General features: G+C 42.6%; 4 protein-coding genes across 7 annotated transcripts; 2 read left to right on the top strand and 2 right to left on the bottom strand.

Annotated features, from left to right (window-relative positions):
- Positions 1 to 5,883: 5,883 nt before the first annotated feature.
- LOC120023696 (all trans-polyprenyl-diphosphate synthase PDSS2-like) lies at positions 5,884 to 31,145 on the bottom strand. 2 transcript variants are annotated; one of them, XM_038967753.1, is made up of 8 exons: positions 30,480 to 31,145; positions 24,529 to 24,666; positions 11,658 to 11,856; positions 8,982 to 9,056; positions 7,720 to 7,893; positions 7,377 to 7,508; positions 7,225 to 7,260; positions 5,884 to 6,229 (listed from the first exon to the last, which is right to left on the bottom strand). In XM_038967753.1, exons 1-8 carry the CDS (start codon positions 30,722 to 30,724, stop codon positions 6,074 to 6,076), a joined length of 1,155 nt encoding a protein of 384 aa, XP_038823681.1. In that variant the 5' UTR covers positions 30,725 to 31,145; the 3' UTR covers positions 5,884 to 6,073. The 2 variants fall into 2 exon arrangements, with proteins under 2 accessions (XP_038823681.1, XP_038823682.1); XM_038967754.1 differs by lacking the exon at positions 24,529 to 24,666.
- Positions 31,146 to 40,269: 9,124 nt separating this feature from the next.
- On the top strand, positions 40,270 to 61,805 carry LOC120023258 (sine oculis-binding protein homolog A-like). Its single transcript, XM_038967301.1, has 8 exons — positions 40,270 to 40,365; positions 45,894 to 45,965; positions 46,954 to 47,086; positions 48,398 to 48,610; positions 50,747 to 50,898; positions 51,411 to 51,434; positions 54,993 to 55,088; positions 59,769 to 61,805. The coding sequence occupies exons 1-8, from the start codon at positions 40,270 to 40,272 to the stop codon at positions 61,803 to 61,805; spliced, it is 2,823 nt and encodes a 940-aa protein (XP_038823229.1).
- A 5,673-nt stretch (positions 61,806 to 67,478) lies between these two features.
- On the top strand, positions 67,479 to 117,258 carry LOC120023102 (rho-associated protein kinase 2-like). Of its 3 annotated transcripts, none has more exons than XM_038967075.1 (32): positions 67,479 to 68,300; positions 94,478 to 94,559; positions 94,630 to 94,730; positions 94,861 to 94,998; positions 102,015 to 102,275; positions 102,472 to 102,616; positions 102,849 to 102,987; positions 103,162 to 103,253; positions 103,416 to 103,575; positions 103,757 to 103,820; positions 104,092 to 104,103; positions 104,264 to 104,352; positions 104,443 to 104,491; positions 104,620 to 104,755; positions 104,828 to 104,919; positions 105,103 to 105,349; positions 105,449 to 105,555; positions 105,646 to 105,802; positions 105,930 to 106,275; positions 106,409 to 106,478; positions 106,626 to 106,729; positions 106,914 to 107,100; positions 109,703 to 109,796; positions 109,912 to 110,006; positions 110,142 to 110,333; positions 110,549 to 110,717; positions 112,298 to 112,368; positions 112,459 to 112,547; positions 112,665 to 112,743; positions 112,868 to 113,132; positions 114,813 to 115,026; positions 115,625 to 115,912. In XM_038967075.1, exons 1-32 carry the CDS (start codon positions 68,202 to 68,204, stop codon positions 115,680 to 115,682), a joined length of 4,203 nt encoding a protein of 1,400 aa, XP_038823003.1. In that variant the 5' UTR covers positions 67,479 to 68,201; the 3' UTR covers positions 115,683 to 115,912. The 3 variants fall into 3 exon arrangements, with proteins under 3 accessions (XP_038823003.1, XP_038823002.1, XP_038823004.1); XM_038967074.1 differs by lacking the exon at positions 115,625 to 115,912 and adding an exon at positions 115,178 to 115,618; XM_038967076.1 differs by lacking the exon at positions 115,625 to 115,912 and adding an exon at positions 115,936 to 117,258 and having other exon boundaries at positions 67,480 to 68,300.
- Positions 117,259 to 117,402: 144 nt separating this feature from the next.
- Positions 117,403 to 120,609, bottom strand: LOC120023103 (solute carrier family 66 member 3-like). The gene is made up of 7 exons (XM_038967077.1): positions 120,337 to 120,609; positions 119,229 to 119,311; positions 118,825 to 118,894; positions 118,656 to 118,713; positions 118,283 to 118,403; positions 118,058 to 118,099; positions 117,403 to 117,927 (listed from the first exon to the last, which is right to left on the bottom strand). Exons 1-7 carry the CDS (start codon positions 120,480 to 120,482, stop codon positions 117,824 to 117,826), a joined length of 624 nt encoding a protein of 207 aa, XP_038823005.1. The 5' UTR covers positions 120,483 to 120,609; the 3' UTR covers positions 117,403 to 117,823.
- Positions 120,610 to 139,463: the final 18,854 nt, after the last annotated feature.

Here is a 139,463-nt window from a genome sequence, read left to right as displayed (position 1 = left end):
CTGGAATTTTCCAAGCTGTTTAAAGGCACTGTCAACTTAGTGTATGTTAACTTCTGACCCACTGGAATTGTGATACAGTGAATTATAAGTGAAATAATCTGTCTGTAAACAATTGTTGGAAAAATTACTTGTGTCATGCACAAAGTAGATGTCCTAACCGACTTGCCAAAACTATAGTTTGTTAACAAGAAATTTGTGAAGTGGTTGAAAAACGAGTTTAATGACTCCAACCTAAGTGTATGTAAACTTCCGACTTAAGCTGTAAGTTATCCCTCACCCATCATAGCTCTGCCATTCCCAACGAATCAGAGAGCTTGGAAATGCACATCTGGACACTGCACCCACCCATTCAGGTCAGAGTGTTATCGTCATCCGAAGGGAGAAGACCCATGTTCCTAAGGAAGATGAGTTGCGAGGCCCTATACACCTCTCTCATCTAAGAGACTACCAGCCCTGCTACAGGCCTCCTCAGTGGTCAGGGAGTGACCACACCCTCACCATTTGGGAGCTGATGAGAGAATACGAGTACCTGCATCACGAGCAGCAAGAGGGCAGGAGGGCATACTCTAGGCTCTCCCGGCCTGAGTCACCGCCGCGGGAGCACCAGCACCGCCGCTACTCTCCTGACCACCACCGCTCTAGGTCTCCCCGGCTAGAGCCATCATCACCGCCACGGGAGCGCCATCACTGCCGGTCCTCCCCGAGTCGGCCTGGCTACTCCCCTGAGAGACACTACTCCAGGCCCTCCCGGCCTGAGTGTTCTCCACCTCCATGGGACCATTGGTCGTATTTGCCAGATCGTCAGGAGCGCCTCCAGCTGCTGTCCCAACCGATGTCCCTCTTGGCCCCCCCAGCCAGAGGCACGGGAGCGTCGGAACTGGCCTAGCTCCCAAGCAGATGAAGACAACTCCAGAGTGCACAGTCCATGACACCAAGGTCTGCACCCTCCTCAGCCAGCTCCTCGACCAGCCACAGTAAAGGAGACTCTTGCTCCAGTCGTGGAGCCACAGCCAGCCGGTGCCATGGGGCCTGTTCTGGTTGCGGAGTCGTCCTCTCCACCCAATGGGGATCCGTGCTTCTACATCTGCATTGCTTACTGTTTGTGGTTTTAGCCTGGGTTTCTGTATAGCACTTTCTGACATCGGCTGATGTAAAAAGGGATTCATAAATAAATGTCATTGATTGATCCCCTGCTAGTTGAGGCAGACACTCCGGTGACCACAACACACACACAGCTGTTTCCATTTGAAGATTCCAAGTCATTCAGATGACCAAAATCATATAAACATCTTCAAATGGAAACAGCTGTGTCTGCGTGTGCATGTGGTGGTGACCAAGTGTTCAGTATGGGCCTCAACATCATGTTCTAACCGCACAAGTACTATAGAGGACAGAACCAAACCAATCAGTTATAAGTATGTAGCGGGTGAGGGCATTCATAGCCGACCGCTCAGACGGGTGAGGGCATACCAGTCAACCGTTTTTACGTGGTCATTCCAGACGGATTTAGTGACCAATCGTTGACACAGAGTGAGTTTTTCCCACAGAAGGGCTTTATTACAGACAGAAATACTCCTCAGTTTCATCAGCTGTCTGCGTGGCTGGTCTCAGACGATCCCCGCAGGTGAAGAAGCCGGATGTGGAGGTCCTGGGCTGGCGTGGTTACACGTGGTCTGCGGTTTTTAGTCCGGTTGGACGTAATGCCAAATTCTCTAAAACATTCAATTTTCTGGCAACTGCTCTGGTGGACATTTCTGCAGTCAGCGTTACAATTGCACACTCCCTCAAAACTTTAAACATCTGTGGCATTGTGTTGTCACAAAACTGCACATTTTAGAGTGGCCTTTCATTGACCCTAGCACAAGGTGCACCTATGTAATTAATGATCATGCTGTTTAATCAGCTTCTTGATATGCAACACCTGTCAGGTGGATGGATTATCTTGGCAAAGGAGAAATGCTCACTAACAGGGATGTGCACAAAAATTGAGAGAAATCATATTTTTGTGCGTATGGAACATTTCTGGGATCTTTTATTTTAGCTCATGAAACATGGCACTTTACATGTTGCATTTATATTCTTGTTCGGTATAATTGTCACATGGAAGGCCAAAACTCCATCCCACTAAAACAGGTTGAAATTTCAGGCTGTCTTTTCAAACAGCTCTTACACTAAAAGGGCATTATCGTAATTTTCACAATGTCACAGTATTATTTCAACCTCATATTGTGGAAATAAATATAACACAGGAAATTACGTTTTTGACTGCACTGGGCCTTAAATAGACAATTACTATAGTAAAACAAAAATTACCTCATGAGATGGGAAAACATATTATGACAGAATTGTTTAATTATGTGAAATCATAAAGGCACCGAATTGGTTGGAGACCCATGAACTGCCATTAAAAAGGCTATACAAAAGGAGGATATAATAACCTTTGGCTCCTGGGTTGTTCTTTTGCCAAAAGGGGTCCCCTAAATAAACAGGAATAATTGTCCATAAATTACCATATTGGACAGGTTCCAAATCCCAAACCCAAATTCCATGGCATTACAAACGGATTCTGCAAATTAACAAAGATATTTCAGTGCCATCACAATGTAGGGAGCACAACTTGACCTTGTTCTGTCGAGGACATACTGTATCATATCTAACATCCACGCACACCAGTTAGTACCCAATGTTCTAGCACTGACTGGTCACAAATGTGTCGATGTTGGGCTGATATAACAAGACAATGCGCTGCAGCTGAGATGGTGCGACAGTCATTATTTGTGTAATGAGCTGTCTCAGTGGCAGTGTGTGGCGTGGCAGTCTGATCTGTCAGCCAATGAAGTGCGAGACCTGTGCTGGAAAGTCGGAGGTCACTGAAGCAAAGGCTTGCACCAAAGGGGCTGGGATTCAGCACTTAACACTTTGAAGTGCTCGTTAAAATGTAATTTTTGGACAATATGCTCGTTTCTGTTGAAGAGAGAACAGCATATTGTTCCTAATGCACTGAGTGGTTTCATCCATCACAGTCAGCCATGTGATTGTATTAACAGGTGTTCACTGAAAGGTAATTTGTGAAAAGACTAATTGAAAGTCTATCATGGCACTATTATTGATTAGAGATCTTTCAAATTTACACAAAATACACTAAACAATAATATGTAAAGTGTTGGTCCCATGTTTCATGAGATGAAATAAAATATCCCAGAAATGTTACATACGCACAGAAAGCTTATTTCTCTCAAATGTTGTGCACACATTTGTTTACATCCCTGTGAGCATTTCTCCTTTGCCAAGATAATCCATCCACCTGACAGGTGTGGCATATCAAGAAGCTGATTAAACAGCATAATTACACAGGTGCACCTTGTGCTGAGGGACAATAAAAGGCCACTCTACAATGCGCAGTTTTGTCACACAACACAATGACAAGAATGTCTCAAGTTGAGGGAGCGCGCAATTGGCACGATGACTGCAGGAATGTCCACCAGAGCTGTTCCCAGAAAATGTAAATGTTCATTTCTCTACCATAAGCCGCCTCCAATGTCATTTGAGAGAATTTGGCAGTATGTCCAACCGCCCCTTGCAACCGCAGACCACGTATATATCGCAGACCACGCCCCTACCTTTTTTAAGGTATCTGTGACCAACAGATGCATATCTGTATTCCCAGTCATGTGAAATCCATAGATTTATTTAAATTGACTGATTCCTTATATGAACTGTAACTCAGTAAAATCTTTTAAATTGTGGCATGTTGCATTTATAGTTTATATTAATGTTTAGTATAGAATACTGAATGCCAGTTAAAGGGGTAGATCTTCAATTAAAATTAGATGTAGAATGCAGGCAAACCAATGGATTGATGTGTCCATTTTGGGACACTCCTGTCAGTTACGTTAATGGACTAGACCACAGAGTACTCACATCTTTTGAGTGTCATGTAGAGATTATGCCCTCTTTTTAAAAAATGTTTTATCTTTATCTTTAAGTCAGTTACGAACAAATTCTTATTTACAATGACAGTCTGCCCCTGAACGACAGATTTTTACCTTGTCAGCTCGGGGATTCGATCTAGCAACCTTTGGGTTACAGGCCCAGTGCTCTAACCACAAGGCTACCTGCCACCCCTTGAAGACACTCGTTGAAGTCTGAAGTCTCTGTTTTGTGGACTTTGAAGTGGCATTGTCCTCTGTCTGTAAGAGCATGATGTGGGGCTGCTGTAATGGAATCTGTTTTGCTGTGCTGGCTGGCTCTCCACTGCATCCCATCTGTAATTACACCACACAGACACCCACTCACAGGGGGTAGCTGCTGCCTGCTGCGCCCTCCACAACGTTATTTGTGTAAACTCAGCCATCTTGTCAACCTAGCAGTCTGGGTGCAATGGATACCAAACCACAAAAATCATCTCTATGAATAATAACAGTGTTGGGTTGTAGATGTATGATACTGTACATGGAGCAGTCACTCTGTATGGAGACTTCTAAACTGCAACCTTCCTTCCTCCCTCCCTGCCTTGAAGTGTAAGGACCTAATTCTAACTAGAGATCCACACCTGTAATTCTGGGCCTGTAGCAAGGATCTCAAGAAAGACAGGTAAATGTTCTCAGGGGGAAAAAATCCCAGTTAAGAAAAACTTTTGTTTTAGATATTTGAAGACCCAAAGCGCTTTTCCCCTAGTCTCCTCTTTATGTTTGGTCCCTTTAACTTCCCATGTTTCTTTCCTCCTGTCTGCTCACGGCATGGATTAATATTACATCAATGGCCAGAGGCTTGCTCTTGTACACAATGTTCCTACTAAATGGAGGCAACACTGCAGCTAGCCTAACAGAGCCAAAAACATAGGAGTGGACTCAAACTACTACCCACATCCCATCGACAGATGCACATTTTTATTTAAATGCCCTCTGCATTACTGGATCAGCCTCGCAGTCATTGTCTTTTCCCCTTCCTCTTGGCTACTTAGCTTATTCAAGTCTGTCTCAAAATACAATACTGCCCCTTTAGGACAAAAAAAAGCTCTTTACCGGACTTGCTTTTCAAAGATGGTTAGAAATGTACAGGTTTTGTGCTCTTGTAGGATGCAATCCCTACCACATTGCTGACTACAAATTAAGTATAACTGGGCCAATAACTCACTAACTAGCAAAGAATATGAACAAATGTGCACACGTGGCTATATGCAGCTCTTGCTTTGATCACAAAACACTCCACTTCAAAGTGAATGGCACAAATCCATATGGCAAATGGTCTGCTTTGCAATACTGCAGCTGATTGGTTAAGGCTCACCGGTCTGTGTAGAGTACAGGCCTGAGTCATGCCTGTTAATGCAATAGAATCATACTCCAATGCATTCTGCCTACAACAAAATCTCTTGCATAGTTAGTGTTGCATACGAAGTCTTGCATAGTTTGTTTTGTTTCAGTATGTTGCATTGAAAGTGGCTAATATTGTGTTGATTCGATCACAATTCCCACAGTAAAAGGGAAATGTTGATAGTGTTAACTAACGGGGAAAACTCTAGAAAGTTGAGTGAAGTTCAATCTCATGCTTAGAGGGAACATTGTTCTCTACCCAGTTTCACACCATGGCTATCCCCTGCCGAGAGTGCCAGGGAAACCACAGGCCACCACCCTGGCGCCAACCCACAGTGCACATCGGCCCAATCAATACCCTTGCATTTCCTGTCCATTTGCTGCAGGTCACGGGAATGGGACTCATTAATAATTACTGCTGGCGGAGCTTCAAGTGTGCTCCTCGTGGCACGGCCAACGAAAGTTGACATTTTCCCATCCTAGATTTTTGTTTTCTGTTGCACGGTGACTGAGCAAAGTCATAATAGCAGTAAAGTAGTAAACACAATAAAATAACTCAACAGATGACTGGATGTGAATTGTTTTAATAGCAAACAGTTAAATGGAGTTTTAAAGGTGTGGTCTGTAGTTTCATTTCCGGTAAACGCCGGTAGGACTTAGGGGGTTGTGAGTATTCTGCTCACTGATTGGCTTAAATGGAACCAAGATTGTTTTTCTAGCATCAATTGATTGTGTCCTGAGGCCACAGGAGAGTAGGGGGGTCAGAACTTTGTGACAGCGCGAGCGATGTTCTCCAAGGCTGAGCGTGCCTCAGAGGAAGGGAAACACTGGATGGACTCCAGAGCTTTGTTGCCGTGGTAACGACACAGATCTATTGTCGAGGTGACACCTTTCTCCAACTTGATCGTGGACCGCAGCTGTTACAGGAAGAGACCATAGGACATGACTTCAGCATTTTTTTATGTAAGCAAATGTTGAAATGAGCATCCTATTGTGAACACTGAGGATGGGAATGTGCAGTGGTCTATACAAAACTACATTGGTCATGAGACTCCCCCTCCCCCCAGACACACCGAATAGTCTTGGGTGTCTTTCCCCTCTTCTGCTTTGGCTCAGTCAGGAGATCTTTTTGCTTAGGGCGTTCTACCTAATGAATTCTGGGACTGAAAAGACCCTGTGGGCTTTCGCTTAAAAAACAGCAGGCAGGGAGCATTGCTCCACTGCACTAATGTGGGTGCACGCTCCTCAGTTTGGAAACGGGGACACAGCAAACTCCAAGTCTCCTCCACACTCCATTAGTCCCCAGAAAGTCATGTCCATCACTTTCTCTTCCTATGTTGAACAACAGGTGGGCGAGATATCCAAAATATGGTCTGACAGACCATTTTCATGGTTGTTCAGACTGCATTACATTTAAGACTAACAGGAGCAGCGCACAGGGCCCACCTAGTGTTTGACACAATATGTATTTCAGCGTAAAAGCCCAGGCAAGCAGGACACATTTATTATATTGTAAATACTAATCTATATGAAAATGATCGTAGCTACAATAACTGTGGTGCAGTTAGGAGGAAACATTCTCCCCATATCCCCCCTCGTGTCCTCATGAAGGAGATTCTCTGACAATGCAACTGTCTCAGTCTCTCTGTCTCCTCCACAAATAGTCTTGGGTACCTAATCCCCCACGATCTGGTTTCAGACGTGACCAGAGATTCCCCCCCTGTTGTCTCTTCCTGCACCCCCATCTGTCCCCTCCTTTCCTCTCTAACTGACTTTGGGAAGGAAATGTCAAACTTGAGATTGGTTACAGTGGATATCAACACTATCTAAGCATCTTTGACAGTCTTGCAACCCACCTTGCTACCATACCACAATAAAAAACATCCACTGTATGTACATTCACCCTGCTGACCTTTGTATAGTCCATTTGTCTTCCAATAGTTTTTGCCTGTTTACAGAGAAAGATGGGAAATAAAATTCAAGAAGTATTCATATTTACCTTGTAGCTATATAAACAATTAAAATGTCAGAAAAAGTAATAGCACAGGATAAGTGGTTCAATACCTGTTGCAGCTGATGACACCATCTCTCCTGCCCCACAATCTGACGGTGGAAAGCCACAGGGGCCGAGTTAAAACTGAAGGTTACTGGGTCTGCTGAGCTGCTCTTTACAAATAGCTGCAAGTCAGAATTCAACTAAAGAGGGGGGAAATGACAGCATTAGTCTATAATCATGACAGCCTAATCATGATCCTTACATGTTACATTTCACCACCTCTCAGTATATTGCAAATACCCACTGTGTCCTTTTCACTCGCATTTTCACATTTTTAGGAAAGACAAGGGAAGCAGCATGAATCTATACTTTTCAGCAAAGCCAATCTTTCAGGTTTCCTGCAATACTTGCCTTGTGGCCCAATGATAGATGCTTGCCATATTTGTAAGCCAGTCCTTGGGCATCTTTGTCATGTTTGGCAAGCTCCATCGCTGCCTGACAGCTTTTTGCCAGCAAGGCACCATGGGACAAGAACGTCTGCTCCTCCCACGTGACCATGTTGATTTCATCAGTCAGGCTATTGTCCTGAGAAGAGCAGTTTACATAAAATGTTATGTATTCAGTTATGACTGTTTCCATTATGTAGAAGTACATTTTTATCCAAATATCTACATTTCGAATAACAGCTCCAACCATAGAAAATATAAACTGTAGACTAAAACAATTTATTTTGTTAAATTGTGATTTATAAAACACAGTATAAAGCTCCAAGGAGAGAAGAGCCCAGGTTGAAACTGGAACCTCCTCTGAGGTAGAACACAACACTGAGTTCTGCTGGGAAAGCTCTTCTTCAAAGGGTGAGGTGTAAACCGTCTCTCTCTACCCCTGTCACAAATAATCAGGTACGTCCAGTAGCATCCAGTATGTAATAATAGCAGATACCTGATAGAACAGTGTTATTCATTTAAGCCCACTAAAAAGTTTGTCCAAATTAATAATTTAGTAAAATACATGTTTTAGTTTTTTGTAAAAAAACATACATTTTTTAGTTATTATGACCATAACTGTAGTAGGGGATGCCTTGACAGATTTGTTTTTAGGAATGTTCTCAGTTTGTATGGTGTCATGTAACTGCCAAAATAAAGGAAACACTTGAGTAAATAAGGGATAAAAAATATTTTGAAAGCAGGTGCTTCCACACAGGTGTGGTTTTCTGAGTTATTTAAGCAATTAACATCCCATCATGCTTAGGGTCATGTATACAACAATGCCTAGTTGCCCATTATTTTGGCTACCATGGCTAGAAGAGATCTCAGTGAATTTGAAAGAGGGGTCTCAAAAGGAGCACAGGTGGTTTAAAGGGTGTGTGTGTGTCTCAGTCACCAGATCTCAACCCAATTGAACACTTATGGGAGAATCTGGAGCGGCGTCTGAGACAGTGTTTTCTAGCACCATCAACAAAACACCAAATCGACTGAATATTTTATGGAAGGGTGTCACATCCCTCCTGTGGAGTTCCAGACACCTGTAGAATCTGTGCCAAGGTGCATTGAGGTTGTTCTGGTGCCCAACACCCTATTAAGACACTATGTTGGCGTTTCCTTTATTTTGGCAGTTACCTGTAACATTAGCTGGCTAGGGTGACCCTGGTAGTGGTATAGAAATTGTCTTACCTCCAAACGGTTGGGGATCTCATGGTAGATTCCCTGCACCAAGTCACCAATGGCACTCGATATCAACTCCACAACCTGTCAAACGCAAAATAAAAAAAGCTTTGCTTAACCACCATTGAAAGTACTTTATGTAGTATTGAAATTGCTCTAAAGAGAGATGGGGATGGGTTTTAGACTAAGAGGGTGTATGGGTTGTAAATTGACCAGCTCTAACTCCTCACATTGCCAGCTCATTATCAGACAAAGTGAGGACTGACTGAGGACTGCCTGCTGTTTTCATTAAGCACACCCAGACTGAGCTTTATCAATTTGAATCCTATTTATAGCGACCCCCAGTATAAACTGTATTATGAGGCTTTATCAGGTATCCAGTCTGAGAAGCTGAAAGGCAGATGGCAAGGCAGAAATCAGGAAATGTCATGAGGGCTGAGGGGTTGATTAGGCTCTGGAGCAGTGGTCTGACATCTGGTGCTCTTTATCATCTCTAACCCGACTCAGAATTGATTATCAATTTGATACCTTCTTATTTTAGATATAACTTCACTCTGCTCAACAGGGTGTGGCTGGGCGGTATTGTATATTCATCATTTTTATTGTTATGTTTTACACTAGCTCCCTCCCGCGCCTTTGAGGAATTTTTACAAGTCTACTAGGTCCAAGTGTGTGGGCATGTAGTGGAATGAATGCAAAAAAAACTCAGAGGTCATATTGTGTCATCTGTCTGCAGTTGCCCAGTCAGGGAATCCATGACTACTTTTTAAATTGCACTCTCACGCATGATACTAATCCTACAAAGTAAATTCAGTCAGGCACCTTATTTTATATGATTGTCCAAATCAGTGACTGAGTTTAAATAATCACAAACACGATGTTTATCAGCTTTTTCTTATTTCACAATCAATTGCTCCTAAAGAACAGCGTATGGGCACAAAGATTTACAGTTCTAGGTTGATGATAAGAAAGACAATCCATATGCTGTACTCTCTTACAGTCAAGAGTTTTTTTCATGATTTGAGAGCGTGTCTCTATCAGAGTCTTCATAGTGCGCTCGGGGGTAACCAGATCCTTTAGGAAATATTAAAGAAACTCAAGCCTCACAAAAGGCCCAAAAGGACAATACCCCTACAGTGTTCCCAGATGTGCTGTCTTTGCTAGGCTGGGAATGAGGAAAATGAAGTGAGGGGGAGTCTTTTTTTGGAAAGTATCAGATAAGCCACGGCCTCCCCCTTACTCTACTCCCAAATCCAGGCAGATCGTGTTTTGCCGACAGGTCTGTGAGGGAGAGAAACCGGAGCTGGGCTCCGAGATCACTTTACCATTTATACCGGCCTAGGATTCCTCTCAAGGCCGGAACACATAATCCAGATCAATTGCTCCCCTAAAAAAATTCTCTGGTTTATGTGAAATGCTTATACACCTCCAAGCGCTTATGCTATGACTGCTACTACAGTCATGTCTGTCTTGGTAACACACAACAATCCTTGAAAAATGTAAAATATCAAGAAATTGGTGAGTGTGAACATTTTATTCTCTATCAAGTATCGAATAGGGGTCTCTATTTGTCATTGTCTATTTGTTAAAGAGACAGTGTCATGACCATAGTTTAGACACACATGTGAGTACTAATTTCAAGTAGGCTATGTTTTCCAACTCTTGTGAACATTTTACTGTTAGGGGGAGAGTGGGGGGCACATGTATGTCCAACAGGGGGAGCTCTAGAAAGTCATTACATTATTGAAAAGACGACAATATGAATTATACTGCAAAACAAATGAGTGTCATGATGTTCATGTAAGGTGTTAAAAATGCCTATGTATATCACTTTGACAATGCACAAATTTAAAGAAACAGGGGTACTTCTGTTATCAGAATTGTCATGATCACAGTGTCTTTAGGTGGCATTTTAAAAATGCCTCTGTGTCTGAGCATGAGCAATCTGAGCTGAGGGGAGAATTTGGAAGATTGCAAAGCAGAGAGAAAATAGGTTATTATGATCCTCTTGTGCAGCCACATTCTGACAGTTGAGGTTGGTGACACATTCTGACAGTTGAGGTTGGTGACACATTCTGACAGTTGAGGTTGGTGACACATTCTGACAGTTGAGGTTGGTGACACATTCTGACAGTTGAGGTTGGTGACACATTCTGACAGTTGAGGTTGGTGATACATTCTGTCAGCAAAGGATTGCCAGTGTATGCACTGGAAGTGATCTGTGACCCCCATGCTCACACACACAGAAACACAATCTGCAGAAGTGCTTAGTAAGAATGAGTAGAAGAACATAAGAGAATGTAACCTGTGTAAATGGGGGTGCATTATTCCCACCCAAGCATATTTTGTGTGTGTGTGTGTGTGAGTATCAGTCTGCCTGCCAGTGGCCTAAGTGAGGGAATAGATTTGTTGATTCGATCAATCCACAACGGCCAGGAAAACTTGTGGTGTTTAAACTCCTCTGCTTATACTGTTTGTATTCTCATCAATATCCTTATCTGTACTGCAGTCATCTCAACATTGTCAAGTATCATCTTCATCTCACTGACAATCTATTGAAACCTCACAGGTAAAAGGCTGAAATCAGATTGCATTTTGGAAGACATTTAAAAGCAGAACGAAAAAGCTACAGGGCAAGAAATGTGTCCATCTCCAACAGAATGTTATATGATGACTATTTCATACCTTAGTATTGTTTAGCTGGGCCAGTCCAGTGCAAGCATTGGCAAGCAAGAAGTCCCCACTGAGAACGGCCATCTTGTTTCCAAACTGCATGTCCTTCAGGGGACCGTCAGAGTTGGTCCACTCCTTTAGGTTGACGATCCCACGATGCACCAGGAAGGCCGTGTGGATGAGCTCTGTGATTTCAGCCAGGTTCCTCTGGCTACAGAGGAGGAAATGTATACATTGTCGAATTGTCATCAGTAAAGCATACACTGAACAAAAATATAAAATGCAACAATTCCAAAGATTTTATTGAGTTATTAGTTCATAAGGAAATCAGTCAATTGAAATAAATTCATTAGGGCCAAATCTATGGATTATGCTGAAACATGAGGTGATTGCGGCAGATAAATATCACTTGTTATGGATATCTACATAGCGCATTGATGTGAATCACACTGCTGCTCTCTCATTTAGCCATTTGTGCTTTGCGGATTGAGTTGTTGTGGATGGCTGTTCACAAATTTAAATGTGTATTTGAACCCAATAATGGTTGAATTCAAGAAGTTTAAGCTGCCTATCAATCATTGTTTTTGAAACCAGTGGACAGCCAGTGAAAAATGCGCTCTTGCAAATGCTGCATAGTGCATCCATTGGCCTAATGGACACATGCTCAAACTCGCACACTTTTGATAGACTGACAGGGTCAATCTGTAGTTGCTACATCCATTTTTTCAAAGGTTTGGACACACCTACTCATTCAAGGGTTTTATTTAATTTTTACTATTTTCTACATTGTAGAATAATAGTGAAGACATCAAAACTATGAAATAACACATATGCTCTCATGTTGTAACCAACAAAAAAAAGTGTTAAATCAAAATATATTTTAAATTTTTCTAAGTAGCCATGCTTTGCCTTGATGACAGCTTTGCACACTCGTGGCATTCTCTCATCCAGCTTTACCTGGAATGCTTTTCCAACAGTCTTGAAGGAGTTCCCACATATGCTGCACTTGCTGGCTGCTTTTCCTTCACTCTGTGGTCCAACTCATCCCAAGCCATCTCAATTGGGTTGAGGTCGGGTGATTGTGGAGGCCAGGTCATCTGATGCAGCCCTCCATCACTCTCCTTCTTGGTCAAATAGCCCCTACGCAGCCTGGAGGTGTGTTGGGTCATTGTCCTGTTGAAACTAGATGTGATGGTGTATCACTGCAGAATGCTGTGGTAGCCATGCTGGTAAAGTGTGCCTTGAATTCTAAATACACTGCTCAAAAAAATAAAGGGAACACTTAAACAACAATGTAACTCCAAGTCAATCACACTTTTGTGAAATCAAACTGTCCCCTTAGGAAGCAACACTGATTGACAATAAATTTCACATGCTGTTGAGCAAATGGAATAGACAACAGGTGGAAATTATAGGCAATTAGCAAGACACCCCCAATAAAGGAGTGGTTCTGCAGGTGGTGACCACAGACCACTTCTCAGTTCCTATGCTTCCTGGCTGATGTTTTGGTCACTTTTGAATGCTGGCGGTGCTTTCACTCTAGTGGTAGCATGAGACGGAGTCTACAACCCACACAAGTGGCTCAGGTAGTGCAGCTCATCCAGGATGGCACATCAATGCGAGCTGTGGCAAGAAGGTTTGCTGTGTCTGTCAGCGTAGTGTCCAGAGCATGGAGGCGCTACCAGGAGACAGGCCAGTACATCAGGAGACGTGGAGGAGGCCGTAGGAGGGCAACAACCCAGCAGCAGGACCGCTACCTCCGCCTTTGTGCAAGGAGGAGCAGGTGGAGCACTGCCAGAGCCCTGCAAAATGACCTCCAGCAGGCCACAAATGTGCATGTGTCTGCTCAAACGGTCAGAAACAGACTCCATGAGGGTGGTATGAGGGCCTGACGTCCACAGGTGGGGGTTGTGCTTACAGCCCAACACCGTGCAGGACGTTTGGCATTTGCCAGAGAACACCAAGATTGGCAAATTCGCCACTGGCGCCCTGTGCTCTTCACAGATGAAAGCAGGTCCACACTGAGCACGTGACAAACGTGACAGAGTCTGGAGACGCCGTGGAGAACGTTCTGCTGCCTGCAACATCCTCCAGCATGACTGGTTTGGCGGTGGGTCAGTCATGGTGTGGGGTGGCATTTCTTTGGGGGGCCGCACAGCCCTCCATGTGCTCGCCAGAGGTAGCCTGACTGCCATTAGGTACCGAGATGAGATCCTCAGACCCCTTGTGAGACCATATGCTGGTGCGGTTGGCCCTGGGTTCCTCCTAATGCAAGACAATGCTAGACCTCATGTGGCTGGAGTGTGTCAGCAGTTCCTGCAAGAGGAAGGCATTGATGCTATGGACTGGCCTGCCCGTTCCCCAGACCTGAATCCAATTGAGCACATCTGGGACATCATGTCTCGCTCCATCCACCAACGCCACGTTGCGCCACCGACTGTCCAGGAGTTGGCGGATGCTTTAGTCCAGGTCTGGGAGGAGATCCCTCAGGAGACCATCCGCCACCTCATCAGGAGCATGCCCAGGCGTTGTAGGGAGGTCATACAGGCACGTGGAGGCCACACACACTACTGAGCCTCATTTTGACTTGTTTTAAGGACATTACATCAAAGTTGGATCAGCCTGTAGTGTGGTTTTCCACTTTAATTTTGAGTGTGACTCCAAATCCAGACCTCCATGGGTTGATATATTTGATTTCCATTGATAATTTTTGTGTGATTTTGTTGTCAGCACATTCAACTATGTAAAGAAAACAGTATTTAATAAGAATATTTCATTCATCCAGATCTAGGATGTGTTATTTTAGTGTTCCCTTTATTTTTTTGAGCAATGTATATCACTGACAGTGTCACCAGCAAAGCACCCCACACCATCACACCTCCTCCTCCATGCTTCACGGTGGGAGCCACACATGCGGAGATTATCTGTTCCCCTACTCTGCTTCTCACAAAGACATAGCGATTGGAACCCAAAATCTCACATTTGGACTCATCAGATTAAAGGACATATTTCCATCAGTCTAATGTCCATTGCTCGTGTTTCTTGGCCCAAGCAAGTCTGTTCTTCTTATTGGTGTCCTTTAGTAGTTGTTTCTTTGCAGCAATTCAACCATGAAGGCCTGATTCACACAGTCTCCTCTGAACAGTTGATTTTGAAATGTGTCGGTTATTTATTTGGCATTTATTTGGGCTGCAATTTATTTGGGCTGCAATTTCCGAGGATGGTAACTCTAATGAACTTATCCTCTGCAGCAGAGGTAACTCTGGGTCTTCCTTTCCTGTAGCGGTCCTCATGAGAGCCAGTTTCATCATAGCGCTTGATGGTTTTTGCGACTGCACTTGAAGACACTTTAAAAGTCCTTGAAATTTTCCAGATTGACTGACCTTCAGGTCTTAAAGTAACGATGGACTGTCATTTCTCTTTGCTTATTTGAGCTGTTCTTAACATAAGATGGACTTGGTCTTTTACCAAATAGGGCTATCTTCTGTTTACCCCTACCGTGTCACAATACAACGGATTGGCTCAAACGCATTGAGAAGGAAAGAAATTCTACAAATTAACTTTTAACAAGGCTGTTGATTGAATAATTGAAATGCATTCCATGTGACTACTTCATGAAGCTGGTTGAGAGAACACCAAAAGTGTGCAAAGCTGTCATCAAGGCAAAGGGTGGCTACTTTGAAGAATGTCAAATATATTTTCATTTGTTCAACTGGCAGCGTCATTAAACAGTAGCCACAAAACACCAGTCTCAATGGTAACAGTGAAAAGGCGTCTCCGGGATGCTAACCTTCTAGGCAGAGTTGCAAAGAAAAAGCCATATATCTCAGACTGGCCAACATTTTTTTTATTAAGACGGGCAAAAGAACACAGACACTGGACAGAGGAATTCTGCGTAGAAGGCCAGCATCCCAGAGTCGCCTCTTCACTGTTGACGTTGAGACTGGTGTTTTGCGGGTATTATTTTTTAATCTGCCCAGTTGAGGACTTGTGAGGCGTCTGTTTCTCAAACTAGACACTCTAATGTACTTGTCCTCTTGCTCAGTTGTGCCCCGGGGCCTCCCACTCCTCTTTCTATTCTGGTTAGAGCCAGTTTGCTCTGTTCTCTGAAGGGAGTAGTACACAGCGTTGTACGAGATCTTCAGTTTATTGGCAATTCTCGCATGGAATAAGCCTTCATTTCTCAGAGCAAGAATAGACTGATGAGTTTCAGAAGAAAGTTATTTGTTTCTGGCCATTTTGAGCCTGTAATCTAACCCACAAATGCTGATGCTACAGATACTCAACTAGTCTAAAGATGGACAGTTGTATTGCTTCTTTAATCAGAACAACAGTTAAGCTGTGCTAACATAATTGCAAAAGGGTTTTCTAACGATCAATTAACTAATCCAAGTTGATAATTTTAAAAGGCTAACACAACGTGCCAAAATATAAGCTTGTTTTTCTCCAATGTTTGTAAACATTGTAAATGTAAGCAAACACTTCATAGCTTCATAACATGGTTAAAACAATTTTGATATTGTGGATGGTCAGTCCTTGCATCCATAGCTCTGTCTATTAATCTGAGAGTGGTTACATTTCTCCAGGCCCATCTCTCAGCTGTGGATTTGCCCTTTAACCTCTCTGGGATATTCGGGACGCTAGCGTCCCACCTCAACAACAGCCAGTGAAATTTCAGGGCGCCAACAGAAATCCCATAATAAAAAATTCCTCAAACATACAAGTATTTTACACCATTTTAAAGATAAACTTGTTGTAAATCCAGCCACAGTGTCCTATTTCAAAAAGGCTTCACAACGAAAGCACACCAAACGATTATGTTAGGTCAGTACCTAGTCACAGAAAAACACAGCCATTTTTCCAGCGAAAGAGAGGAGTCACAAAAAGCAGAAAGAGATAAAATTAATCACTAACCTTTGATGATCTTCAACAGATGACACTCATAGGACTTCATGTTACACAATACATGCATGTTTTGTTCGGTAAAGTTCATATTTATATCCAAAAATCTCAGTTTACATTGGCGCGTTATGTTCAGTAGTTCCAAAACATCCGGTGATTTTGCAGAGAGCCACATCGATTTACAGAAATACTCATAATAAACATTACTAAAAGATACAAGTGTTATGCATGGAATTTTAGATCCACTTCTCCTTAATGCAACCGCTGTGTCAGATTTCAAAAAAGCTTTACCGAAAAAGCACACCATGCAATAATCTGAGTACAGCGCTCAGACAACAAAACAAGCCATACAGACATCCGCCATGTTGTGGAGTCAACAGAAGTCATAAATCGCATTATAAATATTCACTTACCTTTGATGATCTTCATCAGAATGCAGTCCCAGGAATCCCAGTTCCACAATAAATGTTTGATTTGTTCGATAAAGTCCATAATTTATGTCCAAATACCTCCTTTTTGTTTGCGCGTTTAGTACACCATCCAAACTCACGAGGCGCGGGCAAGTCCAGCCGAAAGTTCAGGCAAAAAGTCATATTACAGTTCGTAGAAACATGTCAAACGAAGTATAGAATCAATCTTTAGGATGTTTTTAACATAAATCTTCAATAATGTTTCAACCGGAGAATTCCTTTGTCTGTAGAAATGCGATGGAACACAGCTAACTCTCACGTGAGCACGCGTACTCAGCTCATGCCAGACACCTGACTCATTCAGCTCCCATTCCCCCCTCCTTCACAGTAGAAGCATCAAGCAAGGTTCTAAAGACTGTTGACATCTAGTGGAAGCCTTAGGAAGTGCAATCGGACCAAATTTACACTGTATATTCGATAGGCAATGACTTGACAAACTACAAACCTAAGATTTCCCATTTTCTGGTTGGATTTTTTCTCAGGTTTTTGCCTGCCATATGAGTTCTGTTATACTCACAGACATCATTCAAACAGTTTTAGAAACTTCAGAGTGTTTTCTATCCAAATATACTACTTATATGCATATTCTAGCTTTTATGACTGAGTAGCAGGCCGTTTACTCTGGGCACCTTTTTATCCAAGCTACTCAATACTGCCCCCGTCCCAAAGAAGTTAAACAGCTGCATATTATCAAGATATCAAAGTGTCACCAACAAAAAGGTAAACAATAGGCCTATAGAAAATGCAGTATATGGCATTCATTTTTCACATGTAAAAAGCACTTTTCAGTCGTGCTCAAAGCATGCCATTCCATGAGCGCAGCATTTATTTTTCAACTCGAATCAATGAGCCCAATCAGTCCTCCATGACAACAAAATCATAAACAGAGTAGTGCTGGCTAATAATTCCTTAGTTTTGGGGTTATGCTCAGGTAAAACAATTTGGCTAATCTATACTTCCATGTTTCCAAGTCCTATTCTTGAAGATCAAGGGGTATAACATTTATTGAAATGACTGGAATTCTGATAGACTTTGGTTTTTAATGTAAAAATATAATTATTATATGTAGTAGAAAGCGATAGGTTAGAAGACACCTACATAACCAACGCATAAAGTAAAACATCCATATGCCAGCTATGTAAACTTTTACATTGATTTATCCTGCAATAGATGTTGTTCAATTGGTAAAATACATTTGTCTTATTCTAATGCCTCTTAAGGGGAAAGTAATCTAAAAGTAACTGAATGTGATCCGATTACATTACTGAGTTTGGGCAATCCAAAAGTTACAATACTGATTAGAATTTGACAGGTAACTAATAACTAACGAATTACATTTAGAAAGCAACCTACCCAAACCCGCCCTTGCATGGTTGTGGCTAATTGCATGGTTGTTGCATGGTTGTGGCTAAAGCAATCTATTGTGATAATGTAATTTATACAATGGAAAAGTTATAACCTGCTTACAATATGTTTGCTTCGAATGACTTACTCCTTCAAAGTCAAGTAGTGATAATATATAGCCCTAGTGTCTACCTGATTAATGATGATCGCTGGCAATCAACTGCAATGATTTGATTTATCTCTAGAGAAACGGTAATTTGGGCTCACTAAAACAAACTAAATGGAATTCAAAGTCGGTCAATTAGTTGTTTAATAAACGAAAAAACACATACAATTCGTATATCACTCAACACTATTCCAGAGAAATGTAGTCTATTGAAAGAGAGAAATGAAACTACAACCGAGGTTTAACAGATCTAACTTCAAATTTTCAAACTTAGGTTGCATGGAGTTGATCGATATACGTATACAGTGGGGAGAACAAGTATTTGATCATTGCCGATTTTGCAGGTTTTCCTACTTACAAAGCATGTAGAGGGCTGTAATTTTTATCATAGGTACACTTCAACTGTGAAAGACGGAATATAAAACAAAAATCCAGAAAAATCACATTGTATGATTTTTAAGTAATTAATTTGCATTTTATTGCATGACATAAGTATTTGATCACCTACCAACCAGTAAGAATTCCGTCTCTCACAGACCTGTTAGTTTTTCTTTAAGAAGCCCTCCTGTTCTCCACTCATTACCTGTTTTAACTGCACCTGTTTGAACTCGTTACCTGTATAAAAGACACCTGTCCACACACTCAATCAAACAGACTCTAACCTCTCCACAATGGCCAAGACCAGACAGCTGTGTAAGGACATCAGGGATAAAATTGTAGACCTGCACAAGGCTGGGATGGGCTACAGGACAATAGGCAAGCAGCTTGGTGAGAAGGCAACAACTGTTGGCGCAATTATTAGAAAATGGAAGAAGTTCAAGATGACGGTCAATCACCCTCGGTCTGGGGCTCCATGCAAGATCTCACCTCGTGGGGCATCAATGATCATGAGGAAGGTGAGGGATCAGCCCAGAACTACACGGCAGGACCTGGTCAATGACATGACCTGAAGAGAGCTGGGACCACAGTCTCAAAGAAAACCATTAGTAACACACTACGCCGTCATGGATTAAAATCCTGCAGCGCACGCAAGGTCCCCCTGCTCAAGCCAGTACATGTCCAGGCCCGTCTGAAGTTTGCCAATGACCATCTGGATGATCCAGAGGAGGAATGGGAGATGGTCATGTGGTCTGATGAGACAAAAATAGAGCTTTTTGGTCTAAACTCCACTCGCCATGTTTGGAGGAAGAAGAAGGATGAGTACAACCCCAAGAACACCATCCCAACCGTGAAGCATGGCGGTGGAAACATCATTCTTTGGGCATGCTTTTCTGCAAAGGGGACAGGACGACTGCACCGTATTGAGGGGAGGATGGATGGGGCCATGTATCGCGAGATCTTGGCCAACAACCTCCTTCCCTCAGTAAGAGCATTGAAGATGGGTCGTGGCTGGGTCTTCCAGCATGACAACGACCCGAAACACACAGCCAGGGCAACTAAGGAGTGGCTCCGTAAGAAGCATCTCAAGGTCCTGGAGTGGCCTAGCCAGTCTCCAGACCTGAACCCAATAGAAAAACTTTGGAGGGAGCTGAAAGTCCGTATTGCCCAGCGACAGCCCCGAAACCTGAAGGATCTGGAGAAGGTCTGTATGGAGGAGTGGGCCAAAATCCCTGCTGCAGTGTGTGCAAACCTGGTCAAGAACTACAGGAAACATATGATCTCTGTAATTGCAAACAAAGGTTTCTGTACCAAATATTAAGTTCTGCTTTTCTGATGTATCAAATACTTATGTCATGCAATAAAATGCAAATTCATTACTTAAAAAATCATACAATGTGATTTTCTGGATTTTTGTTTTAGATTCCGTCGCTCACAGTTGAAGTGTACCTATGATAAAAATGACAGACCTCTACATGCTTTGTAAGTAGGAAAACCTGCAAAATCGGCAGTGTATCAAATACTTGTTCTCCCCACTGTATGTATTTTCGTTGTTATCTAAATAACTAAATGGTAAAGTCACGTATCCAGGTAATCTCGCTGCAGAGCGCGCGCTCACTACAAGACATGAACTTGCGCGTATCTCGTGCACTAAATAATGCCAGGTAATAAGAATGTAAGGATTCGGTGCCTTTCAACCGCTGGGATTGGACTGCAGATGGTTCATTATGCATGTATGAGCCATGCATTGACGCATCAAGTCCAAAACAGTAGGTTGAAAAAAAACAACAAGGTCATTTTCAATCGTCCTGAACGCATCTTTAAAATACTTTTTAAAAATAAAACGTTTTCCATTATTGAGGAAAAATAAATAAGTCATTAGAAATAACACCTATTCTTGATTACCAGAGAAAAGACATGCAAATTGTTTTTGAATGGAGCCTTTGAACGTGGTCTGAGGGAGGCTATATTCAAACGTTGATTCAGTCTTTGCTGGGGGATAATTAGATCCCCCCTCCATATGGGCTGAGCCTGCCAGGGCAAGACAGACATACCGACCAGGGGGATCAGTCTGTGGAGGGAGCCAGGGATGGGTGCACTGATGGACACTTTAGGGCCATCTTTCAGATGGTGTGAAACAGTCCTGATTAGACATTTCAAATCCAGTCATCTGTCAATTCTAGTTGTTCCTGCCCATAATACACCGTACACATGCATGCCTTGTCTGGCAGCAGGTAATTGCATGTTCTACAGTTGCTCAGAGAGTTGTTATTAAAATGCTATAATGTAATTTATTTCTCTGCTCAATCATACCCATTGTTTCCCTTCTGTGAAGAGTAGTACATTTGGCCTCTCTTTGACAATGTCTTTCATTTCAATCCCTGCCACTGCATTGATGTTATTAACACACAGGATTAATATGTTTTAACAGACTACAAGTTAGGGATGAAAATTACATAGATAAATTGTTCTCAACATTTAGGCTAATTTAACATTTGATTCATGGATTTCAACATTCAATGCAGTTGATTAATTTATCTGGTCACACTACTTACATCAAATCTTAACCTGGGTACAAATCTTAGACAAATACTGAGCGTATTGCTACTGCAGCAAAAGTATAAAGCAGGGTATTGAGAACATCCTGTACAAATGCAGCTAAACAATAATAATAATGTTGGCACTGGTAGCTATTCCGACAGACACCCTTCCCATCACCACCACTCCTCCAACAGACACCCTTCCCACCACCACCACTCCTCCAACAGACACCCTTCCACCACCACCACTCCTCCAACAACAGACACCCTTCCACCACCACCACTCCTCCAACAACAGACACCCTTCCACCACCACTCCAACAGACACCCTTCCACCACCACTCCAACAGACACCCTTCCACCACCACTCCAACAGACACCCTTCCACCACCACTCCAACAGACACCCTTCCACCACCACTCCAACAGACACCCTTCCACCACCACCACTCCTCCTCCTCCTCCACCAGACACCCTTCCCACCACCACCACTCCTCCAACAGACACCCTTCCCACCCCCACCACTCCTCCAACAGACACCCTTCCCACCACCACCACCACTCCAACAGACACCCTTCCACCACCACTCCTCCAACAGACACCCTTCCCACCACCACCACTCCTCCAACAGACACCCTTCCCACCCCACCACTCCTCCAACAGACACCCTTCCCACCCCACCACTCCTCCAACAGACACCCTTCTCACCCCCACCACTCCTCCTCCAGACACCCTTCTCACCCCCACCACTCCTCCTCCAGCAGACACCCTTCCCATCACCACCACTCCAACAGACACCCTTCCCACCACCACCACTCCTCCAACAGACACCCTTCCCACCACCACCACTCCTCCAACAGACACCCTTCCCACCCCACACTAGGACCCCTAAAGAAGCCTCGCAGTCTCTGCCTCAGGTCTACAACTCATGATAAGCAGTGTTGGAGCCAGGGGAGGAAAAAGGGGAGAAGGGGACTTGTGTATAAATAGCTTCGGCAGCCGGTTGCATAGCAACTCATGCCATCTTGCTGAGGCGTTCCCGCCCCTAACACACCCCTTGTCCTGAGTGTTCTGTTCAATTTTCCTCCCTCTACAGGGTCCGCAATACCCTGCAATACAGCTGTGTATCTGTCTGTTTTGTCTTCTGTGTCTGTCTGTTTATGTCCGTCTCCCTTTCTGTCTGTCCGTCTCTCCTTCTGTCCGTCTCTCCTTCTGTCTCCATCTCTCTGATTCCATACAGCTCTGGCCCTCTCTCTATGCTGAGTTCCCTGGTGAGCCATCAGTGGGCACTGGAGTGGTAGACATTTTACAAATTCTGTCTGTCAGGAGGGAGGAGAAAATTCCCCTGGAGGTATAAATCAATCCCCCCATCAGTGCTCTGGCCCAGGTGCTAATGAGCCCACATTCCTTCAACAGAGAGGGGGCGAAACAAAGCAGGGGGAAGAGAGAAAGGAGAAGGGTGAGAGAAAGTGTCAGAGAGAGAGAGGGTCAGAGAGAGAGAGGGTCAGAGAGAAATACAAAGGACAGGGAGTATGATGTAATATAGTTAATCATCATGACACATCACTGACTCTGTTGCACCGGCTCTATGCACACTCACTGGACTTTACCCCCCCCCCCCCCACATACTACACTGACATTCCAACAGACTACATACGCTCACACACACACACACATGCATTTTGACGCAAAACACACACACACACTCTTCACATACGTTGCTGATACTCTGTTTATTATCTATCCTGATTGCCTAGTCACTTTTACCCCTACCTACATGTACATATTACCTCAATTACCTCGTACCCCTGCACATTGACTCGGTACTGGGACTCCTTGTATATATTTTTTTATTATTTTTTTATTTATCCTTTATTTTACCAGGTAAGTTGACTGAGAACACATTCTCATTTGCAGCAACGACCTGGGGAATAGTTACAGGGGAGAGGAGGGGGATGAAAGAGCCAATTGTAAACTGGGGATGATTAGGTGACCGTGATGGTTTGAGGGCCAGATTGGGAATTTAGCCAGGACACCAGGGTTAACACCCCTACTCTTACGATAAGTGCCATGGGATCTTTAATGACCTCAGAGAGTCAGGACACCCGTTTAACGTCCCATCCGAAAGACGGCACCCTACTCAGGGCAGTGTCACTGCCCTGGGGCATTGGGATATTTTTTTTAGACCAGAGGAAAGAGTGCCTCCTACTGGCCCTCCAACAGCACTTCTAGCAGCATCTAGTCTCCCATCCAGGGACTGACCAGGACCAACCCTGCTTAGCTTCAGAAGCAAGCCAGCAGTGGTATGCAGGGTGGTATGCTGCTGGCTAAATATAGTATAATAATATATAGTCTCGTTACTATTATTTTATTGTGTTACCATTTTAATTTTTCATACTTTTTAACTCTGCATTGTTGGGAAAGGGCTCGTGAGTAAGCATTTCACAGTAAAGTCTACACTTGTTGTATTCGGCGCATGTGACAAATAAAATGTGATTTGAGTAGAAGACACAATCCTCATGAAACTGGATGCAACATTTTGCAGTATGGGGATCCTGAAGTAGTTGATGTATTGCTTTTGTTTACTTTGAATTGTTGGTCATTTCAATAGCTGGAGCCCTAATCGTATGGATGGTCGACAACTTGATAAGTCAGACTGTAAGCATATTCATTACAGCCACTCCACACTAGCCCCCCTCCCATCCTGCTTGACAGACTTCTCCACTGAAGCTATAGTTGAGGCAGTACTGCTTGCCAGCTAGGAGCAAGAAAAAGGCCATTCAGACACCCAGTATATCACCTGCCAAACACAACAGCGACTTCTGGTAACCACTTGGCATGGTTGTAGACTAATCTCCACAGAAAATTCCATGTTCTGGGCAACATTCTGTATGTGTGCGGTGTGCTTGCGTGTGAGTAAGTGAATGTTGTCATCGGAAAAAATGACAAATTGGAGCTGGTGTGTGTGGGTGCTGTCAGATCAGGAGCAACGAAAAGTATTTTCCCGTCTTTTCATCAAGTCAGTGGTAATGAAGGAAAGGAGACAAGGAAAGAAAGCTATGGAGGAACATGAGTCGTGTTTACCTGGGGTAGATGCCGCTGACCATGTCCTGGGGCAGGAGGTCTGAGGCTGTGTGCTGGCTGGGACCAGCTGCCTTGGACATCAACAGGACCACCAGGCCCCTCATCTGAAGGTTTTTTCTGCTGTCATAGATGAAGCCCCTGAGAAGAGGGCTAGGCATCAATCAGACATTTATTGCTGGGTAAGGGTTTATACATGTGGAGATATGCTCTTTTCATACACAGAAAATACATTTGAAAGAAGACAGAAAAATGAATTGTAGGTGAGAGGCATGCAGGCATGCCTTGGGCCACATCTTGAACTTGCCAAAATGTTCCATTTCATGTATGATATTTCATCTTTCCCACACATTTAAATAAAATGTCCTTCAGGAGTAAAAAAAAAAAAAAAAAAAAAAAACATACGTATTTTCATCATCCCAAAATCCATTATGACAAGCAGGGAATTGGCGTGCAATTGCGGGCTAAGTAAGCAGCCTCTTAACAATGACAAAGAAAATTCCCAGTAATTGTATGGAAATGAGAGGTGGTGCGACACTATATTAATGAGGTTGTGTGTAGCTTTCAACGCCTCTCTCCAGGGGCGCCCAAAAAATCCCTTTATTCCCTCGCATCAATGCTAAGCAAAGAAAATGGCTAATTGCTGCTTCATGGGTGACACATAGAGAAAGGTCAACACACTCATAGAGACAACTGCCTTTCAAAATCATAATTAATTCAACTGCATTGTCAAAGAAGTGGTGGAGGGCTTTATATTCAATGAGCATACCTTCAAGACATCAACTCAAGAGTTTAGAGTTTGATAAACATTTTCAGTAGCTGAATTGCCAGACAACCTTTTTTTTTAATTGCTAGGGGAAAGTGTCAACCTGAGAGCACAGCTATGAAGGGAGGTGAGGGAAAAACTAAAAATGTTCTGTTTGTGAAAATTCATGTCATGGAATGCACCTTGGAATATTTCTCCATTGCTTGCATTTTTGTTGGTGGAACCCACCCTTTTGTAGTAAAATAAAATACATCTCAGAGTGTAGCTTTAAACAAGCAAGCTTAGACAAGAGACTAATGATTAATTAAAGACCGAACCATATTGATCAGCTGTGGCACAACACATTGTTTGCCAGCAGAACGGGGCCCCACACACATTTCAAGCAGAGCTGCAAGGCTCTAGTGGTGGGCTGGCCACTGTGAGGATAAAATAACTGTGGTCCCGAGGGAGCGGTTAGACAGAGAACATCTAATCCTGTCCCCAGGGAGCCCCCCGTGCCATGAATCACACTCTCGTTAGAGCCCTGAGTAGACACCGAGCACCACCCACTCCGCCTGCGCCCAGACACCAACCGGGGAGAGAAAGAGGCAAAGGAGAGGACGAAAGAGACAGACAGAGAATGAAGGGAAAGTGCGAGAGGCAGAGGAAGAAAGAGTAGGAGAAAGAGAGGCAGAGGAACAGAACAAGAGAAAAGGATGGGGAGAGAGAGGGAGAGATGGGCAGGGAGAGGGGAATAGAGAGATATAAAAAGGGAAGATGGGAGATATGGTAAGTGCAATAGATAAGTACGGAAACTGACAGGTCTAATTTTATCTGTTAAATCCCTATCTCAGTGGAACCTAAGGAAAACCATCACATGAAACAAGTTGTCATCTGATACTTTCCTGTGTTCATAATTGTCACAAAAATAACAGCATGTAGCCTAGGTTAACCTCAACAAAATTCAGTACACTTTTGCCAGGTTTCTAAAATTTCTCCTACATCAAACAAAAAAATATTTATTGAGAGGTAAAAACTGACATTATGAGGCGTGAAATTACACAGAAATTCCTATAGCTTTCAATTGAAAGAACAGCAACCACACTAAAAATGTTCTCTGCCTGTGGCGAGACTGGCCAAGTCTGCAGCCTGAAGATGGCAGTTGATTAATATTTATGCCAGTCGCCACACCATGGCACATCAATCAATCATAACCACCTTCCTGCAAAGGGGTGGGGCCGGGATGAGTGCTGGGAAAGAGGGAGAGAGAAAGAGAGATGGGTCAATGTCATTTTAATGGGTAGCACTACTACTGCGCTCTCTGAATCTTATCTGTTGGTCAAGTACATAGACCTAGTACTGCACAGCTCTTAAAATGTATCACATGTAGTTAGACCATTTTTGGAGCAAAGCATCAATAACCATTTTCTTAATTGAGAACAGAATCACTTGAGGGCAGCAATTGGATTAACTCCTTAGTGTACAAAATAGGATTTGGCATCTACCTCTAAATATTTCCTGAACTCCTACATGTGACGACAAAAACGCAGTTGAAAACAATGGAAGCCACTTGCAGAGAAAAGTCAAACTGGGTCAAGGTCTGTCCCTGCAACAAAGTGAAAGTTCCTCTGTTCTGCATTGCCACACTCTGTAACTCCAGACTTAGCTGAACTGAATTGTTTAAGAAAGGAAAAGGGAACACCAAGGTCAAATGTTTAGATGAGTTCATGTCACGCTGCCTACTCATGTTACACACTCATTTGGGGTTGAGCATTTAAATGAACAAAGCAGCTGTTTTTTTATCTCAATATCAAATAATTTCTGGGTAACAATTAAATACCGTTGATTGTTTTCAATTAAAAAGATAAACAAAAATGGCTTCTTATCAAAGAGAAATCTCTCAAGCAAGAATTTTGCTAGGACTGTCTGGGAGTGGTCTGAGTGGGGACGGGAAAACCGAAAACGATCTGTTATTGGCAGAGTGGTTTGGAAGTCTTTCTTATTGGTCTAATAACAAATTTAACCCCTGGTGATTTGCCACCTGTCTTTTCAAAAAGCTCTTACAAAGGGCATTATCATAATTTTCACAGTATTACTCCAACCTCAGTTTGGAAATATATACACAGAGTATACAAAACCTTAGAAACACCTTTCTAATATTGAGCTGCACCCCCTTTACCCCTCAGAACAGCCTTAATTCGTCGGGGCTGGACTCTACAAGGTGTCGAAAGTGTTCCACAGGGATGCTGGCCCATGTTGGCTCCACTGCTTCCCACAGTTGTGTCAAGTTGGCTGGATGTCCTTTGGGTAGTGGACCATTCTTGATACACACAGGAAAATGTTGAGTGTGAAAAACCCAGCAGCGTTGCAGTTCTTGACACACTCAAACCGGTGCGCCTGGCACCTACTACCATACCCCATTCAAAGGCACTTAAACCTTTTGTCTTCCCATTCACCCTCTAAATGGTACACACACAATTCATATCTCAATGAAATGGCTTAAAAATCCTTCTTTAACCTGTCTTCTCCACTTCATCTACACTAATTGAAGTGGATTTAACAGGTGACATCAATAAGGGATCATAGCTTTCACCTGGATTCACACTCATTGTATCAAACACAGGAAAATCAAGTTTTTGACAGCACTTGGCCCTAACATAATCTACACAGCACAGATTCCATGGAACTTATCATTGAAATTAGACACATTTTGAGTGTGTTTCTTTTGCTTCACCCTTTAGTAGGCTAGAACTCTCTGAAGGAAAATCACACTAATTGTATTATTTTGGTTTCCATTGCATCATCTGAAACAATCTCTTATTTTCTTATGTCAATCCTCCATTTGATTTAGTGTAGGCTGTTTTTTTCCAGGCTTTTCTTTTGCTTACATTTACTGGATGACTATTTGTCTGAGGTCACTCGTCTACACATAACTTTGTTGACAATACCAGTAGGCACTGCTCAAGGAGAGGAGACAATTGAATTGCCAATACAAGCCACAAGAGGGTAGACACTCTACCCAGCTCAGTCCTCTACAGCTAAAAAAACCCAAGAGAAGACACCAGCATCTTTCTCAGGGAGCGGTACAAATCATGAAACAGCTTACAAAATAACAACAAATTAAAACTTGTCTGAGACATAAGGACGGTTAATTATGGGGCTTAAGCTGTGACAACCATCCAGTCATCACACTTGCTCTCAATAACAGCATCTTTGACACACCAGCGGTTAAAGCAACAATAAAAAAATCCCATGACAAACTGTTGCGCAGCTGCTCCTAAACCCTGCTTGAAATTCAGGTTGTAAAACTGCATTTGTAAAATGATTCCACACAATTGAAGGAGTAGAGAAATAAACATGGTAACAACATAAAACCAGGATCCCACTCTTTTTTTAAACAAAGGTCCAAACTGCTTTCAAAGTATATTTGCCTAAATGTATTTTCCTGCAATTGCATTAAAGAGCCACTGAAAGCTCCAATTGGCACGTTTGTTTTTCTGTTGTACATTAGAAAAACTAGATTTCAGTCTTGGAGGTGTGTTTCCTGACCGATTCCGCGTTTGGTTAATGATGTTTGTCCCCCATGAAACACTGTTGATGCGGAATCCTATTTCACTTCACAAAATCTCCAGCATGAATCTACGATAAACATTTATTACAGGTTTCATGAGTTAAGTTTTTGCCATGGATGTTTAGTTTGGCAATTTTACATTTAACTAAGGTGTTTAGTGCAGTATTTCTCAAGTAAAAAAATGTGTGACATGTCTTATGTAAACAAAGTCTACTGGGCAGGTCGGTCTCATGGTCTATTGGATAGAGAGCAATTACCGCAGCTGTTCACCCCATGTTAGTGGGCTAATGTATATCGTCAAATCAAAACCCAACCTTCATTTACCCGTTGTGATGCACGGATATTCCAAACCCTTTTATACGAGACTGACTTTATGACCAACATGATCCTATTTACACTTCGTAGTACATTGTGACACTAGAATAACTGTTTCTGACTCATATCAATGCCACATAGGCCCTTTTCAAAGGGATTTGTTGCTTTTTAAAGGCAGTCGCGCTTTAAGAATTGTTGTGCATTGACTGCTTGTCAGAATACGTTTCCCTCCTATGGCTCTCGGAACTTGTATGCGCCTGGAGAGGAATATTTATCTCACATAGAACACACAACAACAACAAGCCGACTAGGTAAATAGGTAAACTACTCTACTATGGGGCTGTTTTAATAACAACATTCCATGGCAAATATAGTAGCACTGGAAAGTATCATCCTGAGTGATAAATTATAGGCTTTGAATGACTTTGCCAACAGTTACAGTAGCCTACACACCACTGTCTGGGCTGAGCGCTACTGTGGTATGCATTATAGACTATTTAATTCCCTTCATCTGAACAACGGAGTGTCATCAACAATCATGCACCTCAGTTCAGTGCACACAGCGTAAAAGAGAAAATAAATATTTGAGAATAAATGTATTTGTAACTGTATAAGGCTGTCATCTTCAAGCCAGCCCCCCTCTACACTGATCTTAAAAATGACCTCTCCAGAATCCATGACGGAGAACTTTAACCCTTGCACATAGCCTATAGTGTAGCCTGTACTGAGGGGCCAGAAACCCAGGGTTTTCCTCAGTAAATCAATTAATAGGATTGTGCACTCTAAATACAACCTAATTTGACCTACAGTAGGTGCACCCAATGTGGATGGGTCTATTTTCTTCTCACATTGCAAACTGAGGCATAGCCTGGTACCAGATCTGTTTGTGCCATCATGTCAACTCCCATGGCAAGGAGTGTCATGATGGCACAAACAAACTGATACCCTGGTTAACTGCAGCATGGCTTGAGTCACTTAAAGGGAACTGAACTGGCCTGATGGCATATGGTGCCAGCTGCTATAAGCCTATGTGAAAAGAAAACAAGCCCTTTACTGTTCCTATATTTTGGGACGTTGTTGTGGGGGTGACCTGGTCAGTCGAGGAGGCAGAAGTTGGTTGGATCAGCTTGATCAGAAGTTATGGTTGGGAAGATGGTCATTGACATCACAGTCATAACTGACAGAATCAAGTCTTCTAAAACCACAGATAGCCAACATAGAGTTACATTGTTTGTATATGATGAAATTGTGTATGTAAATACTTGCATTACAAACATGATGTAATATCATTTGCAATACTATATGTTTGTGTGTAAACCATACCTTGCAGTGCTGAGTAACGGGTGTTTTGTTCCAACCAGTTTCCTCACGTGCATTGCTACATTACTAAGTTCATCACTCAGCAAGCAACGCAGGCTCATGAAGGAGGTCGGATAACCCACGATTTTCTCTGCATCCGAGACCACTTTATTCAAATTAGAAGGCGTTGCGTTGGAGAAAATACTTATGTTCCTCTGTCCACGGTTTAACAAACCGATGCACTTGAGTCTAAACCAAATTACTGTCATCTTTACAGCTGAAGGTTTTTAACTAATTCAAGTTGAAACAAGGGTAAAGCAAACCCTTGAGTTTTCGATCAAAGCTTAGCACAAGCTAGAATAAGTCGATTAAACAAATAAACTAAACGATGGCAGGCAATTAAATTAACTTACTAAATTAGATATCTAGCTAGCTAGCTAGCTGTCCATATTTACAATATATCATGTTAGCAGCACCAGTAACGTTATGATGCGTGTCATCCTCGCTGGCGACAATGTCATATTAAATTAAGTACTTTACATTACGGCGCCACGTATGTCCTGAGTATAATGCTGGGTTATCATCCTACTTAATTTGATACTTATTCCCTTTGAGATATCCTATAAAGTATTGTATCTATTCCGCCACACACGACCTAAAAAGTTAAGCATTGACACAGGAGGCCGCCATCTTGACGAAACGCCCTACGGTATGTCGCAAAACGTTTACAACAGTACCTTATGCCCATAGAAATAGAATCTATGGATTCTATTTCCATGGTTGTGCCCCATTTATCAGCATTTGGAATCAGTTTTCAAATAGGCTACAAGTGAACGCTGTCTTGTGGTTAGTATCACCAAAAAGATTAGATGTGCATGTATCTTATAAAATTAGTTATGAAGTCCACTCTATAAAGATTTGGGTTGCCTGTGGATTTAAAATGGACAAAACATTGTTTAATTTTGATGAACTGTGAAGGATTCAACATTAATAGCGAAATAATGACAAAAATGAAAAGAAAAACATGCATTTTTGTATTTTCTGTCGATTTTAGGATTGAATTGTTCTTCTCAAGTAGCGTCATTGACATCAAATCAAAGTTTATTTGTCACGTGCGCCGAATACAACAGGTGTAGTAGACCTTACAGTGAAATGCTTACTTACAGGCTCTAACCAATAGTGTAAAGAAATAAAAAACTGTAAAAAGACAGGCTATATACAGTAGCGAGGCTATAAAAGTAGCAAGGCTACATACAGACACCAGTTAGTCAGGCTGATTGAGGTAGTATGTACATGTAGATATGGTTAACGTGACTATGCATATATGATGAACAGAGAGTAGCAGTAGCGTAAAAGAGGGGGTGGTGGGTGGGACACAATGCAGATAGCCCAGTTAGCCAATGTGCAGGAGCACTGGTTGGTCGGCCCAATTGAGGTAGTATGTACATGAATGTATAGTTAATGTGACTATGCATATATGATAAACAGAGAGTAGCAGCAGCGTAAAAAAGAGGGGTTGGGGGGTGGCACACAATGCAAATAGTCCGGGTAGCCATTTGATTACCTGTTCAGGAGTCTTATGGCTTGGGGGTAAAAACTGTTGAGAAGCCTTTTTGTCCTAGACTTGGCACTCCGGTACCGCTTGCCATGCGGTAGTAGAGAGAACAGTCTATGACTGGGGTGGCTGGGGTCTTTGACAATTTTTAGGGCCTTCCTTTGACACCGCCTGGTGTAGAGATCCTGGATGGCAGGCAGCTTAGCCCCAGTGATGTACTGGGCAGTACGCACTACCCTCTGTAGTGCCTTGCGGTCAGAGGCCGAGCAATTGCCGTACCAGGCAGTGATGCAACCAGTCAGAATGCTCTCGATGTTGCAGCTGTAGAACCTTTTGAGGATCTCAGGACACATGCCAAATCTTTTTAGTTTCCTGAGGAGGAATAGACTTTGTCGTGGCCTCTTCACGACTGTCTTGGTGTGCTTGGACCATTCTAGTTAGTTGTTGATGTGGACACCAAGGAACTTGAAGCTCTCTACCTGCTCCACTACAGCCCCGTGGATGAGAATGGGGGCGTGCTCGGTCCTCTTTTTCCTGTAGTCCACAATCATCTCCTTAGTCTTGGTTACGTTGAGGGATAGGTTGTTATTCTGGCACCACCCGGCCAGGTTTCTGACCTCCTCCCTATAGGCTGTCTCGTCGTTGTCGGTGATCAGACCTACACTGTTGTGTCGTCTGTAAACTTAATGATGGTGTTGGAGTCGTGCCTGGCCATGCAGTCGTGGGTGAACAGGGAGTACAGGAGGGGACTGAGCACGCACCCCTGGGGAGCTCCAGTGTTGAGGATCAGCGTGGCAGATGTGTTGTTACCTACCCTCACCACCTGGGGGTGGCTCGTCAGGAAGTCCAGGATCCAGTTGCAGAGGGAGGTGTTTAGTCCAAGGATCCTTAGCTTAGTGATGAGCTTTGAGGGTTCTATGGTGTTGAACGCTGAGCTGTAGTCAATGAATAGCATTCTCACATAAGTGTTCCTTTTGTCCAGGTGGGAAAGGGCAGTGTGGAGTGCAATAGAGATTGCATCATCTGTGGATCTGTTTGGGCGGTATGCAAATTGGAGTGGGCCCTGGGTTTCTGGGATAATGGTGTTGATGTGAGCCATTACCAACCTTTCAAGGCACTTCATGGCTACGGATGTGAGTGCTACGGGTCTGTAGTCATTTAGGCAGGTTGCCTTTTTGTTCTTGGGCACAGGGACTATGGTGGTCTGCTTGAAACATGTTGGTATTACAGACTCAATCAGGGACATATTGAAAATGTCAGTGAAGACACCTGCCAGTTGGTCAGCACATGCCCGGAGCACACATCCTGGTAATCTGTCTGGCCCCACAGCCTTGTGTATGTTGACCTGTTTAAAGGTCTGACTCACGTCGGCTACGGAGAGCGTGATCACACTGTCTTCCGGAACAGCACTATGCTCTCATGCATGCCTCAATGTTGCTTGCCTCGAAGCGAGCATAGAAGTGATTTAGCTCATCTGGTAGGCTTGTGTCACTGGGCAGCTCGCAGCTGTGCTTCCCTTTGTAGTTTGTAATAGTTTGCAAGCCCTGCCACATAAGATGAACGTCGGAGCCGGTGTAGTATGATTCAATCTTAGCCCTGTATTGACGTTTTGCCTGTTTGATGGTTCGTCGCAGGGCATAGCAGGATTTCTTGTAAGCTTCCGGGTTAGAGTCCCTCTGGTTGCACATTCAACATTTAACATGTTGATGGAAATTTGGTAGAACTGATTTGTTTCCCTGCATTAAAGTCTCTGGCCACTAGGACCACCACCTCTGGGTGAGTGGGTTCCTGTTTGCTTATTTCCTTATACAGCTGACTGAGTGTGGTCTTAGTGATGTGATTTTTGAGAAGTCATGTACAGTAGGCTTATCAAAGTTGACATGGTGCCACCATGTAGGCTAGAATTTGTGTAGTTTGGAGCAAAGTTGTTACATTTGTGTTTTGTGGCAGGTGTGGTGAAACTGATGATTTCTCTGAACTGATGGCTTCTACGGTTGTGGCTAGATGGTGTACAGCATTTTAGCTTTTTTTATTTACTTTTTTAAATTTAACTAGGCAAGTCAGTGAAGAACAAATTCTTGCTGTGTGGGAGATAGAATAATGGTCAAAGATAAAAGTTTTAAAAAATTGATTTTTTTTAAAGTCAAAATAAAACATAATAAAAATACATTTGAATGACACTGAGGGGCAGTGTTTTTACAACTAATGCCGGTTTGCCTGAGGCTGATGCCATGCAGGTGTTTGTACACATGCATATACACACACTCTCATTCAAATAAACACATACAAGAACACACATATACATGTAATAGTGCCAGACATGCACACAAACATATACAGTTGACATTGCTGTTATGATTTTAGTTGTCCTTGATGTCCTTTGTTGTAAATTTATTTTTTTGTTTTATTATTTTTTTTGAATTGTTGTTTGCTGTTTTCTTCTGTTTTTTCCTTTTTTCTCTTTAGTTCATTCTCTTGGATGTTGGTGCATTGTGGGGTTCTTGGGGGTGGAGAATGGAATTAATTGTATTTTTTATTTTACTTCTTGGGGGGGGACTGTGGGAGGGGTCTTGAATAGTTGAGGGACAGCTATTGGGGAACTGTGGGGGAATCTTGGAGGGTTCGGGTTCACGTTTTTTGGCCTGGTGGTAGATCGGTCAACGTGCCCTTGAGCAGAGCATTGGCACTGGATGCTTCTGTGTGTCGCTCTGAATGGGAATCTGTTGGATGACTGGTATGATGTAGTTGTTGAGTGGCTTCACTGCAAGTATATTGTATGTTTCGAATTTTCAATAATTAAATTGTTATGATTTTTTTTTAAATAACAAATTATTTTTTACAATGACGGCCTACCCCGGACAACGCTGGGCCAATTGTGCGCCACCCAATGGGACTCCCAATCACGGCCAGATGTGACACAACCTGGATTCAAACCAGGGACTGTAGTGACACCTCTTGCACTGAGATGCAGTGCCTTAGACCGCTGCGCCACTTAGGAGCCCTAACTCTTTTCCTAACCTAATTCTCCTAACCAGCTATGTTAATTCTCCTAACCTGCTACTTGAATTATCCTAACACACTACGTTAATTGTCCTAACCTGCCAAGTCAGTATTCCATCTATCCACAACTGTAGAAACCATCAGTTCTGAGAAATCATCAGTGTCACATATGGAGTGATTTCAGTGCCAACAGGAAATTGTATTTGAATTCCATAATTTAGAATTTGTATTAGGATATTGAATTTAAATGTAATACTTTTGAAATTGCAATGCACAAATTGAATCATTGAATTCATAAATTTAACTTGTATTTAATTATTTGAAACAAAATTCAAAGAATATGTCACGTCCTGACCATAGAGAGCCCTTATTTTCTATGGTAGAGTAGGTCAGGGCGTGACTGGGGGGTTTTCTAGTTATTATTTTCTATGTGGGGTTCTAGTTGAGTTTTTCTATGTTGGTGTTTGGTATGACTCCCAATTAGAGGCAGCTGGCTATCGTTGTCTCTAATTGGGGATCATATTTAAGTAGTATTTTTTCCACCTGTGTTTTATGGAATATTGTTTTGAGTTAGTGCATGTTGCACCTCTGTTACGGTTTGTTTCATTTATTCTTTGTTGTTTTTATGCGTTTTCAATTAAATAATATGTGGAAACCATATGACGCTGCAGCTTGGTCCGATATTTATTCCAACAAACGTGACAGAATATTGCATTCAGTTTTAAAATACAATTAAAATGTAATTAAATATTAAAATTCTATATTTATATATTCAGTTTCAATATGGTGGATATTGCATTCATTGTCTGTAAATCAATTTTACAAACTATAATTTCAAGTTTATCCAAGTTTCAAATATTCAACTTCTCAGATGCATTCAGATTCAGTTTTCAAATTCAGTTCTCCAAATTGAGGTTCTTAACCAGAGACAACATCCTGGTACTTTTCCAGCCAGGAAAGGTTGAGGATACAGATACAATCAAACGCTCTCTGTGGTAAACAAGCTTCTGGCAGTTTCTGAAGCCAATGTGGTATGTTGAATGTATTTTCTTCCTATGAATTTGGCTCTAGCGTTTGAACCGTTTTGGCTATAAGCTATTATGACCCCATTCCTAAAAGCTAAGACTCTGGAACATGGACGTCCCTTCTATTCCCCTCTATGATATTCACATGCCACACAGGACAAGTTAAGAGTGTGATAAAAACTGCAATTTGCCCCCCATAAGAATATAGTTGAATAGCCCTGTCATAGCCCTTCTAAGGATAGCCTTTCCATCCGTTATGAATATTTAAAACTTTAATAAGTTGAATTTTTTAAACTTTAATTAGCTGGAAATTATAGTTTATTAACTTGATTCAAAGACAATGAATGCAATATCTACTATATTGAAACGGAATATACATATACATTAAATTTTTAAACTGAATGCAATATTCATTCAATTTAGTTTCAAATCTTTAAATAAATACAAGTTACATTTATGAATTCAATGATTCAATTTGTGCATTACAAATTCAAAAACCTTGCAATCAAATTCGGGCTGTTACATTTGAATCAGCGGCGCAAAGTCGATACATTGTATCATTTCCCTCACCTGTGAGAGTGAAGAGGTGTCACGGCCGTTTAAAGGAGTAGACCAAGGCGCAGCGTGATTAGAATCCATTCTTCTATTTATTAAACGAAGAACACTTAACAAACTCACAAAACAACAAAACGTGAAGCCAACGTAGTGCTCACAGGCAACTACACAAGGACAACTACCCACACAGACAGGTGGGAAAAGGCAACCTAAGTATGGTTCTCAATCAGAGACAATGATAGACAGCTGCCTCTGATTGAGAACCACACCCGGCCAAACACATAGAAATAGAAAATCATAGAACATAGACTGCCCAACCAAATCACACCCTGACTAAACCAAAATAGAGACAAAAAACGCTCTCTACGGTCAGGGCGTGACAGTACCCCCTCCCCCAAAGGTGCGGACTCCGGCCGCAAAACCTGAACCTATAGGGGAGGGTGAGCGGGGTGGGTCTGGGTGGGCATTTCTCCGCGGTGGCGGCTCTGGCAAGGGACGTAGACCCCGCTCCACCTCTGGCTCGGCCTACTTAGGTGGCGCCGACCCCGGACTGGGGACCCTCGTAGTGGGCCCCGGGCAGGAGGGAGACTCTGGCAGCTCCGGGCAGGAGGGAGACTCTGGCAGCTCCGGGCAGGAGGGAGACTCTGGCAGCTCCGGGCAGGAGGGAGACTCTGGCAGCTCCGGGCAGGAGGGAGACTCTGGCAACTCCGGGCAGGAGGGAGACTCTGGCAGCTCCGGGCAGGAAGGAGGCTCTGGCAGCTTCGGACTGGGGATCGTCGCTGGAGGCTCCGGACTGAAGTGCGTCACTGGAGTGGAGAGACACACAGGAGGCTTCGTGCCATGGATCATCACTGGAGGCTTCTTGCCATGGATCATCACTGGAGGCTTCGTGCCATGGATCATCACTGGAGGCTTCGTGCCATGGATCATCACTGGAGGCTTTGTGCCATGGATCATCACTGGAGGCTTTGTGCCATGGATCATCACTGGAGGATTCTTGCCATGGATCATCACAGGAGGCTTCGTGCCATGGATCATCACTGGAGGCTTCTTACCATGGATTATCACTGGAGGCTTCTTGCCAGGGATCATCACTGGAGGCTTCGTGCCATGGATCATCACTGGAGGCTTTGTGCCATGGATCAAAAGTTGCTCGTATAGCTGTGTAATTACACTAACATTGTGGTATAACCAATTGCAGATATCTGGAGGATCTGGTGGAGTGGAAAGAGCTGTGCTACATAACATTTTGTTTAGACTATTCTACAGTAAAAACAAGTTTAAAATGATTTTATTTCAGTTAATGTAACATGTTACAAAGGAACAATATTGAACTGCCAGCTGTGTGTGTGTGTGTGTGTGTGTGTGTGTGTGTGTGTGTGTGTGTGTGTGTGTGTGTGTGTGTGTGTGTGTGTGTGTGTGTGTGTGTGTGTGTGTGTGTGTGTGTGTGTGTGTGTGTGTGTGTGTGTGTGAGAGAGAGAGAGATTATTTCAAGAACATTTATTTAGAACAAGGAGCTCCCCTTTTTGGGACTCCTCTGTGGATTGATGATGATGCTTCTCCTTTTCTTCATCTGCATTGAGGATAATAAAAGAAATTCTAGCCTACTGGAGGAGAAGTCAGCCACCTTACAGTAGATACACCAAGTGGAAAGTCATGTAGCTAATATGTGAAATAGGAGGGCATTGGCCTCGTCTTACCATAGAAAGATCATGGTGAGCATGCAAGTGTGTTAGGACTTTGCCAGTGCTGTAACTGAGTTCTACCCAAACTCCTTGATTCTATCATACTGAAGAGCTCAATAACTTGACTGGGACCACCTGACCTGTCAGAGGCGTGCACAATTTATATTGTAAATCTGTAATGGCAACAGATAAGAAACACCTGTCCAGCAGTGGCAGACAGAATGGGGCACAAATACCTCCATAAAGTGGATTGTCGGATGTGGCAGGGCTTGCAAACTATCACAAATTACAAAGGGAAACCCAGCTGCGAGCTGCCGAGTGACGCGAGCCTGCAAAATGAGCTAAATGCCTTCTATGCTCACTTCGAGGCAAGCAACACTGAACCATGAATGAAAGCACCAGCTGTTCCGGACGACTGTGATCTCGCTCTCTCTCACCGATGTGAGTAAGACCTTTAAATAGGTTAACATTTACAAGGCCCCGGGCCAGATGGATTACCAGGAAGCGTACAAAGAGCATGCATTGACCAGGGGGCAAGTGTCTTCATTGACATTTTTAACCTCTCCCTGACCCAGTCTGTAATACCGACCTGTTTCAAGCAAACCACCATAGTAACATGTCTAAATGACTAGCACTCAAATCTCTAGCCATGAATTGCTTTTAAAGGCTGGTCATGGCTCACATCAACACCATCATCCCAGACACCCTGGACCCACTCCAATTTGCATACCGCCCCAACAGATCCACAGACAATGCAATCTCTATTGCACTCCACACTGCCCTCTCCCACCTAGACACCTGTGTGAGAATGCTCTTCATTGAATACAGCTCAGCGTTCAACACCAGAGGTGAGGTGAGGAGGGCCCAAAGTGAAAATGTTGTGGAAAATCGAGAGGAAATATTATGCATTCACGTGCTAGTCAGAACTAGGAAACTCTGAAACTTCCGACTTTGTAGGTTGAGTGCAGCATGTGTAAAACTACACAGCCTGGTCTCATACACTAGAGGTTACATAGTAAATGTAAATCCAGGACACTCAAATTAATACCATATGTTACATTTGATATGGTTACATAAGACAGACGGAAAAGGAAAGGAGGGTGGTTGGTTGTTTGATTTGGTTGGATGGGTGTATGACATGAACATATAGCAACCTAAACGCTGTGTGTTTGAATCTCATCATGGACAACTTTAGCATTTTAGCTAATTAGCAACTTATCAACTACTTACTACTTTTCAGGTACTTTGGAACTACTTAGCATGTTAGCTAACCCTTCTCCTTCCCCTAACATTAACCCGTTAACCTAACTCCTAACCTTAACCCCAAGCCTAGCTAACGTTAGCCAGCTAGCTTTTGTAAGCCTTAGCCACCTAGCTAATGTTAGCCACAACAAATTAGAATTCATAACATATCATAAATTTAGTAAATTGATAACATATTGTACATTTAGCAAATTCATGACATATCATGTGAATTGTAATTAGTAACATATCATACGAAATGGATGATGGTCATCCACAAATGAATACATAGGCTACCATACGAAAGGTAACATATTATACTAAATGGATTGTCTCGATTTTACATACAGAATAATACGAAATGCTCTGAGACCAGGTTGAACTACAACCTATTAGCAAGTCGGACATTTCCGAGTTTCCTAATTCCGACTAGCACGTGAACATGGCAATAGCCCGCCTCTGATCAGCAACGTCATATTATGTACAGTGGACGCTCCTCCCCCCTGCAGATTTTTTTTTTCACTCAACCTCTCATTTGACTCAGAGGCAGTCACACACCAACTTGCGCACAGACCGTGGAAAAATAGGGGCAGAAGATGGCTGACTTTACCGGGCATCGCGAGCCCTCAACAGCATCATCAACATCACCCGGGCTGTTCCCAAGCTTGACATTCGCCGTTGGGCAACTTTAAATCAGCCCCGCATTATCCAGCCATCCACCACCGCAAATATTGACAGAGCTATTATAAACAATGACAGAGATGGAAAAAGAGGGCAGACCCCCCGAAAATAAAAGAAGCAGAAAACCGGCTCACCCCGTGAAAAGGGAAATCAACGAAGAAATGAAGGTAAGTGATCGATATTGGACCACTTGCCTAGGATTACGTATGGAAACAGAACGCTCATTAAAGCGCGTGATTTTCTGTGGATGCGTAAAGCGCGCATCCTCTTTCAAAATTTAGAGAAGATTGGATTCATTGAACTGCAATTTGTTGGATGAATAGCCAACAAATTCAATTGTCATATTCATTTTTGGCAATGATTTAAACCCACTCATAACCTAGTCCCATGTCCACCGCATTTTGAATACAAATCGATAGGGTCGATTTTCTTGCCATGCGTTAAACATTATAGCCTATAGGCTACTACCGTCGTTGTTGTTCCACATACCAGTAGGCTACATGTACTTTTTGTCAATGAATGGGGAAACATATTATCGATAATTAGGACCCCATTTATTGTCATTTGTGGAGTTTTCTTTAGATGATTCCATTGGAGTAAGCTAAATGGAAAATCCAGTGCATCAGTCAAGGCGTCAACAGTGCCACTATTACTATTACTACCTCTGCTCCCACTGAAACAACACTGACAGTAGGCGACGCAATTAAAATAAAAACGCGTGGGGAGACTATTTAGATATATGAAAGGAAATAAACTTAATTCAAATTCTTAACGTAAGCCAAACGATGTGTATGGTCCTGCTGTGGACGACCCGAAACGTGTACTCCAGATGTGTCTACATGTCCCGGATAAGAGCCCATTGTTTATCGTGCGTTATGCTGTTCTGTATAAGCGTAACGGCGTACCCGATGGTACAACCATGCATGTCATGTATTAATATAAATACTTTGCAGAGAGAAATAGATTTTCCAGCTGTGTTGGAATAAATTGTGGAGAAAAGAGGGTATGGCATGCAGGGAACCTAACGATATCGTTGCTTTGTCTCGGAGTTTCATCATATGTTCACTGTTCGTACACATTATATGCCTGGGTTGAGAAAAATAATTCCCAATACAGAATAATTACCCGAGCAAAGTCAGATATGGTCCTGTTATTAGAGCTTGGTTTTTATTTTGATGTATTCATTCAGAGGAATTATGAACAAATATAGTCAGGAAAGCCTAACACCGTGTGCATCATGTCTCTTCTCGTCCAAGACGTGTGTGTACTGGCCTTGGGTTTCAAAGAAACACATTTTTTCTCTTGCGGAATGCTAAATATTTGCATTTTTACGTTTTATTAATCATTGCATTGGGACCCATAAAGGGGACAGATATTGCCCCTTCGGGACATTGGTCTCGTGTGTGCTACATTCGGCCCTAATGCATGCCATTTATTTATTGGTTTATTTGCATTTGTTAAAAATGAGTGGCATATCTGTAGGCAGTTGCATGTGCAAAATAAAGATAAACAGCAGTTATTTAAAATTGAAAGAACACAGGCTATACTATGGACAAAAAAGCATTTGAATTGGGAATTATTTTGACTAGCACATAATGGTATTCTGTGTATGTAATTTTGTTTCGTTGTCTCCATCAATCAAATTATGTGTCAGACAGACAGACAAAAGTTTTCTGCACTGTTGGGAAAATGACTCAATCGTTATTTTCATTCTCTGAAGCTGCCAAATCTTCTGCTCCATCTCCTTGTTAATGAGCTTAGTTTAAAATGTGGAAGGTTACACATCTATAATTATCACCATATGTAGAGCATCCTGGATGTCTCCTGTACAACCAATATGATTCATCTTCAACATTGAAGAACACAGCTTTAGATCTGTTGGCAGCCAGACACAGCAAAAGTCAGAGGTGCTGCTACAGTTGAAGTCGGAAGTTTACATACACCTTAGCCAAATACATTTAAACTCAGTTTTTCACAATTCCTGACATTTAATCCGAGTAAAGATTCCCTGTCTTAGGTCAGTTAGGATCACCACTTTATTTTAAGAATGTGAAATAATAGTAGAGATTTATTTCAGCTTTCATTTCTTTCATCACATTCCAGGTGAGTCAGAAATTTACATACACTCAATTAGTATTTGGTTGCATTGCCTTTAAATTGTATAACTTGGGTCAAACATTTCAGGTAGCCTTCCACAAGCTTCCCATAATAAGTTGGGTGAATTTTGGACCATTCCTCCTGACAGAGATGGTGTAACGGAGTCAGGTGTTTAGGCCTCCTTGCTCACACATACTTTTTCAGTTCTGCCCACAAATTTTCTATAGGATTGAGGTCAGGGCTTTGTGATGGCCACTCCAATACCTTGACTTTGTTGTCCTTAAGCTATTTTGCCACAACTTTGGAAGTATGCTTGGAGTCATTGCCATTTGGAAGACCCATTTGCGACCAAGCTTTAACTTCCTGACTGATGTCTTGAGATGTTGCTTCAATATATCCACATAATTTTCCTTCCTCATGATGATCTATTTTGTGAAGTGCACCTGTCCCTCCTGCAGCAAAGCATCACCACAACATGATGCTGCCACCCCCGTGCTTCACGGTTGGGATGGTGTTCTTTGGCTTGCAAGCCTCCCCCTTTTTCCTCCAAACATAACGATGGTCATTTCAGCCAAACATTATTTATTTTTTTCATCAGACCAGAGGACATTTCTCCAAAAAGTACAATCTTTGTCTCCATGTGCAGTTGCAAACTGTAGTCTGGCTTTTTTCTGGCAGTTTTGGAGCGGTGGCTTCTTCCTTGCTGAGCGGCCTTTCAGGTTATGTTGATATAGGACTCGTTTTACTGTGGATGTAGATACTTTTGTACCGGTTTCCTCCAGCATCTTCACATGGTCCTTTGCTCTTTTTCTGGGATTGATTTGCCCTTTTCGCACCAAAGTAGGTTCATCTCTAAGAAAGTAGGTTCATCTCTAGGAGACAGAACGCCTTCCTTCCTGAGCGGTATGACGGCTGCGTGGTTCCATGGTGTTTATACTTGCTTACTATTGTTTGTACAGATGAACGTGGTACCTTCAGGCGTTTGGAAATTGCTCCCGAAGATGAACCAGACTTGTGGAGGTCCACAATTTTTTTCTGAGGTCTTGGCTGATTTCTTTTGATTTTCCCATGATGTCAAGCAAAGAGGCACTGAGTTTGGAGGTAGGCCTTGAAATACATTCACAGGTAAACCTCTAATTGACTTAAATGAAGCTTCTAAAGCCATGACATCATTTTCTGGAATTTTCCAAGCTGTTTAAAGGCACAGTCAACGTAAACTTTTGACCCACTGAAATTGTGATACATTGCATTTTAAGTGAAATAATCTGTCTGCAAACAATTGTTGGAAAAATGACTTGTGGCATGCACAAAGTAGATGTCCTAACCAACTTGCCAAAATTATAGTTTGTTAACAAGAAATGTGTGAAGCGGTTGAAAAACGAGTTTTAATGACTCCATCCTAAGTGTATGTAAACTTCCGACTTCAACTGTATACACCCAGGCATACAGGTGCTTTCTTCTACATTAAACACAATGTATATCTTTCAATGACTTCTGTGAGTTCAAGTTCTATGTCAGCCTATCCAGATAAGTGATTATGAAGGAGGCCGGTAATAGTATTAGAGACTAGTAGCGTTCATAAACAGTTTGTAGCCATAGAATGTGCTGTAGTGTCAACAAACTGTTCTAAAACAAGACTCATATGGGCACACAATTACAATTGACTTTATTTGTCTGAGATGCAGTAATTTCCCCCTAGAAAACAAGGTTCAAACTCTGCACCTGGTACTAAATCAAATCTGGCCCTGAATGTGTTCATGGATTTGATGAACACTGATTTATTATGTAGGTATGCCATTTATGTCAGTATGACAAAATTGTTACTTCTTGAACAAAGACCAATAAGCCTAGCGGATACAGATGACCGAGTAGCCCTAGTTTAATGTTCAGATTAAGATACAGTATTTATCTCAAAAATCACTATCTTCAACATTCTCTGCCAAACATGCTACAGTATAACGCTCTCCCTAAACCAGAGACTGAAGGCCTGTTTGCTACTTTAAACCGTTTGATACTTTTATTTATTTATTTTCTCCCTTCTCTCTTGTCTGTTCGAAAAAGCAGTCAAAAACCCACCACACAATGTGCCCTTGTGAGAGATCATACCTCAGAAAAACCAAACAGTCTGACAGTGTTTCCTTCATCTTGTGCCGCTTTAATGTGCACCATGGTAAAATAAGCCACAGTAAGTAATCGAGGAGAGGGGGGCTGTACTTGGTGGGATAGAGGATAGTGGAGCAGGGGAGAAAGGAATGTATACAGCAATAGGCTGCCTAAGCTGTAAAAACTGAAACCTGAGCGTCTGCACAGGATCAGATGTCAAGGAAGGTAGAGGAAATGGAAGCGGAGCAGTGGGATAGAGAGGAGAGCGTGAACAAGGGAATGGAAAGTGTGGGCCAGGAGAGTCTGAAGGAGGGCCCACTCAAGGAAACTTGGCATGCGGATTAGGGAATTTTATCATGGTGTACTGTGACCTACTCTGGTTTCTGCACACAAGGTATCGGATTCCCACTGCTCACCCTTACCAGCAGCACCTCTTGCTAACTGAAGGAAATAAGGGAACTACTGCTTTTGATTTAATCTATCAAAATAATATAATTATTCTAAACTGCTAAAGTTTAGACTGTTCCAGGGTTGAACAGTGGCAGCAAGTTGGTGTTTTGCAGAGCTGATATTAGGTTTGAATGGTGGTATTTTGTATCAATAGAGTTTGCTCATACATTGGTCACTTTTGATCTCTGTTGATGATTCGTTGAATCGGGTGTAAAAGTCTTGGGCTGAAACAAAAGCCTACACACACTGTGGCTCTATCAATTATAAATTGGTTAGCCATAGAGGAGATTGAGTCCAGTCCAGAGAGTTTGCACATCTGCAGTGGACAGTTGACACTCTGCTCCCAGACTGCACCATAGCACTGCCTCCCACCTCACCCTGAGTCAAGCCTGTGTGCTGCTTTCATGACCTGCCATACAGATTAGGTTCCACTCTCTTTACCACTCCCTCTTTCTGGAAGTGGCAGGGTGACAGAGGGAACAGGGAGCAAAGACGAGGGCAAACGTTCTTGAAGATAGAGAGAGACAGATGACTGTTGCTGGCTTCACACCTTTTCATTTTGTTTTAGTAATGTGATGCAGTCACATCTGAGTCAAGCAAGCACTTACTGACTGAGTCAATGCTCTTCTGTAACATGTCAAAACCCCAGCAGTTGTTGAATGAAGCAGTGCGGCAGAATCCACCCTAGACAATAGTTGTGACTATAAACGTTGTATAAATTATGTATACAGTACATGAACAGCAGTGTAACAGGTAGCCTAGTATTGTTTCAGTCTGTTCTTGGTTTAAGATAGAAGTATATCAGTGTTTGTGTTTCTTAAAGATTGCCTTTTCTGTTTCTGAATTGTACTTGTATCTCATGCAGTTTTTGATTCAGAGCTGATGTTATAACTAATGTTGATTATGCTTTCATGTAATGAAATGACTTCCCCGATACAATGGTATTGACAGGGCAGCCCGTAATTGACAATTAAATGATTGATTGAGTACTATTTGATTGACAGTTCAATGCCAGAATGTAATGAAATGACTAATGTCTCATCAGGTTCGGGCTGAGCGGGCCCGCCCATGGGCAGGCAAGGCGGGTGATCTCCATGGCAACCCACCCTACTCCATGGTGAGCCCCTTTGTCCGTGCGAGACAATAGTGCTACTCTGAGCCATATATAGAGAGATTTCAGCCAAACATCTGTATTTATTCCATTTACATAACATCACATAATTCTATGGCAGCCATGTTAATGTTTCCTTTACTGCCTAACATTCACTAATAGCATATAATCTTGTGAATTTTAAACACAGATAGCTAATTGAACTGTTAGAATTACAACATGAACATACAGTAGCACCTCTAAAGATGACCAAACTCTCTCTACATACGATTCTGCTGTTACTGAGATTTTCAGGTTTACTGAATGATAGGCTGATCGTTTTTTCTCATTAGAAGAACATTATTGTGCTCCTTACATGTGAGGAGGTGAGGTGGGGTTGGTTGGATGTTACTGCTTGTGTAGATTTGCAGTGGAAGTCCAGTAAAAATACATCTGTGGTAGTTCTCGTGGTTTGATGGGTTGGGAATTCTGTATAAGACAATGTGGAATTTTTGTAGTGTGATCAGTATAGACTATTTGTGGAAAGTTACATGCAACTCATATGGATTGCTTTTGGAAATCAACTGTAAGAAGCTATGAAAGAAAACTTAGATTATGTGCTGGTAAAAACATAATTAATTGAGGCCTTGATCAAACCAGTCTGGGATAAGTCAACTGTCAAGTTGTCCTGATACGTGTGCACATATCTCTGGTAAGGGTTCTGCCACTAGTGAATATTTGCTGCTGTGAACATATTATACATTATTGCATTATGGTTCAGGAAATGGGGCAGACCCATTTAAAAAAAAACATGCAGCTTGGTTTCATATAGCAAACATATAATACTGCATTTCCTTTATTGTGTGTTTTGGGGGGGAAAGCCATTTTCATATAATCATATGCTACCAAACCCTTTTATCCCTTATTGCCCCCCACATAACACTGTGACGTAATAGTGAAACAGGGTTCATGCTTGTTAATCCTAATGGCCAATATGGTGTCTCTTGTCTTGCAGAGTTTTGCAGAGAACACTATGAACGAGCTGCTGGGCTGGTACGGCTATGACAAGGTAGACCTGAGAGACCAGGACAACATCGACATACGGCACTACCCAGATGGAGAGGTACAACACATCTCTGTCCTGAAAGGTGAGCATAACCATGGAGATAAATATTTTATTATCTGGACATTGCAGTTGTTTCTTTGAAGAGGCAAAAAAATGAAAGTTTCACAAGTGGTAATACAAGTGATGTTGTGATGAAAAGGCTGAGGAAGATACTGCTGCAACTTCCCACTGGTTAAAGATATATTTTCAAGGTCTAGTTTTGATTTACATTTGGTTGAGTTGTCAACTAACGTGAATTCAATGTGAAATGTCATTGGATTTAGGTGAAAGTTGGGTGAAAAAAAATACAAAATTCCCTTACGCAGATTACTTTTTCCAAATCCAAGCTTTCCACGTTGATTCAATGTCATCACATACTTTTGGGGGGGTTGAAATGACATGGAAACAACATTGATTCAACCAGTTTGTTCCAGTGGGTTGGCAGTAGTTCACCAGGATTGATGAGGCAATTCAGTCAGGCTATCCAGATTAAAACCTGTTCTAGATGTTTCATCCAGTCATTATGGCGTAGTTGTTTTCAGCAGGAAACTGCACTTTGCTTTTCTATTGATGATTAGACATGTGTTTCTGGAATCTCTACATGGTGACTCCTGATTGTAATGCTGGATAAAATTTGAGAGATTCACGTCAGTAATTGTCACGATCGTCTTCGGGTGAAAGAGAGGACCAAGGCGCAGCGTGATATAAATACATAATGTATTTATTTAAGAAAGACGAATAACACTAAAACAAACTAAACAACAAACCGAGAAGCTATACAAACAAATAAGTGCAGACACTGGCAACTTACACATAGACAATTACCCACAACCTACCTAATGACTATGGCTGCCTAAATATGGCTCCCAATCAGAGACAACGATAGACAGCTGTCTCTAATTGAGAACCAATCTAGGCAACCATCGACTTACATAAACACCTACACTGAACACAACCCCATGAACTCTACAAACACCCCCTAGACAATACAAACACCCTATACCAGACAAAAACACACAAACATCCCCCATGTCACATCCTGACCTAACTAAAATAATAAAGAAAAACAAAGATAACTAAGGGCAGGGCGTGACAGTAATTGAACAAACATAGGGCCTTATCCAATCAAAGCCGATAACCTGGTTTCCAGGGTAACAAAAAGGATACCCATCTTGCGTTAAAAGCATATTTGTTTGGATTCATGTACACACCAAAACAATGTTTACAGTTTGAAACAAACTATTCTGCAGATCTTCCAGAGCTGTACTGCTGCAGTGAACAATGATGTCCATTTCCATTGCTTTACATACAATAAGTCAAGAAAGACCAACGCACTGACTTTTGTCTCCCTCAGAAAACTCTTTGCCAAAAATCCCAGGAGGATCGGGGGAGAACAGCGATGTCTCCCATAACCAAGTCAATAGCTCCCACTCTACATCAACATCGAGGAACGGAGTGACAGAGTCCTCCACCACCCCATCCACCTCCACACCAAGCACCAGGGAGCATGGGAACATGCCGATCATAGTCCCACTGATCCCACCCTCCATGATCAAGCCACCAGCAGGTAAAACACCTCTCACACGCACACCTAAAAATAAGACGTGTTTAAGCTTGCACTTTAAGGACCAATTGAATGTATCCAACAATCTGGTACAAAATATACAAAACTGTGTTATACAAATTTAACAAATCACTTCCATTTCAGTGCTCAAATCCATGGTCAGTTTTACAATCACTTGATGAGGGCCCACATTCCATAAAGACTTGCACAAACAAACCTGCTTCCCCTCCAGCTGTTTAAGTGTCAGTATCACCCAGTCAACTCTCAGTGGAAATGTACATGGCCTGCTGGCCAGACAGAGGGCTTCATTGAACCACAAGTGTGCCGTGAGACTCCAGAGGCTCATCAGCCTGCATAGGGAGAGGAGAGTGACTTGGCATCACTCTAGAGGAGTACCCACAGCTTCGCACAACCTCGCAATGCACAGCGGGAAAAACAGATGGTATAGTCCCTTTCTAACAGCTCAACACCCGACTTGTACCCCTTTTGAATTATTCATATGCCCTGCTAGAGCAACAGAGGGTCCTTTGAGGTGCAGGTACACTGGATGATGGAGGTATTTAATATGGGCGCTGCATAATTACAGTACCAGGCTCTCTCCCAGCAGACGTGAGCTGTTTGAGAGAACGCATAACGAGAGATGAGAAAAAGGCCAGAAAAATCTGAATGCAAACAAACCACCTCAAGTGACCTTTTTGTATGAAATAATGAGATACTTCCAAATGAACACTTCAACTTGTGTGTTGATGCCGTACATTTTATTTAAATACTGCAAGGTTGCCATGGGACTTTTTAACATAGATTTTCTAAAATGATCTTCCCCAGGAATATTTGCTTGAAAGAAAGAAATCTATCTTTTTCACTGGAAAAGATTAACCATGCATAAAGGAGCATATAATATGCATGCTGTGGCCATGGTGCTAACTTTGGGCCTCCTGGGAGCTATTCCCCTTAATTGATAATTAGTCTTTACATTGAAAAGGATTTGCACTATAGATCCATTAAGCTTAACAAGAGGGAAAAAGCCTTTCCAGTACCCACCACGGTGTGATAAAAGGGTGAGCGAAGGTGAAACACTAATGGCCACATTGTTTTTCACCTTTGCACACACATAGTCATAATGTGGTAATTGTAAGTTATTGGACGTCTCACAGGAAGAACTCTCTCCACATAGTACTACACTAAGCGGCTAAAAACCAATGGCAATTACCCAGCAGCCGTTGTTAAGATGACAGACCCATTTGATGTCATGGAGGGTTGAATAGTGTTTAGTTTCCATTTTCTAATGAATTTCCAATGAAGCCCTCTGCAATTTAATTAGGTAAACTTCAGCTAAAACATTTTCGTAAAATCGGCAAACCAATTTCTGTCCACAGACATTCCTTCGGGTATCTCTGTCTGGTTAGAATGTCTCGTACTGCCTTCATGACTGCAGCAAAAAACCCTTGGGGTAGGAAGCACTCTCCTATTTTGCCTGGAAGGGGAATACGGTCAGGATGCATTGTTGGTGGGATCATTCACATGATGAGATTTGACAGGTGACTGTCAGATTGTTGGGGAAGGGGGGAGGAGGCGGAGTTGATGGGGTAGGGGCCAACGGTTGGACTATCATTATGCTTTGTCCCAGTTCCAGCAAATTTGTCTGGAGTGTTCCAGATCATGTGTTTGTGGTCCCCCAGACGAGGATGTGTCTAATGTCCAGATCATGTGTTTGTGGTCCCCCAGACGAGGATGTGTCTAACGTCCAGATCATGTGTTTGTGGTCCCCCAGATGAGGATGTGTCTAATGTCCAGATCATGTGTTTGTGGTCCCCCAGATGAGGATGTGTCTAATGTCCAGATCATGTGTTTGTGGTCCCCCAGATGAGGATGTGTCTAATGTCCAGATCATGTGTTTGTGGTCCCCCAGATGAGGATGTGTCTAATGTCCAAATCATGTGTTTGTGGTCCCCCGGACGAGGATGTGTCTAACGTCAAGATCATGTGTTTGTGGTCCCCCGGACGAGGATGTGTCTAACGTCAAGATCATGTGTTTGTGGTTCCCCGGACGAGGATGTGTCTAACGTCCAGATCATGTGTTTGTGGTTCCCCAAACGAGGATGTGTCTAACGTCCATATCATGTGTTTGTGGTCCCCCAGACGAGGATTTGTCTAACGTCCAGATCATGTGCGCATGGTGTCAGAAGGTTGGCGTCAAACGCTACTCCCTCAACATGGGCACTGAGCTAAAGAGCTTCTGCAGTGAGAAGTGCTTTGCCGCCTGCCGCAGAGCATACTTCAAGAGAAACAAGGTAAGCTCCTTCTCAACACTCCTGCCTTATTACTTAACCAATTATGAAAGTGCACACAAGACCATGTGATAAATACATGTGTACTTACATACATCACTTCCTCCCTACATCCACTCTTCCTGATATCTCAGATTAAGACGCTGTAAGACACTTGTCAAACCTTAGGAATTGTAGTGACCAACTTTCAGCTTTGTACAGTATTTCCACTAGTTGGCTGGGTAAGGTGCCCACAAGTTTAGGTTCTTTGGATATTTCACTCCTGAGTTTTGACCTTTCGCTTCTGAGTACCCATTGTAGTAGATTAACATCAAACCAATATCCAGCCTTGGCCTGTGGTTTCATCATTGGATATCCAGAAACACAGTTTCAGTAATTTAAACCCTCATGGCCTATGCAGATCAGTTTACTTTCAAACATGCATTGGTTCCAATGCAGACAGTCATTAAGTTAAATAGTGTTTGTCCTGATTCCTGAAGTTAAACATTCTGCTTTCTTTCTTATACCTACCTAAGCTTGGATATTTAAGGAATTACAGGGTAAGTATGATATGTCTTTATTCTTTTCCCTTGTTTGTCTAAAGGACATGTCTCACCCAAACATAATCACTTAGCATAGCTCTGTATGCTACTAGCTGTTGAAATGGAAGTACACATATGTATGTTAATTTTTTCAAGATACGTGAACCCATTTTTTTCCGGTTCAAACTATCTATTTTCACAGCATGAGTTGCCTTGTGCCTGCTGTGCTTCTTCACACGTTTGCTAAGCATTGCTAGTCTTAAAGTGATAGTTCACTCTAAAATCTAAGTTCCTTACTCACTATAATTGCTTTATGTATGTATATATAAACAAAAGCACAACAGAAGAGATATTGTATTTCAGTGAGTAAGGAACAAAGTGAAGTGTTATCCAGGGACAAGAATTCCCACATTAGAAAAACAGACATGGCTAGAGCACAGAAAGTCCTTGTCTGCTGAGGAGGTGCAGATTCTATATTATTTCTCACACTCTCACATTCATGCAGGCCATTTGTGTAAGTGATATCCACATGTTTCTTTTTTCATGCACCCACAAGGTTGGCCACAACAACAAACCCTCCAGTTTTTCCAACAACAAAAAATTGCATGGCTGAAAATGTGTCTTGTGTCTGTGTGTGTCTGAAAGGGGAGCTAGGACATAGCGAGTAGGATGGCAAAGGGGTGGGCAGTGGAGACGCATTGAGTTTCGCTAAATATCTACAGATGCCTCGTCCGCGTAACCCAATCTCCTCTTATGGCGAGAGGGTGGGGAGGATTCAGTTTCTACCATTGCCACTGCACAACACCATCCATCCAGGTGCACCAGGAATAATACCAACATTTAGACATATGATAGGGTGGCTTGGGGTAGAAGAGTTTTGATCCAGTTTTGAGTTCAGCTAATGACTAGTCTGGTTTATTTCACATAGACGTTCAAGAAATACAGAATAATAAAACTGATGTTGTGAAAAATGTTTTACACACACACACACACACACACACACACACACACACACACACACACACACACACACACACACACACACACACACACACACACACACACACACACACACACACACACACTCTCACATCATGTAAAAGCACTAGAGAGGGAGGGTAAAGTCCAAGTGAAGAGACCCTAGCTTGTATTTTACATCTCATTTCCGCTGCAATACGCCTCTTTTTTTCATGGCTCAGGAATCTTTCCATACACCTCAAGAGACTTTGTGTCTTTGTCTCTGAGGTCCCTCCAGGCAAGAGGGGGCAGAGTGCTTCTTTACGTCACCACAGTATTGTCACATCACTTCAAACAGACACAAATCTTTACACACCGGCTAGCGGTTGCCTGCACTGCTCTGACACACTGCAATTTATTTTAGCTTCTGGATCCAGTGTCAAAGAAGACACACTGAATAATAGAGGTGTGTGTGTAAACTGTCAGCATTGTGACTCAGTCTAGGTCCCCATGTCGCAGCAGGAGAGCCTAGTGAGGGAGGTGATTATTTCATAGCTGACAGCAATTTAATACAAAAAAAGGGAAAGGGTGACTTTGAGAGGAGTTTGAGGAAAGAAACTGGAGCTTGAACTTGCATTGCACTGAGATGGTCATATCATGCTCTTTCTCCTTCTGAAAGTCTAACTAGCCCAGCTAGAGTAAAGGTGGATGATCCTTACAAATCGCGGCTTGGATGGAACAATCAGCAATTTTCATTATTTATCTGTTAGCCAGCTTAATAAACACTGACTTCCGAGGAACATTGTACTATGATATGAAGACCACTTTTAGAATGGCATTACAGTACATAAGTTACTTGACTATCGTAAACAAGCTTGTTATCCCACAACCAAATGGGAACAAGAAGAGAATGTTCAAGGAACATTTCCTGTTAGCTGGGTAATCTAATGAGAGGACAGAAGGAGGGGGCTGGCGCAAAGATGTGTGTTGTCCCAGGTGGGTGAAAAATGCTGCATTTGTCTTAGATGTGTGTGAGGATTTGTGCAATGGGACATCTCCGTGAATGTCTGTTTCTTGTTGTGGGTATGTGTGTGTACAATTGTGAGGGTATACCCGTCAGTATCCTTTGTAAAACACCTCTTGGCAGGTGAAACGCACACACACCTGGGCAGGCACAGATGCCCAGATGGAGCTTTTCACAGTGACAGCTGTTGTACCACTCCCTCTGGGCATTGGAGTCACCAGTGAGCACACATACCAGTGGCGTGGAACTGTGATGCCATGTTTACACCGGACCCTTTAGCTGGACTGCGACTGTATTTAGCTGACATGGTGTGGCCATCAATAAGACATGTTACTGAATATTTCAGGGGAACCAACTGTGGTAATATTTGCGTAAAGTAAATGTCAAATAGCCAGGAAGTAATTTGAGGAAGAGTAACTTTTGAAAGTGGAGAGTGGGACATCTCCCATAATCACTGCAACAGCAACTGATGGTTAGAAAATGATGACCAATGATTTTTGGATGGGAAGTTGTTTCAAAAGGTGATTTGAGATCTCTGGAGGACTAATTTTTAACCCATTGCGGGTAGATACTTTCTTAGCCTGTGTCTGGGTTTGTCTCCAGGTAGTCTGTTTTCCTTCATGCTCTCAGTCTCTTCATACAACAGTGGTGGGCCTGATTCACAGTAAAAGACATGGTGTCCCCATTGTATGACTGAACTTTCATGCTGGGTAATTTCTCTCTCCCTCTCTGTCTCTCACTCTCTCTCCCTCGCTGTCTCTCTCTCTCTCCCTCGCTGTCTCACTCTCTCTGTTTGTGTGTGTGTGCCCCTCATGCCTCATCCACTGTGCCAGTACCTCATTAGCACTATATGTAAATGAATTGGCACAGGGCCAGAGGGTCACAGCACAAAATGGAGACTGGGTAATGACACAATGGCGTGCGTGTGTGTTTGTGTATGTGTATGTGTATGTGTATGTGTGTGCGTGTGCGTGTGTGTGTGCGTGTGTGTGTGTGTGTGTGTGTGTGTGTGTGTGTGTGTGTGTGTGTGTGTGTGTGTGTGTGTGTGTGTGTGTGTGTGTGTGTGTGTGTGTGTGTGTGTGTGTGTGTGTGTGTAGGGGGGGGGGGGGTACATTCAAATTATTATCAATGTGTATCTACACGGTGTCTGGTGCCGAAGTAGTGCTGGTGGATTTTAAATCCCTTATCCTGTTTCCTTTAACCTTGATTATTGTGACACTGTTAAATAATTGTTTCTCCATGGAAGTCTTTAAATCTGATTAATGTAGCATTTTAACCAGCCTCCCTGGTTAAATGAGATTAGAATTCCCCTCTTTCACAGTTCATAATGATAAGGCCAATATAACATCTCTTCAGCTGTCAATGTAAACATTTAACCATAGTTACACACACACACACACACACACACACTTTTCCACATGGCTTTCATTTATGATAATGAGAACTTGCTTATGATTCCGCAACCCAAAGCATGCTCACCCTTTCACCTTTGTCGGTGTCTTTCCATTCATACGTTTGATGTTGTTTTCCTTTTTTTTCTGTCCACCTGTTTATTTTGTCAGTTCATAAAAAGAGGCCGTTATTTCTCCCCTCAGGCGAGAGACGAAGACGGCCATGGTGAGAAATTACCCCAGCACAGCTATTCTAAGGATACGCCCAGGCTTGTCTTCAAAACAAACAGCGATGTGCTTGTAAGGACTAAAACATTTAACTTAAGATAGTTTAAGTTTTTGATGGCTAACTGTAGAAATGTAATGGCATATTTTGATATTCATGACTGTTTGATGTGTTGAATAATGTAAAGATGTTTGTTTTTAGAGAATGTGCTGTTAGTCAATTATTTTAAAGCATTTTTTTAAATTATTGATTTAATGTGAATAACATACTTTTTTTCATTCAAATTGTTTTATTTTCTCATTTACATTCTGCACTGTGTTAGATTCAGATGTTATGTTCACTCCATAGAACATTTTGGGAAATTTTCTGCTAATTTGATCATTACCATTTTGGGCTTGGTGACATCAATACATTTCAATCCAGTAACTGAATTGGACATACGATTCACATGTAAATATTAGCTCTACAATAATGGCCATTTTATATTTGAATTGTATCTGGTTCAATTCATTAATTTAAGTGATTTGTGATGGAATAGACTCATGCTTTTTTTGCAGGCTTCATAAACTCATTATGATCAAAATTGTTCCCCCATCAGAAACTGGTCCCCATATAATACTGTCCAGAATAATACTGTCCTCCCCATCAGATATTGTTCCTCCAATGCGTACTATCACACACAGTATCATACTCTGTTCCCTTGCTGATCAGTTTGCTTAGTGTTTAACCAGACGGTTAGCGAGATGGATGGATTTTCAAAACTAAATTCATTAGACAAATGAGAAATCAGTATTACAAGTACTTTAAACAATGTCATGTCAAAGTGGTTACAACATAATAATGATCTATTAATTACTCTTTAATTAATCATACCATATTATTATGAATTGTAAATTCCAGTTCAAGAGCACTAGAAACAAGACTGTGAAATCGTGTAACAGGTCCTTGAAAGATAATCAAGGAATAAATGGCCCCATGATGTCCGTGTGTACTTGGTAGGTAGCTAGGTAAATACCTACAGCAATGCAAATGGTTAAACGGAGCCGGAGCGACCGCTATTACGATGGCCACGGTTGAAATAAATGACCATAATTATATTCAACTGCAAACATCTGTGTGCGGGAGAGGGAGAGACTAGAGAGAGAGAGAAATAACTCCATTAGGGTAATGCACAGTGAAATTTCACTCATGGTGCAGAAACTCGTTAAGTGCTCTCCATCTGTCTTCTTTTTAGCCCAGGAAAATTTCAACACTTATAATTTAAAATATCCGGGCTTACAATCATTGAACCCAACTCTCAGAGCACTTTCCAGCCTTTTTTTGTTGCTATGGCTCATTGCGTTCCACGGGATCGAATAGACAGTTTTAAAAAGAAGACTACAGATATCAACGCTCACTGAAAGGTGACTATGGATCACTCACCTGTAACAGTACCAACACAGTACATGAAACACTAACCCTGTAATGCTGGCTACTATAACAGAACATTGCAGAGATGGTCTGATTGTCATGTCTACATCATGACAGCCTCTCCCACAGTGGCCGTTTGACTGACATCTGCTGATGGAGGAGATCTCTGTTTAACATTAAAATTCCATTATGGACAAGATTGTTATTGACTGATTTGTCCATCGCTTTGACATGCGTGACCTGTCAATTGACAGACAGGGGGAAGAGATGGAAAAGAGAGATAAAAGGGGAGAGTGAATGAATCAGGGCGGCCTATCAACAGAGATCTGAGTAGATACTTCAGTAGGTCTTAAACTACTAGAGTGACAAATGAAGAACAAATCAATGAAACAGGCCAGGGTTCAGAGGAGGATGACAAACGAGTGCCACGTTACTGTGAAAGCCAAATGAGGGGGGTTCCCAAAGCTGATGTTGATTTTGGGAAGATTTCATGACCATTCCAAATCTGAAGTTGTCATGGCGTGCGTGTGTGTCTGCGTGCTTGTGTGCATGTTCTAATCAACATGTGACTCAAGTGCAGCAGGCATATATGTGAATCTCTGAAAGATTGAATGCGTAGGATCATAGTCGTCTTCCAGTAGCATCCCACAACGTATTAGCATTCAGCAAAGGGGATTAGGGTGTGTGTGATAGATGGACGTCGTTGAGGGGTCTGACAGCTGATTAATGCCTTAATTATCTCGAGTGAGTCGCTGCCACGTCCCTCTGAGCTGGCAGAGTGAGTGGCTGCCAGGTCCCTCTGAGCTGGCAGAGTGAGTGGCTGCCACGTCCCTCTGAGCTGGCAGAGTGAGTGGCTGCCACGTCCCTCTGAGCTGGCAGAGTGAGTGGCTGCCACGTCCCTCTGAGCTGGCAGAGTGAGTGGCTGCCACGTCCCTCTGAGCTGGCAGAGTGAGTGGCTGCCACGTCCCTCTGAGCTGGCAGAGTGAGTGGCTGCCACGTCCCTCTGAGCTGGCAGAGTGAGTCGCTGCCACGTCCCTCTGAGCTGGCAGAGTGAGTCGCTGCCACGTCCCTCTGAGCTGGCAGAGTGAGTCGCTGCCACGTCCCTCTGAGCTGGCAGAGTAAGTTGCTGCCACGTCCCTCTGAGCTGGCAGAGTGAGTTGTGTGCCCCATCTCCCTGGCCCATCCATTGCCTTCCACTCACTAGGGTCACGTTCATTATTTCAGGTACTCTAATGAGAACGGCCACGTGATGATTGGACGTTCAGTGTTTTTGAGCATTTTGGAAATGTTTGTAGCCAATAGAAAATATCCTGAATTCCCACAGAGTATTGAAAAGTTGTGCTAGGTTGCTCCCCTGCCCTGCCCAATGTGTGTAATGGCCCCGCGGTAGGGTTGGATGATCCCATTCCATTTTAATGCTGTCAATTCCACTTTAATGCTGTAAATTATATTTTAATGCTGTCAGTTCATGAATCAAAGAGGCTTTTTTATGTAATGAAAATATCCCAAACACTCATACTAAAGTTGCACATCCGTAGTGAATAGCGACGCATTATAGCACCCTCCTAGGTGGTGCTCAGCAGCCAACTGAACATGTAGAACTCCGCCCAGCTGTCAGTCTCTCTTCTGTGCCCCCTACTGGCAGCTTGTTCACTGTCTCAGTCTGTCCATCTCACCCACCCACCACAATCACGTACCCCCACTCATGATCATACCTTGGGGAAAGCCTTTTACTTGAGGCTGTTATGTGCTGTGCCTGTGGCCACTGTCACACGTGGCTCAGTGGCTAAATGTGTATCTGAGTGGTTCCTCCTTATGGAGGAGGTTTAAGAGGTGACAACCCCATGGCAAGTGTAAATGGGAATTACATGTCTGGAGAAAGTGTTGTCCTTTTAAAAGCTTTATGTACACCCATCCAGATTTGCACTCACTTAAGCCAGTCTAAAGCTGGATTTTCCTCAGATTGTATTTATCAAGGTGTTACCATGTGTAGGACAGTATTTGCACCGCAAGGGTCATAGCAGTATGAAGTTGCTATGAAAATCTCTGTCTCACTCACACACACTCGATCATATTTTGGGTAGAGTATGCAGCGTTATGCAGTGGAAGAAAAATACAGATGGGTTTGCACAAAAATACAGATGGGTTTGCACAAAGATACAGATGGGTTTTCCTAACGAGGATACAAACATGCACAGGTGCAGTGCAGATGGACTTTTATTTACTTGGTGTAACGAAACAGAATTTGACCAAGTAATTTCATTATGATCCAAAACTGAACTCTGCGTATCCATTCCCCCCCACCTAACGAGCAAAACATTTAATTGGTCCCCCCTCATGACAGCGAAGATTTAAAACTTTTAAAAAAAAGCAAATCTACACATTTTGCCATAGGGTGGAGGCAAATGTTTGCCATTTTTAATATGATAACTGATGATCAATGCCCCCCCCCCCCCCCCCCCCCAATTTTGTATTGAATTTTAATTGACCTACAAAAGGGGGCATGAGCCCACTGGCCACCAGTTGCCCATCCCTGTTATAGAGTAACAACATGGCAAAAGGGCAAACACCTTTCTACTATTGATCAATGCCCCCCCCCCCCCCCCCCCCCCCAATTTTGTATTGAATTTTAATTGACCTACAAAAGGGGGCATGAGCCCACTGGCCACCAGTTGCCCATCCCTGTTATAGAGTAACAACATGGCAAAAGGGCAAACACCTTTCTACTATTGAGCTCCACCCCCCTTTTGCCCTCAGAACAGCCTCAATTAGTCGGGGCTGGACTCTACAGTACAAGGTGTCGAAAGTGTTCCACAGGGATGCTGGCCCATGTTGACTCCAATGCGTCCCACAGTTGTGTCAATTTGGCGGAATGTCAATTGGGTGGTGGACCATTCTTGATACAGTACACACAGGAAACTGTTGAGCATGAAAACCCAGCAGCGTTGCAGCTCTTGACACACTCAAACTGGTGCGCCTGGAGAAATTACCATACCCCGTTCAAAGGCACTTAAATCTTTTGTCTTGCCCATTCACCATCTGAATGGCACAAATACGCAATGCATGTCTCAATTGTCTCAAGGCTTAAAAATTCCTTTGTTAACCTTTCTCCTTCCCATCATCTACACTGATTGAAGTGGATTTAACAGGTGACATCAATAACAGATCATAGCTTTCACCTAGAGTCACCTGGTCAGTCTGTCATGGAAAGAGCAGGTGTTCCTAATGTTTTGTACACTCAGTGTATAATGTTTCTGTCTTTTGAACTGCTTATGTGTGGTGTCTGTAGTGCATTGTACCTGATGATGTCTTTGGTCTTGTGTTTTTGTTTTTTTGTGTTACAGGTGTGTGACTGGTGCAAACACATCCGCCACACCAAGGAGTACCTGGACTTTGGTGCCGGTGAACGGAGGCTGCAGTTCTGCAGTGCCAAATGCCTGAACCAGTACAAGATGGACATCTTCTACAAAGAGACTCAGGCGGCGCTGCCAGGGGGCCTGTGTAACCCAGGACACGGCCCTGTGGAGGGCAAGTCAGAGAGCAGCACTGGGTTGCAGCTTTTAACCCCCGATTCCTGGGGCACACCTTTGGGTGACTTACGTCGCAAAGCCCCTTCTCCTGGGGCAAACCCCTCTGTGCCAGGCTCCTCCAGCTCCACCGCTGCCTCTCCCTCTGAGACAGGCACTGTCTGCTCTCCTTCTTCCTCGTCCACCAAAAACTCCACACCCAGACCCCACGAGAATCCCACCTTACCCCCTCCCCCACACCCCTCTCTGCACCCTCCCATGGGAGTCCTCTCGGGCAGCCCCCCCATGGTGATGATGCCCCGGGGGCCTGTGCCCCTGCCCTTCTTCATGGAGCATCAGATGATGCAGCAGATGCGCCCGTCGTTCCTCCGCCCACCTCCCCACCGCCCAGACCCCAACAGCCCTCTGTCCAACCCAATGATCCCTGGCATCGGACCACCACCCCCACCACCCAGAACCCTGGCTCCGCCATCCAGCCCTATGCACAGGCCCCAGTTCTCACCCCACCACCACCCCTCAAACAACCCCAACCTTGGAGGGAACCCTCCAGGGATGATGCCACCCTATCCAGGCCTACACATACCTGGTTTTCCTTTCACCTCCAACATGATGCCAAACGGGCCCATGCATATGCCGCACATGATGAACTTCAGTATACCTTCCCTCGCCCCCCTGGTGCCCCCACCAACCCTGCTGGTCCCTTACCCTGTCATCGTGCCCCTGCCGGTGCCCATCCCTATACCCATACCCTTCCCCTTCAACCCCAAGACCTCCAAGGACAACCCCAGCAACAACAACGACCCCATTCCAAGTGCGTCGGGGGAGAACACTGATCCGATGGAGCCCAAGCCTTTCTACCCTGGTTCCTCCAGAGGGGAACTGAAGTTGGAGGCCTCCAGTTGTGGGGTGCACTCCTTGGGCTTTCCTGGCTACACTCTGGACCGCTTTGGCTCTGAGAGAAGTAGGATTGACGTGGTGGACCTGACCATGAAGACTGAGAGTCCGGAGAGTGCCACCACCCTGGGACTCTCGCTCTCTGGTGGCCCCGCAGCCTCCCTCCCCGAGGGAGTGATCGACCTGACTCTGGGCCAGCGGTCGCGGCTGCAGCAAGTCATCCAGCGGGTGGTGCCCAGTGTCCAGGTGAAGGTGGAACCGGAAGGGGATTCATCCAGCCCCCCACCCTCTGGACCATCCTCTCTTGATGTCTCTGGGAAGGGGGACAGCAGCCTAGAGGACATGAGCCAGGAGGTCAGGGAGGCCATTAGTGTCTCTCTGAAGCCAAACTCCCTATCTTGTTGCCAGGCCACATCACCATCCCCCCAGCCAAACCAAAACTCCTACCCCACCCAGCTCACAAACCACCCTGGCACCCCACAGACCCAGCTCTGCAACCTCGCTGCCCCCTTTAATGTCATAGTAAACGGCAGCAGTCAATCCACAGACAGTCCCGGCAGGAGCACGCTACCCACACCTCAGTCTGACCCTGGTCGGAGAGGAGGAGGTGGCGAACCGGCCAACTGCGAGCTGGAGCAGGATGCCCTGAAGGAGAACAGCTGCACAGTGGCGGAGTGGGAACCAGGTAAGAGAGGCCTGAGTGACGAGGCAGCACAGGGGGGGACTGATGAAGGCAAGCTAGAAGCTTTCGGCGACCTTATGGATCTGGACGATGATGACGACCACGCCTATGCACTGCTGCTGCCCAAGGCTGACTGTGTCATCCAGCCCGGGCCAAAGCCCAGCGACAAGACAGCCATTGTGTCCTATAGCATCAGCGCTCCTCTGGCGTCAGGGAGCCCAGAGCTGGAGCCGCCGTTAAAGAGGAGGTGCCTGCGAATACGCAATCAGAACAAATGAGGCAGAAAAGGTTGGTCTCATGGAGCCCCCTACTGAGGATCCAAAGAGGTCCCCCTCTCATAATCTCTGCCCTGTACCTGTCCCTACTACAGGTGGTGTGGAAATGACAGCTTTTTTTGTGTAAATGTCACACAAAAAGGCCTTCATAACATTAAGATGTCTGATTTAACTCTGTGGAGGGTGTTTGTGCTGCTTTGCAGCATATGTTGATGTATATAATTGCACTGATGTTTGATCATATTGATTAAATATATAGAAAAGTTTCCTCATCAAGCATAAACTGACCTTTTTTGTCTGCATAGATGTATTGCAATGTTTCCCTCTCACTACTGCCCTTGCTGTAGCTATCGACCTGATCTGAGAGGGGTGCTGACAGAAATATACCAGCTTCAGGGAAGATATACTCTGAAGTTAGGGTTGATAAAAAGCTAATGCTATTTTAGTCAAGCATGCAGCAGTAAATCAACTGGATCTGAGCGAGAGATGTGTTTGGTTGAAAAATAGACCTGTAGAATGGGGATTCCCTTTGTCTGATCTAATATGTCTAATTCTGGATCCTCTTTCTTGTTTCACATTTCAGCTCAGACAGGTGGCAGTATTTCCCCAACAGAATGAGGGACGCTTTTGAAGCTGTTGACAACACTAGCCTTCAACCATCCGCTCCTCCACTCCACGAACCTCTCTCCCAGCCAACCAGCCATGTAACCCTAATCTTGACCCTCAGACCACCCACACTGCCCGTCTCCCTTCCAAAGCAAATGCTCTGTCAGATCTCTGCTATCCGACCGGAGAAGCCACAATGTAACCCAATAGGATTACCAGCAGTTTTATGTTCGCTGGAAGAGTCCTAAGGTAGCATTTTTAGCCAGTCTGTTCCACAGTGAAAGGGGGAGTTTTCTTGTGGCAGGAAATTCAGGCTAAAGTCACCCCCCCACCCCTCCTTTACATGATCACAACCAGTACAAAATGCTAACATCCAACCCCCATCCCACCATTGACAGTAACAGGACTTTTGTTTTTAACTGGTAACCAAAAAGAGACATCTCATGATGGAAGGTAACAATAAGAAGGAGACATTTTCTGAGCCTCATGGGTTCAGGAATAAGAAGGAAAAAGAGGAGCGGTGAAATCCTTGTGTTCTGACTGTAGCACTCCATCCCTGAAGATATCAGGGCCCCCCTGCCACCACAGAGCCTTTCTCTAGTAGATAGAGCAATGGGGATATCTCCACAATAAAAGGAGACCTTGGCACTATTGATCTGCTCCTCTTCAGTGAGTTTCATGGTCATAAAAGACAAGGATTTTCAAGTATATCCTCACTCACTGATTTGTGGACAACAGGGTAGCGATCTCACCAGCAAAGGATGGTGGGCAACTTTGGACTATGTGCAATCTCTGCCATCGTGGAGGCCATTTTGCATCTCTGCAAGCCCCTGGTCAGACCGAATCAGATGTGTAATTCTAATTCTTATCATAATTTATATATTTACATTTTTCACATCCTAATGCTATTGATGATAATGATGTACTGTATCTTCAGCCACATCTCTGATGTGTACAGTAAGGTTATGGTAATGGAGTGACTTCCATCATGGAAGCAAAAACAGGACTGCTGCTCATCACACCGCTAAGGGATTGTGTCAATCAGGAGTTGAGACGACACCCATTAGCATTGTTTCATCACTAGTGTTCAGGGTCGTAATGCTGCACTAGGATTTACCATTGACAAGTGATGCCGACTCTCTCTTACAATCAAATTTGCTTGTCATTCTTGGATAATTGTCTGGAAACAATGGTCCAAACTATTTGTCAAGCCAAACTACTGAAATAAATTTAACAATTCTTTAATCAGTCACACATGTCATAGATAATCATATTTACATTCTATTTTTTTAACAGTTATTTAATCTTTTATTTAACTAGGCAAGTCAGTTAAGAACAAATTCTTATTTACAATGACGGCCTACCCCGGCAAAACCTGGACGACGTTGGGCCAATTGTGCGCCCTATGGGACTCCCAATCACGGCCGGATGTGATGCAGCCTGGACTTTTATTACGATATGAGGAATCATCTCACTTCCCTGTCCTTCATCCTGTTCTACATTTTGTCATTTTCCAGTGTTAATCTGTCTGGATTATAACATTTTGTCAGTGTTTATTTTGCTTCATCAGAGTTTATACTGCCAGTAGACACTAACATTTTTGCCATCTATTTATTTACTATGTTTTGGTGTCATTACGTTTGCTATGGCTTCATAGAGGAATTGTTTGCTCAATTATCTTGTATATCTAGTATGTCTTCAAATCTTTTGGTGCAAAGATTAAACGATTTCTCCCCCATAGACTTCTTTCAACATCAAATTAGCTTTTTCGATTTTCATGTGCAATTTTTCCTGCCAAAATCTCCACCTTCTTGCCAACTTCTTTTTCCATCCCTCCATTTCCCTTTGAGTCTGAACCTTTTTTCTCTTCCACTGAACACCAATGGGAAATGTCATGTCACACACCCTCCAGAGCTATGGGTTGCATGTTTTGTTACAAAAATGGGAGAGTTACACACAAACACGTGTGCATTTACACACACACAGAGGTGTCAGGTCTATGATGTACTCTCTCTTTCACACGCACATACACTAACTAAAATGAAGTTTAGATATTCATTCTCTCTCCATCCATGTATTGTTCTAACTCCTCTCTCTTGACTCCCTTCCTGATGACAGTAGTGTTTGCCCATGTTCATATTGGAGTCTGTTGACTCTGAATATATGCACTGCAACACAATCTGACACGTGTTGATAGTCAGCCATTTAGGCTTTGCCTGTCCCGTGCCAAGACTGAGATTCTGTGTCACAGTAATCATTGCCTTGAATTTCAGTCTCTCGCTTATTATTATTTATTTATATATATTTTTGAATGTGTCTGATATTTCCAGACTCGGCCACCTAGCCTTTGCAGTCATTATAGTGCACACTCCAAGAGTAGCAATTCATTTTCAAACAATTCAATTTTGTACAGACTAATTCTCAATGATTCCAACCAAAATCAGAGATCACATAAGAAACATAAATTCTGAGGAATCATTTCCATTTCTTCATTCACTTTTTCTTCATTCACTTTCACCACCATATGTAATGTGAACCAGAGATACTTGGACAAATATAGCCTTGAAACTGGACACGTGTAGTGTATACGGTTCTTGACAGATGTGGGAGACAGTTGAAACTGAGACAATGAAACAGTTCGGGTTTCTGTCTGACTGCAGAAATGTGTGTGCCGGTCTGTGTGCATGCACGTGTTGAATTGATCTCATCTGACCATTGCTGTCTTTATCTGGGTGCATCTCAGTGAAAAATAACCATGTGTAATGCTTAGAATTGCCACTAGGTGTCAGGGTAGATATTCTTTGCTGCCAACACGGTGGGCCTGAAAATACAACTATGATTATTATTATTTTTTTAGCAGAGCCCCCTTCTAACACTTCCACATACCTTTGAGTGGCCCTGACGCATAGACCTACTCACCCGAACACAACGGCAAAACACACACACACCTTAATATCACCTTCATCGTTGTGACCGAAAAGACAATTCAACCCTCCAGTGTCAGCATCATCAGTCTTGCTAATGCTTACAGGAATGAAGTGGAAAGCAAATTGTATTTGGTTAAAGTCATCTGCATATGTTATGGTGGAGAGATTAAGAATAAAAGAGAACGTTCAGCACCCATCTAATGAAATTAAATAGGCTAGGTCAACAGCCTAAGATATGCAATGACAACTTCATATTCAAAATCTTTATGACAGAGTAGAAATACACAAAAAAAAACATGACATTTTTCATGTCACTTTTCAAACGTGAACAGAAAAGCTGCCTTAACTCTCGCTTGTGTACTACTCCACAGTGCATACGATGATGCTCGCTAGTAAGACTCCCCACTTTGTACAAAAGAAAATAGACAAAAAAACAACTTTGTTGTGTTGATGTATAGCTGATCAGCTTTTTTTGTGACTTGTAAACCCAACCCTCACATTTAGCTAAAAGACCCTTCTTCCTACAGCACCAACAACTCCTACTTGTCCCAAGCATCCCCCTACCCCTTCTATATTTGATCTTATGGTGAATTCTCAACCTTTTTGTGTACATTTTATAGTATTATTTATTATTGACAAAATTACATTATTTGGACTGGGCATTTTATTTAAATGTCAATGCTTGGTGAAGAGTCAATTGTTTCTTTTATAATTAAAGTGAAAAAAAATTGCAAGAAATGGAAATAACCCTTGTCTTTTTATTATGAAGTTGTTGCTATAACTTGTTGCCAAGATTGCTTTGAAAATAATAATGTTGTGCTGTAACAGTATTTGCTTTATTCAGTGAATTGCTTATGGAGACTAATAAATAGAGGCACACACCAACTTGTTTCATCTTTGTCAATATCCGTTCATGTAAACTGCAGACACGTGCTCACACACGTTATTTCCCCTTCTCTTACCATGGCGCAAAATACTCAAATATTATTTGGACACATTGTGTCTTATTCTTCACTGCGCATCACAGAACACTTGGGGTGGCAATTAGCAAAAAGTCTGCACCATCCGTTACAGCATAATGAACAAAGGAGAGACTGGTGCAACCACAGAGTGACATACTGATACTCTACTGAAGGTACAGTATGTAGTTCTACTGTAGGTACCAATACATCAAAACAACACCACAAATGGCTTATAATTACTGGGAGCAATATCATCATTGACATCGAAGGACAGCCATACAGTATGTCTACCTCTAGCCTGGGCAGCTGCTAATAGACTTTATGGATCTCCACCACAGGAGGTTGGTGGCACCTTAATTGGGGAGGATGGGTTTGTGGTAATGGCTGGAGCGGAATTTGTAGAATGGTATCAAATACATCAAACACATGGTTTCCAGGTGTTTGATGCCATTCCACTAACTCCTTTCCAGATATTATTATGAGCCGTCCTCCTCTCAGCAGCCTCCTGTGATCTCCACTATGGTCTGGGCTTGGAGTCCCCCGGCGACCGGTTCATACATAAAACATTCTCCATTCAGGCTGCAAAGGCTTCGATTTCCTCTTTAACTAGATTTAATGAGAGAAGACTGAAAAAAAACGGGGAAAATATGCATACTTTCTTAATGAACACACAATTTTCCACTACCAGGCTAGAGTGGATAAAGCCTACGAATGCTACTTCCTGATGTTGCGCCCTGCGTTCAGCCAATCAGGTTGCAGCAGTCTGTTGTTTACCCCTGGCTGAACACGGGGCGAAACACAGGAAGTATAGCATTCCTAGGCATTACCCATTCTAGCATAGTGGTGGGAAACGATGTGGCAACCCATCAAGAGGTTCAAACCTATTGTTGAAACAAGGTGTTAGCGTGATAGTCACATGGACAGTTGTAGGGTCGCAGGTTCAAGTCCCAACAATATCAAGAGATAGATACCTATGTGCTGTTAAATAGTGGAAATAATGTATCAATCAGATGAATCATTACTCAGTGTGAAGAACGTATTTGTAAAACTTTAGGAGAGCTTTCATCACATTGGCCTTCCTATGGTTCATCATGCAGCTTCCCACGTTGAACAGCAGGCTATATAGACAAGAGGAGACTTATGGGTAAATGAGGCGGCTGTGTTTGCATGTTGATATCAGAAGAGGGAGGAGAGAGATCTAGCTCTGGAAGTGGAGTATGTAGTGTACGAGGAATCCACGGTGGCTAACTGCAGTTAGCCATTCCGACAAACCTTTGTTTTTGGGCATGCAGGGATAAATACCCATGTAGTGCATGGGAGAAGAACTGATCATAGAAAGTGTAACGATTCATCACGCAAACTATTTTGGAGAACGCTATTCTTACCCTGTACATTTGCCTATGACTGTGAGGCAGTCACAAAATCCATGTCATTTGAGAGTTTCTAAGGTTGGATTTTAAACACTGCGGACTGTTTTAGAAACATATTTTTGAAATTGAAGCAAAGCATTTCGGAGCGCCCAAAAAGAGAAGGGGAGGGGGGTCAAAGAAAACGCCCTGTTGCTGAATCTTCTAAAAATGTTAACTTAATCGCCGTGTGGACCGTAGAGAACATTTATATTGAATATGTTACCATACGTTTTTACCTTCATTTGCGTTGAACGACATCTCCTAACTAATTGGCAAGTTTGAGGAGCGGCGCTTCTCCCTTCACGGTGGATTATGTTTTCCCCTTCATTGTGGACACTGTAATTCCGAAGCGATTTCAGAGGGCGGTGAGTCGGAGGCTGCTAGGCCCACCGCGATTGCTCAAGAACAAAAATATTTTTTCTCATGTAAACTCTTAAGACTTCTCATAAGGCTCGTCTTATATGTAAACGAAACGGGCATTAATCAATCGCAAAGATGTCGCTTGGTGCAGAGAGAAGGATGGAAAACCGGTTGAAAAAGCTGGAGGCCATGATCAAAGATCCAAGATCTGCGATAAACTTAGAAAGTTTACTGGTAAGTCTGCTTAAATATTTTATTAATTATTAATAGGTCCCATGTTTTCGCATTTTGAAGCAACCGACAAAATACATAGCAATAAGGAGACTTCTTACGCCTTTAACCAAGATATGTATACATTTTGATGTTCGGATAATACATTGTAACCGAATTTCCACAAAGCCTTTGATGCATGTCAACAACATTCACTTGAGAAATTATAGGCCTATTGCACTATATCTTTTAGATTAACAAACTGTATTTGCACATTATCGCTAGCCTACATTTTAGCACCGATAACCGCACCATGTGTATCCTTCTATGACAATGTGTAGCCGAGCCAATATGCTAATAGTAATTGCCCGGCTATTCAGATAACATGCAGACGAGGCCTATAATGAATTACTCCCGGTAAAGTTACGATAATAGTTGCTACATAAGCCTATGTAAGGGTATAAGGACAGTCATAGAAAATAATTGCGCCCTTAGTTTTCTAGTGACATATGAGAGCATTTGATGCAGCAGACAACATACTTTAACTATAGCCGTAGCCTTTAACTGTCTGTTTGAAGATTATGGGGAATAGTGGAAAATGTGTATATCGTTGTAGGTTACTTCTATGGAAACATTTATTCCGTTCAAATCCTTGAGCGATCTTCCACTTGGCAAGGGATTGGCCCACTATATGGGATATGCACCAGACGGGTACCACTACCAACGGCATGCCACACGCGCGCTTGTCTCTTATACAGACAGATGCGTTGTAGTAGCTGCCAAAGAGAGGACTGGGTTGTAGACCTCAGCCAACTGTTTAAGAGGATAATAACAAGTAAACGATTGAGGAGCATTTACCCAGACAGGCATACTCACTGCTGTGGAATGTCGAGAGGACTGTCATCTGTTAATTAATAGGCCTGAAAACATTCCGCATAAACTTATTGTGATAATAGTTGTTCCAGACTGAAATAGCCACACCTACATCCTAAACACCCATCATTTACAAATGTAAGTATTTCCATCTAAATCTCCCTCAGACATTTTTCAGAACTGAATTGAAGGCCTAGCAGTGGATTTTCCTGCAGTTACAATATATGCTATGTCAAGCAGTTTCTGAACCTGAATTAAACTTCTACAGTGCCAGTTAAAATCTGTTTAAAAGTGCAGAATGAATATAGTTTATATGCAGTGACTGAATCCTCAGCTGTTTATTTCCTGGGAATGAGTAGGAGGTGGATATCAAAGCTAGATGACTGTTCTAGACTGAAGTTGAGTGGGAAGAGTGCGTGGGTTTGAACAGGCTGGATCCTCTAGCCCTCTCGCCTCCCAAGCCATTTTTAGTGCCTCGCTCTCTGTTATCGCATGCTATGAAGAAGGCAGAGAGGACAAGCATCAGGCATTGCATTGATGCAGTCAGACTGTTTCTACATGCTCTGACCAGCAGCACATATTCAGACCTGTTTCTACATGCTCTGACCAGCAGCACATATTCAGACCTGTTTCTACATGTTCTGACCAGCAGCACATATTCAGACCTGTTTCTACATGTTCTGACCAGCAGCACACATTCAGACCTGTTTCTACATGTTCTGACCAGCAGCACATATTCAGACCTGTTTCTACATGTTCTGACCAGCAGCACACATTCAGACCCCCGGCATACCCTCCATTTTTCTCTTTAAAAACTTTGCCTAATGGTGAATTATGAACACAGTAATCGACATCCATTAACACCTATAAAAGCTTCTTACATATACAGTGCATTCTAAAAGTATTCAGACCCCTTCACTTTTGACATTTTGTTACATTAGCCTTATTCTAAAATTGATTCAATTGTTTTTTCTCATCAATCTACACACAATACCCCATAATGAAAAGCAAAAACAAGTTTTTAGCAATTTTTGCAAATGTATTAAAAATAAACTGATATCACATTTACATAGGTATTTAGAACCTTTACTCAGTACTTTGTTGAAGCACCTTTGGCAGCGAGTCTTCTTGGGTATGACGCTAGTTTGGCACACCTGTATTTGGGGAGTTTCTCCCATTCTTCTCTGCAGATCCTCAAGCGCTGTCAGGTTGGATGGGAAGTGTCGCTGCACAGCTATTTGCAGGTCTCAGAGATGTTCGATTGGGTTCAAGTCCGGGCTCTAGCTGGTCCACTCAAGGACATTCAGAGACTTGTCCCGAGGCCACTCCTGCGTTGTCTGAGCTGTGTGCTTAGGGTCGTTGTCCTGTTGGAAGGTGAACCTTGACCCCAGTCTGAGAACCTGGGTTCCTCCAGACATGACGCTTGGTATTCAGGCCAAAGAGTTCAAATTTGGTTTCATCAGACCAGAGAATCTTGTTTCTCATGGTCGGAGAGTCCTTTAGGTGCCTTTTGGCAAACTCCAAGCGGGCTGTCATGTGCTTTTTACTGAGGAGTGGCTTCCATCTGACCACTCTACCATAAAGGCCTGATTGGTAGAGTGCTGCAGAGATGGTTGTCCTTGTGGAAAGTTTTCCCATCTCCACAGAGGTTCTCTGGAGGTCTTTCAGAGTGGCCATCGGGTTCTTGGTCACCTCCCTGACCAAGGCCCTTCTCCCCCCATTGCTCAGTTTGGCCTGGCGGCCAGCTCTAGGAAGAGTCTTGGTGGTTCCAAACTTCGTCCATTTAATAATGAAGGCCACTGTGTTGGACCTTCAATGCAGCATCATTTTTTGGTACCCTTCCCCAGATCTGTGCCTCGACACAATCCTGTCTCTGAGCTCTACGGACAATTCCTTCCATCTCATGGCTTGGTTTTTGCTCTGACATGCACTGTCAACTGCAGGACCTTATCTAGACAGGTGTGCCTTTCCAAATCATGTCCAATCAATTGAATTTGCCACAGGTGGACTGCAATCAAGTTGTAGAAACATCTCAAGGATGATCATTGGAAACAGGATGCACCTGAGCTCGAGTCTCATATTAAAGGGTCTGAATACTTATGTAAATAAGGTTTTTCTGTTTTTTATTTTCAATACATTTTTTTTAAATTTAAAAAGTCTAAACCTGTTTTTGCTTTGTCATTATTGGGTGTTGTGTAAATTGAGGGATATATATTCATCCATTTTAGAATAAGGCTTGAACATAACAAAAGGGGAAGGGGTCTGAATACTTTCTGAATGCACTGTAATTATCCTGGATAAGACTAATTGCCTCAGCAGAACAATGCCTGGACCATTTTATGTCCTCGTTTACTGTAAACGTTTTTCATCCTGTACTCTTCTTGCTTTGCACTCTATGTACAGGTAACTGCCAAAATAAAGGAAACGCCAACATAAAGTGTCTTAATAGGGCGTTTGGCCAGAACAACTATAATGTATCTTGGCATATATTTTACAATTGTCTGGAATTCTTTTGGAGGGATATGGCACCATTCTTCCATGAGAAATTTCATCATTTGGTGTTCAAATAATGTTTTTATTTGTCTCATGCTTCATAGACTAACCGTGAAATACTTAGGGGTCATTTTTCAACAATGCAGAGTTAAAGAGAAGATCAATTGAAATAGTGACATGAGAAATAAATACACTGAATTAAAAAAAAAAAAAGTAAGAATTACATTGCTATATACTGAGTGCACAAAACATTAGGAACACCTGCTCTTTCCATGACACAGCTTTCACCTGGATTCACCTGGTCAATCCATCATCCCTTAATGATGTTATATCCACTTCAATCAGTGTAGATAAAAGGGAGGAGACTGGTTTAAAGGATTTTGAAGCCTTGAGACAATTGAGACTAGAGGTCGACCGATTATGATTTTTCGATACCGATTATTGGAGGACAAAAAAAGCCGATGCCGATTTTATTTAAAAAAAAATAATAAACAAATGTATATACACTGCTCAAAAAAATAAAGGGAACACTTAAACAACACAATGTAACTCCAAGTCAATCACACTTCTGTGAAATCAAACTGTCCACTTAGGAAGCAACACTGATTGACAATACATTTCACATGCTGTTGTGCAAATGGAATAGACAAAAGGTGGAAATTATAGGCAATATGCTTCCTGGCTGATGTTTTGGTCACTTTTGAATGCTGGCGGTGCTTTCACTCTAGTGGTAGCATGAGACGGAGTCTACAACCCACACAAGTGGCTCAGGTAGTGCAGCTCATCCAGGATGGCACATCAATGCGAGCTGTGGCAAGAAGGTTTGCTGTGTCTGTCAGCGTAGTGTCCAGAGCATGGAGGCGCTACCAGGAGACAGGCCAGTACATCAGGAGACGTGGAGGAGGCCATAGGAGGGCAACAACCCAGCAGCAGGACCGCTACCTCCGCCTTTGTGCAAGGAGGAGCACTGCCAGAGCCCTGCAAAATGACCTCCAGCAGGCCACAAATGTGAGCATATGGTCTCACAAGGGGTCTGAGGATCTCATCTCGGTACCTAATGGCAGTCAGGCTACCTCTGGTGAGCACATGGAGGGCTGTGCGGCCCCACAATGGCTGTGAGCTTTACACCACTCCAGCCAACGCTTGGCATTGTGCATGGTGATCTTAGGCTTGTGTGCGCGGCTGTTTGGCCAGGGAAACCTGTTTCATGAAGCTCCCGACAAACAGTTATTGTGCTGACTTTGCTTCCAGAGGCAGTTTGGAACTTCGCGGCTGAGCCATTGTTGCTCCTAGACATTTCTACTTCACAATAAGAGCACTTATAGTTGATCGGGGCTGCTCTAGCAGGGCAGAAATGTAACGAACTGACTTGTTGGAAAGGTGGTATCCTATGATGGTGCCACATTGAATGTCACTGAGCTCTTCAGTAAGGCCATTCTACTGCCAATGTTTGTCAATGGAGGTTGCATGGCTGTGTGCTTGATTTTATACACCTGTCAGAAACGGGTGTGGCTTAAATAGCTGAATCCAGTAATTTGAAGGGGTGTCCACATACTTTTGTATATCTAGTGTATGTAGGTCTACCGTAGGTGCCGTCTGCGGGTCTATAGCGCCACACTATGGCTCTTATCCCACAGTGAACTACTACCCACTTTAATAGCCCACCAGTAGGGGTCCCCCTTCCCAGTAATGCCCCTTATGTAGCAAACTATGTGGGTTTCACATCGGCCTGCACAGCTACATGCATTGGCATAAACACAATGCACCAAAACAACACCACCAATAGCTGATAATTACTGGGAGCAATATCAACATCGAAGGAAAGCCATACAGTATGTCTACCTCTAGCCTGAGCAGCTGCTAATGGACTTTATGGCTCTCCACCACAGGAGGTTGATGGCACTTTAATTGGGGAGGATGGGTTTGTGGTAATGGCTGGAGCGGAATTAGTAGAATGGTATCAAACACCATGGTTTTTCATTAGCTCCATTCCAGAAATTATGAGCCGTCCTCCCCTCCTTCTTAACTAGATTTAATGACGGCTGGGGAAAAAACGGGAAAATGTGCGTACTTTCTTTATGATACACCATTTTCCACCATCATGCCAGAGTGGCTAAAGCCTAGGAATGCTACTTCCTGATGGTGCGCCCTGCGTTCAGCCAATCAGGTTGCAGCAGTCTTTTTACCCCTGGCTGACCACAGGGCGAAACACCAGGAAGCATTAGCCTTTCTAGCATAGTGGTGGAAAATGATGTGGCAACCCATCAAGAGGTTGAAACGTATTGTTGTAACAAGGTGTTGGCTTGATGGTCACAGGTTCAATTCCCAGTTGAGCTAGCCCCCCAAATCGCTACGCTAGTGTCAGAAGTGTGATGGGGCTGCTGGGAGACCAGATGTTAAATCCAATATCAAATATTCTATTAGGCCCAACTTGAAGCTATATGATATCCTCTGCAAGTAGCCGACTTGTTGCGCACTTCATGATCATTGCACACAGCCATAAAAAACTTAACTGTTACAACAATATCAAGAGAGAGATCCCCATGTGCTGTTAAATAGTAAGGGCATTCGCTGCCAATGTTTGTCTATAGCGATTGCATGGCTTTGTGCTTGATTTTATAGACCTGTCAACAAGTGTGCCTGAAATAGCTAATAGAGTCCACTAATTTGAATGGGTGTCCACATACTTTTTTGTGTGTGTGTGGGTAGAGTCCAGTGTGTGTGTGCAGGAGTTGTTGGAAAAAAAAAGTCAATGCAGGTAGTCCGGGTAGCCATTTGATTAGCTATTTAGCAGTATTGTTTAGAAGTATGATGGCTTGGGTGTAGAAGCTGTTCAGGTTCCAGACTTGCTGCATTGGTTCTGCTTGCCATGTGGTAGCAGAGATAAGTCTGTGGTTTGGGTGGCTGTAGTCTTTGATAATATTTTGGGCCTTCCTCTGACACTGCCTGGTATAAAGGTTCCGGATGGCAGGGAGCCCGGCCCAGTAAATTACTGGGCCTTACGCACTACCCTCTGAGGCACCTTGCGGTGGAATGCCAAGTAGTTGCCATACAAAGTGGTGATGCAGCCAGTCAGTGTTCTTGATGGTGCAGCTATTGAACGTTTTGAGGATCTGAGGGCCCATGCCAAAGCCGTTGTCGTGCCCTCTTCACGACTGTTGGTGTGCTTGGACCATGATAGACCCCCTTGTAGTGCCAGGCAGAGGTTGTTGTCCTGGCACTACACCTCTGACCTCCTCCCTCTAGACTCTCATTGTTGTCGGAGATCAGGCCAACCACCGTTGTGTAATCAGCAAACTAAATGATGGTGTTGGAGTCATGTGTGACCACAGGAGGGGACTAAGCACACACCCCTGAGGGGCCCCCGTCTTGAGAGTCAGCGTGGCAGATGTGTTGTGGCCTACCCTCACCACCTGGGGGCGGCTCTGGTAGGCTCGTGGCTGAGTTTCCCTTTGTAGTCCGTAATAGTTTGCAAGCCCTGCTACATCCAACGAGCGTCTGAGCCGGTGTAGTAGGATTCAATCTTAGTCCTGTATTGTGTCTAAACCTGTTTGATGGTTCGTCTGAGGGCTTAGCAGGATTTCTTATAAGCATCCGGATTAATGTCCCGCTCCTTGAAAGTTGTAGCTCTAGCTTTTAGCTCGGTGCGGATGTTGCCTGTAATCCATGGCTTCTGGTTGTGATATGTACGTATGGTCACTGGGGGTCAATGCACTTATTGATGAAGCCGGTGACTGAGGTGGTATACTCCTTAATGCCATTAGATGAATCCTGGAACATATTCCCGTCTGCTAGCAAAACAGTCCTGTAGCGTGGCATCCGGGCCATCTGACCACTTCCGTATTGAGTGAGTCACTGGTACTTCCTGCTTTAGTTTTTGCTTGTAAGCAGGAATCAGGGGGATATAATTATGGTCAGATTTGCCAAATGCAGGGCGAGGGAGAGCTTTGTATGCGTCTCTGTGTGTGGAGCAAAAGTTTTCTAGAGTTTTACTTCCTCTGGTTGCACGCGACATGCTGGTAAAACAGATTGAAGTTTTCTGCATTAAAGTCCCCGGCCACTAGGAGCGCTGCTTCCGGATGAACATGTTCTTGTTTGATTATGACCTTGTACAGCTCGTTGAGTGCGGTCTTAGTGATAAATAGACGGTTATGAGGTACCATACCTCAGGCGAGCAATACCCCGAGACTTCCTTAATATTAGACATCACGCTCCAGCTCTTATTGACAAATGCATACACAACCACCCCTTGTCTTGCCGGGCATAGCTGTTCTGTCCTGCCAATGTATATTATCCGTGTTGTCGTTCAGCCACGACTTGGTGAACCGTAAGATATTACAGTTTTTAATGTCCCGTTGCTGGGATAGTTGCAAACGGAGCTTATCCAGTTTATTCTCCAGTGATTGCATGTTGACCAATAGAACAGATGGTTGAGGCGGGTTACACACTTGCCAACGAATTCTCACAAGCCACCCCGATCTCCGCCCCCTGTACATCTGTCTTCACGCGAATGGCTGGGATTTGGTCCTTGTCTCGGGAAAAGAGTATATCCTTTGCGTCGAACTCACTAAAGAAAAAATCTTCATCCAGTTCGATGTGAGTAATCGCTGTTCTTATACCCAGAAGCTCTTTTCTGACATAAGTGACGGTAGCAGCAATATTATGTACAAAATACGTTTCACAAAATGCAAAAAAACAGAAAATTGCACTGTTGGATAGGAGCCCGTGAAACGGCAGCCATCACCTCCGGCGCCATTGTCTGTGGATCTGTTGGGGCAGCATGCAAATTGGAGTGGGTCCAGGGTGTCTGGGACGATGGTGTGGCTGTGAGCCAGCATTTAAAATCATTTCATTGTTACAGATGTGAGTGCTACAGGGCGATTGTCATTTAGACAGGTTGCCTTGGTGTTCTTGGGCACAGGGACTCTATGGTCTGCTTTAAACGTATAGATATTACAGACTGGGTCAGGGATTGGGCTGTGATGGTAATTGAATAACCGTGTAACTGACGGTTATGGATGAAGACGGATATGTAAATAAAATAACCGTCAAAACCGTTTTAAATAGGCCTACATTAATTTAGATTTTTGTAAATTATTATGAACTTTATTTTAATGTAAATAAACTCTACCTAATAGCGGGAGTGTTTTACTAATGATTAAGCAATTGGTTGGTTAACTTAGTCTCTATAAAAAAAACTTTGTACATCTCTATCCAACTTTCCTTTGATGCTCAAGCAGCTAACCGCTAGAGGGGGGTGTAGAGCGCAATAAGCTTTGGCACTTCTGTAAAAAAATATATAATAATGTGGACTTTTTTATACAATGCACGTGTTTATTGCTTGCTAGTAAATATATAAATCTGTCTTTTAAAAAAGGCTGAATGTGTCTGACTATTCATTAATTATTCAACAGCAAGAAACATGGTTGTTCTGGCTCTGAGGCCTATAATGCGCTAATGTTGTGTCAAATGGACAATGCGCTAATCCTCCCCAACCTGGCATGGTAGAATTTGATGCATATTTTTTATTTTTTTTATAGTCTAATCAACGCTGATCAGGCCTGGTCCTGGCCGATATGCCAGAGTTTAAAACATCCACTTGTGAGAAACAAGTTTTGGTTTATTTCATACCATTTACATGCTTCGTGAGTAATTGAGTGTGGTTTCTCTGTCCTGTTAATGTTGATAGAGCACACACGCATTGAAGTACCTGGCCTGCTTCTCACAAATGTCAAATGTAGGAAAGTGCCCATCTGGGCTTCTCAGTCCTTTTTTAGTTCACCTCACACTGTCAAAGAAGTGTGTGACTTTTAAAAATGTGTTTTACGTCTATTCTAATTAAACTATTCTAACTACCCCTCGATCAGGGTCGCTGATAAATAGGCTATGGACATGTTATATTTTTTTGTTTCTATTTTAATGATTGTCAATTTCATCTTCATACTACGGCAAAGCTGTCCCCTTAACACTTTCATTATATTATAGCCTACATTCAGGAAAGCCTAAGGTAGGCCTAGGTTTTTTAAAATACATTTTAAGGAGAGGATAAATATTTGCGCTTGTGTCTGACATACGCTGGTGGCTTGGATTGATGGGTACTTTTTATTTAAGAACAAATTCTTATTTACAATCCTGGCCTCCCCAGGCCACTCGGGCTCCCGAGTGGTGCAGTGGTCTAAGGCACTGTGGTCTAAGGCACTGTATCTCAGTGCTAGAGGCGTCACTACAGACCCTGGTTCGATTCCAGGCTGTATCACAACCGGCTGTGATTGGGAGTCCCATAGGGTGGCGCACAATTGGCCCAGCGTCACACGTACACGAGGGTGTGCGTGTATGAGGGTGTGCGTGTATGAGTTTGTTGATTCTCTCTAATAGGCCTATACAGTGCATTCGGAAAGTATTCAGACTCCTTCCCTTTTTCCACATTTTTGTTACAACAATGGATTAGTTTTAGCAAATGTATTAAGTAAAAAACTAAAATTCCTTATTTGCATAAGTGTTCAGACTGTTTTGCTATGAGACTCAAAATTAAGCTCCGGTGCATCCTCTTTCTATTAATCGTCCTTGAGATATTTGTACAACTTGGGAGTCCACGTGTGGTAAATTCAATTGATTGGACATGCTTTGGAAAGGCACACCTGTCTATATAAGGTCCCACAGTTGACAGTGCATGTCAGAGCAAAAACCAAACCATGAGGTTGAAGGAATTGTCCGTAGAGCGCCAAGACAGGATTGTGTCAATGCACAGATCTGGGGAATGGTAGTAAAACATTTCTGCAGCATTGAAGGTCCCCAAGAACACAGTGGCCTCCATCATTCTTAAATGGAAGAAGTTTGGAACCACCAAGACTCTTCCTAGAGCTGGTCGCCAGGTCAAACTGAGCAATCGGGGGAGAAGGGCCTTGGTCAGGGAGGTGACCAAGAACCCGATGGTCACTCTGACAGAGCTCTAGAGTTCCTCTGTGGAAATGGGAGAACCTTCCAGAAGGACAACCATCTCTGCAGCACTCTACCAATCAGGCCTTTATGGTAGAGTGGCCAAACGAAAGCCACTCCTCAGTTAAAGGCACATGACAGCCCGCTTGGAGTTTGCCAAAAGGCACCTAAAGGACTCTCTGACCATGATAAACAAGATTCTCTGGTCTGATGAAACCAAGATTGAACTCTTTGGCCTGAATGCCAAGCGTCACATCAAAGAGGAAAACTGGCACCATCCCTACGGTGAAGCATGGTGGTGGCAGCATCACGCTGTGGGGATGTTTTTCAGTGGCAGGGACTGGGAGACTAATCAAGATCGAGGGAAAGATGAACGGGGCAAAGTACAGAGAGATCCTTGATGAAAACCTTCTCTAGAGCGCTCAGGACCTCAGACTGGGGAAAAAGTTTAGCTTCCAACAGGACAACAACCCTAGGCACACAGCCAAGACAAAACAGGAGTGGCTTCGGGGACAAGTCTCAATGTTCTTGAGTGGCCTAGCCAGAGCCTGGACTTGAACCTGATCGAACATCTCTGGAGAGACCTGAAAATAGCTGTGCAGTGACACTCCCCATCCATCCTGACAGAGCTTGAGAGGATCTGCAGAGAAGAATGGGAGAAACTCCCCAAATACAGGTGTGCCAAGGTTGTAGCATCATACCCAAGAAGACTAACGGCTGTAATTGCTGCCAAAGGTGCTTCAACAAAGCTCTGAGCAAAGGGTCTGAAAACACACAATTGAATCCTTTGTTACGTTACAGCCTTATTCTAATAATGTGGGAAAAGTGTAGGTCTGAATACTTTCCGAATGCACTGTATAATGTTAATAACATCACAGAGCACACCCTTTTAAATTTCAGTAGTGCTCAGCTTGGGCACATCAGACATACTGTATCATAGAAGCTTGAAGCAAAACATCAATGATGGCAGTATTTTCCCCCAGGCCCCAGCCCCACTGATCCCATTTAGTTGGCAGAGCACCATTGCTGACTGGGTACTTTTTTTCAGTCTCCAGCGTCAGGCAGAAGTTATACTGACTCCAAAACAGCCCCTCTGGGATAGCAGCATTAAAGAGATGGCATTTCTCTAGGTAGGCCTAACTACTTGATTCAGTTGCATGAGCAGCCTTTTTGCTGTCCTCAAGGAAATGACCTCATTGAGTAAATAGTTGGAGCTATATATGGGGCTGAAAGTCCCTCTGAATTGCTGCTCTTTCCCCTTTCACTTTTCTCTTGATTTAACTGCTTCCCTTCAATCTCTCTCTCACCGGTTCAAATGGAATATTTGATTTTCAAAGTTAGATCAACACCAGTGACTTAGATCTGACTGCAGAGTTTCATTCTTCTCAATGTTTGTTTAATTTGTGTGTTGCTGGAAATATGGGCAATTTCACTGTAACCGAGTGATGCTGAGACTATTAAAAAAAAAAAAAAAAAATTTGATGACCTTTTAAAATGTATATCAAACCCCAAAATTATTGCAAAGTTTAACAAAACATATATACAACTCTATGCACAATGACTACTTTTAACAATTTCCACTGAACATTTTAAAACACTTACTTGAAGTTCAGTTAGTTTGGTAACAAAATGATGGCACAAACAGCACAAACTTTGCATCTGCACTGTTCAAGTAAATGTGTTTTTGTAAAATGTTCAGTGGAAATTGTTAAGTAGTCCTTGTGCATAAAGTTGTATGGTTTTTGTTTAACTTAGAATCATTGATTTTTGGTTTGACATACGTTTTAAAATGAAATATCTTAGTCTCAGCATCACTGTTTGCATGGAATTGCCCACATGCACATGCACCTACACAACTGTTACTTAACCTTTGGGACATGATCGCATCCACAATAGACATGGAACTATTATTTTTTTTATGCTCACAAGTCTCAAATGTGATAGCCGGACTCGGCACCTAGCTTCAAGTTTCAACTTCCACTGTGAGTGACAACATTCAAATTATGGAATTGTATAAATGATTAGTCTCCTCAGTCTCTGTGTCGCTTGCGGAGTCTAGCGAGAGAATATTGGTGTATTGGTTACTCTAGTCCAGCACTCTCAACCCTGTTCCTGGAGAGCTATGGTCCTGTAGGCTTTCATGCCAACCCTAATCTAGCGCACCTGAATTTAATAATTAGCTGAATCACGTTACAAATCTGGTTGGAGTGACCCTACAGGAAGGTAGCTCTCTAGGAACAGGCATGGAGAGCCCTGCTCTAGTCTATCAAGCTTCTCTCTGGTGCTGTGAGTCTGATTGGCACTTTAAATTTCCGTTGGAGGTTTCATCTAGTTCTTGTCAAATCATGCTGATGCCCCAGAAAGTCCATATACTGTTTATGTATTCACTAACACTGCTAGTGCCACTACCTCTGTGTTTAGTATTAGTTGCCTGCTTGTTTTGATTATCTCTGTGGGTTAATTTGAATGGAACCACACACCCGTGAGAATGGCGGTGTTGATTTCTGGGTCTGGTATGGTGTGTGCTTGGCATATGCTGGGATAGGCGGTGCCATCTGGAGGCTAGTATTATCTTCAATGAGCTTTGTTTGGGTATTGAGAATAAATTTGTGTGTATGTTTAGTAGCAGACTGCCATTCTCCCTTCTGATGTTGCGCCATGTTATTGGTAGTGAGAGATTCCATATGAAATCAGGACATAAAAATACCATGATTGTGGGGATTTTCACAATGTAATCCATAGATTGGTACTTAGGAGGAAAGATTGTTGACATGTATTTGACATTTGTATCTAAAAGCAAAATTGAGAAATAATTGACCAAAGTAGGCATATTTATTACATTTTAGCCTTACCCAGGCCTCTTTCTGTAGGTGCTAGAAAAAAACAATTGGTGTCACATGAAGCTTTATAGGCTGACCACACCGCTCGCGTGCGTGAGTGTTGCAAAATACATTTAGAAATCTGTTATTCAATTATTGCACCCACACTGCTCGCACGCGCCAACGAGCGTCTGCGTTGCCAAGGGCTAAAGTAGAAATCAGTTCCATTTCTGACGCAGATCACGCTGCAAGTCCTGCCTCTCCCATCTCCCCATTGGTTTATAGAAGCAGGTACCCACGTGCCATCTCCTCATTGGTTATACCCACGTGGGTGACTGAAAGACGAATGAGGTCGGTGGTGGTATTGCACCTAATTTATGAATGTTGCCAATCGCAATATAAAGTCAAGCGAAGAAAAAGCCTGTAAGGAAGAGAGATGACTAGAAACGATTCGGTTGACCATTTTATGTGTGGATTAATTGGCGGAGTAGAGGACCTTGTGCATTTCAGGTAAAATAACAACTCAATGTTTATATGCCAGGACAAATTAGCTAGCAAGTGCAAGCTAACTAGCTGAATTGCCATAACTGTTTAATGCTTTTCGATTTGACCCCAAATTAATATAATTGGTTCAGAGTTTGTTTTGATATTGTAACCTGCGTGTCGTGATCGCGTTTGGTGTGGGGGGACTAAATAAATGTATGCACGATTGTGCACGCGTGCAGCCGGTTTGGGTTCCGTGTTACTGCTTGCTCTGTAATATGAGTAATATTTAGATTTTAAACTTTTTTTCCCCATTTAATTCATTAATGTCGAAAAATATAAACGTGTGTATATATATATATATATATTAAATAAAATGATGTTGGAAATTTGTCAATATGTTGTTTAACACATTTGGGGCAGCAGGTAGCCTGGTGGTTAGAGCGTTGGTCCAGTAACCGAGAGGTTGCTAGATCGAATCCCCGAGCTGACAAGGTCGTTCTGCCCCTGAACAAGGTAGTTAACCCACTGTTCCTAGGCTGTCATTGTAAATAAGAATTTGTTCTTAACTGACTTGCTTAGTTAAATTAAAAAATATATAAAAAACATAATATACTCTATGGGTATATCAAAGTTCCAGAGTCGGATCTCTGCTAGTTTTAAAGTTATGGCCCATTTTATACAGAGAAACTGGCATTGACAAACACATTTTCACGATTTCAATAAATCATAGCATGTTATTTGGCTTATTCAGTAGTTCCTATGTGATTAATTTGACTTAATGTTAGAAGTATCATTTTTAAGTTATACTGTTGCTACTTCCTGTAGCCCAGTCTTAAAACACCAGTTTTAAATGTTCAAATTCATAATCAATATGCTTAAATTGGTTGTAATATTTTGAAGACCAAAAAATAATCCCTACACATCAGAAGAGGCTGGTGGGAGGAGCTATAGTAGGATAGGTCATTGTTATTGCTGAAATGGAATTCATGGAATGGTATCAAGCATTAAGGAAACTACACGTTTGACTCCATTCCAGCCATTACAATGAGCACATCCTCCTCTGCTACACATAAATGTGTCACACATGTGTTTAGATTACTTATATGTTCCTAAATTAGTAGCTACCTTATAAACTGCACACACAAACATTTACCAAGCGGCCACTCTAAACTGGATTTGATTAGCTTGTTCTACTGTTTTCAATAGCGTGCACAAATGAATCACTCACATCGATATTGTATAGGAATCAATGGAACTGGGACAATAACCGCGGGGACATGTAGTTTGTGCTCTTCTAAAAGACTAACCACAACGAACTTGAATATACTGTACCTATCGATAGATGAGAACCTGTAGTGCCACAATGTTTATGGTAGATGGCCAATACAAAAAAGTTAACGCAACACTTTGACTGGATAATTTGAATGAATAATCACCTCACAGATATAGTTCTACATAGTGACTCGTTGGCTTTCATTTGAGTGATAGCTTGACTGGCCAATCTGTGTATTTGTTTGTGGCCAGTGACTTTTCTGAAGACACCTCCCGGATTTTGTCCTTTCCATTTGAGATTGAAAATGCTATGGACAGGCACATATGATAAAATCAACGGTGCCAAACCAAAGCTATTTATCTGTTTTAAAGCAATCGATTTAGTATCATCTTTATGACTACAAACTTTTATTTTAAGGTGAAAAGGATTTGTAATTCCACTTAATTTATGTGGTGAAAATACAAGCTTGTGTAAGGTAGTAACACAAACTGTCCACATTAGGGAAATTAGTGCAATATACAATTATTTACGTAGTAGCTGCGGTTCGAACTCGACCTGCCATGGCTATTGATACGGAGATTTCTGCGCATTTGTGTATATTTAAGCAAGCATATCAAACAAAGCAAGACACATACAGTCAAAATAGCGATGAATTATGATTGCAAACATTGGCTAGTTCTTTTTTCAGCAACTCATTGTTATGTTTGTTCCTTATAATGACAAACCGGGGCGTAGGTTTAACTACTTTTAATGAACATATACTTCAGCTAGAAAACTCCATGTTTAGCCATGCAAGGCATTCTTTTACCATCTCCTGCACCCGCATAGCCTGCTGGGTAACGTAGTCTAAATGTTATTAACACATAACAACACACTCATTACGATATGAGCATAACTATGAAGATTATCATCACAAATAGTAGGCAGTCGAAAGCAGTACTTGACAAACGACGTTAGGAATAATGGTGCGCGCTGTATGGCAGCAACTATAAAGATTAGCCTACATCACACACAACGCTGATTTGTTTTTGCTCCAAATGCAATGTGAAGGGACTACGTCCTGCATGTGCAAATGCAATATCCATTACAACAGACAGAAGGTTTTATAGCCTTCAATAAATATTTTTGGGATTGTTTGTTCAGATCGCCACAGTTTTTTTTTATTTGAGCTGTTAAAGAAATATGAGGCAGACAGAGTCTGCATCATCATGGTGCAGAATAGGGTGAGTAAAGAGAGAAGCCTAAAGGGAACGGGAGTGTGAGCAGCAGCTATGTAGTGTGTGTGTAAAATAACATGTGCAGAACATGATCCGGATCCTTAGCTTTGAGAAAGAGGTTTCCGGAAGGGCAGGAGGGGTTTGACCACGAGCAACAACTCAGTATTTGCAGCCACAGCCAATAATTTAATGTGGAAAAATAAGTAATGTCAATTTAGGATAATAGTATATGTTGCCCACTCACAAGCTAATGCAACAATTACACCTATTTCTCACTCCTTTAACCATTTTAGAGTTTTAAAATGCTCTCAAACACAATTTAACTGAACGCTTTAGATGAGCCACCATCATGTCTGTGCAGCAGCCTGAACGTTCGATGTCCCTAATGGTAGGCGATGTTACCAATCACAGCCAGCCTTTTACGTGTATCATTCCACATCCTGCAAATTACCAGCAGGGGGTGACCATTTTGAATCCATTTTCACATTCACTCTGTTGGTAATGCTTACAAATTGGATCATAAGTCCTAAAGTAGCTGAGATCCCACCCTGGACCTTTCATATGCCCGTAGAGGGTATTATGTTCAACAATATTAAACATTTTGCCATATCCAAAATGGTGTTTTTCCAATATTCATAAATGTATTTACTTTTACTCGAGGCTTAAAAATCCTTCTTTAACCTGTCCCCTTCCCTTCATCTACACTGATTTGAAGTGGATTTAACAAGTGGCATCAATAGGCGATCATTTCACTAGGATTCACCTGGTCAATCTATGTCATGGAAAGAGCAGGTGTTCATGTGTTGTACACTGAGTGTACAGTATGTCAACAATCCTTTCCCCCGAAGGACCATTCTATCTATGGATTCAATTTTGTGAAAATCCCCACAATCATGGTATTTGTTTTGTCCTGGTTTCGTATGGAGTCATTCTAGTGCTAACGAGGACTTGACTGATTTGATCATTAGGATGTTTCTGTGGATAGGAGACATTGTTTGAATTGATCTGTTCAAGTTTGTACTTTGTCCAAGATGAATGGTAGTGTGTTATCCAGGGCAGACAAACACAGTGAAGCTGTTGTGAAGCTGTTGCGAAGCACAGAAGTTAGAGGCTTTTACCCCAGCAGATTGCTAAAATGAAGTTAAACTTCTGTACTTGCCTATAAGTAGTGTAAAATAAAAAACCAATTGCATTTGTTTCCACATTCATTTATCTTTTGACTCTCGTTCTCCCTCTCTCGCTCCTCCTGTTTCCAGTCGTGGGGGAAATCCAGTGTTACATGGAACTGCTGCTCTGCTCTGACTCCTCAGAGGCTGAATTTCTGTTAAATTTGTCTCTAAGTGTGACCGCTCGATAGCTGCATTGGCTGCTTTGTACCAGTGGGGAGAAACACTCCATATATGGTGGTGTGATGGTGGCCAGGGCCAAGTTTAGCAAAACAAGCATGCACACCTCCTCTCTTGAGACAGCCTCTCATTCTCCTCCCCTATTCCTCCATTCTCCGTTAGCTGCGGAAGTCCCAGCTCCTGTGCAGAATGCAGTTCTATCATTGTGAGAAAGTTGTTAGCTAGTTTGCACTGCTGGTCATGCAAATGTAGTGCAGTGTATGCTGGAATAGTTGGTCAAGGGGCTAAGCCTAACGACTGAAGGTAGTTAGTCTTAGATGTATTTTTTGCCTTGTTTGGTGTAGCCCTTATAGGGGGCATGAGCACGGCTTGTGGCATCTGAGGGAGAAGAAGGGAAAATATATTGCGACTACAAGCACTGAATCTTGTGGGGGGGAGAGTCAGACTTTATTTATAGGCATGAAGACATGTCAGGGATGGGAGGAGAAAGGACTTTGGCGAAGCGTTCCGCCTACTCGTGTACCATTCTATTAATCTGCCTTCAGCATCACAACTTCACGACCACTTCCTGGGAAAAGAAAGCTTCCCATATAGACACACAAACGCTGTGCACGCACACGCTCACATGCACACTCCTTTCTAAAGTAGTGAGCCAAGTCACCTATGAAAAAATATACTGAACAAAAATATAAACGCAACACAAAGTGTTGGTCTCATGTTTCATGAGCTGAAATAAAAGATCCCAGAAATGTACCATATGCACAAAAAGCTTCTCCCGTTGTGTGCACTAATTTGTTTACATCCCTGTTAGTGAGCATTTCTCCTTTGCCAAGATAAACCATCCACCTGACAGGTGTGACATATCAAGAAGCTGATTAAACAGCATTATTACACAGGTGCACCTTGTGTTGGGGACAATAAAAGGCCACTCTAAAATGTGCAACACAATGCCACAGATGTCTCAAGTTGAGGGGCTGTAGGAATGTCCACCAGAGCTGTTGCCAGAAAATGGAATGTTCCTTTCTCTACCATAAGCGTCATTTTGGATAATTTGGCAGGACGTTTAACCGGCCTCACAGCCACAGACCACGTCTAACCACGCCAGCCCAGGACCTCTACATCCAGCTTCTTCAACTGCGGGATTGTCTGAGCCCAGACAGCTAATGAAACTGTGGGTTTGCACAACTGAAGAATTTCTGCACAAATGGTCAGAAACTGTCTCAGGGAAGCTCATTGGCGTGCTCGTCGTCCTCACCAGGGTCTTGATCTGACTGCAGTTCGTCGTTGTAACCAACTTCAGTGGGAAAATGCACACCTTCGATGGCCACTGGCATGCTGGAGAAGTGTGCTCTTCACGGCTGAATCCCGGTTTCGACTGTACCGGGCAGATGGCAGACAGCGATCTGTATGGCAGTATATCGTCATGTGGGCGAACGGTTTGCTGACGTCAACGTTGTGAACAGAGTGCCCCATGGTTGTGGTGGGGTTATGGTATGGGCAGGCATAAGCTACGGACAACAAACACAATTGCATTTTATTGATGGCAATTTGAATGCACAGTGATACCGTGATTAGATCCTGAGGCCCATTGTTGTGCCATTCATCCGCCGCCATCACCATGTTTCTGCATGATAATGTGCGTCTCCATGTCGCAAGGATCTGTACACAATTCCTGGAGGCTGAAAATGTCCCCGTTCTTCCATGGCCTGCATACTCACCAGACATGTGAGCAAATTGAGCAAGTTTAAAATGCTTTGGATCGACGTAGCCGATAGTGTGTTCCAGTTCCCGCCAATATCCAGCAACTTCGCACAGCCATTGAAGAGGAGTGGGACAACATTCCACAGTCAACAGCCTGATCAACTCTAAGCAAAGGAGGATGTTGCGCTGCATGAGGCAAATGGTGGTCACACCAGACACTGACTGGTTTTCTGATCCATGCCCCTACCTTTTTTTTTATAAGATATCGGTGACCAACAGATGCATGTGTTTCCAGTCATGTGAAATCCATAGATTAGGGCCCAAATGAATTTATTTCAATTGACTGATTTCCTTATATGAACTGTAACAGTAATATCTTTGAAATTGCTGCGTTTTTATATTTTAGTTCAGTGTATATAATATACTTCATGAATAATAAGTCGACAACGTATCTGTTTAATTTCTCTGATGTCCAACATCTGTTTTAAATAACAAAACATATCAGGCATGACATCCATCAGCAGTTAGACAAAATACAGACGTGGTGCTCGTCTGTTTCCCTCCATGTGTCACAGTATGACATGGGGCCTTGCTATTTATGAGACTATGGCTCTGGCTGTTCCAGTACTCCAGAGTTATGTGCTCTGCCTGGCATACCCCTCACTCCGCCTAGGCTCCGGCTCTGCTTCTCCCAACAACTATTTTTAAACATCTGGAATTTGAAAAAAACATTTGCTTTCTACTCAAGCCTTTTTAAAGTCCAGAGGCTGTTGTTTTCTGTTCCACATGCCTGGAGATGGGATCGGACAGGAGGGTTTGGGAGATGGAGGGGATGGTCCCTGTCAGATCTATTGCTTTAACTAACGAGAATTGGTTATAATTAACATCCCCGATGAAGAAAAGGTTTCAAATGAAACAGATCATAATAATAAACTGCATTACTCCATGTCTTAGGTGTGTTCATGTAGTTCAGTGGTTCCCAAACTTTTTCTAGTCCTGTACCCCTTCAAACATTCAACCTTCCGCTGAATACCCCCTCTAGCACCAGGGTCAGCGCACTCTCAAATGTTGTATGCCTGCCACACACACACTACACAATGCATTTATTAAACATAAGAATGAGTGTGAGTTTGTCACAACCCCGTCTTGTGGGAAGTGACAAGAGCTCTTATAGGACCAGGGCACAAATAATATAATAATCAATAATTTTGCTCTTGGCCATCTTATATATAAAACGTTATTTGTTATTCACCACAGGTTAATGAGAAGGGTGTACTTGAAAGGATGCACATAACTCTGCAATGTTGTATTGGAGAGAGTCGGTCTTATATTATTTTCCACAGACAGTCTGTGCCTGTATTGCAAAGGGCATCAGTGTCTTAACAGCTGATTTGCCTAGGCAGGATACTCTGAGCGAAGCCCTATCCAGAGATCTGGCAGTGGCTTCTGGTTTTAAATTTAATTTTCACAAACTCTTGTTGATATTTCGATGAGGGTCTCTTGTTCAGATATTGGTAAGTGGACTGGAGGCAGGGCATGAAAGGGATAACGAATCCAGTTTGTGTCGTCTGTTTCGGGAAAGTACCTACATAATTGCGCACCCAGCTAACTCAGGTGATTCGCTATTTTACATTGTCCGTAAGCTTGGGTTCATTTGCACACAAAAAATCATACAATGATGGAAAGACCTGTGCGTTGTCTTTGTTAATGCAGACAGAGGAGCTCCAACTTAGCCTCAATTTTGTCCCGCACATCGAATATGAACTGAACAAAAAAATAAACGTCCCTTTTTCATGACCCTGTCTTTAAAAGATAATTTGTAAAAATCCAAATAACTTCACAGATCTTCATTGTAAAGGGTTTAAACACTGTTTCCCGCGCTTGTTCAATGAACCATAAACAATTGAATGAACATGCACCTGTGGAACGGTCGTTAAGACACTAAGAGCTGACAGACGGTAGACAATTAGGGTCACAGTTATGAAAACTTAGGACACTAACTCTGAAAAACACCAAAAGAAAGATGCCCAGGGTCCCTGCTCATCTGCGTGAACGTGCCTTAGGCATGCTGCAAGGAGGCATGAGGACTGCAGATGTGGCCAGGGCAATAAATTGTAATGTCCGTGCTGTGAGACGCCTAAGACAGCACTACAGGGAGACAGGGCGGTGAGCTGATCGTCCTCGCAGTGGCAGACCACATGTAACACCTGCACAGGATCGGTACATCCGAACATCACACCTGCGGGACAGGTACAGGGTGGCAACAACAACGGCCCGAGTTACACCAAGAACGCACAATCCCTCCATCAGTGCTCAGACTGTCCGCAATGGGCTGAGAGGCAGGACTTAGGGCTGTTGTCTGGTGAGATTCTGCGATACATCACCGGCAACAACGTCGCCTATGGGCACAAACCCACCGTCGCTGGACCAGACGGGACTGGCAAAAAGTGCTCTTCACTGACGAGTTGTGGTTTTGTCTCACCATTGGTGATGGTCGGATTCGCGTTTATCGTCGAAGGAATGAGCGTCACACCGAGGCCTGTACTCTGGAGCGGGATTGATGTGGAGGTGGAGGGTCCGTCATGGTCTGGGGCGGTGTGTCACAGCATCATCGGACTGAGCTTGTTGTCATTGCAGGCAATCTCAATGCTGTGCGTTACAGGGAAGACATCCTCCTCCCTCATGTGGTACCCTTCCTGCAGGCTCATCCTGACATGACCCTCCAGCATGACAATGCCACCAGCCATACTGCTCGTTCTGTGCGTGATTTCCTGCAAGACAGGAATGTCAGTGTTCTGCCATGGCCAGGGAAGAGCCTGGATCTCAATCCCATTGAGCACATCTGGGATCTGTTGGATCTGAGGGCTAAGGCCATTTCCACCCCCCCAGAAATGTCTGGGAACTTGCAGGTGCCTTGGTGGAAAAGTGAGGTAACATCTCACAGCAAGAACTGGCAAATCTGGTGCAGTCCATGAGGAGGAGATGCACTGCAGTACTTAATGCAGCTGGTGGCCACACCAGATACTGACTGTTACTTTTGATTTTGACCCCCCTTTGTTCAGGGACACATTATTCCATTTGTTAGTCACGTGTCTGTGGAACTGGTTCAGTTTGTCTCAGTTGTTGAATCTTGTGATGTTCATACAAATATTTACACATGTTAAGTTTGCTGAAAATAAACGCAGTTGCTGTTTATTTTTTTGTTGAGTTGCGTGGAGTCCTTGTAATCCAAGACTCCAATCATTCAGGCGAGAAAAAACATCACCCAGATAGGCCAGTCGTGTGAGAAACTCATCATACAAGAGGTCAGACAAGTCATAATTAGGGTCAGTAAAGAGAACTTTAAGCTCGTCTCTCAATATTAAAAAAGTATCAATACTTTCCCCCTTGATAACCAGCGCACTTCTGTATGTTGTAAAAGCGTTACATGGTCGCTGCCATATCTTTGCATAATGCAGAAAATACACGAGAGTTCAGGGGCCTTGATTTAACAAAGTTAGCCATTTTCACTGTAGTGTCCAAGACATCTTTCAAGCTGTCAGGCATTCCCTTGGCAGCAAGAGCCTATCGGTGGATGCTGCAGTGTACCCAAGTGGTGTCAGGAGAAACGTGCGTTACCACTCCACTATGTCTCCCTGTCATGGCTTTTGCACCATCAGTACAGATACTAACACATCTTGACCCCAAGTCCATTTGATGTCACAAAGCTGTCCAGTATTTAAAAAATATCCTCTCCTGGTTTCCAGTGGTTTGCAGAAAAGGATGTCTTCCTTAATTGACCCCCCATAAATGTAACAGACATGTGGTGGGTCTGGCACAGCTCCTGGTATGTCTGTTGACTCATCCATCTGTAACGCATAGAATTCACTGGCTTGTATGCGAAGCAGTTATTGTTTCAAAACATCTCCTGGCATGTCACTGATGCGTCTTAACTGTTGTTTGATGAAGGCATTGTCTGTGTAGTTTTTTGGGGGGCCTTTTCCCCACAGCATTGTCCCAGACATATCTGCGGCAGCAGGAAGAATTAAGTCCTCCACATAGTATGGAGCTCGTCTGTCCTAGCCATTCTGTAGCTCACCATATAAGATGCTTCTAGCCCCTTCTTATTAATGGTATCTGTTGCTTTTATACATGTCTTACTACTCGAAAGTTCTCTTAATTCTCGCTCAAACTAATGTGGTTTATTTTTCAAATTGGCATGTTTCGTTTCTAAATGTCTGCAGAAGAGTGAAGATTTCATAGTTGTGAGTACTTTTGCACATAACACACTGTGGCTGAGGAAAGACACTACTCCCAATATAAGTGAACCCAAAATCAATGTAGTTCTCATCATATTTACGCCTCTTCGATGGTTCAACGTCCCTGTCTGTTCGGTGCTTTCCCGGCTAAGGGGGCAGTAGCTCTTCGGCTGCAACAGATTCACAACTGTCAGTGTCCATGCTACCTGGGCTAGCAACAAATGTAGAATTACTGATGCTAGCATTGGATGTGCTCGTGGAAGCAGAACAACTTGTGTCGTTGACAGGTGTAGGTGTTGTACTGCTGGTAGTAGCAGTACTACCAGTAGAGCTGGTATGTGTCTATGGACACGGGCCTTACTTTCTTTTAAACATTTATCAATTTTCGAGCAAACGGAATGAGCAGCAGCTATGTTTGGCTACATACGAACTGTTAGTGGAGTTTGCGTGAGAGAGTAATGGTTAATGTAATTGGATGTTAATTATTTGATTAGGCTACCTGTATTTGACATTGTTGTTATTTCGTTGAACACTATATAGTTAAATTTTATTTTTGGCAGTCAAACGAGGCTACTCCCGCAAGGAAAAAAACATTACCCAAATGTATAGCCCCATTTGAAAATGTGAATCACATTTTTATTTGGCGTACCCCCGACGGCATTGTTTGGGAGTAGGCCATGTAGTTGAATGAAAATGTATCAGAATTTTTTTTTTCATTCTCCCCTTCAATGTTTTATTTTTGTGTTGCCAAACAGGAAAGTCCCAGGGAAATCAACCACTAATAAAATTAAAACGTGGAAATACAGTAGGCTATTGCTAACTGGTGTGCAGTTGCTACCAACAAACTGTTCCTTTTATTCTTACTTTTCATCCTTTTCTCTTAGCTCCTCCTTCCAGTGTTCAAGTTTGACATGCGCATTGTATTCTTCTACAAGCTGGTGTGCATACATTTTGTTAGATGGTAGGATTGATAATTGTGTTGTATTTTAGTAGATATTGACTTGTCGCTTGTCACCAACTTTGTTCTCACTGCGTCACTCACTGAATCCTGTTTCTAAGATGTTGCCATGCAACCCAATACGTTGGCAGGTTTGCAGTGTGCTCCCAAGCAGCAGTGTTTTTTCACTGTAGTTCAGATATGGTTCAGACCGATAAGAAAGAACTGATAAGATAGCAGCAGTGAGTCAGTCAGTGTCCCTGCCTTAGCAGCACTGTCTGAAGAGTTCATACCTATTCATAATAACATTGACCTATTCCTGAGAGTCAATCAATTTGTGTCTATAGTTTAATACACTATCTCTAGGAGTTATAAAGATGTGTGGAAAGGAAGAAATTCAGATTATATACGCAAGTAACAAAGTACTAGGTGTTTACGTTTGGGTCCTATTTTTGTTTCTACCCCATTTCTCTGTGGTTTTTAATGTTTGGGTCATGGCCCTTTTTTTATGCTCTGTAAGGTTTCAGTCCTCCCAGCCCCCAATAACCTCTGGACTCACACGCGCACACACACAGACACGGCCCGGGCGCGTGTACACACACGGGCACACTGAACACACACTGTACTCTGAAAGAAGGGTTCTGAATCTCCCCAGGTGTTGCCCACAAACACGCATGGAATGGACATTCACACTCAAAGTATTTCTAGTTTCTGCAATGGGGAAGGGGCATGGATGGCTCTTGTCCAATGCCTGTCCAGTTATATATGATTGACATGTTGAGTGAGCAGTCAGGATGCTGCTTTGCACCTGAGAAGATGCTCTGAGAAGTAGGTCGCTTTTTCCCCCCAGAAAGGTCGATACTTAGTGTTTACAGTCCTGTTTTAACTGGTGTTTCATAGGACATGTGGTAATAATGGAATCTTATGTTGATGTCTATGAAGTAAATGCAGCTCTTCCTGGTACCTGTAGACTACTTCATTGTCATGCAGGTGCTTTGTGTAATTGCACCTTTACATTTTTCAATTAACCCAAAATGAAGTGATTGGTCATTACCACAATCGGCCATTTTACCGTGATGTTTCTAAATAAATGCCAACTAATACAACTTCTACAGTCCGCTATTTAAAAAGTGTAGCCTAACTTCTTTTTTTCTCACGGCCCATAGCTGGGCTACGTAGAGTTGTCTCTCCAAAGAGGAAATGAATTGCACACTGAGGGACTGGCTTCATGACACAATGACATTATCTTCAGAGTACTGGGCGGGGTGGACCATGTCCTGAATTGCTGTGCTCTAAGGGAGATTGTGTGTGTACGCGTGTGAGCGTGTCTGCATGTGCTTTTTCTCCTTAAATAGTAGTTCTGTGTGAGGTACGTCCTTTATTGGGAAGTGGAGTAGAGATGATGAAACCGCTGGCAGCAAGCTGTACAGTGTACACTGACTTCTGCAGAGTAGAGGGGGAGGAACAGACACACATAGGATCAGAGAGGTTATAGTAAGGTTTGTTGTAATGTTATTCTTGGAACAAACTACAAACCTCAACAGAGGTTGACACAGCTCTGTTGGTGTTTAGAGAATGACAGGTGACAAATCCATTGCCCTGCATTCTGTGTTTTAAGCCTGTTATGAGTTATGTCAATTTCACTTCACCAAATCAAAGTTCTGGAATTCTTTATTTGATCATATTATATGCCCAATTCCTGAATGACATTTATTGAAATGGACAAACATGTTATCCAATGTGGCACTTAAGTGTCCTAATTGTTTTGGGGACAAAATCTAATTGCACCCTAAAAATAACGCTGTCATTTTATATTTGCTTGATCGCATGTTTTATGTTGGTTTCTCTTTTCCAATGAATTTGTTTTCATTCTCTCTTTCAGGATTCTATCAATGCCTTCGTTCTAGATCTGGACTACCCTGCCCTACGGAAAAACAAAAACATAGAAACATTTTTAAACAGATGTAAGTATACGTTTGATAATAGTTCATGTGAATGTGTGTAATGGATGACTGACTCCTCTTCTCCATGCAGATGAGAAGGTGATGGGGCACATACGGGAGTTTCAGATGAGGTCTGAGGACTTTGACAGGGTGAAGGTGATCGGCAGAGGGGCGTTTGGTGAGGTTCAGCTGGTGAGATTTTTGTATTTCATAGATGTTAAGGACCTGCGTATTCACTACACCACTTAGTTTTGACTCTACCCCTCAAGTCTTTGTCTTCCCGTCTCTCTTTCTGACACTTTAATTCCTTTGTTTTCCCCAGGTTCGACACAAAGCATCTCAGAAAGTGTATGCCATGAAGTTGCTGAGCAAGTTTGAGATGATCAAACGATCTGACTCTGCCTTCTTCTGGGAGGAGAGGGATATTATGGCCTTCGCCAACAGTCCCTGGGTCGTACAAGTAAGGCATGACTAGGGCTGTTACGGTGACCATGTTACAGCCGCACTGGCTTTCACGAGTCATGAAAGCAGTCAAATTCCACGTGACCGTTTAGTCATGATAATTAGGCTTCTCCAAGCTCCGATGCTGCTGATGGTCATTAGTAGCCTACCAAGCTTGCTAAAAGCCTGGTATTCAGCACTCTATTGTCTCTCCAATCACTCTAACATCAATGCAAATCTAATCAAACATTTCTATAGGCTATGCAATTGTGTGAGAAAACAGAGTGATGACCTCTATTAAAAAGAGGAGGATCCCATCAGCTTTCTATAGGCTCGGCCTACTATATTTATCAACTTTCCTAATATTAAGCACATTGCTTCTCTTTACAACAGGAGTACAGCCTACCTGGCTGGCATGAAAATGAGCCACAGGAAAGCGACCTCCATTCGCTATTTAAGTACATAGATCGATAGGGATGGGTACCGAAACCTGGTATTAAACGGGGCCCGGGGCTAAATTATGAAAGACTGTAGTATGGTTAAGCTCCGACGTTATCGGTTCTGCTTTCGGTACTGGAGAAATTAAGAAAATAGATTTCCTATATATTATTGCTACATGAATGTTATCTTGCACGTTTTATCTCGCCAACCGTTTCTAATTTGCAATGAGATTAAGACATTTGTCTATGATGCATTTTTGCTATTCCCAATCTAGAAGAGATCTCTCTGGCGCTACAGCACACACAGCACCCTGCTCTTAATTAGTGACCATGGCTGAGAGAACTAAACATTCAAAAGTGTGGTTACACTTCACCAGAGTCGATGCTGACAAAGCTCGTTGCCACAAGTGCAAAAAGACTTTTGCTTGTAAGGGTGGAAACACGAGCAACCTGTCCAAACATCTATGGAAAGTGCATCATGTACAGGCAGAGAAATACAGTTTTAGATTGCTTAGCTCGTAGTTCATCTCTCGTTGCCTGATCTACATTAGGTATGTATGCTAGCAGCCTAGAGCCCACACACGGAGTTAACTAAATTATGCCAACATGGGTTCCTGATCAAAAGTAACCATTAGCCAGCTGATTGTTTAGCTATGGGTGCATTCAGAAATTCATTTGCTACTTTTTTGTTAAAGTTGCAGCTACAATGAACCAACCCACTTCTGCCTGTAATACCGCTGGTCCAAGCCAAAGACAAGCCCAAAGCCCCTTAACGCTGGCAGCTAGTTGGAGGATGACTGAGGAGAGGGTGAATGAGTGCCACCTAGCCGTGACCAAGTTCATAGTGAAAGGCCTACACCACTTTGCAACAGTGGAGTCCAAGGGCTTTAAGTAACAGTCTGTCAGTATATATTGAGTTGTATTCATTTTTAGGATATAGTAGTATAAAAGGGTTGTATGTTAGTCCCATGTTAGTTCAACACATTAAAATATTTTTTTTTACTGTAGGGAGATGAGCAAGGCACTCAACCCCAAATACAGATGAAGTCGGAGGTTTACATACACTTAGGTTGGAGTCATTCATTTTCATTTTTCAACCACTGCACAAATTTCTTGTTAACAAACAATAGTTTTGGCAAGTCGGTTAGGACATCTACTTTGTGCATGCCACAAGTAATTTTTCCCAACAATTGTTTACAGACAGATTATTTCACTTATAATTCACTGTATCACAATTCCAGTGGGTCAGAAGTTTACATACACTAAGTTGACTGGGCCTTTAAACAGCTTGGAAAATTCCAGAAAATTATGTCATAGCTTCTGATAGGCTAATTGACATCATTTGAGTCAATTGGAGGTGTACCTGTGTATGTGTTTCAAGGCCTACCTTCAAACTCAGTGCCTCTTTGCTTGACATCATGGGAAAATCAAAAGAAATCAGCCAAGACATCAGAAAAAAATTGTAAACCTCAACAAGTCTGGTTCATCTACACCTGCAATTTCCAAACGCCTGAAGGTACCACATTCATCTGTGCAAGCAATAGTATGCACCATGGGATAAACACCATGGGACAAACACCAAGTATAAACACCATGGGACCACGCAGCCACAATACCGCTCAGGAAGGAGACGTTTTCTGTCTCCTAGAGATGAACGTACTTTGGTGCGAAAAGTGCAAATCAATCCTAGAACAACAGCAAAAGGACCTTGTGAAGATGCTGGAGGAAACCGGTACAAAAGTATCTATATCCACAGTAAAACGAGTCCTATATCAACATAACCTGAAAGGCCGCTCAGCAAGGAAGAAGCCACTGCTCCAAAACCGACATTAAAAAAAAGCCAGACTACGGTTTGCAACTGCACATGGAGACAAAGATCATACTTTTTGGAGAAATGTCTGATGAAATAAAAATAGAACTGTTTGGCCATAATGACCATCGTTATGTTTAGAGGAAAAAGGGGGAGGCTTGCAAGCCGAAGAACACCATCCCAACCGTGAAGCACGGGGGTGGCAGCATCATGTTGTGGGGGTGCTTTGCTGCAGGAGGGACTGGTGCACTTCACAAAATAGATGGCATCATGAGGTAGGAAAATGATGTGGATATATTGAAGCAACATCTCAAGACATCAATCAGGAAGTTAAAGCTTGGTCGCAAATGGGTCTTCCAAATGGACAATGACCCCAAGCATACTTCCAAAGTTGTAGCAAAATGGCTTAAGGACAACAAAGTCAATATATTGGAGTGGCCATCACAAAGCCCTGACCTCAATCCTATAGAAAATGTTCAAGGAGGCCTACAAACCTGACTCCGTTACATCAGCTCTGTCAGGACGAATGGGCCATAATTCACCCAACTTATTGTGGGAAGCTTGTGGAAGGCTAACCGAAACGTTTGACCCAAGTTATACAATTTAAAGGCAATGCTGCCAAATACTAATTGAGTGTATGTAAACTTCTGACCCACTGGGAATGTGATGAAATAAATAATTCTCTCTACTATTATTCTGAATTGTTATTTTCTTAAAATAGTGGTGAACCTAACTGACCTAAGACGGGGCATTTTTACTAGGATTAAATGTCAGGAATTGTGAAACTGAGTTTACATGTATTTGGCTGAGGTGTATGTGAACTTCCAACTTCAACTCCAACTCCAACTTCAACCCCTCCCTCCAGGAGTTACCTCAGTGACACATTAATTCCTACCTGGTAGGGTGTAGAAAAGGCCAATGTGATCGCTGAGCTGAAGGACGTGCCGAAGCTGGCTATCACATCCGACAGGTGGCCCAGCCTCTGTGAGGACCACTATCTCACTGTTAAAGTGCACTACACAAGCCAGGGCAGTATAAAACAGAAGGTCCTCCACACCAGGGCAGTGTACAAGTAGTGGCAGACGACATCTCAGACATTCTAGAAGAGTTTGAGACAGCCGAGCAAGATTGTAGCTGTGACTGTTGATAATGCTGGCAATATGGATGTTGCCATCAAGAGGCTACACATCCTAAAAATAGGATGCTTTGCACACACATTGAATCTGGCAGCACAGAAAATCTACAAAATGATTTCAATTGATAAATGGGCAGCCCGAATCAGAGCAGTGGTTGTGTGGTTCAAGAGATCCTCGATGTCCAAAACAGTCTTGAGGGAAAAGCATCAGCTCCTTGGTAAGAAGCCAGTTCAATTTATTAAAGTATTATTTTGAAATTCCCACATTTAACTATTTAATTCAATATTGAAGTATGCGGTAATTAAATGTATGTTTTTTGTTGTTTCAGGCCTTCTGCAATACTCACTCATCCTTGATCAGATGGACCTCGCTCTATCGAATGATAGAGACATTCATGGAGCAGTATCCAGCGATCCAAGCAGCAGCGTTGAACCCACAATTGCGAAAATCAATGTCCAAGGACAACCTGGACCGTCTGAAGGACGAGGACTTCCATAAGGCTGAGGAGTTTGTCCAGTTCATGAGAATCCTCCATACATTCACACTGTGTGTCATGTGAAAAGAATGCCACCTGTGGACAGATCAAACCCATCCTCAAAAACTGGAAGTGCACTTCACTGTGAACCATGAAGATACGTTTGTGGCAACCATCAAAGAGAAGGTGTGGGAGAACCTCTGAGCGCAATCAGGATGAGGACATTCAAGCCTTCCTGCATGAGGCCACAGCAATGGACCCCAGATTTAAAGGGAGGCCGGTGAGTGACGCCAACTGGGACAGGCTGAGGAAGGCAACTGTTGAGGCCGATGTGACAGGAGCAACACCAGGGCTGTCAGAGGAGCCGGAGCAGACAGACACAGAGCACCAGCAACAGGAGGAGTCTGAAGGAGAGGAAATGGAGGAGACCTCCATGTATGATCTCTGTAATTGCAAACAAAGGTTTCTGTACCAAATATTAAGTTCTGCTTTTCTGATGTATCAAATACTTATGTCATGCAATAAAATGCTAATTAATTACTTAAAAATCATACAATGTGATTTTCTGGATTTTTGTTTTAGATTCCGTCGCTCACAGTTGAAGTGTACCTATGATAAAAATGACAGACCTCTACATGCTTTGTAAGTAGGACAACCTGCAAAATCGGCAGTGTATCAAATACAAATCTCCCCACTGTATGTGTAGACAAGATTAAATCAAGAATCGTCTGATGGGTGACAAAATTAGCCTATCACTTGTGAATGATGCCCAGCGTGAGGCAAGAAAGATTGCGTACCTTTTTTATTTCTCAAATCATAGTCGCACACCACATATAGCTAGCCAATAGGTCTTTATGTTTTGATAAGGTTTGTATCACAACTAAAGTGGCCAAATAACTTCTTAAAAGGAAGCACATTAATCCACTTTACAACGGGTGTAGAGCCTAACTGGCATACATACGCAGAGTGTGAATTTGAAGTTTGGAGAAGTTCATTTTCTCCATTAAAAAATGCACCTTTTATAATAAAAGTAATCAGAGTAATCACATTTACTGTCACTTGACAATGTTGATAATGGAACATTTGTGCATATAGCCTACTGCCATGAGCGCATTACTGCGATTATAATCTAAAAAAATGGCTTAATAGTTTATCAACATTTTACGCTAAACGTTCTCAACTGTTGCATCAGGCTCATTGCTTAAAACAGTTTTTTTGATGAGGGTGGTTGTATTAATTTGGGATCTATCGCATCCCACAACTCCTAAACTGTTTGGAATATTTCAACTCTTGTAATATGGGGGATAGTAGATTGACATAGGCTAATCCTTTTGCTGTTTGTTAGGCCTATTCATCTTCTTGGCTGACTAAGTAAAAATGGACAGTTCTTCCAATATCTTTAATATGCTCCTCAGAATTGGATAAGGGTGCACGCAGTTAAGTCTCCGATGTGTCTGTTTCACGCCTGTGAGAAAGACCCAATCGTGACGGAGAGCCATGTGAGAGAGCGGTGCTTCGGAGCATGCAGGAAGAGGGGAATTATAATGATTATATTCAACCTAAGGGCACAACGGCCACTGGCCGCAAAAGTCATGGATTTTTTTTAGGGGGGATTACGGCCACACAAATCAAATTGTATTTGTCACATGCTCCGAATACAACCGCTGTAAACCTTACAGTGAAATGCTTACTGACAAGCCCTTAACTAACAATGCAGTTTTAAGAAAAATAAGTGTTAAGTAAAAAAAAATAGATAACTAATTAAAGAGCAGCAGTAAAAATAACAGTAGCAAGGCTATATACAGGGGCTACGGTGTGCGGGGGCACAGGTTAGTTGAGGTAATTGAGGTAATCTGTACATGTAGGTAGAGTTAAAGTGACTATGCATACATAATAAACAGAGTAGCAGCAGTGTAAAAGAGAGGGGGGGCAATGCAAATAGTCTGGGTAGCCATTTGATTAGCTGTTCAGGGGTCTTATGGCTTGGGGGTAGAAGCTGTTAAGAAGCCTTTTGGACCTAGACTTGGCGCTCCGGTGCTGTGTGGTAGCAGAACAGTCTATGACTAGGGTGGCTGGAGTCTTTGGCAATTTTTAGGACCTTCCTCTGACACTGCCTGGTATAGAGGTCCTGGATGGCAGGAAGCTTGGCCCCAGTGATGTACTGGGCCATACGCACTACCCTCTGTAGTGCCTTGCGGTCGGAGGCGGAGCAGTTGTCATACCAGGCAGTGATGCAATCAGTCAGGATGCTCTCGATGGTGCAGCTGTCGAACTTCTTGACGATCTGAGGACCCATGCCAAATATTTTCAGTCTCTTAAGGGGGAATAGGCTTTGTTGTGACTTTTTCACGACTCTCTTGGTGTGTTTGGACTATGATAGTTTGTTGGTGATGTGGACACCAAGGAACTTGAAGCTCTCAACCTGCTCCACTACAGCCCCTTCGATGAGAATGGGGGGCGTGCTCGGTCCTCCTTTTTCTGTAGTCCACAAAGGGGATGCTGCTGGGAAATTCTAGGCAATTTCAAGTGCTTGTCACATTGTGAATGAGAGACTGATGACGTGTGTACAGCCTGCGCAAAAAAACAAAGCAGAGCTCAAGCTTTTCAAGCAACTTTTTTTCAAATCATCATGATAGTCGTATCATGCAGCCTTACAATGTATTACAAATCTAAATGTATAGCCCAATGTTTGTAGAACAACCTAAAGTTAAATTAATATCTCTAAATGAAGCATATAGAAGTACCTGTTTCTTTGTTAACCGCTCAACAAAAAATAGCTGCATGCGCACACTCCCTTAAATTGTTTGGAGAAAATATCCTATTTTATTCAATTGTATTCTTCATACTATAAATAATGCCACGGAATTCTAAGCAAATCTTGTCTGCTAAATGAGCTAATGTAGCCCACAGCCATATGGTATAGTCAGATCAGTACTTAACATGTGTTTGTTAATTACCGTGAGACTGGCAGTTTTTTGCTTGACAATCACCGGCTGATGAAATGTTGTGACCGCCACAGCCCTAGACACGACACACACACACACAGACTATATAATATATCACATAAGACAAAAATGTCTCAAAACAATCTGCACAAACCAAATCGAACCAGAAAAGTGTGATGTAAGAGAACCCTTTAACTTGTATTGTTTTTGCTTTCCGGTCTGTGTCTAGTTGTGCTGTGCCTTCCAAGACGACCGTTACCTCTACATGGTGATGGAGTACATGCCTGGAGGGGACCTGGTGAACCTCACCAGTACCTACGATGTGCCTGAGAAATGGGCCCGGTTCTATACGGCCGAGGTGGTCATGGCACTGGATGCCATCCACTCCCTGGGCTTCATCCACCGCGACGTCAAGCCTGACAACATGCTCCTGGACTGCCACGGACACCTCAAACTGGCCGACTTCGGAACCTGCATGAAGATGGACTCGGTAAGGGCAATATTTTCCTCTTGTTCCAGTTGTGCAATGTGCTAAAGAGAGCATTACTCACAATACTTCCAGTGGAATATCTCTAGTGTCTCGCTGTGCTTTAAGTTAACACTTATATCTTAACTGTATATACTTGATGATTCAGACCTGGTTTGCTTGAGATAGTGTATCTAACTGAGGGATTGACTGGTTACAGACCGGGATGGTGCACTGTGACACAGCGGTTGGCACTCCAGACTACATCTCTCCTGAGGTTCTGAAGTCACAGGGTGGAGATGGTTACTATGGACGGGAGTGTGACTGGTGGTCTGTAGGGGTCTTCATCTTCGAGATGCTAGTCGGTGAGTTGGTGTTGTCTAACTTCTTGGTGTGTATGTTTCCGCTCTTTGTTTATGCCTCAAAAATAATGACTCAATCTTCATTTCCACTAACTGAAGTCTTTTACTGGATGGTTTATCTGGAACTAAAATATTTAAAGTCTGCCTATAAAGATATATTAGAGAACTTCTAAGCAAATTGCTTAGAACATGTCGTCATTATTTTGCACCTCATTTCTGTGTTTGTTCCTATTAGGTGACACACCGTTCTACGCCGACTCCCTTGTTGGAACCTACAGTAAGATCATGGACCACAAGAATTCCCTCAACTTTCCAGATGACGTAGAGATCTCCAAAGATGCCAAAAACTTAATCTGTGCCTTCTTGACAGACAGGTAGCAATGATTTAAAAAATGATCAAGTAACCACAGTTACAAAAACTTTAAGTTACAGTTTGCAAAAATAATTTTGTAGTAGTCCTAATAAACCGACCAATATCCAGACTGTATTCAGACGGAACTGTCCCAGCTCTCATAACATAAGTCCATGGCCCTTTATTTGGCGTTTAGGGAGGTTCGACTGGGCCGCAACGGGGTGGAGGAGATCAAACGACACCCCTTTTTCAAGAATGACCAATGGAACTTTGACAGCATTAGAAACAGTAGGTGTCTCTGTCAAGTCAATGTAATTATTTTATCATACAAATGTTATCATCCTGGTACAATACACAATATATTACATATGGATACTTAGAAATTACATGAATAACACAAACAATATATATTTTTTTTTCTCTCCCATCTCCCGTCTTGCTACTGTTCAGCGGCCGCTCCTGTGGTTCCAGAATTGAGCAGTGACATTGACACCAGTAACTTTGATGAGATAGAAGATGACAAGGGTGATGTGGAGACCTTCCCTACTCCTAAGGCCTTTGTGGGCAACCAGCTTCCCTTCGTCGGCTTCACATACTTCAAGGAGGACCAGTAAGACTTGAAAATGCATGTCTCCCTATCACACCCCCGTCCTCATCATGGACAATATTTTGACCTCAGCCATCCACTACACATGAGTTACTACGTTTCACCAAGCTTTGATTGTGTTAAGGAGTATGAAAGTGTGTATGAGCTGTTAGTTCCTCATCAAACACCAATGTGTTTCCTCCAGGTTACTAAGCGGTGTGAATAACTCAACAGTTGTGACTGTGAACTCAACAGACTTGAAAGGAGAGGTGGGTATTTCTATTTTGTGTGTATTAATCTAATGCAAAGCTATAAAAACAATGTCATAACTGGTCATAATAGTATAATTCCTGTAGTTGAGCTGAGGAGTTGTACACAATCTATCAGGTTCTTAGCGATGCTGAAACATTTTAAGGAGATTTCCTCCAGAAGCTAAAACAACAAGCTAATCCTGGAAAGGCTGTTGTAGAAGTCATTGACTTCTATGCTGACTGAAATTGTTTTGCCGAACTAACTTAATTAATTTCTCATCTGCTGCAGGATATTGTGATGGTAAGTATTCTCTTTCTTGACTCAAATCTCTGTTTTGAAATCAATTGGCTTTGAACAAATTGTGGTAAAATGATACGCTATAGTGTCAGAGCAGAGTCCAGGTGAAGTGTATCGTAACGGTTGTGCTTTCTCTTCCGTCCTCATCTTCCTCCTTGCTCAGTCAGCCAAGCTGCAGAAGAAACTCCACCAGCTGGAAGAGCAGCTCAATAATGAGCTGCAGACCAAAGATGAGCTGAAGCACAAGTGCAGGTAAGCATTATACACACTTACTAAAAACCATTAGCGTTACATGTATGATCGTGGGAGATGAGGAAGTTGACATGCACTCTCTTCCTGCAGAACTGCCATCAGTCGTCTAGAGAAAACCTCCAAAGATCTTGATGAAGAAGTGAGAACTTTGGAGCTACAGTAGCAATATAGCATACAACTATAGCACACAACTGAGAAAAATGGCAACCAAGAAAGAATACGAGTTGTTCCATTCCAACACTTTCCTTTGTGGTGGTACGTTGACAGATGAGTAGCAGGAAGGCTCTGGAGTCGAGTCTGAGGCAGCTGGAGAGAGAGAAGGCTCTACTGCAGCACAAGACTGTGGAGAGCCATCGCAAGGCAGAGAGCGAGGCAGACAGGAAACGCTGCCTGGAGAACGAGGGTGAGGATCGCTGGCTGAAAACACACACACACACTGTATACTTTCATATCTAACTTGTGATGTGGTCTGCAGTCAACAGCCTACGAGACCAGCTGGATGAAATGAAGAAGAGAAATCAGAACTCGCACATATCCAACGAGAGGAACATTCACTTACAAAGACAGGTGTGTGTTTCTGCTTTAGGATAAAATGGCTTTATGTGTGTGTTTAAGTGCTTGTCTGTTTGTATATGGTAATGTGCATATGTCCACGTATGTATACTGAGTGTTTATGTGAATGTGTTTGTGTGTGTGATTGGAATGCACATTACCAAGTGACTAACTGACGTGTTCTCCATAATATTTCAGCTGGACGAGGCCAATGCTCTGTTGCGTGCGGAGCAGGAGGTGGCCACAAGGCTGAGGAAGGCCCAGACGGAAACAGGCAAGCAGCTGCAAGCTCTGGAGGCCGGGGGCAGAGAGCTGCAGGACAAGTGCTGCCTGCTGGAGCGCTCCAAGCTCACGCTGGAGAAGGAGTTCATCGGGCTGCAGGCAGCACTGGAGGCTGAGAGGAGAGAACACAGCCAGGGCTCTGAGACCATCACAGACATGCAGGGTGAGTGGGGATTTTGTTTGTGTGGGAGAGACTGCATGTATTCACATGTACATCTCTCGGAGCATGATTTGGCCTTTGGTGACATTTTTCTCTCTGTAGGGCGAATCTCGGGGCTGGAGGATGAGGTTTGGCAGGTGAGACAGGCCCTTTCCAAGGCAGAGACCGAGAAGAGACAACTACAGGAGAAACTCACTGATCTGGAGAAGGTAAACATCCACACTGATTCATATCACTACATCTATCATTTCCATACTTTTTATTACTTTTTTAACCCTCTTTCATATTCACTCCTGTAGGAGAAGAACAACAAGGAGATAGACATGACGTACAAGCTGAAGGTGTTGCAACAGGGGCTGGAGCAGGAGGAGGCATCACACAAAGCCACCAAGGCACGGCTCGCGGACAAGAGCAAGATTGAGTCGATCGAAGGCGCCAAGTCTGAGGCCATGAAGGGTAAGACCATTCCTGAGTTCTCAGGTATGACAAAGGACAGGAATCAGTCTTCGGTAAAGAAACTAGACTCTGGTTAGCAGGGTCAAATCTAATTAAATAAATCACTTATCTTGCTCTCTTCCCCCAGATATGGAGCAGAAGCTGCAGGAGGAGAGGTCTTCCAAGCTGCGTGTGGAGAACAGGATGTTGGAGCTGGAGAAACATAGCAGCATGCTGGACTGTGACTACAAGCAGTCCCTGCAGAAACTAGACGAGCTTCGCAGGCACAAGGAGAGGCTCACCGAGGAGGTGAAGAACCTGATCCTGAAGATCGAGCAGGAGACCCAGAAGCGCAGTCTTACCCAGAACGACCTGAAGGCCCAGAACCAGCAGCTAAATGCCCTGAAGACCTCTGAGAAGCAGCTGAAACAGGAGGCCAACCACCTGCTGGAAATCAAACGCAGCCTGGAGAAACAGAACCAGGAGCTACGCAAGTCAGTCAACATTCTGACTTTCTTTTCGCTCCCTTTTTTTAATGTTTTACTTTTTTTGCAAATAATAATGCAGACAGAAAATGGCATAACAATAAAACAAACTCGAAGGATTCATTTGTGTTTGTGACCACAGAGAAAGGCAGGACTCAGATGGCCAAATGAAGGAACTTCAGGACCAGCTAGAGGCTGAGCAGTATTTTTCGGTAGGTCTGCTGCAGCTATAACACTTAATGGTTGGTTTTTGACAGTGGAATCCTAACTTGAGATAACTTGCACCCTTTGTATGCATTCTTGCACACTTGAAGTGTGAATTTGTGTTTTGAAGATGCTCATCTCTTTGTGTTGCCCAGACGCTGTATAAGACCCAGGTGCGGGAGTTGAAGGAGGAATGCGAAGAGAAGAGCAAGCTCTACAAGGACATACAGCAGTCACTTCAGGAGTTACAAGAGGAGCGGTGAGTACAAGGAAGTAGTGTTGCCCTACACTGTTTACTGACATTAGTCTACAACTCAAGTCCTGCTGAACTTATAAACATCTGACCAGATATCCAGAAGAGGATGGGCTTCTCTAGGGCCTGGTTTAAGCCTTCTTCCTCTGAGTTCTTGAAATGAATATCGTTATATTTGACCCCCCCCCAGGGACTCCCTGGCGGCGCAGCTGGAGATCACGCTGACCAAAGCAGACTCGGAGCAGCTGGCTCGCTCCATCGCTGAGGAGCAGTACTCAGACCTGGAGAAGGAGAAGATCATGAAGGAGCTGGAGCTCAAGGAGATGATGGCACGACATAAGCAGGAGCTGGGCGAGAAGGACATCACCATCGGCTCGGTGAGTCGGCAGTGGTCCATGTTACTCTGATCAGGGTTTGCACAAGGTACTTAATAAAGTACTTGAATTTGGCACTCTGAAATTCATATACTGGAATACCTTGAAAGTCAGACATTTTCTCAAGTTGGTACTTGAAAAGGAGGAGGAGAACGGAAAATGATCCACTATGTTAATATGAAAAATATTAGAAAAATGTATTGGTCTTGCGAATTAATTTCCAGGCAGACCTCCAAGTTTTATTTCCTCACGTGTTTCGCTCTCTGATTGCCAGGTGAGCTCGCTCATTCCACCCACACTGCTACTTAGCCAGGCAGGTACAGAAGTGACTGATTAGGCGCCGCCGAACGTCACATCCATACGTCACATCCATAGGTAAAATGGCAGGCAAATGTAGATTCGATGCTGCCTGGCAGGATATTGATGTTTATGAATGGGTTTTGCCAGACCAACCAGGGATTTTATTTATTTATGAAATAGCGTTTATTCACCTTTTTTATTTTGTTAATTATTGTTTACCCACTTATTGCGTTCCCAGCGTTGATAAACGCTCATAAGGCATCTTGATCCGAGTTCTAATTGCGTCATACAGTACACCGGCACGCCTGAAGACCACAGCTAAGATCTCTCTTGTTCTCTTTCTCTCTTTCTCTTCCCTCCTATCGTTCCAGTGCTTTACCCTGCAATCAGACTCTCTATTTTTCAAATGCACTTCCCATTGAAGTTCATTGGAGCTGGACTATTATTGCCCTGCCAGAAGTATTTGGGTGGACATTTTAGTTAAAAGGGAGGTTGTTTGTAAGTTGTGTATTGTTATTTGAACTGTATTGAGGTGGGGTGTACTAATGACATGTGGCCGAGAAGATTGTGGACATTTTTAAAGGCCTTTGTTGTGTCTATGAACACCTCCCACATTCATACCCTCTGCACTCCTCCACTGGAAGATAATACAGATTATTGCAAATCCTCTGTTGATGACTGGGTTCTTTCTTGTATGAAGTTGCTGTTCAATGCTCTGCTATTATTATTATTATTATTATTATTATTATTATTATTATTGTTATTGTATGAGGTATTCTTGGTGGGTTACCCCTGTGCTGTGATGTGTGTGTTCTCTTTTCTCTCCACTGGCTATCTGGTAAACAGGCTACACTCTAGGCAGTCTCTTCTGCTGATGTGTGTATTCTCTCTTCTCTCCACTGGCTATCTGGTAAACAGGCTACACTCTAGACAGTCTCTTCTGCTGATGTGTGTATTCTCTCTTCTCTCCACTGGCTATCTGGTAAACAGGCTACACTCTAGGCAGTCTCTTCTGCTGATGTGTGTGGGTCTGGTAGTGGTACTCTCTCTATTCTACTCTTTTCCTTTCGGCATGGTTAATAACTGCCTGGCGCCCGAACAAAATCTTTCTTTACCCCTCTCTAATAAATACCGCTACAACTGGTTGCTGATATGTCAGTCAGATGTCTAGCTAGCAAGGTAGCTCAAGAGCTCTGGCTATTAGCCAGGTAGCTAGCTATAACTAGCTGGCTAGAAGGATAAAGTTAGAAGCTAACGTTGAACGGAGCCTGACTCAGCAAGAGCAGTTGACTGAAATTAAGCTAGCTATAATCAAGATATGAGAACTTATAGTACCCTAACAAAATACCTTTCCTTTATAGAGAGTAGTGAGACAGACAGTGCTGAGTCAGGCTGCAATGAATGAGGCAAAGGAGATACACAGAGAGAGGAAGCATTGAAGCAAGCAGGGAGAGAGGTTAGTAGTACAGTGGTTGCCAAACTTGGGATCTGGTACCCATGTGGGGTCCCCTAAAATGTAAATAGCGTCTCCTGAGAGTTTTAAATCAAACACGTTAATAACTCGTTTCTCTTCAAATGGGTATAGAATACAACATTTTAGGGTAATCTGAGGTCCTTTTACACTGTCAGAATTCACTTTCATGCCATTATGTGTTGGGACAGCCTGTGGGACCTAAAATGTAGTGAAATACAGTATAAAGACAATTTAAATATGAAGTCAATTTAATATTATATACACTGAACAAAAAAATATACGAAACATGCAACAATTTCAAAGATGTTACTCAGTTACAGTTCATATTAGGAAATCAATCAACATCATCCGTTTTTTTTTTCATGAGGTTGTGGAGATATACTGCCATCTGTTGGTGACTAAAAACAATTGCACAATAGAAACTATTACAAATTGATGGTCCTTGAAAATAAATATTAGCGTTTGAAAAAGTACTTAAGTCCTTGAATTTGACTTGCCACTGTCTGTACGAACCCTGCCTGGTGTGCTGTTCCTGGAGGGCTGCAGTGGGATTGGGCTTTTGTCCCTGCTTAGTGCTTTAGAAAACACAGAATTCAACTGATTGAATAATCATCAAGAACTTGATAAGCTTAATCGGGTTTGCTTGTGTGCTACTGTAGTATTGGGCTGGGACTATAGCCAGGGCCAGGAGTAAACAACAACGTAATTGAGCATTGTGACCAATAGATCTGTGAGTCTGACTGAGGGGACACCTGCTGGGCCGTGAGGATGCTTTCTGCAGCTAAATACTATTGGATTGGTCTCACTTTTTGTCTGTTCTTTCCTGCCCAGCTGGAGGAGGCCAACCGAACCCTCACCAGCGACGTGGCTAACCTAGCCAATGAGAAGGAGGAGCTCAACAACAAACTCAGGGAGACGCTTGAAGGTGAGTTTCTGCATCCAGCCTGTGTGGGCGGGTGTGCATGTGGTTGGTTAAAAAGCGTAAACTATATTTCCATTCAACATCAGATAATGTTCTATTCTATTTGCCATGTGTTCAGAGCTGCAGACGTCCAAGGATGACGAACAGCAGATGAGCCAGGTGAAGCTCACGTTTGAGAAGCAGCTCCAATCAGAGAGAACACTGAAGACCCAGGTAAGGCAGATTTAATGTCATTTCTTCAAAGTTTTACAATGTTGCACAGCAAGGAAATCGTGTTGAAAACACTTGTCTTTATTGTCTATTGTTTTAATTTTCATCATGACTATTGATTTATCTTGTGTGCATCAGGCTGTGAACAAGCTGGCGGAGATCATGAACAGGAAGGAGGTACGTGCGGCAGGCAGTCGGCGCGGCAACGACACTGACGTACGCAGGAAGGAGAAGGAGAATAGGAAGCTGCAGCTGGAGCTGAGATCGGAGAAGGAGAAACTCAACTCTTCCATCATCAAGTACCAGAGAGAGATCAACGACATGCAGGCGGTCAGTCCAAGCGCAACACAACCTTATACTAACTGTCACATATCTATTACACAACCACCTGTATAGCACCATCATTAATTACCAGAGAGAGCTCAATGACATGCAGGTGGTCAGTCACACCAAGAGAGATCAACTAAGCTAACAGGGGCCTCAAAATATACAATATACAGACATTTCATATGTATGTTTCCTTTCTCCCTGTTTGTGTCAAATAGCAAATAGCGGATGAGAGTCAGGTACGCATTGAGCTGCAGATGGCCCTGGACAGTAAGGATAGTGACATAGAGCAGCTACGTAACCTCCTCAGCTCCGCCAACGTTTCCTCCCTGGAATCAGCCAGTATCAACAGTGGACCAGACTTTGATGCGGACGACGCCTACACAGGTAAGGAGTACCCATTTTATACTGTATGTGTGTGCAAAACCCAATGTACAAGCAGTCCTGTTCAAATAGCCTTGTACCTCACATGTATGTTTAAATTTACTTTCGGTTATTTTCTTAACGCTAAGCCTAATTATAAACTGTTGTTCGAGCCCTGGATGCTGATTGGCTGAAAGCCGTGGTATGAGACAATATACCACGGGTATGACACAACTACTTGTTTACTGTTCTAATTACATTGGTAACCTGTTTATAATAGCAATAAGGTACCTCAGGAGTTTGTGGTTTATGGCCAATATACCAATGCTAAGAGCTGTATCCAGGCAGTCCGCGTTGCGTGGTGCCTAGGGACAGTTGCCTGGCTACCCAGACTCCTTGCTCCGGCCAAAAGCTACGCCAGGCTGGATCTGAGTACTTCCCCAACGATTTCTAGAACGCAAACACATTCGAACCGTTCTGATTGTTCCCAAAAACCAATGGGTTGGGCCAATGCCAGAACACACGTGGGTATGCAGTGTTTTGAAAACTCGCCATTTGCTTTGATTCTCTGATTGGTAAGAGATGATACAATCGCTGATGACTTTGTTTTGTACAACACCCGTCATTTGCTATTCACCACAAGCAACTTCAATGTTGACAGTCTGACTGAAGTATGTAGGCAAACAGGCTGTGTTTAAATCATCTTTTTTTCCACTAATTGGTCTTTTGACCAATCACATCAAATATTTTTCAGAGCTGATCTGATTGATCGAAAGACCAATTAGTGAAAACAATAATTGGGCTACCTTAGAGCACCTAACAGCCCATAGCCATGGTATATTGGCCATATACCACACCCCCGTGGGCCTTATTGCTTAATAAAGAACTAAGACCACTTGAGCTTCTGTCTTCACAGTTTATTCACTCAATGATTTTTACACTTAACCTTTTACAGTAATGTTTCTATACCTCTTGCATTTTCTATTGTCTTCGTTTATCCTTTCTTTCCTTTTTCCCCCATCTCTCTGGACAGTTTTAGTACTTGGAGTCTGGTTTGGCCTTCCTATCTGCTGTCTTCAGAGTCCTTCTGTAACCACCCTTTTTTAAGTACAAGAAAGATTGCGCCTTTATTCTATTGAACATGGCCAAAAACAAATGGGGGGGAAATGAGGTGACTTGCTCTCTTGTCCTGTAGTGCCAGCTATCTTTCCTATTGTCTTTGGCATGTGATTGTTTTTGACTTGTTGTCCAGTTGCCAGTATGTATACAGGATCACTTTAATAGGCTACTAATGACTCAGATGATTTGCGTGATTGATACATTGATTGATTTATTTGACTGGTTGACTGATATTTTGTCCATTTATGAAGGAAAACTTCTCTGCAGCTGAAACACCAGCTATTAAACCTGCATGTTTTGCAGTTGAGTCCATCCATAATGTGTGCAGAGTTGCTGTGGACATTTTCTGCATCTGCTGTTTACATCATTTTTGTGGACTGAAATAGAAAAAGCTATGTTTCCTGGGAATATGTACAAACTGAAGCGTGTAGATCTATCACAACATTGCCCTGCTGTTTTAATGTTTCCCCCTCTTTCACTCTCAGAAATGAGACTAGAGGGATGGCTTTCACTGCCGGTGAGGAACAACACAAAGAAGTTTGGATGGGAGAGAAAGGTGCAAAGATTTTCAACCTGGCTTACTGATCAAACATTGTAGTTTTATATTGTTGATGTTCTACAGTTAAAAATGTTTTATTGTCTCTAGTATGTGGTTGTGAGCAGCAAGAAGATTCTGTTCTATAACAGCGAACAGGACAAAGAGCTATCCAACCCTTACATGGTGCTGGATATCGAGTGAGTAACGACTATCTACCTGCTCCTTTTATTTACATTTAAATGATCATGCTAATGCAGATAACTGTAGTCCCCAAAAATATTTTGCCTTAACGTTTTGTTCTATTCCCTTTTCAGTAAACTCTTCCACGTGCGACCTGTCACTCAAACAGATGTTTACCGTGCTGACGCCAAAGAGATCCCCAGGATATTCCAGGTCCCTTGCTTCTTATGGCTCTTTGTTCATGCATTTATTTAACGATTCATGTGATGGGGCTAGTTCATACTGTTGATGGTAAAGATTGACATCGACCATGATGGTCTCTTCCTTCTCTCCTCAGATTCTGTATGCCAACGAGGGAGAGTGTAAGAAGGAGCCTGAGTTCCCAGTGGAGCTGGCAAGTGGAGAGAAGTCCAGCTACATCTGCCACAAGGGCCATGAGTTCATCCCTACACTCTACCACTTCCCCACCAACTGTGAGGCGTGCACCAAGCCCCTGTGGCACATGTTTAAGCCTCCTCCTGCCCTGGAATGCAGGCGCTGCCACATCAAGTGTCACAAGGACCACATGGACAAGAAGGAGGAGATCATCGCGCCCTGCAAAGGTAGGGGTGTGGGGGTGAGGGTGGTGTCGTTACTTATTGCAGAGCAGGTTTACATACAGTGCCTTCAGAAAGTATTCATACCCCTTGACTTATTCTACGTTTTGTTAGCCTGAATTCAAAATTTGTATTTTTTAATCTCACCCATCTACACACACTACCCCATAATGACAGTGAAAACATGTTTTTATAATCTTTTGCTAATTTATTGAAAATGAAATGCAGAAATATCTCATTTACATAAGTATACACACCCCTGGGTCAATACTTTGTAGAAGCATCTGGAGTTGGTTTTTTTTCTCCCATTCTTCCTTGTAAGCTCTGTTAAATTAGCTGGGGAACGGCAGTGAACAGCAATCTTCAACTCTTTCCACAGATTTTCAATGGGAATCAAGTCTGGGCTTTGTCTGGGTCACTCAAGGACTTTCACATTCTTGTTCTGAAGCCATTCCAGTGTTGCGTTGCCTGTATGCTTGGGGTCATTGTCATGTTGGAACATAAATCTTCTTCCCAGTCTAAGTTTGTTTGCACTTATTAAGGATTTGCCTGTATTTGGCTCCATTTATTGTTCCCCATTGATCCTTACCTGTCTTCCTGCTGCTGAAAAGCATCCCCATAGCATGATGCTGCCACCACCATGCTTCACTGTAGGGATGGTGTTAGACGGAGGATGAGCTGTGCCTGTTTTTCTCCAGACATTGCGCTTTGCATTCAGGCCAAAGAGTTACATGTGTCTCATTAGACCACAGAATCTCTTATGGTCTCAGTCTTTCACATGCCTTTTTGCCAACTCCAACTGTGCTGTCATGTGCCTTTTTCTCAGGAGTGGTTTCCGTCTGGCCACTGTCCCATAAATCTCATATTGGTGAAGAGACTGTTGTCCTTCTGGCAGGATCTCCCATCTCAGCCAAGGAACTCTGTAGTTCTCTCACAGTGGTCATTGGGTTCTTGCCCAATGACCAAGGTCCTTCTTACCTAGTTCCTCAGTTTCGTCGGACGGCCAGCAATAGGTCAGAGTTTGGGTAGTTCCATATTTTTTCCATTTACCAATGATGGAGACCACTGTGCTCTTGGAAACTTTCAACACTCTACAAATAGTTTTATACCCTTCCCAAGATTTACACTTTATCACAATTCTATCTCGGAGATCTATGGACAGTTCCTTGGACTTCATGATATAGTTTCTGCTCTGACATGTACTGTCAACTGTAGGCCCTTATATAGACAGGTGTTTCTCTCAAAATAATTTAATTGGCCACAGGTGGACTCCATTCAAGTTGCAGTGACATCTCAAGGATGATCAAAGGAATTTGGATGCACCTGAGCTCAATTTGGAGTGTCATAGCAAAGGGTTGTGAATACTTATGTAAATGAGCTTTCTGTATTTTATTTTTGAAAAAATTTGCAATTTTTTTTTAGACATGTTTTCACTTTGTCATTATGGGGTAGTGTGTGTGGAGATGGGTGAGAGAAATATTTAATTCAGTCTGTAACACAACAAAATGTGGAATAAGTCAAGGGGTATCAATACTTTCTGAAGGTACTGTATAATCATATAAAAATACATTGTCGGGGCATATATAGGGATGGTTAGGGGGTTGAGGTGTGCAGCGCTGTTTCGTAAGTTTGTTTGCACAGTTCTTTGTCTTAAACACAATATAAACCCTTTTTGTCCCCCTGCAGTGAACTATGATGTGTCCATGGCCAAGAACTTGCTGCTGCTGGCTGTGTCGCAGGAGGAGCAGCAAGAGTGGGTGGGACGACTGGTCAAGAAGATCCCAAAGAAGCCGCCGGCCCCCGAGCACTTTGCCCGCTCCTCACCCCGTGTCTCCATGAAGGTCCAGCCCAGCCAGTCCATGAGGCGGCCCAGCAGACAGCTGCCCCCAAGCAAGAACAGGTAAAAGCAAAGGCCAGACATAAACCGTAAAGCTAGGGCTCTGGTGGACAGAAAAAGGGGTAACCTTACACCTTTTAAATACTTATGTGAGAAGGATGTGACTAGTGCTCTGTGGTTAGGGGCCATGCTCAACACCACTTTCCTCTTTCAGATTGCTCGACTTTGGCCTACAGGACTGGCATTGGGAGTTAGATGATATCGATGATGATGATGCTTTTGATTTCTGATGAGCAGATAGGGTAAAAGCCTAGGTAAATCCCCAGAAAGGCATGTTGTGCAGTGAGTTTGGTTGTATTGGAATAGAACTCGGATATTCTCAGCTGAATATTGTTTATTCTTATATTTCTCTAATCTATTGCCTGGTGTTCTTGAAGAGGTTTGTGTACCTGAATTTAAGAAATTAAATGTGCATGTGTTCTCTTGTCTTCATAGTTGAAAATGTCAGGAAATATTACATACACTTAGGTTTCCAGGAACCCTACCACACTACTGGATCTGATTCCTATGATTGGACCCTTAAAACTCTTTCCTTTCTGGATATCCCATTTCTTATATCAGCCTCCTACTGAACCGTGTGACCTTTTCCCTTTGACCTCAGTCCCCCTAGAGCCGACGCCCCCAGGATGCAACGAGAAGACTCCAAAAGTGGCCATTGAGACATGACTTACATATTCTCTGTGTGTTTCAGATTGACTAGTCTTTTTAATGTAGAAGAGTGTTATAATATGATGGTTTGTATGTTTATTTACGATGACTGACGTTTTGCAATAAAACATGCAATCAAAAGATCCATTCTGCGACTATGGGTGGTTGTATGTGTGACAGCTGCATGCTGATGCAGGCAATGTTGCTGAGCTGTGGGTTGGTTTTAGAGAAACTAATACTTTTCCCCTCTTTCTCTTTCTCCAGTTAACCTTACTTGGGAATGTGGTGCTGGTTCGAGGTGGTGGGTGTTTCCTCCTAACACACAATCAAAAGGCTGATAACAATGTTCCACTTGGCATTTCCTCCATGCACAACTTTGATTGCACTTCACTCTTCCAGAAGACTTCTCTATCTATTCCACTTCCGCCTTGTCTTTTTTGCTAGTCTCCCGAGAACAATGTGCCAACACAACTACTTGTCGTCTGTGTGCATACGAAGAGCAACTTTTCTCCAGGTTCCTTAAGGGGGGGGTGAGGCCAGGGGATGTCGAGGCCATGGGAAGGGGTTTGGCTTTGGACTTTGTATCCCGATTTTCACTCAACACAGAACAGCAGCCTCAATTAAGCCAAACGGCATGTGAGAGCAGAGGGCTGAAGCACTTACCTTGACAACACTTAAGAAATCCACATTGGAAAAAGCAGAGATCAAGAGATGAGGTTTGAGGTGATCTGCCAACCTGAATGTTCGTGGCAAAGACAATTCTTTCAATAATACAGTTGATGATTACAAGCCATCGTAAGTATCTAGTGCAGAACACTACGCCCACAAGGAGAACTATACTGTAAACTGGTAGGTGGATAGAGCTGAAGTTCAGATGCTAACATTTACCTAATAGCACTTCACCCTGGCATTGCCTTAATGTACTTGCAGCATGACAATTTATAAGAGGGAAATGTTTAATGCACCAGCTGAATGCAGCATTAATACCATAGCTTGACTCCTTCATTGTTTGGATGTACATCTGAGCAAACCAGAGATGAAGCACGAGTATTGTATGACTTAGAAATTATGCTGTTTATTTTCTATTCAAAATCTACTTGGAGGGTGCCCCTACCATCTTCAAAATCGTCTCTGTGCTGTTGCCTACATGCCTTTTGGGAAGTCCACCCGGAGTAAGATTTTTATTTTTCTCCATGGAAGAGGGGAACATCAAGTTTACTTATCTTTGTTTAAATAAAGATGGAAAAAGTCTCTACAAATGTATTCATTCACAAGCTGAAAGTATTGAACAGTAACGTGTAATGGAAGCTTTTTGAATGTTTCTGATATTTTTGTAAAGAATTCCTCTTGGCACGTGGTGTGCATCTGGCTCATATTTCAGGTGGAGAGTGATGGTGTGCTCTCCTTTATTCAAGCTTCTGAAAAGCACGTTTTATACATATTAATATACAATATTTTACATGACATACAGTGCACATTGTATTATTTATACTGCCTTGTCCACTTTGTATTTAAAGGCGCTTCATCCAGAATGCATGTTTGATATTGCTACAATAAAGAAATGTATGTGCCTTCTGGTTTAGGTCATTGAGGTGTATGTTGTCTTTTCGATACCAAAAATAAGTTATTAACCACTGTCCTGTGTGATATCTGCATATACCAGTCAAATAGTTTTATAGATATGGTGAAAAATTATGCTTTCCGATATTCGCTAATAACAGAAGGCCACTATTTCAAAGGTGGTATGGTTTATTGATTAAAATCTTTAGAAAATAAATTGAAAGTTACAGCTGTTTAATGTTTTATCCTGAGAAACATCTGCATCTCAACAGAAAGGATTAACACACCCAATATATTAGCTCAACACATTTAATATTTTGCAATAACTTGACCTGTTGTCAAACTGAGAATACAGCCAAATGGAATGTTTAATTGTCTGGCTTATAACCAGCATTAATGTTAAAAAGAATGGTACCAAACTTTTTAGAAAAGAGAACCCTTTTGATATCAAAATGGTTGGGTTGCCACCTGTCCATTTGTCACACACAGTCTTCAGCTTCATGTCTGGGTGAAATTATACATTGAAAGAGGGAGTGCAGACAAATTGTCCAGTTTTAGACATTGGAGGTAATAACTGTTTGTGACAGGACACTTAATCCTGCTTCTTCTGTACTTCCCCAGACCTTTTCCTGTAGTACAAGACTGTAGCTAGCACCCATGAATTCAGCAGTGCCATGACAATAAATCGCACCAGAACTGTGGACAGCGGAAGACAAAACAGATGTTAGAAACACATGCTGCTGCACACTAATGTAATGACGAGTAATAACAGACATTTTCATTCTCCAGCCAACACCTGATAATTGCAGTGGCAGGACTGACTTACCCTGCATGTCTCCAGTTGTCACACTGGTGGTGTAAATCCTTGCTGAAACAAGACAGTTAACATTATTACATTCCATGACTATCTTCATCACTGTGGTTGCGAGATCACCTAGGCAGGCACTTGGTCATAGCTCCAATTTGCTGCTGTATCGCTCATACTTATATCCTTACAGATCTGTAAGGGCTACGGCCTATGTGTGTGTGTGGTTTAGAATGGTTCACTCACCAAAACATGTGTAGGTAGCCATACCCCAGGAGAGGGCGCTAACCTGGCCTGAGTCCTTGGACTGCCACAGGCATTGGAGCTGGGCAAACTTACTGCCAGCACTGATGAATGTACACAGGCTCTGAGAGAGATGGAAAGGTAAGCAATTGATTAAGATAACTTGCATCATGTCAAAAGACCTTTCAATGTTATTTCATCATTGACTGGTGCTATATCTATATTTGGCTATGGAAACAATTTGATCAATGTGACTCTAGTAAGAGTCCTTTGCAAGCTGTTCTTCATAATACAATATACTTTCTGGCATTGTGGAAATTGACTGTCTGAATAACCTACTGCTCTTTTTCACATCTCTCCTCAGTCTTCTACTTACCATGGCCAAATCAATTATCCACTTCTGCACAGTGAGTAGTTGCCAGCCCCCCATAAACCTGATCAAGCCATGTCAAGGATCTGCTACCAATTTCCAAAATGTTAGCATTATGTAAATCAGGAGTGTGTGTGTGTGTGTTTTGTTTTGCTGCATGAGCAGGGAAGGATACACAACTGCATAGATCAGACTCTGCTTCAGGCTGCCATTGTAATGTAGAATCAAGAGCAGGAGGATGACATCTGGGACAAATAATGGCACACAACAGGATTAAAAGAACATGCTGTAACTCACTGTGTAACACACTTATACAGAGATCAGGTATGCAAGGCTAGTGCATTGTCACCCACTGTAGGTTTGGGGGACGAATACCCGGAGTTACAACCACAATAGATTATCTTAATTTTTTACCATTTGTGGTTAGCAACAACCCTGAAGGGATGCAAGATAAGTCGGCAGCTAACAATGTGGTTGGATTATTTTCTGGAGAGTATTGTTAACAGGGAAACAGGACTATTTCATTAAATGAATGAACAGGAAATTTCATCTTTACCAAAGGGTAGAAAGATGGCCCACCTTGAGCAATGAGGATGGGGTACTCCAAGTAGGTTGGGGGTGGGTAGTCATAGTACATCTGGTAGGTGACAAACACAATGAACCTAAAACAAGATGTGTTATTAAGTGTATGGAAGATAAAGAATTACGTGTAGGTACAACAGGGAACACAAAGTGAACAAGCAAGCCGTGGATCTGCAAGGGAGCAACCTGATGATGGAATATTCACACCTGACCCAAACATGCGCTGTATTTAAGGGCATTTTCATACGATAATGCTTCAGGATCCAAATTAGAGAATGTTCCTTAGAACAATAACAAAGTTCGGTGTGTATCGTGATATGGTGCAATGAGCTTCGAGCCAACGGGATATGAGAGAAGTGAAAGGATGATGTGTTGCTAAAAGGAGAGATTAGGGACTGCAATGTCAACAAACCATGATGAGTCATGTAAAGTAGCAGGCAGACGGTAAAATACCCATGCTGAAGGCCTACCACTCCTTCCATGCCTGAGAGCCAGTGTAATTCTGGCAGTGTCAGGATCCAGTGAGCTGTGGAGGATGATAACTGATATTCTTCACATTTATATATTTACTGTCTCACAAAGATAGAGCTTCTCCATGTCCATTAGAACAAGCAAACACACAGATTTTTTATCACAAAATAGGCAGACTGCCATCTGGGTGGATGAGGTCAAATTCCCTGGGCCATCTTTAATCTGATGCTGAACCAAATCTGATAAATACTTGCCCGCAACAAGGATATTTCAATTCAGAGCAACACTGCAACATGGTCTGTACAGTCATCATGATTTAATGTATGGTTTGTTGTAATTTTTCTGAATGTCTATTTACTTTCATCTTACATGAGTCAACCATAGAACGCAGGAAGTTTATTGCATATCATGGGTTTACTCGATACAATGCAACTTAATTTATGCATGATGTTGTCGGCTACACTGTATCCGCAAGCGTTGCAATTATGTATTATCACATATAATTAGATTTCTAGTCTACAATTAAACCACCATGCAAACATCAATCAACAACCAATTACACATTAATAGAACCTAAAAAGGCAGATATTAGGACGGAGTATAATATAACCATTCGCTGCTTTGTAAAACATACCCGGTTAGCTCCAGCAGAAGACTGTTGAGGCTGACACCCGTTGTCGATTTCGCGCGCATCAAAACAAATATTTGCGGAAACTTTAGCACCATGCACACAAACAGTGTGCTAAAGTTAGCGGCATGTAGTACCTTGTCTGATTCCATGATTTCACAATTATATGAAGATCTATCGACCTTTGGCTCACAGATCACTAACGACTACTAACTATCACAGGATCGAGGTGGCTTGCACGGAGTTTTGATTTCACTTCCGCACACATTACCCCACCCCTATGTTTTTTTGTTTTACCCCAAATCCCATCCGTAGTAAAACAAATTTAGAAATTGAAAGTTATTATAATTACCGGTACCTATCATTTTAATTAATAGGAATATTGTAGACGGTGGCTTTAAATCGATATTTTGGAGAGTATTTTCTCTCTCCAATATTATGAACTTTGTGCAAAATGTATACACATTTTTCAATCAGAATATCCTAATTGTTTTCTAGTGTGAGGCAGAGACGCTTGAAACGTCATTCACTCAGCATCGTTCAAACAGACAATTATAATTTAATTACACTCTTTCAGAAGAAAACTTTTATTTGTAGCCTAATGTAGGGGGTTTATTCAATACATTTTAATTAGTCATTGTATTGTGTTACAGTGGATTTCAAAGTCTACTGTACACTCAGTGTTTTATTGTGTTTTCCATTGCCATGATTCTGGTATTGGAAATATGATCCTCATAGGATAATGTAGGCTACATACAGTAGTTTTAGTGGTGCAGTACATGTAATCTCAATTCAATTTGATGTGGAACGTGATGGGCTTTAAGCCTTTTTATGGATTTCAGAGTGGGGAGTTGAACACAACCACACATCAATCAAACCTCTAGGGTGAATTCAAAAAGAGTGGGACATCATATAAACAGTGACAGCTTAATCTTGACCCATTTGTTTTTTGGTCTGACAAATCAAAACTATTGTTACTAAGCCTTTGCAGAGAAACCGCATGTTCAAGCCACATCACTTCAGGAAGCTCACAGTAAGCTCAGTGACATAGCTTTTTTTCTGTTTTGATGTTAAGATTATAAAACTGTCATAAATAATGCACTGTCCCAAATTGTGATGTAAATGTACATACTATGTACTGGTGCATCAAAATACATAAACAAGTTGCCAATATTATGTTTATATTTAGTAATTGTCATTTTTTGTTGTCCCACTTTACCAACCTTAGCTAGCTAAAGTAGGACAGCATGGAGTAGATAAAGTGGGACAATTTTATAGGCTTTTCCAATGAAGGAAAGAGATACAGTTTACATAAGGGACCCCCTGTACTTAGGTTAGTCAGGGCTCTGGATCTTGTAGTACTATATCCTGTTAATTTTTTCTTGTAATACTGTCATTAGTAGTGTTATTTGAGTGAATTCAGAAAAAGTGGGACAGTTTTTGCATTTATGTCTTCTGTAACCTCTTCAGACAACTACATGTTAGCTAACACCTAACTCTAACCTTAACCCTTTAACCTAACTCCTAACCCTAACCTTAACCAACCCTAACCCCTAGCCTACCTAACGTTAGCCACCTAGCTTACGTTAGTGTTAGCCACCTAGCTAACGTTAGCCACAACAAATTGGAATTGGTAACATATCATACGTTTTGCAAATTCGTAACATATTGTAGGAATTGCAATTCGTAACATATCATGCGAATTGTAATTCGCAACATATCATACACAATGGATGATGGACATCCACAAATTAAAGGTGCAATAAGAAAAAATCGCTTGCTAAAATTCTAATAGTTTGCCTAATTTCAGTTTTTGTCACAAAACAAGCATCATTGAACCATCTGTGAAATATATTTTCAATAACCAAAAATATTGTATTTTCAGCTGTTTGAAGCTGGTGTACAAAACCGAAAGTAAAAGACACAAAAATGAAATTCAAGAACGGGAAGCATATAAATAGCGAACATAGAACAGATCTATCCTTCTTAGACTTGCTTTCAATGAGAATGACAGATCTTTAACATTTCTTTAAAAAATGCTGTTTCCAGCTACAACAGTCTTTTACAACATTAACAATGTCTACACTGTATTTCTGATCAATTTGATGTTATTTTAATGGACAAAAAAATTGCTTTTCTTTCAAATACAAGGACATTTCTAAGTGACCCCAAACTTATGAACGGTAGTGTATATCTAATAATATCCGAGTGGTGTAAGACATTATTGACTATTCTGATCTAATCTCCGAAGAGTTTAATTGTTTTCTTAGACTTTTATAAAGCCTTTGATACAGTGGAACATGAGTTTATATTTCTTTCCCTTGAGAAATGTGGTTTTGGCGAATTATTTTGTAGTACTATTAAAACTCTTTATATGAATGGGAACAGTTCCATTAAAATTAAAGCATGGCACTTCTCCTAGATTTGATTTGATAAGAGAAATTAGGCAAGGTTGCCCAATTTCGCCTTACCTCTTCCTGCTTACAAACCAACTTCTTACAAGTTTTGTTAAATCCAACGATATAAAAGGGATCTCTATTGCTGACAGAGATATTATCATAAGTCAGCTTGCAGATGACACCACCCTCTTTTTACCACACAAATACATGCTTGTTAACAAGTTCATAGAGCTCTCTTTCAGAATGATCCAAAAGTATTACCCTGCGAATCATTACCTGAAGAAACTCAAAAAAGACATTAACGTTAACTGTACTTTTTGTGTTGAGCATCCAGAAACAGTATTGCGTTTATTTTGGCATTGTCTACATGTAAAGCAATTATGGAAAGATATTTTACCTCATAAATCTAATTGTGCTAATTGCAAAATTTCAATATGAACAAGCCTTAAGAGCTGGGATTGTACAACATATTGTTATTTTTTTAATTCTTTAAACTCTGTAAAGTTGGTTGTTGATCATTGCTACACAGCCATTTTCAACTCTTGACATATATTTTCAAGACAATTTAAGTCAAAACTAACTAGGCCATTCAGGAACATTCAATGTTGTCTTGGTAAGCAACTCCAGTGTATATTTGGCCTGTGTTTTAGTTTATTGTCCTGCTGAAAGGTGAATTTGTCTCCAAGTGTATGTTGGAAAGCAGACTGAACCAGGTTTTCCTCTAGGATTTTGCCTGTGTTAGCTCTATTCCTCATCTCTTTGTGTGTAGGCAAGTGACACAACAACATTTGAAAAAAGTAAAGGGGTGTGAATACGCGTCAGCAGTGGTGTAAAGTAACTAAGTAAAAATACTTTGAAGCTCTACTTCGGTAGTTTTTTTGGTTATCTGTACTTTACTATTTATATTTTTGACAACTTTTACTCCACTACATTTCTAAACAAAATATGTACTTTTTCCCCCATACATTTTCCCTGACACCCAAAAGGACTTTTAAAATTTTGAATTCTCAGGCAACACAGCAATATGGTCCAATTTATGCACCTATCAATTTAATGCATTGTCATCCCTACTGCCTCTGATCTGGCGGACTCACTAAACACAAACAATGCGTTTGTAAATTTTCTCTGACTGTTGGAATGTCATCTGGTTTGCTTAATGCAAGGAATTTGATGTATAGTATTTACTTTTACATTAAATTTTTACTCAAGTATGACAATTTAGAGGCCTCCCTAGTGGCGCAGCGGTCTAAGGCAGTGCTTGAGGCGTCACTACAGACCGGGGTTCAATCCCAGGCTGTGTCACAACCGGCCATGAGCGGGAGTCCCATAGGGCGGCGCACAATTGGCCCAGTGTCGTCCGGGTTAGGGGTTGGTTTGGCTGGGGTGGCTTTACAAGGCTCATCGCGCTCTAGCGACTCCTTGTGGTGGCCTGGGCGCCTGCAGACTGACCTTGGTCTTCAGTTGAACGGTGTTTCCTCCGGCACATTGGTGCAGCTAGTTATGCGGGCGGGTGTTCATAAGCGCAGTTTGGCGGGTTATGTTTCGGAGGACGCATGACTCGACTTTTGCCTCTCCAGAGCACATTGGGGAGTTACAGCGATGAGACAAGATCGTAATTGGATATCACAAAATAGGGGGTAAAAGACCAAAAAATTAAGTATGACAATTTTGTGATTTTCCACCCCTGTACTTAATTACATTTAAAACCAGATATTTTTTTAAAACTTTTACTCAAGTAGTATTTCACTTGAGTAATTTTCTATTAAGGTATCTTTCCTTTTAATCAAGATGACACTTGAGTGATTTTTCCAACACTGCGAGTTGGCAAGGTAAGCATTCCACTGGGCAAAATCTGGTTGAATCATTGTTGTTTCCACGCCATTTCAACCAAGAAAAACTATGTGAGGACGTTGAATCAACATGGAGAACTGATTGGATTTGCAAAAAAGTAATCAACATAGTATTTTGTCTTTTTTTCACCCAACTTTTAACCTAAATCCATTGACATGGCGACATTTTTTGTTGCTTTCACGTTGAATTCACGTTAGTTGACAACTCAACCAAATGTAAATCAAAACTAGAAGTTGAACTGATGTCTGTGCCCAGTGGGATTTGTCAAGACAAACCATTGCCTACTTTTGCTTTTAGTTCGGAACACTCAGTCAAAAAACGAACTCTGTAATTAATCAATTCAGTGAACTTGAGTTTACCATAATTGCAACGTTATATTCCGACCTGGATAGGTGGCCTGACTGGTCTCCCACCACGGAGATAGATATTTACACAGACACTGATTGATGAAATGCGTTTATGCATAATCTATTTGGCTCATCCTGGCATAAATCCTGGCTGGGTCTCAGTCCAAAATCAGCATTTGCCAGTCACTCCATTAATCTGACTACATTACCCATAATGCTCATTGACTGAACATCATGGAATCATGGATACCTTTCCTGTGAGTACTCAAGCGGTGAATCCCCTGAGGTACAATATGATAAGAACTGGAGACTGGGTGGAGACTGGGTCCAAGATGTCCGACCGTTGTTTTGAAAGTAATCTACTCATGTTCGCATACACTGATTCATATCCGGGTTGCATCCGGTTTATATGGACCAACATCACATGCGCACTAGCACTCAGTGCACACAGGCAGCAGCGCTAGCAGAAATTACATCATCACGTCATCCAAAAACATGTCAGACATTGGGTGAATATAAAATATTAATATGTTCGGGTGTGTGATGGAGTAAAATCGGCCTCAGCGATGATTATTTTAATAATTCAATTAATGTTTTGTGCATAAAACTGTTGACTAAAGATTCTTATTTGGAATTTTCTAATCTGACTTCTCTATGTGGCCATCTATGGAAATTGTCTTTCTGGGCCTGGCGTCAGTTAAAATGCAGTACTGAAGCAAAACTGTAGGAGCAGTCCGAACCGTGCTTCCAGACCTGAAACCTGGCCAGTGATGCGAATTTAGCAATTTTGTTGCTTGATTTAGCAACTTTTCAGACTACCCTGGCAACTTTCTTTTCAAACAGCACCTAGCAACAAATTTAGCTACTTTTAAAAATGGATTTTGAACTTTTAGCAACTTTTGAAAAGTGACTCAAACGCTAAAATGCACACATTTTCCTTCTAAATGACACAAAAACGATTTTCTCCGTCACAACACACGTGCCATGCTGCAAAAGTGCATTGTGAGTGACGTCAGCAGCAGGCCAGCAGCAATTTCAGGAAATTGCAAATCATTGTTGGCTGACTGCATCAGCAGTACTGTTCGACGAGCCAAACCCAATGAATATAGTTGATCACGAATGTTTGATCTTGAACAGAACTTACAACATCAATCAACATGTCTGAATCAAAATTGTACAGAAAAGAGTGGGAGTCTGTACCTGAACAAATGTCAGATCATATTTTTCGCTGAGATGGCCAGTCAATTTGAGTAACGTTATTGTGTATTCTACGTAATGACGCAGTTTAAGTTATCACGCAATGACATCACAACGTCATTTAGCAACTTTTAGCAACAAATCAACCTGCCTCTAGCAACTTACCCTGAAAATTAGTTGGCAACACTGACCCTGGCCCCTTGGGTGAATCCGAAACCACCTCCTTGCCCCTACCAACTAACCCAGAGAGCCCTACATTGTCACATGTTGCTAACGAAACTCCTAGGGTGACTTCCGGAGAGTGGCGATGGGCTCAATAAACCCATCAACTTCGGGACACACTCCTGACTTGAATTATGCAATTAATGTTCCACTTTTAAATAATAAAACGAGCATGAAATTCAAATGATCAAATCCCCCTATCGTTTTAGAAGATATTGTAACGACCCTGGGTTTATAAGCGCGGAAATCGACTCTGCCGCACGAGTATGCTTTTGCGGCATAGTCGATAGCGCGCCGGACCTGCTCCCGGCTGTATCATTACAATATCAACATCAGTAACAGTTAACCCCTCTTTTACGCTACTGCTACTCTCTGTTCATAATATATGCATAGTCACTTTAACCAAATCTACATGTACATACTACCTTAATCAGCCTGACTAACCGGTGTCTGTATGTAGCCTTGCTACTTTTATAGCCTCGCTACTGTATATAACCTTTCTTTTTTCTGTTGTGTTATTTCTTTACTTACCTATTGTTCACCTAATACCTTTTTTGCACGATTGGTTAGAGCCTGTAAGTAAGCATTTCACTGTAAGGTCTACTACACCTGTTGTATTCGGCGCACGTGACAAATAAACTTTGATTTGATTTGAACATTTATTTTGGGAGGTAGTTAATCTGTTACATGTGTCAAATCTCGAAATCAGACATAAAAAAATCCACGCGGCATTTAATTAGACACGCCTCTCCATTTTATATGAAATTGCGCAAACTCCAAACATATCGCAGTGCGTGTCAGGATAGCACTTTGCTCTGAAGCCTTGCTGGCTTGGTCTAAGTAGCTATCTGAGGGTCTAACTACCCCCTACACCACCTCGATCATTTTCACCCCCTCAGCTTTGGAAATGTTCACCCCCTCAGCTCTTATCATATGCGCGCGTAGACACGCAAATGGTGGGCCGAGGGGGATGGGGTGATTTGGGATTCAGCCAGAGGCACCAGATTATTGATTGGTGAGAAAGTGAGAAAGAATCCCAAAGATGGTCAAATGGACATTAAGCCTCTGTCTTCATCTAAATCTGTTGAGCCACCTGATTTCATCTATGCCGGAGATTCAGGTCCTGCTGAACATTTTAAACCAGTCGATGACCCACACGCAGGGGCAGCTGAACAACATGCAGGGGCAGTTTATTGAGTTGCAGACCGCTATCTCCAGGCAGTGTCAGATCAGTCTACGACGTATGTTCTACTGTATCTGAAGATGGCTGCTCAAGATAGCTCATCATGTTCACATAGCTTTGATGTGTTCATCATTTACAAGCCCATTGATAATTCAGTTCATCATCTGTTGTGTAGCTCCAGGTATGCCTCAATCCCAAATGAATGTGGAAAATAGCACCATCTAATTTCATTACAAATATTGCCTATACATTATCTTCAGGTTGAAGCATATGGCTGGTTGATCTATTTAGGAATATAACAGAAATGTTACAAAAATTGCATACTTTTCTGAGCAACATAGAGTCTATAATAAATATCTTGGCAATTTGCAAACTATTCACTGGTGAAACACATCAGTTAGAATTGATTTATTGAAGAAATTAATAAAAGTTGTGCTCCTACTGTCAAGCAAGGATCCAAAGAATATGAGTAAAACCTCAATTCAAGTAACATAGCCATCTGATATGCACTCTTTAGGAAGGTGTGGCTGATAGTATATTGGGAAAGTCTTATGTCCTGCTGATGGTAGCAAGGCTGCTTATCTGTACCCTGCTTGCACTTACCATAGCTGCTAGTTAAGAGCTAATCCATTCTCAACAGCTCCCTGCCCAGAGCCAAACATTTGGTTGGTGGTATTGGGGAGATGGTCAGAGAACACTGGCACATAGGTTGGGAAAGGGCTATCTGCCCTGAGGTTACCCTGTGAGGACAAGTGGGCACAAAGTGCTAGGGTCACATCATGAAATAATGCAGCATTGATATCAATAAGAGATTGTGTTAAAATAAAACAGTTGACTATTTAAGAGATAACAAATTGGCTAATAATTTACCAGCTGATGATCATAGTTCTTGAGAATACTCAAATTCTTCTGCCTGTGGATCAAAACACAATGATGATTGTAGGCTTATAGGCCTATGGTTGTCTAGGCTTACTCATAAAATGCAGTTGTAGCATGAGTAGCAAATAGCTTTCTCTGCGACTTAGCATTCATGTGTTTCATTCCAGAAGAATAAATATAAAAGATGGGCAGTATCATGAATAGAAATTAAATGCCCATTAAACAACAGTGAAGTGGTATGGTTATATAAGACAGAAGGTTACTTAAGGCAAAAATGGAAGGACTGTGTATAACACAAACAGGTAGCAACCCAAAGATTGTGTGTTTAAATCTCATCACGGACAACTTTAGCATTTTAGCTAATTAGCAACTACTTACCACTTTTGAGCTACTTTACAACTATTTAACATGCTAGCTAACTTTTCCACTAACCTTTACCCAACTTGAACCCAAACCTTAACCCCTAGTCTAACTAATGTTAGCCACCTAGCTAACATTAGCGTTAGCCACCAAGCCAGCTAGTTAACATTAGCCACAAGAAATATCCAACATATTACAAATTCGTAACATATTGTATGAATTGCAATTCGTAACATACAATACATGACCTAAAGTATGTGGACAACCGCTTGTCGAACATCTCATTCCACAATTATGGGCATTAATATGGAGTTGATTCCCCCTTTGCTGCTATAACAGCCTCCACTCTTCTGGGAATGCAGTCCACTAGAGTGTTGGAACATTGCTGCGTGGACTTGCTCCCATTCAGCCACAAAAGCATTAGCGAGGTCGGGCACTGATGTTGGGTGATTAGGCCTGGCTCACAGTCGGGGTTCCAATTTATCCCAAAGGTGTTCGATGGGGTTGAGGTCAGGGCTCTGTGCAGGCCAGTCAAGTTCTTCCACACCGAACTCGACAAACCATTTCTGTATGGACCTCGCTTTGTGCACGGGGGCATTGTCATGCTAAAACAGGAAAGGGCCTTCCTCAAACTTGCCACAAAGTTAGAAGCACAGAGTTATCAAGAATATAATTGTATGCTGTAGCGTTAAGATTTCCTTCATTGGAACTAAGGGACCTAGCCAAAACCATGAAAAACAGCCCCAGACCATTATTACTCCTCCACCAAACTTTACAGTTGGCACTATGCATTCGGGCAGGTAGCTTTCTCCTGGCATCTGCCAAATCCAGCTTTGTCCGTCAGACTGCCAGATGGTGAAGGGTGAGTCATCACTCCAGAGAACGCGCTTCCACTGCTCCAAGGTCCAATGGTGGCGAGCTATACACCACTCCAGCCGATGCTTGGCATTGCGCATAGTGATCTTAGGCTTGTGTGCAGCTGCTCGGCCATGGAAACCCATTTCTTGAAGCTCCCAACGAACAGTTCTTGTGCTGACGTTTCTTCCAGAGGCAGTTTGGAACTTGGCAGTGAGTGTCGCAACCAAGGACAGACGATTTTTACGAGCTACACTCTTCAGCACTCGGCGGTCCCGTTTTGTGAGCTTGTGTTGCCTACCACTTTGTGGCTGAGCTGTTGTTGCTCCTAGACATTTGCACTTCACAAAAACAACACTTACAGTTGACCAGGGCAGCTCTAGCACGGCAGAAATTTGGCAAACTGACTTGTTGGAAAGGTGGCATCCTATGATGGTGCCATGTTGAAAGTCACTAAGCTCTTCAGTAAGGCCATTCTACTGCCACTGTTTGACTATGGAGATTGCATGGCTGGAGCAACGGGTATGGCTGAAAAAGCCGAATCCACTCATTCGAAGGGGGGTCCACATACGTTTGTATATATAGTGTATCATATGAAATGGATGATGGACATCCCAAAATGAATACATACCATACCAAATGTAACATATAATACTAATTTGAATGTCCTGGATTTTTGTTAACTATGTTAAGTCTACCCCTGAGTCCAGGTTGCATGCTTTCCACAACTGTACCAGAGCAGTCTCTACTGGACAGAAGACAATGCTTAGTACCTACAGATGCCTATTCAAACCTGATTTTCCGAGATAAAGAAAATAATTAATGTATTTGCACAGCAATAATCAATCCATGCTGTCAATGCAACAATTTAGGCCTGTGTTGTGTACTGGGAAGATACAGTAAATACAGTAAATTTGCCAACACAAGATTGTTGCATAGTAGGTAGTAGGTCTGTAGATTTTGAGAACGTTAACACAGGATAAAAATTCCTACAAAATATCCATTGTACTCAATAGGATATCAGCCAGGATTGCAGGATAAGGAAATTGCTGACACGTGTACAGACCTTAGGCCGAGGCTCTGTTACAGTATGTAGGAGACTATCATTGACATTGATTCAGCTTTGATCTAACTTTATTAAACAAGCAACATTTGTCAGAATAGCCTGTTCTCTTGGCAGCCCAACAGTTGGCTAGAGCAGAGACTGTGGGAGAATCTCAATTGCATACTCCTCTCTCCACGCCTTCTTCTCAAAACCCATTGGATGAGAAAGCCACAGATCCCTCCCCTTTGGCCTTCTCCTCCAATTGGTTTTGGGAAGAAGGCGAGGAGCAAGGACACGAGAAGTATGCAATTGAGATTCTCCCTGTGTGAACAGTAGAGCATCCCACACATGTGCAGAAGCTTTGTACCTTTGCTGTCAGGAAGAGGGTTCCAGAGAAGTTGGATCCACAGCCACTCCATACAGGGCCAAAAAGGCCTGTATAACTGTCCATGTGAGAATTGAGCATTGGAAAATACATCCACCAGATGGCACCATAGTGTAACTTTAGGTCACTTGTGTGGGCATTTGAACTGGCTGTGGATCAGCCCTATATTGTCATCTCTGGTTCTAAGTTAAGCATTTTTGATGGACAGGTTGTTCAGGTCTGGAGACAACAGTTAACAGAAAACTTGTGTGTGTGTGAGAGAGAGAGAAACCATTGCATAATACAGAGCAGAGTTGCTTAGAGACAGATGTGCTCACGGCACTGAGCTTAGTATGGCTAAGGTGCCCTTAGGGCCTATCTCACACTCCTAGGTCAGGTTGATGAATCACACTGTGATATAATATCTGACTGCTGTGTAACCCCATGGCACAGCATGTGTCCTATTGGATAACACAGCACAGACATGCAGACAGGGAGAAATCAAAATAGACTATTCAGTGAAAACGGAAATATTACATCCGAAAGCTGGAGAATTGTAACAATTGTGCACTGCTAAATATGATACTCAGAAATACTATCATATAAAGACACATTTAAAGAGCATACATTTTACATATTGAGGGAAGGGGACAGACACATTTCGGTTGAATACATTCAGTTGTGCAACTGACATGGGACGCCGCCCATGTTCACCTCCAGCGGGCCGTGCTGCGCCAGAAAACCAGCGCAGACCTTCACCGCAGTGAGGCCCCGGTGTTCGCACCGAGGGACCGGGTCTGGCTCTCGACCCTCCGCCTGCACCTCCGCCTGCCCTGCCGGAAGCTGGGTCCGCGGTTTGTGGGGCCATTTAAAGTCCTGAGGAGAGTGAACGAGGTTTGTTATAGGTTACAACTCCCCCCTGATTATCACATTAACCCCTCGTTCCATGTGTCTCTCCTCAGGCCGGTGGTGGTTGGCCCGCTCCAGGAGTCTGAGGTGCGGGAGGTTCCTCCGCCCCCTCTGGACATCGAGGGGGCCCCAGCGTACTCCGTTCGTTCTATACTGGATTCGAGACGTTGGGCGAGGGGCCTTCAGTACCTCGTGGAGTGGGAGGGGTACGGTCCGGAGGAGAGGTGCTGGGTCCCGGTGGAGGACGTGTTGGACCCTTCAATGCTGTGGGAGTTCCACCGTCTCCGTCCGAATCGCCCTGCGCCCCGCCCCCCGGGTCGTCCCCGAGGCCGGCGTCGTCGCGCTGCTGGAGCCGTGCGTCAAGGGGGGGGGGGGGGGGTACTGTCACGACTTCCGCCGAAGTCGGGTCCTCTCCTTGTTCGGGCGGTGCTCGGCGGTCGGCGTCGCCGGTCTTCTAGCCATCATCGATCCACTTTTCATTTTCTATGTGTTTTGTCGTGTTTTTCCTCACACCTGGTTTCAAATCCCTCAATTACTTGTTGTGTATTTAACCCTCTGTTCCCCCCATGTCTTTGTGTGAGATTGTTTATTGTAAGTGCTTGTGCACGTGTTGACTGGTGCGCGACGGGTTTTGTACCCACGTCTTGTTATTTTTATGGACCTAATATTAGATAAATGGAACCTGAGTGAACAAATAATACAACTATGACATACTTCATTTATTTCATAAACAAAGTTAGGCAACACCCAATGCCTCTGTGTGAAAAATGAATTTCCCCCATACACTCCATAACTGGTTGTGCCACCTTTAGCTGCAATGACTCCAACCAAACGCTTCCTGTAGTTGTTGATCAGCCTCTCACTTCACTGTGGAGGAATTTTGTCCCACTCTTCCATGGGAACTCAGCGACAATTGTGGGTTTTCAAGCGTGAACTGCTCGTTTCAAGTCCTGCCACAACATCTCAATTGGGATTAGATCTGGACTTTCACTTAGCCATTCCAAAACTTCAAATGTGTTGCTTTTTAGCTATTTTCATGTAAACTTGATTGTGGGAGACCAGATGCTGCTGGAAGTGGTGTTGGAGGCCCAGTAGGAGGCACTCTTTCCTGTGGTCAAAAAAAAATATATATATACAGTGGGGAGAACAAGTATTTGATTCACTGCCGATTTTGTAGGTTTTCCTACTTACAAAGCATGTAGAGATCTGTAATTTTTATCATAGGTACACTTCAACTGTGAGAGACGGAATCTAAAACAAAAATCCAGAAAATCACATTGTATGATTTTTAAGAAAACCTGCAAAATCGGCAGTGTATCAAATACTTGTTCTCCCCACTGTATATATATATATATATATATATATACAGTGCATTCGGAATGTATTCAGACCCCTTGACTTTTTCCACATTTTGTTACGTTAGACTTATTATAAAATTGATTAAATCGTTTTTTTCCTCATCAATCTACACACAATAGATTGTTGAAATATCACATTTACACAAGTATTCAGACCCTTTACTCAGTACTTTTCTTTTTTGAAGCACCTTTGGCAGCGATTACAGCCTCGATTCTTCTTGGGTATGACGCTACAAGCTTGGCACACCTGTATTTGGGGAGTTTCTCCCATTCTTCTCTGAAGATCCTCTGTCAGGTTGGATGGAGAGCGTAGCTGCCCATCTATTTTCAGGACTCTCCAGAGATGTTCGATCGGATCCAAGTCCGGGCTCTGGATGGGCCACTTAAGCACATTCAGAGACTTGTCCCGAAGCCGCTCCTGCGTTGTCTTCGCTGTGTGCTTAGGGTCGTTGTCCTGTAGGAAGTTGAACCTTCACCCCAGTCTGAGGTCCTCAGCTCTCTGTAGCAGGTTTTCATCAAGGATCTCTCTGTACTTTGCTCCGTTAATCTTTGCCTTGATGCTGACTAGTCTCTCAGTTCCTGCCGCTGAAAAACATCCCTACAGCATGATGCTGCCACCACCATTCTTCAGAGTTCAATATTAGTTTCATCACACCAGAGAATCTTGTTTCTTATGGTATGAGATTCGGTATGGCAAATTCCAAGCGGGCTGTCATGTGCCTTTTTCCTGAGGAGTGGCTTCCATCTGGCCTCTCTACCATAAAGGCCTGATTGATGGAGTGTTGCAGAGATGGTTGTCCTTCTGGAAGGTTCTCCCATCTCCACAGAGGAACTCTAGAGCTCTGTCAGAGTGACCATCGGGTTCTTGGTCACCTCCCTGACCAAGGCCCTTCTCCCCCGATTTGCTGAGTTTGGCTGGGCAGCCAGCTCTAGGAAGAGTCTTGGTGGTTCCATTTAAAAATGATGGAGGCCACTGTGTTCTTGAAACCTTCAATGCTGCAGACATTTTTTGGTACCCTGCACCAGATCTGTGCCTCGACACAGTCCTGTCTCGGAGCTCTACGGACAATTCCTTCGACCTCATGGCTTGCTTTTTGCTCTGACATACACTGTCAACTGTGGGACCTCAGGTGTTTTAGGCTCCCGAGTGGCGCAGCAGTCTAAGGCACTGCATCTCAATGCAAGAGGCGTCACTACAGTCCCTGGTTTGAATTCAGGCTGTATGACAATCGGCCGTGATTGGGAGTCCCATAGGACAGCGCACAATTGGCCCAGCGTCGCTGGGGTAAGCCGTCATTATAAATAAGAATTTGTTCTTTACTGACTTGCCTAGTTAAATAAAGGTAAAAAAAACAAATTTGACATGTGTGTGCCAAATCATGTCCAATCAATTGAATTTACCACAGATGGACTCCAATCAAGTTGTAGAAACATCTCAAGGATGATAAATGGAAACAGGATGCACATCATCTCAAATTTAGAGTCTCATAGCAAAGGGTTCGAATACTTATGTATATAACGTATTTCTCATTTTTAAATTTGCAAACATTTCTAAAAACCTTTTTTCACTTTGTCATAATCTGGTATTGTGTGTAGTTTGGTGAGGAAATCTTTTTATTTTATCAATTTTAGAATAAGGCTGTAACGTAACAAAATATGGAAAAAGTCAAGGGGTCTGAATACTTTCCGAAGGCACTGTGTATCTCAATGTCCGAGGGCAGTGATTGTGTAAATTGCCATGTCTAGGGTGCCGTCTTTCGGATGGGATGTTAAACGGGTGTCCTGACTCTCTGTGGTCACTAAAGATTCGATGGCACTTATCGTAAGAGTATGGGTGTTAACCCTGGTGTTCTGGCTAAATTCCCAATCTGGCCCTCATACCATCATGGCCACCTAATCATCCACAGCTTCCAATTGGCTCATTCATCCCACCTTCTCTCCCCTGTAACTATTCCCCAGGTTGTTGCTGTAAATGAGAATGTGTTCTCACTCCATTCTCCTCTCGTGTTTCTCTGAAGTTAATCATTATGGTGTTATCACTCCTTCACCAGGGACAGTGTCAACCTAGAGAAGAGCTCCCGAACCAAGAGGGAGCTCTGGCCAGCTCAGGAAACGAAAGAACAAAGAAATGCGTGGTTATGAAAGAAGCAGAGCAGCAAAGTAATCCAGCCTAAACCTCAAATGATATATCTTACAGGAGAGGGGGCCTCGGGCCTTTTTAAATGATGTGTTGACAGAACATTAATTATAACTGACTTGAACAAACTTCAGCGGTAACATGCAAAAACAGCGCTGCTGTTGTCAAGCATGTCCCTCCTTCCACTCCAGCATCACCTCATCACCAGCGCCAAATACAGAGGTCTAAGTACCTGGGTTCCTGGCAGTACCATGATTCATTCATTGTTCAGCTGTAAACATTCCATATCACATCAGTAAGGGACAGTATTTAAGGGACTGTATCTAGTCTACCCACAGTTCACAAGCATCATTTGCTATGCCTGTTTGCCCAGTTCACTGAAGTCTAATTTGCATAAGTAATCACCAAACTGCACATAGTGTGATGCATTAGTTTGTGTTTTTTATATTTTGGTTCTTCATTGTCATTCTGGTGTTAGTAACAAATGACCAATTATGCTAATAAGGGACATGTTAAAAACATTTAATGCTTCAATCGCAAATATTTGCTTATTTTAATAAAGCACATTTTATGCCTAATTACAAGAAGTCCATTTGCCTTTTGTAAAGCAACTGAAGCCATTTACAATCTTTGAAATAGAACTGCTATGTCGTAATAAGTGGGCCAGCTTTCCTCCTAAAGGCTGAATGGCCCTGGAACATCTGTCCACTAAGAACAGAGAAACAGACAATGACTAGACCTTGCTGGGGAACAGATTGCTTTGTGTAAAGGTATGCTTTCAGTTATACCTTTGATAGTGAGGAAGCACTTCCAAACTTCAGTAGTAAGTGTAACGATACTGAAGAATGGGTCACATCAGGACTACCTAAGTCAAGCGTCAGCTCCATCCCTCTGTGGTATGCTGTTGTGCAAATCAAATTGACTCTCAACAGAAGTCTCTTATCTAGGTTGAACAGTCTCCACAGACTCAGTGAAACCAAAACCTCACCTATAAAATACATTCTCTTCATGACCTTTGTACCACCACCCCGTTTCTTGTAAGGAGCTATTAATAGCTAGGACGAAGGTGAAGTGCTGGAAGAGTCCTCATAGATTAATGAAAAGGTACTGTAGTGGGGATGTGAATAATTTATATCTGTCCTCGTCATTCATTATTAGACTGCTGAACATTCGATAAAGAAATGGCTGCAAATGTCAAGCCTCACGGATGGCCATATTAACTCCACATTCACATAACATGTCTCGAATAATACCTGTGCTGCTGAATACTCATTTAATGCATTATGAGCATGGCCAAGCACTTCTCTTCTCTCCCTCCTCTTACCCTCAAGCAGTTGGTATGGAGGAAACAGTTCTGCAGTCAGTGACATTAAAGAGGAGTTAGACTGTCTGTGAGAAATGGAACGGGAAAATGGAGCTCACACATGCTACTGTTGTATCACTGTCTTCCCATTTCCTCCACACAACACATCCCACTGGGCACGTCTATTTTGAATTTACATTTTGAGTTGTCAATTAATGTCAATTCAATATAAAATCAACAAAAACATGTATCATGTCATTGGATTTAGGTAAGAAGTTGGGTGAAAAAAGACTACATTCCCTTACATTTATGACTTTTAGCAAATACAATTTTAGCAAATACAAAACAAGTTGATTCAATGTCATCACATTAAAAAAATATATGAAATGACTTGGAAACAACGTTGATTCAACAAGTTTTTGCCCAATGAAATGGTACAAAGTTGGGCAGTGCTGTTGTGAAAGCAAGAAGCACAAGAATGTAAGACTTTGTTTAACAGGCAATTGCCATTGATTAGGCCACAGTAGCCTACTAATTTGTTACCGCACGGGTATTTGCTGAGTAATCGAAAGGTCATGTCCACATAAGAGTGATCACTTCCTGGTTTGTGGTAATTACCATCTAGACATGATGAAAATGAGATAGGAATAGGATTTTATTCGGATTCTTCTGCTACTTGTTAAAGTGGCTTTTTTTGAGTTAGTACCCATGGAGACTAGGTGGCAGATTCAGTCACATCTGCCTTAGCAATGTTTATGCAGTATCTTTACTTTACACAACCTGCCCGTACTAGAGTCAGGGCGCAAGACACTATGCCTGTACAATACAAGTATTTTATTATTTATTCTAAGAACAGAAGCATCTGTGAGGAGACTGCTCTTGGTACTTTTGCACTTGTCTATGATTTTATTTGACCACAGAAAACAGCATAAATGCTGCAATACAGGTTTGAATGGAGCCCTATAATTGCAGAAACTTCAGGAAAGGACCAGGTAAATATTTGTGTGCAATTCACATAGAATATGCACATTATTCTAACACCATTGAATGTGTAATTGTTAAAACATGGCAAGAGTTGTTTTATTTTGTTTAAAAAATTATATTCAGGACCGATTTTCGTGTGAATATTCTAAAATCTGCATTAAAAAATGTGACTTTTTTCACCTGAGATGTGTTTCCATCAAATTGACTTGTTGTTGATAAAAGGCTGTGTGTGATGGCATAAAAGTGCACATAAAAATACCCTTTGTGGTTAAATTCCTGAATAGAAAATACAAGTTAAATGGCTTTCCATCCCATTATCAACTCTATTAACAGTTTTGTCACAATAAATTGTGCATTATAGGTTATGTGCTCACTCTGGTCTTGGCTTGCAGATACAGTGTAGGTATAGCATACATTATGAGATTAATATGAACAAAAGAGAGAGATTATTTTTTACTTGTCAAAAGGCAGCCAAGCATCAATCATCATGTCACTGTCACGCCCTGACCGTAGAGATCCTTTTTATGTCTCTATTTTGGTTGGTCAGGGCGTGAGTTTGGGTGGGCATTCTATGTCTGGTGTTCTATGTTGTCCTTGTTTTGTATTTCTATGTGTTTGGCCTGGTATGGTTCTCAATCAGAGGCAGCTGTCTATCGTTGTCTCTGATTGAGAATCATACTTAGGTAGCCTGTTCCCACCTGTGTTTGTGGATGGTTGTTTTCTGTTTTGTGTGTTCACCTTACAGGACTGTTCGTTTATCGTTTTTTGTCAGGTGTTTCATATTTTAATTAAAATAATGAACACTTACCACGCTGCACCTTGGTCCTCCTCTCCTTCTCCAGACGACGATCGTGACAGTCACCAGAATAAGACATTTGATATTTATTGAAAAGGAGCATCAAGCTCATCACAGTGCACCTTCACCACTATGATGGGTGGTCCACAACTGTAGCCTAATAAACTGCATGCTTTCCCGAGTCATAGTGGGAGGACCACACAACATATCATCCATGACTCCAAATTTACTTCGATATGATGGTTATTATATCAATATTTGCACATAAAGGCGTTTCCACCGCCATTTCTCACATAATTAATTTTACCAACATAAAAAGATCCCACCTCACCTTGTCTAGCATATTTTGTTTTGTTGACATTTGGAAAGTTTACAGACACATTTGCTGTTTATATCAGGCTTGTCTTGACATTTTTTTATTTGACATGTAGCCTACTTTACTTGCATAAAAAAAGTTTGATGGAAACTTGGTTAGAGACAGTAGCTAGGTTTCCATCCAATTTGCGACAGATTTTTTAAAATCCGCATAGAGAAAATATGCACCTTTTCCCATCAGTGGTGTGTTTGCACCAAATGGACTTGTTGTTGATATCCGTGCTTGATGACAGTGGTGAGGTGGGGCATAGCCTGTGCCTGTTTTGCATGCTACTTTAAGAAGTCTCTAGGTCATTGGCAACAGATAAAAGTACGTACTGTATGTCTACCGTAGCTTTGATTGGACTGATACTTTCATACTTTCAAAATCTTAGATAGCAAGCTAGCAGTCATCATCATGAATCAAGTCGACAATCTACTGGCAAGTCCTTTTCAATCCTTGACATATGAAGAGAATTTATAGATAAAACGGATCGGTTCTCATTGGCCATTGGACATAAACATTACAGAACAAGTTGGAAATCGTAAATTCAACAATGAGTGGTTTGTAAGGAATCAGTAGCTAACTG

This window comes from Salvelinus namaycush, chromosome 28 (genome assembly GCF_016432855.1).
Source record: "Salvelinus namaycush isolate Seneca chromosome 28, SaNama_1.0, whole genome shotgun sequence".
Lineage (NCBI taxonomy): Eukaryota > Metazoa > Chordata > Actinopteri > Salmoniformes > Salmonidae > Salvelinus > Salvelinus namaycush.
This window is presented reverse-complemented; position numbering and strand designations above follow the sequence as displayed.

Bases quoted from the DNA above. Each gene is read 5' to 3' on its own strand.
- LOC120023103 (XM_038967077.1), bottom strand. From the start codon at position 120,482: ATGGAATCAGACAAGGTACTACATGCCGCTAACTTTAGCACACTGTTT. The intron at 118,714-118,824 runs GTATCCTTCCCT...TGGCTTGATCAG, and splicing joins AGTCTGATCTATGCAGTTGT to GTTTATGGGGGGCTGGCAAC. The intron at 118,404-118,655 runs GTAAGTAGAAGA...CATCTCTCTCAG, and splicing joins GGATAATTGATTTGGCCATG to AGCCTGTGTACATTCATCAG.
- LOC120023102 (XM_038967074.1), top strand. From the start codon at position 68,202: ATGTCGCTTGGTGCAGAGAGAAGGATGGAAAACCGGTTGAAAAAGCTG. The intron at 107,101-109,702 runs GTGAGTCGGCAG...TTTCCTGCCCAG, and splicing joins AGGACATCACCATCGGCTCG to CTGGAGGAGGCCAACCGAAC. The intron at 115,027-115,177 runs GTAAAAGCAAAG...TTCCTCTTTCAG, and splicing joins CTGCCCCCAAGCAAGAACAG to ATTGCTCGACTTTGGCCTAC.
- LOC120023696 (XM_038967753.1), bottom strand. From the start codon at position 30,724: ATGACAGTAATTTGGTTTAGACTCAAGTGCATCGGTTTGTTAAACCGT. The intron at 7,509-7,719 runs GCAAGTATTGCA...CCCCCTCTTTAG, and splicing joins ATCTATCATTGGGCCACAAG to TTGAATTCTGACTTGCAGCT. The intron at 6,230-7,224 runs GTCAGCAGGGTG...TTCCTGTAACAG, and splicing joins GACAAATGGACTATACAAAG to CTGCGGTCCACGATCAAGTT.
- LOC120023258 (XM_038967301.1), top strand. From the start codon at position 40,270: ATGACAGAGATGGAAAAAGAGGGCAGACCCCCCGAAAATAAAAGAAGC. The intron at 48,611-50,746 runs GTAAAACACCTC...GTGGTCCCCCAG, and splicing joins CATGATCAAGCCACCAGCAG to ACGAGGATTTGTCTAACGTC. The intron at 50,899-51,410 runs GTAAGCTCCTTC...TACCTACCTAAG, and splicing joins CATACTTCAAGAGAAACAAG to CTTGGATATTTAAGGAATTA.